Source organism: Sorex fumeus, unplaced genomic scaffold, assembly GCF_029834395.1.
Source record: "Sorex fumeus unplaced genomic scaffold, SorFum_2.1 ptg000043l, whole genome shotgun sequence".
Lineage (NCBI taxonomy): Eukaryota > Metazoa > Chordata > Mammalia > Eulipotyphla > Soricidae > Sorex > Sorex fumeus.
This window is the reverse complement of record NW_026606100.1, coordinates 4,523,132-4,652,560: the sequence shown is the minus strand read 5'-3', so window position 1 is coordinate 4,652,560 and position 129,429 is coordinate 4,523,132. Positions and strand designations below refer to the sequence as shown.

Genomic DNA, 129,429 nt, shown 5'->3' with positions numbered 1-129,429 from the left:
TTTAGGGCCTTTTCATCTTTCCACAAGAGAAAGAGAAAAGAAGCAACAGAGGGCGTGTGTAGGACTCAAGTGTTCAGTGCTGGAGAACTGTCTCCCCAGGCCAGTCAGGCAACGGACGGATGGATGAAAGATGAGGGAACGGGGAAACAGGGTCCTAGGCTTGTCGGCTTTATTTCTCTCTCCTCCCCACCGTAGTCTGATCTCTCCCTTCATGGTGCAGTTGTAGTTTTGGTTGCAGTCACACTCATCGTCTTGGGAGTGAGAAAGATTAAAAGAAAAGTATGAAAATTACAGGGGCCAGAAAGAGAGTACGGCGGGTAGGGCATTTGCCTTGTACAGATTCAATCCCCGGCATCCACTATGGTCCCCTGAACCCACTAAGAGTGATCCCTGACCACAGAGCCAGGAGTAAGCCCTGAGCACAGCCAGATATGACCCAAAAAAAAACAAAATTTTTGTATTCTATATACGCATGGGAATATTTTGGGGCTTTGAGGAATGACACCCATTGTCTAGAACAATGTTTCTCCCACCTCGTTTCCTTTCTGTGGTTCCCCCGTATCCTACCTGTTGACTTCCTCATCCTGTGTGTAGCCCCCCAGTTATATGATTTTTCAACTGTGGCCCCCTGGAATTTTCTGAAAATTCTAGAACATCTCTTTCTTCCTCTGGGCTACCAGATTCTAGCATTTCATTGCCTTCAAGGTCATTTGCAGCTCTAAATAGTGTGAATAATAAAAATGCAAAACAATGCTTATTTAAAAGACATGCAAATTCTGTTAGTAAAAGATGCAGGGTGAGGCCAATTTTGTGTTAGCAGAATATTTGTTTCAATGTTCCTGAATACTGAAAAATTAAGCATATAGTTTGGTACAGAATGTTAAGGCTAAGAGTTTATCAATGTGGACCAGACAAAAATAGTGCCTGCCTTACAAACACAAGGCTACGGGTTCAAATCCCTGGTGTCCCACACATGCAAAGTAAAATCCTGGCCGCTTAATAGTCTTTGCCCCAGCACCACAAGGGATTTGTAGCCACTCTGCAGTCTGTAAGGTGTAACAGCATAGAAAGGGGTACACCCCTCAGAAAGCACCACAATGAAAAGGGTGTGCAAGCACAGGGGTAAGGCGTACTGGTGGTATTGGAACACTAGATTCTTGAAGCAACTGTATAATGCCAACTTTGTAAATCTCGGTGTTTTGAAAAAAGATGCTTGCCTTGCATGTGACCAACCCCGGTTCAATTCCTGGTACTGCCAGAAGCAGCCTCTGATCATCTTCAGATGTGAAGTAAAAAGAAAAATGATAGAAATATACTTTTATTGGGCCAGGAAGATGGCTCAAAGGGCTTGAGTTTATGAAACCTGGGTTTGGGGCCAGAGAGATAGCCCACTCTTGCATGACTTGATCACATGCGTGTGGGAGGTCTGAGTTCTATTCCTGCTACAGATGAAGGCAGGCAGGCAGGCAGATAGATAAGGCCCCCTCCCAAGGCAATGACAGTAAATTTCCTGGGAATAGCTCTGAACTTGTAAAGGTCAACTTTGCAGAAAACAGGAACTAAGGCCTTATAAGACCCTCACCTTGTGCCAGCAATGGACCCTGAGAAGGCTGGACCCCTTCCAACAGAAGCTCCAGCAGGAACAAAAGGCCAGGAAAGGAATTTCAAAGAAGACCATCACTACTCCCAACCCTACTCCCCTAGGCAACCTCCTTGGCAACGGGACTTTTACCTAGGCAGAAGCCCCACTTGGGGCAGGTTGGAGAAACCCTATAAAGGATTTTGAACAAAGGAAGGGTGAGCATATGCTGCCACAGCCCATGTGCTGCTTGTGCCCATGTGGCCGAGCACATGGGGTACCTGAGCACATGTGTTGCTCGCATCTCCCCTCTTGAGATGTGTACTTTCGTGCTTTCATGTCTAATGCTGGGATGTGTGTAGGGGCTCTCTCCGCCCTTGGAAAAGCCCGTGTTCTCTCTTGAGCGCGTTACTCTCCACTCTCTCCCACTTTCTCTTCCTCCTTCCCTTCAAAACCTCCGAATAAAATGTTTTACTTCACTGCTTGTCTACTCCTGAAATTCTTTTCTGCGAGGAGAGACAAGAACCCAGTAACCCTGGGTCCCAGATGTCAGAGGCAGATGACGGGTCATTTGACCCGTCACTTTCTCCTCCCTGCTTCATATAAGTCACCAGTGGGGCTCCCCGACATCGGTATCACATACTTTCCCCAAGCACTGCCAGGAGCAACGCCTGAGTAGAGCCAGGAAGAGACCCCAGCACTTCTGGGTATGACCCAACAACAACAACAAAGAATCCATTTCTGGTTTCCAGAAATGGACATGAGGCCTGGGCTAGATCCCCAGCACCGAATGGTCCCCCAACAAGCATCACGGGGAGTGACACAATGCTGGGATTAACTCCTGGGCACCACTGGGTGTGACTCAACAATTCTTCTCTTTCATCACTTTATTTATTTATTTGGGGAGGGAGTTGGGCCATGGCTGGCAATGCTAGACAACCAAATGTGGTGCTATGGATTCGCAATGGAGTCAGTCCTGCAAAGCAAGCACCTTAACCCCTGTATTATCACTTTGGTCCCTCTATCAGCACTTTAAATACATCCCCTTATGACTGTAAGAATTACTGAGGGTGGGAGGGAGGAGTATCGGATCATACCTGGTTGTGCGCAGGGCTTACTCTGGGATCTGTGCTCAGATATCACTCCTGGTCGGGCTCAGGGGACCATAAGTGGTGCCAGGGATTGAACCTGGATTGGCTGTAGGGAAGCGAGTGTTATTTTTCTCTCTCTTGGCCTAGGCCTTTAAGATTTCTGCTGAGGGGCTGGAAAAATAGTACAGCCTAAAGAGTATTTGCCCAGCAGTCAGGGCCCAATCCCAGGAATGGGAATCAGATGGAAAAAAGGGAGGTGCCCTCAGGGTCTATGGGTATGGGTATCATCTGCAAGAGACTGCCAACATCACAGACACCTTCCAACATCTCTTTCTCAGGGTGGAGTCCCAGGAGGGAGCAACCCCACACGAAGCGGACCTCCTGGGATCTGTTCTCCAGGAACTTCTGAGAACAGAGCCTTCTCAGGAAGAACCAGTTCTGCTGCCAGGGCCTGGAGGCTGCCAGCTCCGACAGGAGGGAGCAGGCATTGTCTGGGCAGTCGACTTTGCAGTCACTCCAGAGCATGGCTGGGCGGTGTGTACGCAAGCACCATGTACATATATAACTCAAGACCAAATGTGGTCTTGTGTGGGTGGGATGCAAGAGAAGCAATACTAGAGAAACCCCCTCTCTGGAGGAGGCCTCAGGAGAGCTTTTTCAGCTCCTAGGGAGTTCCTCAAACCCAAACCAGGGCTTTCCAGCCCCAGCTGCCTGTGGCCCTAGGGAGGAAGAGACTTGCGTTGTTTTCTTTTGTTTGGGGGCTATACCCAGCAGTGCTCAGGGCTTGCTTATTCCTGGCTCTGTGCTCAGTAATCACTCTTGGGGGCCGTATGTGGCGCTGGGGATCGAACCCGGTGGGCCACATGCAAGGTAAGTGCTCTCCCTGCTGTACTACGGCTTCTCACCCTGAGGAGCGATAGTGTCAGGTCACACCGGAGGCAGAAAACAATGGTGAGCTGTGACTCACCAGAATTGCCCTGACCTCAGGGATTCCCCACAGCCCGAAGAGAGGGGACTTCACCCTTTGGCCCCAGTTCCTTGGTGGTTTCCTAGCAGTCTGGCATCTGCCAGTGTCTCTCGAATCCCACGTCTCCAGCTCTTAGTGACAGATTTCTGCTCCTTACTCATGACACGGGAGAAAAGCCTCCCTGATTTCCACACCTGGCTGTGTGGGCGCTGCTCACGTGGCAGTCCCCAGACTCAGCATCTGCAATTGTCTTCAGGATCCTTGGTTTCCAGAGAAAGGCTCTGATCGGAGCCATCCCTCCTGCCAGTGTGGGGGTGCAGGAACGTCTGAAATTTTCCATTTCTGCTTTTCCTACCCACTCCAATGGGGCCTCCTCTCTCTGTAGCTTCTGTTTCTCCAGCTGGCTTTTTAATTTTTTTTTTTTTTATTTTCAGGGACTGTGGTTTCATCAATGTGTGATTTGGTTCTGTGTGCTGGGAAAGGGTGAGTCAGCAATCTTTACCCTTTGACTGTCTGTCTCTTAAACAGTTGAACTGTTCTGAGTAACAATCCCTGCTGATTTTTTTCTTTTCTTTTCTTTTTTAAGTTTTGGGGCCACACCTGGCTATGCTCTGGGCTTACTCCTGGCTCTACACTCAGGAATTACTCCTGACGGTGCTTGGGGGACCATATGGGATGCTGGGGACCAGGGATCAAACCTGGGTCAGTGCGTGCAAGGCAAGTGCCCTCCCCCATGTACTATCTCTCTGCCCCAATCCCTGTATTCTTATTTTTTCCTTTTCCCTTCATTGCTACTGCTGTTGCTTCTGCCTTGGCCAGGGATTGCCTGATTGCAGTGCTCTCTGGGGATTGCACACTTGGTTGCTGTGCTCTAAGGGAGCCACACACGTGGTTGTGTGTAGGATAACACTTCCTGCATAGCCTCAGGTAGTTTAGGTTTATTGGGTTGCTCCCATCACAGTGCTCCCATTCCTCTGTGTTTATTTGTAACTTCTTTCTTTGTGCTCTGTTGACTTGTAAATATTGTTTTTCTCTTCTTCCTAAATCCTTTGCATAGTTTATTCAGAGCAATGTCCTTTTTGTATGGACACAAGAACACATGCTTTTGTAATGTGACTCTCAGTGATATTTCCCTCCTGGGCATCTGTTCTCTCACCTAAGCCTCAGCTGCCTTTACTTTCTAGTGCCCCTAAAAGCAGGGTCCTGAAGAGGGACTGGATGGAACCAGGGCAAGCAATGAGCTATGTGCTATCCTGGCATCGAGATGGGCCTGGCCAAAGCGCCATAATGCTTAACTATAAGTTAAGAGCTTGGCCATTGACAAATGCTGTCACGATCCAAATGTAATTACTAGATTTGGACCCTGCTAGGGTTAGGAATGATTAGTTTGGCCTGAGCACTGTAGTCTGAGATCGGGATGACCCCAGGAGAGCAATTCTATAAGCTTAATGCATCTCTTACTGTGCCCATACAAAAATAGCTAGTATTGATATGTTGGTAGTTATAGGACTGAGGAAAAGAGAAACGCACCTTAAGGAGGTATTTTGCCTGAGGCAGTCAGGAAAGGCTTTAGAATACCTATTAGGTGGGCCCCTCAGGAAGGGCTTTTTTTTTTTTTTTTTGGCTTTTTGGGTCACAGCTGGCCATGCACAGGGGTTACTCTTGGCTCTGCACTCAGGAGTTACTCCTGGCGGTGTTCAGGGGACCATATGGGATGCTGGGAATCGAACCTGGGTCGGCTGCCTGCAAGGCAAACGCCCTACTGGCTGTGCTATCTCTCCAGCCCCAGGAAGGGTTTTCTTATGTTGATTTTGCTACCTGACTGAGTGCAGTGTCAACCCAGACTGCACGGGAGTTGTTGGAGAGGGAAGAGAGCAGGAGAGGAGAGAGCGCGGGTGGGCCGCAAGATGGACCTCGGAGAGGCTAGCAAGGGGGAGAGAGAGAGAGAAGAATGCAGAAGAGAGAGAGAGAAGAATGCAGAAGAATCAGGAGCAGGCACGTGGAGAGAGAGAGAGAGAGAGAGGAGAGAGAGAGAGAGAAGAGGGGAGAGAGAGAGAGAGAGAGAAGAGGGGAGAGAGAAAGAGAGAGAGAGAACGAGAGAGAGAGAGCCCAAACTGCGAGATGGAGCACGGAAGAGCGGGACAGACAGAAGGAGATGGGAATGAGAGGCAGTGTGAGACCAGAATGGGAGTGTCAGTGAGACTGGGGCAGGCGCGTGGGGAGAATGGAATAAATGGCATCTGATCTATCAACCTGCTTGGCCCTCACTTCCTCAGCGGCCTGCCCCAGGGCTCGGGCCACCCTGGCTGGGGGAGAGCAGTTGGCCCCCACCCCCCACCCCCGGCTGCCCTCAAAGACTTTTTTACAGTTGTGGTGTTATGCACTTGGTTCTGATTCACAGGAGGTTGCAAACTTGTTTTGTGGCACCAGGGATCCTAAATAGCAGACCCGCTGGGATTGGGCATGTGAAACAGTGCTGAGCATTGAACTCTTGGTCTCAAAGGTCTTGTGCTTTCAAGGCAGGTGTTTTACCACTGAGCAATCAGAAGGCCCCTATGTAACTGGAAGAGAAATGGGAGGAATTGTTGTGGGCTATAACCTGGGGCTACTTTGACTCGGGCTTGGAGGTCACCTGGACCAGGAGAACAGTCAGCAAATTGCTCTAGAGGCTGACCTGAGAGACCAAAAATTTTGAGTTATATAGGTAAATGCACAAAATGAATACATAATTGTTCTTTTGGTGGTGTTATTTTGTGGTATCAGGATCAAAATCCCGGGCCTTAACCATATAAGGTATGTATTTCATCCCTGGACTACATTACCTGCAGAGAAAAAGACATTTTTTTTTAAATTTCTAACATTTCCCTTCACAAAAAGAGGTTAATTTTTGGTTTCTAAAGAACATAGTTTATTGATAAAGGAGAAACACTATTCATAATTTTAAAGCAATCCCTTGATCTAAGTTTCTGTACTGAGCATTATCTGTGCTTGGGAAGTTGGAAAGACTGGAGGTTATTTGAATCTCTTAGTCTACAAATGCCCTATAGAAATGAGGGTGCAGTCAGCCATTATCTCATGCTGTTGTTTCTAGCAATTTGTGAACAAGACTGGAACAAGCTGGGACTGTAGACTCCAGATGTTTCCTTCCCTTTGCTCCCCCGGGGTGCTTCACAGTTAAACAAAAGCCATTGTCTTGTTGGTTTTAGAGCCATCAGCTTCAGCCTGGCTGAGCAGAGATAGACCTGGTGCAACAGACTAAAATGTCAACCTCCCCCCACCTGTCTTCAAGATCAAACATCCTGAGGTGATCCTTTCTCCCCTAAGGTCAGGAGATCTGTGACCCTCTCTATTTCAAGTCCTCTGGTGTCCTGCTGCTGGCTCTGTCTACCTCCACCTAGAGAGTCTGTGCCAACGTCTATCCTCTAGCCATGATCTAGACTATCTTCTATACCAACAGGCCCTTGTGGTTGGGCCAAACAGAAAATCCTGTGCCTAAAATATTTTCTTTTTCTGTTTTTGGCCACACCTGGCAGTGCTCAGGGCTTACTCCTGGCTCTGCACTCAAGAGATCACTCCTGGCAGGCTCAGGGAACCATATGGAATGCCGGGGGAATTCACCTGGGTCGCCTATAAGCCAAGACAAATAACCTACCCACTGTACTATTGCTCCATCTCACCATGCCTAAAACTTAACCAACTTGGTTTAGGTTCTTCATGGCCAACCTCTGCAAATTATAGCCATTGGTACAAAGTCTAACACAGAGACATTGAAATGTCTATATGGTCACCTTTTTTTGTGTGTTTTACATGACTTTCCAATGTAATTGGAAGAACGTGGTATAAATATTTTTATTTTATTTTTAATCTTGAGTGCCACTTCTGGAATGCTTAGGGCTTATTCCTGGTCTACATTCGGGATCATTTTTTGATGGGCTCAGGGGACCATGTGAGATGCTGGGAATTAAACTCGGATCAGCCATGTACAAGGCAAACACCTTACCTGCTGACTTACCTCACTGGCCCCACATATCTTCTTTTTTCCTTTTTTTTTAATTGAAACACCATGAATCACCAAGTTATAAAGACACTTATGATTGAGTTTCAGGAGTATATTGCTCCAGAACCTATCCCTTCACCAGTGCCTGCTCCCCTCCACCAGTGTCCCCAGTTTCCCTCCCACCCCCCAGCCTGTCTGTGGCAGGCACTTTCCCTCCTTCCCCATTGTCTTGGTGTTCCCTTCCCCAACTTATCCCCCTCACTCCTGCCCCAGTGCCAAGCTTCCTACTGAAGATCAATTCTCAGCTCTTTGTTTCTATTGCCATTGGGCATTTGATATTCCCCTAGCAAGTTTCTTTATATCTCACATATGAGAGAGATAATTCTGGGTCTATTCCTTTCCCTCTGGCTGATTTCACACAACAGGATACTCTCTAGATCCACCCATATTGCAGCAGATTGCATGACCTCATTTTTTGAAGGTTGCATAGTATTCCACTGTGTATATGTACTTTACTTATCTTGTCATCTGTTCATGGGCATTTGGATTGTTTTCATATTTTGGTTATTGTAGATAGCGCTGCAATAAGTATAGGAACACAGATTTTTTAAAATAATTTGTGCTTTTGGGCCCTTGAGGTATATTCCCAAGAGTGGAATTGCTCCATCATATGGAAGGTTAATTTTGAAGTTTTTTGAGGAATGTCCATAATGTCTTCCAAAAAGGCTAGACTAGTTGACATTCCCACCAGCAATGAATCAGGGTCCCTTTTTCTCCACATCCTCACCAACACTGGTTGTTGTTGTTCTTTTTGATGCATTCATTGTGTGAATGCATCAAAAAGATGCATAGTCCCTATGGTGTGAAGTGATATCTCATTGTTTTGATTTGCATTTCCCTGATGATTAATGATATAGAGCATTCTTTATGTTTTTTTTTTTTTTGCCATTTGTATTTCTTCTTTGAAATACAAATTTCTCCTCTCCATTTTAGATAGGATTGGATTCTTTTTCTTGTAGGGTTCTACTACTGCTTTACATGTCTTGGATATTAACCCTTTGTCAGATGAGTGGTGAGCAAATAATTTCTCCAAGTCTGTGGGCTGTGTTTGTATTCCGATCATCATTTCCTTTGAGGTGCAGAACTTGTTAGTTTATTTATTTATTTATTTACTTAGGGTCATACCTGGTGAAGCTCAGGGGTTACTCCTTGCTCTGCACTCGGGAATTACTCCTGGTGGTGCTTGAGGGACCACGTGGAATGTGGGGGATTGAACCCAGGTCTGCCTCATGCAAGGCAAACACTCTATCTGCTGTACTATCTCTCTGACCCTAGAATAGTTAATCTTCTACATTTCACATATGCTAGTGGTAAGGTAGAAGTCTTACGGAGTTATCTTCACACATAAGTATGTTTTAAATAAATACCAAATCCAAAACCTCCTCCATCTTTATTATTTATTTTTGACTTTTAATGAAACAAGGTAGTTTTTAATGAATGGAACTTGCTTAGAAATATGTGAGAGGAGAGGAAAGGAAATGTGTTCAAGAGAGAACACAGGCTTCTCCAGAGTGAAAATAATCAAGCAAAGAAATATAGATACACAAGTGAGACACATGTTCAAAGGAGAACATGGGCTTAAAGAGCAAACCTTACATGCTTTTTTAATTTTATTTTTTTTATAAAGTTATCATCCCTTCTATAACCTACACCTTCTGCTCTGTTTAATGAAAGATCAGTAGTAATGTCTGTATCTAAGTAGAATTTTGACAATTTTTCTTCTTTTCCCTTACTCCCTCCTTTCTTTTTTCCCTTCTTTTAAAAAATTGAATCACCAGGAGACACATAGTTACAAAGTTGTTCATGACTAGGTTTCAGTCTTACAATAAATCACCATCTGTCCCTTCTCCAGTGTACATTTCCCGCCACTAATGTCCCCATCCAAGTTTCCCTCCCCTCCACCCCTGCCTCTATGGCAGGCAACCCCCCCCTTCTTTCTCTATCCCTCCCTCCCTCCCTCCCTCCCTTTTTGCTTACTCCTTTATTTTTTTTGACAAATACAGGTTCAGTTGATACTACATGTCAAGCATTATTCTAGGTACTCTATATAGAGGGAAAAGTTGGTTACTCCTGTCCCCCCCACCCCCCACCGTTGGGGAAGGTTCCCAAGCAGTACTCAGTTCAATGCTAGTAGTGCTCAAAAATGTAGTGTTGCTCAGAGTTTGTGGTACCTGGGACCAAGAGAGCCATCCCAGAGTGTTCAGGGATTTCCAGGATCAAAGAGGTAGGAGTGCCTATGGAACGGGGATTCCAACTCAGGACCTGGGGCTTTGCATGCAACTTTGATCACGGAGCTATCTCCCCGGCCCCTATGTGTCACTCTTTAGAAACCAGGCCATGAGGAAATCGAAGGAAAGCTGGACGCTGAAAAATACTTGATAAATTAGCAATCTCTACATCGTTTACTGAAGAGTCCTGGCAATTTAGGGAGGCATCTCCCCATCCCCAGGGTGCAGATTACCAAAATTTGCTTAAACCAAGTTTCAGGAAATATCAGCGATTAGGTACCGATCTGCTGAGGGCAGCACCGGGACCCCGGCACCGCCACGGACCTTCTCTACCCCAGGCGCAATCGAGTCATTCGGCTGCCTTACCGAGCAGGACCCGGGAGCCTCCGAAAAAGAGCCCCCCCCCTCGCCCGCGGCGGTCGAGGAACTCCATTTCCCACAAGCCCACGCGCGCGACTCCATTTCCCACAATTCCCGATCCCGCTTCCGGTGCGGCCGAGGGCCCCGCCGACCGCTTCCGGGTTTGGGCCTGGCGCTGCGGTTCAGGCGGCGGCGGCGGCGGCGGCAGCGGCTGCGGCAGCGAGAGCGGAGGCCGGGTGGGTGGCGGGTAGCGGGGCCTCGGACACCGGGATGGACGTTTCGGGGCAGGAGGCCGATTGGCGGAGCGCCGCTTTCCGGCAGAAGCTGGTCAGTCAAATGTGAGTAGGGGCGGGGGCGGCGGGCGGAGCCTCCGGACCTTCTCCCCCCCACCCCCGCACCCTCCCCGACCCTCCCCGGCGCGGACCGAGCGGCCGGGGTGGACTCGGGGCCCCGCCGGCCTCCGCGACCCCCGGGCGAGCAGCCTGTAGCCTGCCGGGGGCCGGCCTCCGCAAACCCGCGATCCCCGGCTTATGAGTCACGGCCCCGAGTTCTCCGGTTCGTCACTTATGTGCTTTGGGTTGTGTGCTCTCCCCCCTCCCGGCTTTGAACCGCACGGAATTTGCCAAAGGAAAAAAGGGGGGCGGGAGGGGGGCAGCCCGCAGTGGCCGCGGCAGGTCTGGGGGCTTTGGCGTCCAGGAACGCGCCGCGCGGTGGGTGGGCGGGCGGCGGGCTTGCGGCTGGGGCGGTGGGCGGCGAGGAGCCGCGGGCGGGAGCTCGGGGCCAGCTACCTGGGAAGTCGCCGTCCGGCTGCGAGGGGGGGTGGCAGCAGGCGGCGGAGGGCTGCAGTAGGAGCCGCCTGCAGAGTTTCGGCTGCTGAGCCCACGTACTGGGGCTTACTCGCCCCCCAGACTCCGCTTCACCCCAGCGCAAATCCAGCCCTCCCCGCAGTGCGCGGGATCATCTGCAGCCTTGTCATTTGGGTGGGTGGGTGGGTGGGGGGTCCTGGAGGTTTGAAGCTACAGCCGGTGGACTTCGAGAATGCTTCTGGCTCCCCCATGCCGGGTGTAGGGGTGGGGGTCCCTCCTGCCGCTGCTCACCGAGAACCCTGCGTTGGCAGGGATGGAACCCCGACCTCTTGCCTGCAGAACCTGCGCTTAGTCCAGTGAGCCAGCCCTGCAAGCCCTTTTTTGGGTTGACTGCAGTGGTCTAAAGTTGCTTAGGACACCCCCCTACCCCCGTTACTCACCCACTTGTCACCCTCCCCTGGACGCCCCCAAGGACAGGCACAGTTATGGGGGGGTGTCTCTCCCCTAGGAGGAACCAACGGTTTCCATGAATTGGCTCGGAGCAGCCTGGTGGAGTAAGCGATGAATCAGTTGAATCCTAAAAAAGGACAAGTGGGCGAAATTCAGGGCCATGGTGCTTTGTGGCGGGGTAGACTAAGCAGCTGTGGGCTGAGTTGTGGGGTTTCAGCTGGAAGGAGGCTCAGGTGATGATGATGGAATGAGAACGTGCAGGTGCTGAGGCACTCGGAGAGAGTGCTGTGCTGGAGCAATTGAGCTCGTTTGGCATGTGGCCTGCTTGGAGGTAGTGAAATGCCAGCGCTGGAGAGATCCCCTGAGTCTGCAGGCGGATCAGCCCCAGAGAAGGCCGGCCAGCTAGGCCCTTACTCTTCTGCTGTGGGGCGGGGGATGGGGATGCTGGAGTCTGTCCCTTTTCATCCCTGTTTTGCCACTGCCTAGATGAGCCCCTTGTCACGTTGCTCGGGAAAATGGTGGACAGATCTAGTCAGGCAGGAGGTTCTAAAGGCCCACACTGGCCAGTGGTGGAAACTGAAAGAGGAAGATGATTCCAGAGAAAGGGGAGAGAGGGCATCCACAGTCCTTGATGACTAACTGGATGGAGGGGGTGGGGTGCGGCTCGTGGAAGGAAGGAAGTGGGGCTGAATGCTGGGAAACCTCTTAGGGTGGAAGGAATGGGGACTGGAGCAAGTGGCTCGGGCCCTGCTGTGGGCTAGGTCAGTTCTGCAGACTGCAGAATCTGGGAGCATTGTTTTTTGATGTGCTGGAGTTGCCTGTCAAATAAATAGTCGTGAGAGCCCACCCACTTGAGGCATGGATTCCTCTTTGGGGCAGGCCAGAACTGGGGAGCTTTAGAGGAAATGGGGCGTGTGAAAGACCTTCATGGGTGTTCAGGAGGCTCTGGGACTTGAGGACTGACTGGGTACTTTATCGTTCACCCTCCTTTTGCTTACAGGGAAACTAGGTTCTTTGTGTGTGTGTGTCTTGTTGCTGTAGCAAGCTGCCACAAACATTGGGTCTCAAAACAACACATAGATTTATTAACAGACTGCTGTGTAGGTTGGAGACCCGAGTTTGAAGGTAGGACCTGTTTAGGATCTTACAAAACTGAAATCAAGATGTTGGCAGGGAACATCTTGAAGATTCTGCGGGAGAATTGCTCCCAAGTCCATTCATCTTGTATAAGGTGGTGGTTTTAGAGCCAAGATATCTTTATTCCTTGCTGGCTGTTACACAGGGGTTGGTCTTTGTTCTGCCAATATTATTCTGCATTTTTGGTGGAAGAGGGAAGGTTGGGGCCATACGCTGCAGTGCTCAGAGCTTATTCCTGGCTCTGTGCTCAGGAGTAACTCCAGGTAAGTGCTCAGGGGACTGTGTGGAGTGCTGGAAATCCAACCCAGATTGGCCACATGCAAGGTGAGAACCTTAGCTGCTGTACTCTCTCTCTGGCCCCTTCTCATGCTTTTTCTATGATCCTCTGCAGCAGGGTGGGTTCTTCCACATTTTTCTGAGTTGGAGGAAAGATTTCAGATAGAGAAAATTCTCTATGGGCTCAGATTAGATCAGAGTGATCGAAGTCCCCCCAGCAGTGCTCAAGGGAGGCGGACGGGCCCTCTCCCCGAGATGCTCTTTCTGATGAGGTTCCTGCTCAGGACCCACCAGGGCCATTCCCATCAGTGCTGGGGAGAGGGGTGATGTGGTGCCTGAGATTGAACAACTCAGACCTTCTGTGTATCTGCTTGTGTGCTACCACTTAGCACTGTCTCACTGATGTTTCTGCTTAAAGGCTGTAACTTTATATCTGGAAAGTTCCGTCTGCTGGTTAATGGGATATATATATTATTATTATTCTTATTTTTTAATAGGCTCCTGGGCTTAAAAGCCCTTCTGCCTACCACCTCCAGGGACAAGCATTTTCAAAGGCTGTCTTTGAGCATGATTGGGGGTTCTCAGTTCTCAGATTGTCTCTTTTCTCTCCAGGGTCTCTTGAATGTCATGATTCTTCTTGCCTTGGTTTATTGTATTCACAGTTAAGAGGATTTGCAGGAGGGTGCTTGAGAGGTATTGTTTGATTTGGATTAGGATCCTTGACTTTCTATTAATTATAACTTGCTCTGGTGTTGATGCTGTTGTTTAAAAAATTGGTCATCTTGAGAAAAGGTTTTTGGTCATTGATTTGCGGTGCGACCTGGTGGAACTGGGGGTGTGTGGAGCACAGGATCGCTTGAACTTGAGGTTCCAGTGGGCAAGTTTGGCTTTCTGCCCTTCTCAGCACTCTCCCTGGCTCTTGGGGAAAATTTTGAATGCAGATAATTTACAATAGATGGAGGGAGTAATTGGGAAGTTTCAGAGGAAGGGAAAATATTACTAATTGGGTTACTGTTCCTTCTTTACTCTGGAGTGTCTGTCAAGGGCCTGGAGGACAGTAATTCAGAGAACTAGCTCATTTTTTCCCCCCTAAATAAAAGTTTAGGTCTGGAGCAATATAACAGCAGGTAGAGCGTTTGCCTTGCACGCGGCCGACCCGGGTTCGATTCCTAGCATCCCATATGGTCCCCTGAGCACCACCTGAGTGCAGTGCCAGGAGTACAGGAGTAGCCCCTGTGTGTCGCCGGGTGTGACCCAAAAAGCCAAAAAAAAAAAAAACCCAAAATAAAAGTTTATTCTCCAGCTCCTTCTGAGAAAAAGCAATTTTGATTAGGTACATTTTAGGAGAGCCCTTGGAGTACTTTATTTATTTATTTATTTATTTGCTATCGCTCCAGCCCCCCTTGGGGTACCTTAGACCATCCTCTAGACCTCCCCTGCACCCCCGTTCTGAGTCTGTCCTCACTCCCCACTGCCTTGCCAGAAATCTGCTGCCTTCCCCTCAGAGCAGAACTATCGGTGCCCTCCCAGAGACCCTTACCACCCTGCTGCAGGTTCTCGGGGCTTTGTTTTCTTAAATTTGTAATGTTTTCTTTTTTAAAAATTGTATTTATTTAGGCTTTTTGGATCATACCAGGCAATGATCAGGGGAGCTTAGGGCTTACTTCTAGTTCTGTGTTTAGGAATCACTCCTGGCAGTGCTTGGGGGACCCTGTGGGATGCCGGGGATCGAACCCACGTCAGCCTCATGCAAGGCAAGCACCCTCCCCACTGTGCTGTCACTCTGGGCATCAAATTTGAAGTATTTTCTTTGTTCTCTCTTTAAATCATTATCAAGTGTTGAAGTTTTCAACAGTGGGTAGATTTCTCTTTATTATATTCATGACTAGCTACTTCTCTTTGTTTAGATGTCTGCTTAAGTATCAAATATGCAGGACTTTTCCATGCCTGAAATGGCCAGCCACTCCGAGATATTGTATTTCCTGTTAGCTTCCCATAGAACCCCAATCTGTGTCTTTGTTATGATAAGTATGGTTCTTATCACATAAAACACTTGTTCAAAGTGCCAGGGTATTTTCCAGAGTAAGTGGTCATGTGTGCAATCTCTCGTTGCTGTGAAGCTCTAGAACCCCAACTTTCTGCTGGGTACTTAATCTTTGTGGATTGTTTCCCTTATCTATATAGTGGTAGGAGTCTGGCCTATCTCCCAGGGAAGGCGGGAGGGATATGGAGAACTCTGCTCAGGCTTGGTGATGGGTCACGTGGCTTCCCCTCCTCTCCCGCCCTTGGACCGTGCAGGTGGGGTCCTTGGAGCGTGAAGGTGAAAGCCCTGAGCCTGGTTAGGGAACTATGATACTCCTGTGGGAGTATACTTGGCTGGGTTCCTTAAATGCTCATGCTCTGCAGGACCCCAGAAGACTGTCCAGAGCCCAGGGCTGACCTTTGGGCCTTCCTCAGGGATTGGAGGGTAAGTGGGTCACTGCTCTGTGGTCTGTAGGTGCCTGTCGAACAAATGAGTGCTTTGCTTCTGGCAGAATGGGTAGGCAGTGAGCAAATGAAAGTGCTTCACTACTCATTTCTTCCAAGATCTTTAACTTTCTCTGCTATCTTATTCTTTTTTTTTTTTTTTTTTTGCTTTTTGGGTCACACCCGTAGATGCACAGGAGTTCCTCCTGGTTCATGCACTCAGGAATTACTCCTGGCGGTGCTCGGGGGACCATATGGGATGCTGGGAATCGAACCTAGGTCGGCTGCGTGCAAGGCAAACGCCCCACCCGCTGTGCTATTGCTCCAGCCCCTTATTCTTGAGGCTTTATGCCTCCTCTCCTCAGTATAGTGGATTATAGTTACAGGCCTGAGCTGACTGTTGCAGAGGGAAAAGGCCTCTAGAGGGGGCAGTCCTGTGTGGGGGCTCGAATCAAGTGCCTGGGGAGCTGAGAAAACAGGAGTGGAGTCAGGTCACGGTGACTGGCTGCCACCTCCTCTGAAGCAGCCCCCAAGGCAATGTGACTGCCCGGCCAGCCGAGGACCTCTGAGGGGCAGAGAGCTCCCCTTACACTGATAGGGAAAAGTAGAGGCTGTTTAGCCAGAAACCAGACAAAAGGAACAAAGCAAAACCCATCACAGCAACTTCCAAGGGCCTGGAGGTGCCTGCAAAGCGGGCCTAAATCCTGTCTGTGGTTTGTGGTCTCTCTTCCAGGCATTAGCCACTTCTGTGGCTTATCTCAACCAACGCCTCTGCTGGGGGCGTCTGGGGCCTTGTTTTCCCATAGGTAAGCTACAGCCCCGGCTGCTTTCTCCACAGCTTGGTGTTTGATTGACTGGATCTGTCACAGCCACCACTCCGGTGTGTGTCTGTTCCCTGAGGCTAGTGGCTTGCCTGTCTGATCATGCCCAAGCTCCAGTGCTCTTGATCTCAATTAGGAAGCAATTGTCACCGCTGATTTCACCGTACTGGAGTTTCCGCACCAGGCGTGGCAGTGAGTGGGTCTTTCTCAGCGGCAGTAGCCCTGTGCTTGGTTTGTGCTGCCGAGCCCTAGTGCAGGAGTTGACAGGTAAGCCCGTTGACGCTTCCCGTGTGCCCTGTTAGTAGACACACTTGTTACTCGCATTTCCCCCTGCTACTCCCCTTCCTTGCGCAGGCCTGCTTGCAGTGCACACACACCTGGCTTTGTGTGTGGCAGATTGCACACTCTCTTGCTGCACTGGGAGTCCGGAGTGCGTGGTGTGTGTGGACTGTGCCAGCAGCTAAATTTATGGCCTCTGCTTGCATGGTTGGTTCTTAGTCATGGAGCCGTCCGTGTTCATTCGGTTTTTAAGATGAGGAAATGGAAGCATGCAGGAGAGGACCCTGCTGCGTATAGGTACGCTCTGTGTCTTACAGACAGTGCTTGTAGGATCCCTCAGGAAAAGAGGCAAACTGGCTCCTCTGGGGAGGGCCTCCCCAGGAGTGCTCAGGGCTCTGGGGCCACTCCTGGCCAGAATTGGCCATCCAGGCCAAGGGGTCCAAATTCTCGGGCCCAGGGATATGGAGCTTCTTTGCACTGTTGTGTTGGGGACACCAGGGACACCGTGGTGGTGCCCGGGGCCTCCAGGGCTGTACCTGGTGGTGTGTGTATATGTAGCAGGGGCTTACGGTGCCAGATTGGAACTTGGATCCCAGCCCAGACTTAGCGTGTGCCCCCTAGCTGCTGAGCTATCTCCTAGCTCCACCAACCACTTTATTTTTTGGCTTTTTGAGTCACACCTGATGATGGCTCTGGGGTTACTCCTGGCTCTGCACTCAGAAATCACTCCTGGTGGTGCTCAGGGGACTCTGTGGGGTGCTGGAGATTGAACCCAAGTTGACTGTGTTCAAGGCAAATGCCCCAGCCGCTGTACTATGGCTCCGGCCTCCCCACCAACCACTTTGGTGCCAACGACTACACCCAGCGGTTCTCATGGCTTACTCCTGGCTCTGTGCTCAGTGATCACTCTTGGCATTGCTCTGGGGATCATACGGGGTGTCAGGGATTGAATCAGGGTTGGCCATGTGCAAGAGCCCTCGCTGTACTACCTCTCCAGCCTTTAACTTGTTTTATTTTTGTTCCCAAGTTTGTCTGTTTGCTTTTTTTCTTTTGACCACACCTGGCGATGCTCAAGAGTTACTTCTGGTGGTACATGGGACCATATGGGGATCAAACCCGGGACAGCTGCTTGTAAGGCAAGCTCCCACCCACTGAACCCTTCAGTCCCTCTTATTCCCAAGTCTGAATCTCCTCTTCCAGAGTACTGTGGAAAAAGGATCCCCACCAGTATCCTGTTTAGGTGCCACTGTGACTGCTGCTCTGGGGGGCACAGAAATGAGACCTTCTAGGAGGAGGGTCATTTGACAATGCTGTGTATCGCACAACTCTGAGATGTTCGTTTCCTTAGTCTATCAGCAGACTAAGAGCCTGGAATGAGGATGTCCATCACGTGGGAGCCAGCAGCAGGTGGAGGGTGTGGAAGGGCTGGAGTGCATGGTTTGCATGCGGGAGCCCTGCTTCCATTTCCGCATTTCGTTGTCCCCTGAGCACCACCAGGAGTGTGGTATAACCGGAACCCACCTCCCTCCTCCAGCTTTTCCCCTCCTCCTTTCCCCTTGTGGTGGTGGTGATTGGGGGTAGTTGTACACACACTTTGTGCTGGCAATGCCACACTTTATTATTATGGCACTGACTTGTATACAGCATGTGACAGTACCAGGGCCCAATTCTTGGCATCATGCCTGCAAGGCAGGAGCTCTACCACTGAGTTATCCCTGGCTTCCCTACCTCTAAGTCTTTTTTGGTTCGATTGATTTATTTGAAAGCAAAGGAGTCCAGACTGTTACTCTATGGCTCTGTTTCTTCCCCCCCCCCCCTTCTTTTGGGCTACAACTAACATACTCAGGGGTTGCTCCTGGCTCTGAACTTAGAAATTGCTCCTGGTGGGAGCAATAAGGGATGCTGGGGATCAAACCCTGGTTGGCTGCATTCAAGGCAAGCACCCTACCTATTCTTTTGCTCCGGCCCCTCTGTGGCCGTGTTTAACAGGTCAGGTGAGTACCCAGTTCTAGAGAACAAAGAGGGGTGCACTAGGAGCCGAGGGGTCCTTTTCTAGAAACCTCCACCCCTATGAGAGTTGTTTCCTTCCACTTTGGATTTTTTTTGGCGGGGATGGGTTGGGGGATTATGCTTGGCAGTGTTTGGGGGCTACTCTTGGTACTTTGGGGTTGTTCCCTGCAGTGCTCAGGATCATGTGTGTCAGCGAAGCATGTGACTCATCCCTTTAAACCACATTCCCTGTCCTCCTTTCCAATTTAATAACAAATCCCTTCCTAAGGGGAGGGGCCAGAGGGTGTGACTGTTAATAGAAAGAAGTTTGTGACTAGATAGTTAACTGTCTCCTGTAACTCTAGTAACTCTTCCTTAGGGCTCCTTTTTATAGAAGACATTTGACCTCTCTGAGTCCACTTCTCTTTCCTTTGAACATCTTTGTCCCCATGCAGTGCGTGGGAGGCCCTGGGGGTCCCTCTGGGTGATCCTCAGTCCAGCAGGGGTTCGGTGCATGTGCTGAGAGTGCGCCAGGGTTCTGCAGTGCTGCCGCTCATGGGTCACCGGGCGCCACTCCACATCAAACCAGGGTTGGCTGCATGCACGATAAGCGTCTTCGCCCTTGTACTGTCTTCGAGCCCTGTTCTTTAAACTTTGTATTTTGCGACTGTTTTTAACGGAGAGTCTGGTGCAGCGTGCCCAGGCATACTCCTGCCTGGACTTCACGGATTCTCGCTTTTTTACATCTTTGTGCATGATGACTTAACAGCCGAGTGATGCCTTGCTCCCTCCTCTGGAGCCTGTTTTCTCCTTAGCTCTGACCTCTCAGGTTGGTCTTAGCGTGCTGCCTAGTAACCTGCTGGAGGGTGGAGTGGCTAGGGGATCTGTGACCTGGCTGCTTTTGAACAGAGATTTGCATCCAGGGTTAGGACAGGGGTGGGTGGCACAGTGGGTGGGGCATATAGAGGCCTGGAGCCCTGGACCTTCTCTCTCCACCCCCTTCCCCCCCCCCCCCACCCCGTTCCTAGTCTTTTCATTCTGTATATTCCTGTTCCTTCCTGTGTAGGCTTCAGGGGGGTGTGGGAGGTAATACTTATTGGCTAACAAGTGACTGATCCCTGCCCCCGCCAACCTTCTGTTCTCCTTCCTCAGCTTCCTTTCAGTCACCATCAGAGGAGATGTTTGAGGAAGTGAACTGGCAGCTGTGTGTGGACTGGAGCCCCCATTATAAAGCCGATGGGTCACGCTGGGCCCTTGGAACACTGCCAGTCTGCTTTGATGCATGCTGGAAGTGTTCACTCTGAGAGCTTCCGTGACTCCCTGCCAGGTTCTCCGAGGTGGTGAGGCCACTCATGTCCTGAGCCAGGGATGTGGCAGGGCAGAGACCGGGAGCCACGACTGAGGAACTTTGCTGTCTCGTGCACTGTCTTCGTCCTGAAATGTCCCACACTAGTGAACGACTCAAGGACACATCTTCAGTGTGACTCCACGTGTGCCCTGTTGCCACCACCAGGCCTGAGTCTTGAATAGATCCAAGCAGCCAGCAGGTGCAGACCCCACACCAGACTTTTGTTCTTGACCTTCTGTCATGACTGCCGTCCTGCATGCAATCTTGTCTCTGCCTCTTCCTGCTCATCATCGTGTCTGAAAGCCAGCCTCATGGGTAGCAGTTGTTCTTATTTATGCCACGTTGTATTCCCTTCAGTGACTCTATCCCTCACTCCATTTCTGTTCTCTGCTGGATAGATGTTTGGATTAATTCCAGGTGTCAGCTGTGTGAAGACAGCACCAGGTGTGTTTAGGTTCATGTTTTCTAGTGAGTCCATACACTTACTCTCTGGGCTGTGCCCTGAGGGCTAGCCTGGGGCTATTGCCCACCAGCACTGTCAGCACTGTCCCTCGGGGTACCAGTTACATATCCACCACCCATACAGGGAAGTTGTACTTGTTTTGGTTTGTGGCCGCACCTGGAAGTGCTCAGGGCTTACTTCTGGCTCAGGAATCATTCTTGTTTGTACCCAGGGGACCATATGCAGTGCCAGGGATCAAGCCTGGGTCAACTGCAGGCAAGACAAATGCTGACCCTTTGTACTATCACTCCAGTCCAGGAAGTTTCACTTGTTAGATATCCTTGTCCCCCGTTGGCACTTGAACCCAGGACACACTCGAGGCAGGTGCAGTCTCTCTCTGAGCTGCATCACCAGCTCTTAAAAAAAATATATGAAGACACTGATTTACCAAGTTGTTCATAATAGAGTTGTTTCAGACATACAATGTCCCAACACCAGTCCACCACCAGTATCCCCAGGTTCCCTCCCACCCCTCAGCCTGTCTCCTTGGCAGGCATATAACATTTACTTCATATTACTTGGTCCGATAAAACTTAAAGGTGGGCTGGAGCGATAGCACAGCGGGTAGGGCGTTTGCCTTGCATGCGGCCGACCCGGGTTCGATTCCCAGCATCCCATATAGTCCCCCAAGCACCGCCAGGAGTAATTCCTGAGTGCAAAGCCAGGAGTAACCTCTGCATCACCGGGTGTGACCCAAAAAAGGAAAAAAAAAAAAAACCAAAAACTTAAAGGTGTGGCAAATAGAATTATCACAAATCACTAAAAGTCAATTTTTGATGATTAATTTCTGTATGTTTTTAACCTTTCTTAGTCTAGTAGAGTATGCACCATTAGTGCCATACTCAATGGCATATCATGGGAAGTTTCTTCTGTCCTTTAAAGCTTTTGTTTTGGGGAGTGGAGGTCACGCCTGTTTGTTCTTAGGGCTTACTCCTAGATCTGCTCTCGGGATTTTTCCTGGCAGTGTTCAGGGGACTGGAATTGAACCTGGGTCGACCATGTGCAAGGCAAGCACCTGACCCGCTATACTATCGCTCTGGCCCCTAAAGGAGCTCTTTTATTTTTCTTTAAATTTTATTTATTTATTTTGCTTTTGGGTCACACCCGGTGATGCTCAGGGGTTGCTCCTGGCTCTGCACTCAGGAATTACTCCTGCAGTACTCAGGGGACCATATGGGATGCTGGGAATTGAACCCGGTTTGGCCGCGTGCAAGGCAAACACCCTACCCGCTGTGCTATTGCTCCAGCTTCATTTTATTTTATTTTTATAAAGTAGTTCACAATATTTAATTACATTTAATATTCAAGCACCACTTCCACTACCATTATACCTTCCCGCCACCATGTTTTGGGTGTTTCCATCCCAAACTCAAACCCCTGCCCCAAAGCAGAACTGAAATAATTTATTTTTTATTGTTACTATGAAGAACCACCAACAATGCTCCAAAAAAGTTTCCTTAGAGGAAAGTGTGTGGAGATTGTTGTATTTCACTCAGGGGCCATTAAACCCTTCTATAAGAGATCACTAACATGTTAAAGACTGAGCCTTGTGTGCATATATGTCTGTAAAAATATATTTCCCAAAAGAGCTCTTTTAATACTTCTTGTAAAGCTGGTTGGTTTCAATGCTGTGAAGTTTCTAAACTGTTGCCTGTTCATGAAACTCTGAATTATTTCTTCAAATCTGAATGATAATCCATCTTGATAGAGTGTTCTTGGTGAGGTGTTCATTTCATTGAGGTGGTGGTTTTTTTTTTTTTTTTTTGGTACTATATCCCTCCGTACTCTTCTGGATATTGGATAGATCTGCAGTACATCTTACACTTCCTTTGATATGTAACTTTTTTTTTTTTTAAATCTGGCTTTCAGTATTTTGCTTCTGTCTCTGTGTTTTGTCATTTTGAGTACAAAGTATCTTGGAGTTTCCCTGGCTGAGTCTATTTTTGCTTGGATCCTTTGGACCTCTTGGGTCTCAGTGTCTGTAATCCTCAACTCTGGGATGTTCTTATTGATGATTTCTGTATTGATTCTTCATCACATTTATTTTCCTGTTCTTCAGGGACTCCAATAATTCTTACATTGTTCCTCTTGAACTCAGTCTCATATTTCTCTGATATGCTATTCATTTCTTTTCAGACTATTCAGTTTCCTTATATTTCCTGCTCTTCTTTGAGCTCCTTGGTCTTTTGCTCAGCTTCTGTTATTTTGCTGTTCAGAGTACCTGTTGACTTTTTTTATATCACTTACCATATTTTTCATTTATTTTTCTTTTTTTGGGAGGGGCACACCCAGCGATACTCAGGGGTTATTCCTGGCTCTGCATTAAGGAATTATGCCTGGCAGTGCTTAGGGACTATATGGGATGGTAGGAATTGAACCTGGGTTGGCCACATGTAAGGCAAAGAAAGCTCCCTACTCCCCCTGTTCTCTTTTTTCCACTCCCCCAGGTTTTTTATTTCTTTCATTTCTGATGATAGTAGTTTTTTTTTTTTTTTCATTTCAGCAGAGCATCTACTTTCTTGTGCTTAGCTGACTACTTGTGCTATCATTCCTTTAAACTCATTGCCCATCCTCCTCTTGGTGTCACTGAAGACAATGTTTGAGGGTTTGCCGGTGTCTTGTCTTCAGTGTTATGTTTTCGTTCATTCAGCGGGGTGAGTCTTTGTAAGTTTCCTCCCTGGAAGAGGCTGAGAGCTTAGGCTGGAGGTTGCTCTCTGTCTTTGGGTATCCACACAGAATAATAGAAAGCATTAATAATAATAATAATAATAATAATAATAATAATAGAAAGCATAACTGAGCAGCATGTAATTTGTTGAGTAGATCCATTGTGCCCTGTGTAAGTAGCCTTGTGCTTCAGGAGCTGTGGTGTGGGCACAGCCTGATGGGAGGTAGGGTGGGTGTGGAGGCTACTGACCCACCCGGTAAGGAAGGGCACTGCCTCCTGTTCCTGGCATGGGCCCAGTGATGTCAGCCTGACTCAGGCCGCACCCAGGTTAGTGGAGCAGCAAGCAGAAGGTCAGCCGCCTTTAATTTCTCATTTGATTTTGTTTGGGGCCATACCTGGCAGTGCTCAGAACTTACGCCTGGCTCTGTGCTTAGGGATTACTCCTGGCAGACTTGGGGGACCACAAATGGTGCCAGGGTTGGAACCCAAGTTGACCACATGCGAGGCAAGCACCTTACCTGCTCTATTACCTCTCCAGACCCTCTTGCCTTTAGTTTTTGTTTTTTCTACCAGGGAATCTCATCTGTGAATTCAAGTCTGAAGACAGCCCCCAAATGATCTGCTCTTTGGGATGGCTGGTGAGAAAGAACTTAGAAGATGAGTCAGTGGCTAGAAGTGCTCAGGTGTGAGGCAGTGGGCCAAGTCTGGCTCTGCCAGTTTGCAATAAAGTGTGCCCTCCACCCACGTTCATGAGAGGTGTGTCCCGAACTCCCTCAGGGGGAGCTTCCTCTAGGCCCTTTTGCACAGTTATCTCACATATTTGGCAGAAAAATTTTATTTGCCAACTTGTTAAAGGTTCCATAAAGGACTTTTTGGGTGGGGGAGCTTCCAAGCTGTGCTCAGGAGACCTGCGGGCCCCACCCAGCAATTCTTGCCAACCATGCTGATGGTTCATTGTGAGGGTGCAAGGATGCAGTGGTGCACGGGCCACTCCACTGTTGCCCGGGCGCCTCGAGGACTCTACCCAGCAAAGTTTGGGGACTGTGTTGTGCCAGGGATTGCACTAGGGTCAACTGCATGCAAGCCATGTGCCTGTCTCTCTGCTCCTCCATAAAGGGCTTTTCTAAACAGTCTCAGAAGCAGAATAGAAAAATCTAGGTATTTTGTGAGTTAGTTATATATGAGGAACACTTCTATTCCTCTTAACACTCTCTTGCACTATATTAAATTACATCCTAAACTGCATGCAATTTCAGTTGCGAGTTTTGGAGTCTCTCTCTCTCTCTCTTTCTCTCTCTCTCTCCCTCTCCCTCCCCTCCCCTCTCCCTCTCTCCCTTACTTCCCCCTCCCCTTGCCTCCCTCCCTCTTCCTCTCTCAGTCTCACCATACCTGGCAGTACTCAGGAATTTCTTCTGACTTGGCACTCAGGAATCACTCCTGGCTTGTTCGGGGCCATATGGGATGCTGGGGATTGAACCTGGGTCAGCTGTGGCAAATCAAGTGCCCTAGCCACTGTACTATCTCTCCAGTATATGCCTCTTGAAGAGAGGCTTTTCCTCCTCAGATTTACAGAATCGTGTGCAATAAGTGCTTAAATCAAATCTTCATTGGCAGGGGGTGTCTTTATCACTTGGTGGCCAGCTGGTGAGTCGGGTATATTCAGGACTGGGATATTGGAAATGGAGTAGCGCCAGGCCTGAGGCCCAGAATCAGTACTCGATAGGAATTTCAAGACCTCTCCTGCTTTCTCAGTTCTCTTAAGGCTAAACCAGCAGACAGGAGTACTTGAAGAAGCTCAAGTAGCTTGCTGCACTAGCTCAAGTAACAGCATGCCCATTTAAGAGCAGTACTTTATATACATATAGTTTTTCCATTCATCTGGTTGGTTGGGAATAGAGAGGAAAATTGGAGAGCTTAGTCAAATAAGCCAAGAGGAATGTGGGGGCAGGAGAGAGTACAGGAGCTAAGACACGCCCTTGGTTTGACTCCCTGGCACTACATCCTGCCCCCTGAGGACCACCGGGTGTCACTCCTGAGCATAGAGCCAGTAATAACACTTGAGCACTGAGTGTGCCCCAACGGCCCTCCCCATTCCCCCAAAAAAGTAATATCAAAAGAAAGTGTCATAAGTCTCTGTGATCATATAATTAAAACTTTTTTTTTCTTTTTGGGTTACACCTGGCGATGCACAGGTGTTACTCCTGGCTCACGCACTCAGGAATTACTCTTGGAGGTGCTCGGGGGACCATATGGGATGCTGGGAATCGAACCTAGGTCGGCCGCGTGCAAGGCAAACGCCCTACCCGCTCTGCTATCACTCCAGCCCCCATTTTTTCTTTTTAAATTGAATCACAGTGAGCTACACAGTTACGAAGTTGTTCATGATTGGGTTTCAGTTTGTTCCTACACCAGTCCCTCCACAGTGTACATTTCCCACCACCAAAGGAAGCACTTTTCTTCTCTCTCTCTGAACATTTTTTTCTATAAGGTTAAAATACTCTTTCCTGGGCCAGAGAGTAGAGTGGGTAGGACCCTTGCCTTGCACGTAGTTCACTTGGATTCAATCCCCAGCACCACCAGTAGTAATTACTACTGGTGGTCCCTTGAGCACCACCAGTAGTAGTTCCTGAGTGCAGAGCCAGGAGTAATCTCTCAACATTGCTGGGCGTGGCCTCTAAAACCAAAATAAATAAATACCTTTTCCTGGAATGATACGATACAATGAGTCAGGTGCTTGCCTTGCACGTGGCTATTCCTTCTTGCATGTGGCTATCCCTCGATTGATCCCCTGATACGGTCCCCCAAGCCCTGCCAAGAATGATCCTGAGCTCAGAGCAAGCCCTAAGCCCCCTCAGTTGTGACACAAAAATTGGAGAAAAAAGAAAGACCCAGAATACAGAAGTATGTGAACAAAGAAAATAAAAGAAGTTGGAGTCTGTGATACAGTTTGGCAGACATACTTCCAGTTAGCTGTGAGGTCAAGGTTCTCCCCACGGGACCAGGTCTTGACTGGTTCCTGTGAGTGATTAGTGTCTCATTATTTCCTGTCTCTGCCCCCTCTGGGATGAAATTCCCTTAGGGGCTGGGCTGTACCCCTGCCCTGAGTATTGTAGACCGTGTGGTGGGCTTTGGGGGATACTTCTTGGAGTCAAAGTCATTGGTGAAATGGAAGCTTTACTTGGCGGGTGAGGGGTGACACACAGCTGGAGTGCTCAGGGGACTACGGTATTGGGGATCAGAGCAGGGACTCCTGTGCGTGCCCGTCTTAGGAGATTCTCCCCAGTCTGAATGAGATGTTTCTTGAGAGCGGCTGGGGACTATTTCTCAATATAGGTTTTGTGGCACACATTTATATGTAGTTTGTTATTCAGCTTTTCATTGCTTAGGAGTTCAGCAGGGTAATATATGCACATAGTTTTTCTGAGGACCTGTGTGGTGGTTCCCTCCTCACCAAGCATTTTCTTCTACGTTTGGTGCTTTCAAGGTTCTGACATGTACTTTGGTCTAAGAAGTGTGTGTGAACGCCTTTCATGCATGAGTTTTTTTTTTTTTCAATTGAATCACTGTGAACTCTCATGTATGAGTTTGTGAAGTACCTGTTGACTTTCTCTTTACAGCTCTTATATTCTTATATGTCTCTGCTTCTTCCTTCTACCCCCAGTAAGGAATGCTTTTGCCCACGGAAGTGACATCAACAGCTCAGCAATAGTTGCAGACTGTGATGGTTTTCTGTTTCCTCCCAGGAAAATAATGGCCTTTCCCCCCGACTCTCAGGTGTGTCTGATTCTTCCCTTGTCTTCCAGTGGCCTCTCGGTAGTTATCGGCACTCAGTTCTGCCAGGGGTCAGTTCTTGGCTTTTTCCCTGGCCCTCCCTCGGGAGGCTTCTGGTCAGTGGTTGGAGGGCACAGTGAGGATCGCTCTGGTCTCTTGTTTTTTTCGTCCTGGGTCCTGTTTTTTTTTTTTTGGGGGGGGGGGGTCACACCCAGTGATGCTCAGGGGTAATTCCTGGCTCTGCACTCAGGAATTACTTCTGGCGGTGCCCGGGGGACCATATGGGATGCCGGGGATCGAACCCAGGTCAGCCGCTTGCAAGGCAAACACCCTACCGGCTGTGCTATCGCTCTGGCCCCCTGTTTTTTTTTTTTTTTTTTTTTTGTGGTTCATTCCCTCCTTCCCCTAGCTTCTAGAGAGAGGATTCATGGGTTTCAGTTTCTGGCAGCTGTGCCAGGTTGGATATATATAGACATCTAGGTTGGAAATTCTTCCTGGAGGATTGAGAAACGTTTCTCTGTTTCAGTGCTGCGGGGCCATCTCACTGAGCCCCCTCCGCCACTTACCTCCCAGATCTGGAATGCTGGCCTTCAGGGACGATGCTGGGAGCCTCCCTCCCCCTCTGTCTGACTCTGCCCCAGGGTTTGAGAGCCAGTCCTCTTCTCCTTGTTTAAAACTTTAAAAAAATGTTTGTTTTTGGCCCACACCAGGTGATGCTTGGGATTACTCCTGGCTCCATATTCAGGGATCACTCCGCTGATGGGGATCGGGGGACCATATGGGAGGCTGGGGATTGTTCGCTGGGGGTCAGCTTCCTGGCTGTGGGGCTTGGACAGCTTTTAGTGGCCGTGCTCCCCAGGATCACATGCTCTGTCACAGGGCCAGAACCCCAGGGACTGAGATTGGTGTGTGTGGGCAGCGCTTGGAACTCCAGGCCTCAGGCTTACAAGGCAAGTAGGTGCCTTTACAACAGAGCCATTGTGGGCATCTAAAGAGAGTTTCGGACGTTTCTTTGCCAGATTTCTGCTTTTCCTTGGGGTCTTTATTTGCCATATTGGCCAGTCTGTGAAGGTGAAAGCAAGTAAGCAAGCGGTTAATGTAGATTCAGCCACACAGTCTGCTTTTGGGCGTCTTCCCTGTGCCTTCTCATTGGGAGGGTCACTCCTTAGTTACTCCCCAAGTAAGCTCTTCTAGGAGACCAATCGCTGATCGATCTGTCTCTTCTCTCATTACTTGTCTCTGGTGTGGATTTGGTTACCCAGCAGTGTGAGGGGCGATGGGACAGGGAGGGCTTGTTCACAGTGGGTCCTCGAGTACAGGTATAACCTCTCCTGAGCCTCGCGAAGATCTGGGGCCATCAGCGAGTTACCTGTCAGCCGTCAGCACTGCCTCTTATTTGGGGCTGTTTTATTTCTGTGTCTGCTGCCACTATGCCAGTTTCTAAAATGCTGCTGTAAGGGTCACCACTCAGGTTCTTCCTGTTTTTGTGAGTTTCTGTTAGAAACAAAAACTGCTTTTCAAGGTTTTAGGGATGAGACAAGGTCCCTTATTCCTACTGAAAGTTCATGTCATTCAATTTCATCTTCAAGTTGTTGCAAGGCATGTCTTTATTTGGATTGAGGTGTTTTGTTTTCGTCTTTGTTTTTCTGGTGGGGAAGGGCACAGCTGCTATGCTCAAGGTACTCCTGGCTCTCAGGAATCATTCCTGTTGGGGCTCAGGACCATATGGGATACTGGGGATCAAAACCAGGTCAGCTGTGTGCAAGGCAAGAGCCCTCCCTGCTGTACTATCTCTCAGCATCCTGGCTTGAGTCTTACTGTAGCTTAAATAAAGCCAAGCTCCTCACCCATCACATGGCTTATTGTTCTGCAATAGGGTTTTCTCTTCACAGAGGGCCAGAACAGGACATTTGGAACCTGTTTGCTTTTCATTCTGACTGATCCTTTATCCTCCTCCTTTCCAAATATATTCTTCCTTTTTTTTTTTTTTTTGGCGGGGGAGGGGGTGGTGGTGGTGGTGGTTTGGGTGTGTGTGGAACAAACTGGAATTATAAAGTGAAAAATAGATCCTCTGGACTGAAAAATAAGGGCAGCCCATACTTCTGATGAGAATCAAAGTTGTTTTTCTCTCCAGGGCCACAGTCGGGATTTGTTTTCTCTCTGTCCTATCTATACTTCCTGGGCCTTCCTGGAAACAAGCTCACAGGATGCCTTGGCACTGGCGTTGGGCAGAAGCTCCGCGGCAGGCCTCACCCATGTGTAGTGTGTGGGCACATCTGGCATCTAGGGAGTGTAAAACAGTTCCCTCTTGTGCAGGCCAAGCTGAGCTTTACCAAAGATTGACCAACCCTCGTGGTAGCTTGCCCCCGAAGATGTGGGGCCGTTGCAGAGGTGCAGGGTGAGGTTGTACCCAGATAGGGATTAGAACTGCCCGAGCCTTACCCCGTGCATGTTGGGCTGAGCTCCAGCTGCTCACAGCCCAGAGTATCACTCATCGATGGCTGGTAAAAATGTGGCTGGAGACTTTTTTAATCTTGTGAAATTGTTTTCCCTTTATGGAGCCTACCTCTGGAGATTAGGGGATGCTTTCTCCCCCCAGGATGGTATTACTATTCTTGTGTTGTCCTCTGGTGTTCTGATGATGCAGTTTTCACACACAGGGTGAGGGGTTGTACCGATCCTGGTGGGCCAGCGTCCTGCACACTGGCGGCAGCATCTTCACAGGAACCTTTTCCTCGGGATGTGGGGGGATGCTGGGGCTGGGAAAAATTCCTCCTGTTCCAGAGAGACCATCGCTTTGTGTGTCTCTCCCCCTAGCTCCCTGCCCCCACCCCCATCTTTGTGGTGGTGGTTCTTGCGATGACCAGGGATGTGTGTATGGGGTTGCATTGTTCATCAGGGTCACGTGCTATGTGTGTGTGGGGGTGGAGGGTGGTCACACGGTGCGGTGCTTGCAGGTACTTTAATTGCAGTACGTCACAGATCTCCTTGTGCTACTGGGAACCCCAAACAACAGAGCCTTTGGCATCACTTGGGCATGCAGGATGGTGTTAGGGGTTACTCATGGCCTTGCCAGCCTTGTACTTGCAAGACAGAATTTTTATATGCTTTCTTTTGGAGCCACACCCAGTGGTGCTCAGAGCTTCTTCTGGAATCTCGGCTCAGGGATCACTCCTGATGATACTTGGAGGACCATGTGCAGTGCCCGGGATCCCACCAGAGTCAGCTACGTTTCACATAGCTACTTTAGCTACTTTAACCCTATACTATTATTCAGACCCACTGAGCCATCTTCAGCCCCCCACAATTTGATTTTTTAAAAAACGATGAGCCATGCCTGGCAGTGTTTGGGCACGGGGGGCCACTCTGCTGATGCTCTTTGGGCCTGACAGTATTTGAGCCACAGGGCCGTCTTCAGTGATGCCAGAGTTCAATCTCGGACCTTGTGTGTGCCCGGTGTGACTAAACCCCCACACTGGGCTTTTGTGGTTCTCAAATCAGGAGAAATTTCTACTGAGCAGTAGGTACGTTGTGTCAGAGGTAGGTGAGAGGAAGGTGAGGGTATCCTTGTCTACCCGAGGGCTGGAATGTGGGGAGGTAAGTGCCTTCCTGTTCTAACAGGAGACTAGAGGAACTCGTTCTTCTGGGACTGCAAGCATTGGTTTGACAATGGGAGAAGAAGGCCGACCCAGAGAAGGGACGTGTTAAAGAGGGCACTTGGGAGAAGTGAGTGGGTATGCGGCTTAAACCTGGTTTGGAGTGTGGATGGAAGGGCAGGGGAGCCAGTTAATGTGCTCACTAGCATGGGACCTGCGTGGTGGTGCTTCCCGAGGTCATCGGTAGCCCACTGAGGCTGTGCAGCTGGCCCCACGGGGCACAGTCCCAGGGAGAACAGCTCTGCGTGAGGAGCAGCATGCGTTCTCTGCCCTCATCTGTTAGGAAGGGAGCCTTGTGGGTATTTTGGGATGCAGCCTCACTGTGCAGCTAAACAAACTGTTCTCTGATTTCTTTAGCGCATACTTTTTGTTGTTAGTACTTTTTGTGCCAAGTTTCTGTGATATTAGCTCATTAATCCTCAGATCAGCCCTGTAATGGGCCCTGGTCCTGTCTTCGTCTTCAGTGAGGATATCCAGTCACTGGGGGTGTTGCCCAAGATCGTGGCTGGAATCATGGCAGACTGGGCCATCAGCACATAGCCAGCTTATGAGCTTATGTCTGATGCACCTTTCCAGGGACACCTTTTTTTGTGTGAGGGTGTGGGGGAATGTGACACCACAAGGAGGAGCCCAACACCTCCCAAGGGGTGTTCAGGAAGCCCAGAGCCCCTGCCAGCAGTTCTTAGGCAACAGGGTACAAGACTGTGGTGCTCCTTGGGCCTGCAGTGATTTTTCTCAGTGACCACACCTGGAAGTGCTCCAGGGACCTTATGCCAGGGATCGAAACAGACTTGGCCACGTGCAGGGCACGCACCTCCATCCCTGTAGTGTCCCAGTGGCCCCTGCCCTTCTGTTTGTTTACTTTAGCCGTATCAATTCAGATTGCATGGTCTAGGAGTGACTGGTAACAAACCGAGTTTCCCAATTTGGGAACAGAGAGGTGAAGGAGGAGCAGGCAGGCCGTGCTTCTCACACCTTGCCTGTTTTATGGGTTGCTGGGAATTGAACCCGGGTTGGCCACGTGCAAGGCAAATGCCCTACCTGCTGTGCTATTGCTCTAGTCCCCAGTCCCCCAAGATTCGATTTGAAAATCTCTTTTAGGAAAGGATGCTCTTGCGGGGATGGGATTCCTCCGCCCAGGCCAGGAGCCGGCAAACGGCCACCTCAGAATTAGATCCCCGGTTTGTGAGATACCTGAGCCAAGGCCCTCCCGCTTTATCCTGTAGTCCCGGTGCTCAGCACTTCCCCCGGCACATGCCTCCCACCGCCACCTGCACATGCTTGTTCGGGGGTTGTTTCCCTGCTCCTGCCTCGCTGGGTCTTTGTTCTGCACATGTGTCTCCTCAGCATACAGAGCATCGCCTCTCTTTGTGTTCTGAACACAACACGATGGTGCTGTGTCTGCTGATCACTGCTTATTGCAGGCCGAGGTGGATGTCAGTATCTGCTCTCAAGTAGAGGACAGTGGCCTGGCAGGCAACCAGGAGGCATCCACAGAAGACGCCTCAGGTGTGGTTAAAGTGGCTTGCAGAGGGAGCAGCTGGTGTTCTAGGCAGGGACCCTGGGAGGGGTGCGCTCCTTAGCTGGACAGGTGCTTACCCTGTCAGGAGGAGCTAAAGCTTTGAGGCAAGAGAACGCAGCCTGGGTTGCTCACCCAGCTCACTGCAGTGGTCTGACTTGAGGACCTGATGGAGGTAGTGGGGAAAGAATGGGACCAGGAAGCCCGGGGAGGTGGGCAGGGGTAGAATGTGTGCGTTGCATGTGGGAACACCAGGCCAATCCCTGACTCCCTACTTCAGCTCTCTGGCTCCTGAGCATTGCTGCATGTGCCTCTGAAACACAACAAAACTAAACCCCAGTGCAGTGTCAGAGAGTGGGACCCGAAACGGAGACCTAGCTGGAGGGTTGGCCACCAGAGGATGTGGGCTTGGGAGTGGAGGGGGCAGGGAGGTGAAGAGGCCTCTCCAGTGCACACCGGGCCTGAGTGCAGTGCTGCTTGCAGGGCGTTGTCCTGCTGTGTCCCTGCAGGGCAGGATTGGACAGTTCTGCACCTCTGCTGAACCCGGCGGCAGTAGCTCACGATACCAGTGTCATCAGTGAGGTTCCCCTGGGGAGTCACATGATAACCAGATGACGACCGAACACTTACTGGGCGCAGAGGACAGCCGTGTGCTTTTGCCTGATGTCGGTCCTCTGTCCATCCTGTCATGCCCAGGTGGAGGCCACCGAACTCCTCCTATTATGGTGCTGATGCCTCCTTGGTGGCAGTGGATGCTCTGAAACTGTGGGCTGCCCTCGTGAGCTGACACCTCTTTTGCTCTCTGACCTCCCTGATGGGGCAAAGTATCTTCTACCTGGCCTCCAGGAGGTTCTCCAGGCTTGCTTGTGCAGGGGTAAAGCGCCCTAGGGCTCGTTCGTTCTGCTTTCAGCTTTCTCTCCAGTTATGTAACCTCTTGGCGTTTGGGATTGTTCTTGTTAATGTCTCCCTCACCACCACTTAAGCCACAGTTCCTGGAAGGAATGTTTTCCGGAGATGGAAGCTGAGGTGTGGCCTGCCAGGTACAGAGTGACCTGCACTGAGTGGTAAAGCCCGGATTGGGGAGGAAGGAGGGGGGCTTTGGGGAACAGCCTCGTGGTGGTGTGCCAGCCCCCAGGTGTGGAAGAATGGGCAGGCACCCACCCCTGAGCTCAGGCGTCAGCTGCCCTCCTAATGCAGATCACACCGGTGCCTTTGACAGAATGCTGAGGCAGCTGAAAAGGAAAAACAGGCCCTTTCCTCGGAGAAAGATGTAGAATATTAACAGAGCACAATTGCCAAGTTTCCTTCTTGCCTCATCTTCTGATTTATGGGGTGTGATCTGCAGTCTGGAGCTACGAGTGTGGCCCTGCGGTGAATGGGGCTCAGTGGGAGAGTGCACAGTTTGTATGTGTGAAGCCCAGGGTTCCACCCCCAGTACGTCTCCTGCCACCCAGAAGGGAAGAACTGGATCTGCAACACTTATAGGATGTGGATTGCAGAACTGAGCACAGTTCTGGGGCTTCTGTTTGTTCTTCGGCTAGCAAACATGTGGGGTCTGTGTGAACACCTGCAGATTAACGGGTGTTGCCTGGCAGAGCCCAGCAGGGCCTGGTGGAGGAACACCCTGCCTTTGGGGCTCCAGCAGCCCCTTTCCCGGCCCGGGGCCAGAGCTGGACACTTGTCTGGCTCCATTTCCTGTTGCTATGCTGTGTCTATTTCTGGCCTCCTGGTTGTCGATGATCCGCAGGTGCTGTGTCACTCACTGTGTCACCTGTAGTGTTGCCCTGACTAGGATGGACGAAAGTGCCCCTCCAGCAGGTCCCTGGGTGTCCAGTGCTTCCTTGCCTGTGGCTCACCATGCCTAGGTGCCTTCAGACCCTGTGAGGGCCCACCAGCTCAGAGCTATTCCCCTTAGACCGTGTCCTGTCTGTCTGCATGTGCCAAGTGTCTGCCACAGTTGGGATGCCCAGGTCCTTTCGGGGCCTCCTGCTCTGTCCTAGGTGCAGAGCCCATCTGTGTGACTGCACCCCACCCCCAAAACCCTCAGCAGCCCTACCATGTCTCCCTGGTCTCCCAGGCTGCCTGAACCATTGGCCTCTGTCTCCTGCTCTCCTCAGGGGACCCCTGTGACTCTCAGGTGGGGGTGCTGTTGGAAGGCAGGAGGGGAACAAGCACTGTCCAGGATGTGCAGGTGGGCACCTGGTGAAATGGGTCTGTGCAGTCCCCTCTCTGGGTGGGAAAACTCTGTGACTCAGAGCAGAGCTGCTGGAATTTTTTTCAACTTAAAACCCCCCTTTGCCCAAGAAATGCAACAGGCCAGCACTGCCAGAACTACCTTGGATTCATCTTTTTTTTTTTTTTTTTTTTTTTTTGCTTTTTTGGGTCACACCCGGCGATGCACAGGGGTTACTCCTGGCTCTGCACTCAGGAGTTACTCCTGGCGGTGCTCAGGGGACCATATGGGATGCTGGGAATCGAACCCCGGTTGGCCACGTGCAAGGCAAACGCCCTACCCGCTGTGCTATCTCTCCAGCCCCTTGGATTCATCTTTTGAATTAATTTTCATTTGTTGCACATTCAGAAACTTTTTACTGTTGCCAAATAGTTTGTACTTGTACCCCCCCAACCCCCCCGCCCTTGCAGTGGCTTGACCCCCAGATGAGGGCACACTGGGGGGTGCCTTTGTGTTTCCACTCGGGCAGGGTCTCCCCACGCCAGCCGCCTCAGATGTGCATGGAGGTCCCTCCCGGACTTCAGGGTCCCACTTTTCCACCAGTCAGATCTTGCCTTGTCCTCCCCATGTGCCTCTTGCCTCTCTTGTGGCCCAGGTCACATTTCCCCTCACGCTGTCCTGGCTGTCCGTCAGCAGGAGCCCCTTGTTGCCTTCGCGCGGGTGTGAGGAAGCTGACGGGGTAGTTTCCCAGCGTGTGTCAGGCAGTGCGTGTCCTTCCACTGCTCTTTACGGGAACACGGACGTGGACATCTCTGGTATTTTTGTAAGGATTGCAGACATGTTCTTGCCGTTGGCGTGCACATTCTTTCAGTACCCTGGGGATCCTTGGGCTCGTGGTGGTCAGAGAGCTTTCTTTTTCTGGCACCAACTGGACTGGCCTTGTTTAGTTGGGTCACATTGAGGCAGCAGAGCCCTGACGGACTTGTTCATTTATTTATCAGCAGGTCCTGTGCTGGGAAGACAGGCAGGGAGGCCCATCTTGGGGGGAGGAGGCACGCTGCAAGCAGACGTGCCAGGCTTCTCCTGGGGCCAGGTGTGCACCCCCACTTCAGACCCATGTTCTGGAGCCGAGCGAGACTTAGGTGTGCCTCAGTGGAATGAGGCCTGTGATAGATTTAGGGCTTCCTGTCTGTCTGTCAGCAGTCTTGGTTCTGTGATGCTTGACACAGTTGTGTGGTCTGTCTCCTGTCCCCCCCAGCTAGAGGTTTTGAAGCTGGGGCTGTGTCCTTCATCCTACCTGGAGAACCTGTTTCACGCAGGGATTGTGACTGGGAGGAAGGAGGAGGCAACTTGGCATGGCCCCTGGTTTTATCGAGGAGGCCAGAGGCCGGAGGCTGGCTCCCATTGCTCTCTGAGTTGTTTCTCTTTTTAAATTGTTGTTGGGACCACACTAGCAGTGCTGGGGGGTGCTTCTGATGGTGCTCAAGGGACCATGAGGTTTGAGAAATCAAACCCAGGGCTCCCACATGCAAGGCACATGCTCCAGTTCCTTGAGCCCTCTTCTGAGCCCCCACCCCCACCCCATTGCTCTTTTTTGATGGGGGCCTCTCAAGTGGTGCTCTGGTAGCCCAGAGGCCTCTGCCTGGGATTCTTGGCCAGTAGGCCTAGCAAGGCAGGGCGAGGGCCCGAGGACACAGAGTTGCAAGGACTCCGCGGTCCCAGGAATTGAACTGGATCCTCAAGTATGTCCTAACTCCTGTATTTTCTTCCCAGCCCACCCCCAGCCCCCACTGCCTTAATGAGAGTTGGGTGGAGAAGCAGACCCTCCAGAGGCAGGCCGGCTGGCCACCCAGCTGTGCATTTAAATTTGATCATTTAAATGATCCCAAGCTTGGCCCTCACCCCCTGGAGCTGGAGTTACTGTCTTGCTGTCTGGGGACTTTCCCACTTCTCCCTCCTGTCTGCTTGCTTAGCTGTCCTTTGTTGCTCTGTTGAGTCCCCTTCCTTCACGCTTTTCCTCGACCCTGCCAGACTGGTGTCCTCGTCACCCAGAGGCAGCCGGTATGTCGGGCCTGCTGCCAAGGCACTCTATAAGAAGGGATATGGTAGGGCTGGAGAGATAGTGTAGTGGGTGCAGCACTTGCTTTGCATGCAGCCGACCCAGATTTGATCCCTGGTACCCCACATTATCCCCTGAGTTCTGTCTAGGAATGATCCCTGCGTACAGAGCCGGGAGTAAGCCCTGAGCACTGCCAGGTATGACTCAAAAGCAAACAAAAAGTTATGCTGGTATATATTAACATCTCTCTCCCTTTGTGTTTCAGCGAGGATGCCATGAGAAAAGCTGGCGTGGCCCACAGTAAATCCAGCAAGGATATGGAGAGCCATGTGTTCCTGAAGGCCAAGACACGGGTAAGTGTGGGCAGGGCCGGCAGAGAGGCTGGGGAAGGGAAAGGGCGTGACACAGACTGTGGATCTGCTCTGCCTGGAAATTGGAGAGAAGGTGACTGATCACGGATAGATCATGTGCTCTGTTGACTTTGCCAGCAGCACCCTTCTTGTGTCTGGTATAGGGGTAGAGAGGGTGCCAGGTGGGCACCTAGCATGGAGCCCAGGCTCACAGCAAGCACCCTCTGTCATGATTCAGTTCCATGAATCCTGTAGGGTGCTCATTTAGAGTCCAGCTGCTTCTGTAGAAGGGGTCATTTCTGACTCTGTCCTTGGCCAGAGGCCCTCAGGGAGAACTCACATGAGCCCCACATGATCCTGGCATGTGGGCCTAGAACGGTTACTGTCCCTTTTATTAAGTGATGAAGGTGGTGCTCATAGAGACTGAGGGCCTGAGGGAGTCCCTGAGCGTAGGAACTTCATGTAGGGGGGATGGGGATCGTTTTCACTGTAAACAGACTCTTGTCCTGACTGGAGGTGGGGGGAGGGGGTGTCATGAGTTCATGTGACCTCCTTCTTTTCAGCTCTGCTCTCTCTGGGGCAGATCTGTTGCAGCAGAAATGAAGCAGGATAGAGGAGGGAGGGAATGATTTCTGGAGCTTAATTGTGCTCTGAACCTGCTCCTCACCACGCCTCGTAGCCAGTGCTGAGCCTCCACCCACTGTCACTCTGATCATCCTGTGCCCAGCTGTGCTGCTGTCATCCTGGGACACAGAATTAAAAGCAGATGCAGGGCTGGGGCCATAGTACAGAGGGTAGGGCTCTCGCCTTGCATGTGACAGACCTGGGTTCAATCCCTGGCATCTCATATGATCCTCTGAGCCTGCTGGGAGTGATCCCTGAATACAGAGCCAGAAGTAAACCCTGAGCATCACCGGGTGAGGCCCCAAAACAAACAAGAATGAAAAACAAGTGTTATTTATGCCCTTGGATGTTTTGATGAGGCGATTTCTTTTTCTTTTCTTTTCTTTTCTTTTTAATGGTAGAGTTTACTGCTAGAGAAAATAGCTTCTAAAGCAGGCACTGTCTGCATGGTCCTGTCAGGGTCAGAACGCCAGATTTGTGTTGTGAGCATGTCATTGCCAGGGACCCTGAGGGTAGGGGCACTGAGATGGACTGAGGAGGACTCTGCCACAAGTGTATTTGATAAACCTCTTTTAATTATACATACAGGGCTGTGCTCCAACACTAAGCCACATTCCTGGCCCTCTCTTCTCTCCTCTCCCTCCCCCTCCTTTTTTGTTTTTGTTTTGTTTTGAGGCCACAGAGTAGTGCTCAGTACTTACTCATGACTCTGCACTCAGGGTTCACTCCTGGTGGGGCTCGGGACCATGTGTGGTGCCAGGGATTGAAACCAGGTCTGCCGTGTGCAAGGCAAGAGTCCAACTCTCTGTTCTGTTGCTCTGGTTCCCCTCTTTTTTTCTTCTTTTTGGGTCACACCCAGCGAAGGTCAGAGGTTATTCCTGGCTCTGCACTCAGAAATTACTCCTGGCAGTGCTTGGGGGACTATATGGGATGCCAGGGATTGAACCTGGGTCAGCTGCGTGCAAGACAAACGCCCTACCTGCTGTGCTATTGCTCCGGCCCCTCTTTTCTTCTTTTTATCTTGTGCTTTGTTTGGGGGCCACATCTGGCTGTACTTTGCCTTACTTTTGGCTCTCTACTCAGGGATCACTGCTGGCAGGTTTGGGGGACCGTATGGGGTCCCAGGGATTGAACCCAGATCGGCTGCATGTATTGTCTCTTCACCCACCCCACCCCCACCTCATTTTCCTCTTTTTATATCAGCTTTATTGAGATGTAATTTCTTAGACACAAGTCATTCATTGACGATGTTTTTAGGATGGTCGTAAGGATATGCAACCATTGCCACACTTTCATTTTATTTATTTTTGGGACATCTGGTGATGTCTTGGGAAGGGCCATGTGATGCCAGAAATTGAACCTGAGACTCCCACGTGCAAATCATGCACTCTTGCCTTTGGAACTATCTAATTCTCACTTTAGGGGGTTGGGGGGAGGGGGCACACCTGACTGCTCAGGGCTTACTTCTGACTCTTGGAACATATTCTGTAAGAAACTCCATACGCTCGGGGGCCGAGAAATGCTTGCCTTGCAGGCAGAGGTGGGGGCTGGGTGCTTGCCTTGCTTGCAGCTGACCCTGGTTTGATCCCTGCCATATGGTGACCACTCCATATGGTCTCCCAAGCCCCAAGCCCTGAGCAAAACTGGGTGTGTCCCAAAAAGAAAAGCAACTCTGTACCCTTTAGTAGTCACTATCTGTTTTCTCTCAATACTCAGTAACCCTGCTAGCTGTTGATATAGTTTAGTCTCTGAGCTTTTCATAGAAATGTGATAATACAGCGTATATCTTTGTGACTGGCTCCTTGTACTTAGCATGTGTTTTTTGCTTTGGTCTGGTTTGGGGCCATACCAGGCGGTGCTCAGGGCTTCCTCCTGGCTCTGCACTTAGAGAACACTCCTGGCAGGGCCTCAGGGACCATATGGAGTGGTGGGAATCAAACCAGGGTGAACTTTGTGCAAGGCAAATGCTTTACCCACTATACTCTCTCTCCCTCCCTCCTCACTTAGCATTCATTCATGAACATGTTGTAGCATGTATTTTGCCCCTTTTTACTGACAGAATGTTTTTTATTTGGTTCTTGGGCCACACCCAGCTGTGCTCAGGGCTTACTCCTGGCTCTTTCCTCAGGAATAACTCCTGAGGGGCTCAGGGGACCACGTGTGGTACATTGTTAACTGCATGACAGGCAGAAAGCACCTTACCCAATATATACTCTCTCTGACCTGACGTTCCTACTGTTCTATGGCTCTGTCACATTGTTTATTCATTCATTAATTAATGGACATTCGGATCCTCTTAGAGTAATGCTGCTATAAACATCGGTGTACCAATTTTCTTATGGATATAATGTTTCCAATTTATCTTGTGTGTATCTATGAGTGGAATTACTGAATCGGATGATCACTCCATGACTAGCCTTTGAAGGACCAGCCAGGCTATTTTTCAGGTTGCTGTGTGCAGCCCACTGTACTATCGCTTCAGGCGCGGACACTCATTTTTATTCTGTAACACCCTCATTCCTACACCTTACCTTTACTCTGCTTAAAGGAGGCTGAGGAAATAAAAATAACTGCCTGGGGTGGTCGGAGATAAGGATAATAACAACTTCCAAGCATTCCATTTGGCATGCCCTGGATGAGACTCCTCTGCATCAGCTCACACAGCAGCAGGGTCCAGGGACTTAGGGCAGGGTCTTGCTGAACCTTCATTTATTTGGGTTTTTTGGTTTGTTTTTTGTTTGGCAGTGGGGGTGGGGATGGGCCACTCCAGGCTGTGCTCTTGGCTATGCATTCAGAGATCATGGTGGGGTCAGCCACATGGAAAGCAAGTAGCTTCCTCACTGTACTCTCTTTGACTCTGCCATTTAGTTGTTTTAAATTTAAATTTTTGTTTTGTTTTTGTTTGGGGGCTGCACCCTGCAGTACTCGGGGCCTATTCCTGACTCTGCGCTCAGGCATCACTCCTGGTAGGATGCTGGGGATTGAACCCAGATTGGACACTGGCAAGGCAGTCACCCTACCCACTGTATACTATTGCTCTGGCGCCTTAAATTTGTATTTTAAACACACCATCTCTACTGCACTAAAGCTTTTCTGGGGGGTTCATTGAGGGTGCTGCTCCCAGGAGCCTGACAGTGCTCAGCCAGCTAGGCAGGACCGTTCAGTGGACCCCATAAGCAGTGTTTCTTGGGTTTGACAGTGCCAGGGCCCACCAGGTCCACTCCTGACATTGCTCAGAAGCCTTCAGGTTACGGCCAGCAATGTGGGACCAGGGAACACCAGTAGAGCTGGGTTTGCACTTGGGCCCCTGTGTATGCAAGCATTCACCCCTGACTGCTGAGCTAGCTCCCTGATGCCTGCCTGCACTTTCTCTGTGTGCAGAAGTCTACATGCAGTGTCTGTTGTAGCATAGAAATGAGTAATGCAAAACTGAATTCCATTTGGGGCGGCTCAAGGTAAAGTGCAGGAACTAGGGAGGCTGAGACATCAGAAGAAAAGATCACATCCTGGGAACAAGGATCTCGCCCAAATTGCACCCAGCAAGAGAGGAAGAGGACACTTAATGTGTGTCTGATTCGAGGCAATCCATTCCTGCCTTCAGGCTTCTGAGGGGACCTTGACCAGATCTGAGTACATCTGTCCCTGTTTAGCTAAGAACAGTTATTCAGGAGACCAAGGACTGAGGCATGAGAAGCATTCTAATTCATGTCTGCAAAAAAGGCGTGGGCGCAGTGGGTTCATGACTAAGGCCTAATTGTAGGCAGTGCTTCTTAGCTCTGCTTTGTTTAAAGGTTTGAGAGGCAGGACGTTTCCTGCTCCACCCTTAGTAAACACTTTTGTTCAGAAACCTAGTGGTGAATTCTTTTCTCTTTCTCCTTTTTAATAACAAAGTGAATAAAATATTCATTGCTTTTTCCATACTCAACCTCTCTGTGATCATGACTCCCTTACTCATTTATTATCTGTATCTTGAACAGTTTCTTGCTTCATGTCCTGGGCCATGGTAGAAGGTAGGGTCTCGACTTCCACACAGCCTACTTGGATTCGGTTCCGCACCACATATAGTCCTCTGAGTACTCCCAGAAACGAAAAACAAAAGTAGCTCCTTGCCGCTTATGAAATTGACAAATACCTGTTTTTCCTCCTTCCCTTTGTTGTTGCAGTGACAGTAGGTCACACACTTGTTAGCAGTGCCCACGCTTTGGTTGACTGCTCTAGTTTGGGTGTACATACCCACTTTGGACTGTGGTGCGCGCTTGCTATCACGTGCTTGGTTGAGGTGCTTCTTGCTAAAGGTGCCTGCCAGGGTCTCATGCTTTAATGGCAGTGCTTGTTAGTGGTTGCACACGGGGCTGCTGCTAGCAGAGATGGTAGCGCTGCTGGGATTGCACTTTACTTGCTGGGTGGTGCTAGGGATGCCACTCCTGGTTTCATTCCTGCAAGCAGGGGTTCTGCCACTGAGCTATGCCCCCAAGTCCCGGTTGTGAATTTGGATTGTCTGGCTTTCAGCTATATTTCCAGTAGCACGTATTGAGGTTTTGAAAAAAAGCAGTCTCTGCACAAGCATGCGATCTTTGTGACTGTTGTTTCTCTTTCTCCAGTTTATCTGTGAGAAAAACTGCAGGGCAGATCATTGGTGGCATGGAGAGAAGTTGGTTTTTTTCTCTGTTTTATTTTATATTTTGTTAGTTTTGCTTTGGGGTCACACCTGGCCATGCTCAGGACTCACTCCTGACTCAGAATTACCCCTGATGATGCTTGGGGGACCATATGGGATGCCAAGTATCAAACCCTGGTCAGCAAGTCAGGTGCTCTACCCACTATACTCTCTCTAGCCCTTTTTATTATTATTTATATTTGTGGAGTTTTTTGGGGGGCCACACCCAGAGATTCTCACTGCTTACTCTTGGCTTTGTGCATAGGAATCACTCCTGGCGAGCTCGGGGGTCATATGTGGTTGGTGCTGGGTATCAAACCCCAGTCTCACATGGAAGGCAAGCTTCCTACCTGCTGTACTATCACTCAGGTTCCTTTCTTTTTATTAAATTTTATTTTTTCCATTGTGATTGCTTTTTTTTTTTATTTGGTGGGGGGAGGGTAGGGACTTGAGCCACCCTTGGCACTCTTCAGGGACCACCATACTTGGCAGGGGCCCATCTGGGGCAACAGGATTTAAACAGGGTTGCAGACACAACCTCATGCTAAGCAAGCACCTTAAGCTTTCTACTATCTCTTCATCTTCTCTTGCTTTTAAGAGAGATTTCAGCTCGGCCAGAGAGATAGTATGGGTAAAGGGCTTACACATCGCCAACCTGGGGTTGATCCTTGGTATCCTAATATCAGCCCAGAGCTCTGTCAGTAGTGATCCCCAAGCACAGAAGGATGAAGCCCAACCTCCCTCCCCACCAAATTTGACCTGGATACGGAGTCCACTTCGCTTTTATTTATTAATTTTTTTGTTTATATTTATTTTGGTTTGGGGGCCACACCCGATGGAATATTAGGGCTTACTTCTGGTTTCTTGATGAGGGATCGCTCCTGGTGGGCTAGGGAACCATATGGAATGCCAGGGATTGAACCCAGATCAGCCGGATGCAAGGCAAATGCCCTACCTGCTGTACTATCTCTCCAGCACTGCTGGGTATGCCCACAAAACCCACCTTCTCATTCCTCTCCATCACAATAAAGAGATTCTTAACATAATTAGTCATTGGGGAAGTACAGAGCAAAACCATAGTGAGATAGCACTTCTCATTTATAATAACTGTAATAATAAAAGATGACAGACAGGTGTGTTGGTGAAGATGTAAAGAATCAATCATATACATTGCTGGAAGGAACGTAAAACTGTCACTCCTGTGGAAAACAGTGTGATCATTCCTCAAATTTTTTTCCTTCTTTTTGGGTTATACCCAGTGATGCTTAGGGGTTCCTCCTGGTTCTGCACTCAGGAATTATTCCTGGCGCTGCTTGGGGGACCACATGGGATGCCGAGGGTTGAACCCAGGTCAGCCAAGTGCAAGGCAAACACTGCACTCTACCCACTGTACTGTCGTTCTGGCCCTTCCTCAAAAAATTTAAGTCACATATATTCATATGTTTCCCAAAACTTGTACAGTGATAACACAGATCTAGACAACCTAAATATCTATAAACCAAATATTCCTCCCCCTTCTTTGCCACACGAGGTGATGCTCAGGGGTTATTTCTGGCTTTGCACTCAGGAATGACTCCTGGCAGTGCTTGGGGAACGTAGGGGATGCCTGGAATCAAATCCAGGTCTGCCACTTGCAAGGCAAACGCCCTACCCACAGTACTATCACTCTGGCCCCTAAGAACTGATTTTTTTTTAAAAGTCTGCAAATAGGAGCCGGGGTGTGACTCAGTGGTCAGTACTGTATGGCATGTGTGAGACTCTGGACTTAGTTTCAGGTACCATATGGTCCCTTGAGCACCAAACTAGGAGTTGCCCTCAAACAAGTGTAACCAGTCTGTGAATGGATGAGGAGGAAAAGTGGTTTATTTATATAGTGGAATATTATTTGCTACATAAAAGAATAAAAAAAAACAGATACAATATGGATGAACTTTGAAATATGCTAAGTGAAATCAAAGTCATTGTATTTTAAGTCATTGTATGTTAACATACAAAAGGTTTGTATGTTTTTAAGATTGTGTTTTTATAAAATGTCCAGAAAGGGGATTGGGGATGTGGCTTAGTGGTCAAGAGCCTGCCTCGCATGTACAAGACCTGGATTCAATCCCTGGCACCGAAAAGAAAGGGGAAAAAAATCCAGAAAAGGCAAATATAGAGTGACAGTACATTTCCTGCCTCTCTGTCTCCTACCGCAAGCTTGGTGGCTCCGTGTCTGGGCCCAGGGCTTTGGCCTCTGAGCCACGGGCTCTGTTCTAAAGGTCGTCGTTTCTTTCCTTGGAGCACATGTTTGCAGCTGAATGCAATCAGCCGATTTCCTGTAGAACTTTGGGAGTCCCAGCGCCCTCCTTTGATTTCATCTGGTTTCTCTTTCTTTCAGTCCAAGCTGCTAACCCACAAAAATCTCGTGTCTCTTGTGGTATGTTACAGGGCTCTTACCACCAGAAAAGCCTTCCAGAGAGCTGCCTGAATATAGCGATCTGTATTCCTGGCTTCTGTGAGATCTGCAGAGGGGATTCATGAGTCACATGCCTGATTTATTTCACTAGCAAAATGTACGCAGCTGCATCTTGATCTTCTCTCCAGAGTACATTTTCCTGACAGCAGATCTCCTATTTTAGTACTTTTGTGCAGTCTAGTGTGGGAATTTCCCAGCTCATCAAATCTAGGTTTCTTTTTGCTTAGCTTTTCCCTTAATTTATCTTTTTCCTCTTAAATGTTGCTGTAAGCACCAAGAAGCAGAGAAGCTATTCAATGCATGCTTTGAATTCTGTTCAACCAAGTATTCACTTTTTGTTGCTTACACAGCTGTAGGATACAATCCAGCTAAAACTTTCTGCCACTGTGTAAGAAGGATCCTCCGCTTGGTTCTCTTTTCCTCTGAACGCTTAGAACCATCCTTAATGTTCCTATTTCTACCAGCTTTCTGCTTTTGACCATATTTGTATTCTCTACCCTGAGACAGGCTTTTGCTCCCAGGTTCCTTGCTTCCTTTTAAGTCCTAAGTAGCAATCTTTCACATCCCTATTTCTGCCAGCCGTGTTCACTGTTGTCTGACTCACTCCTCTTGGACCTTTATTTCTTGTGGACTAGTTGTTATATCCAAAGGGCAGAGAATACACCGGTCTTGGTAGCCGGAGTACATCTAGGATGGTGCTTTATATATTTCGGGCGCCTTCATTTCCCTACCAGGTCACAGTTTGTAGGGAATTGGGTCACTGCCTGACTTTCTAGCTTGCCTTTTTTTTTAAATTTTGTTTTTAGGGCACACCCAGCTGTGCTCAGGGCTTACTTCTGGTTCTGTGCTCAGGGATCACTTCTGGAGGGGCTGAGCCGGGTAGGCATATGTGGTGCTGGGGGTTGAGACTGGGTCAGCCAAGTGCAGGAGAGGTGCTTGCCCCACCCACCATACTATCTTTTCAGCCCACCCCCACCTCTTTTGGTTTTGGTTTTGGACTTGCCTGGTGGTGCCCTCGGGCTATACCTGGGTCACTGCTTGAGGGACGGTACAGTGTGGAGAGAGGGGCGCCCACATTCAAAGCTGGCACTCCGCCCCACTGGGCGCTCTCTCTGGTCCATGGCTCTGCTCTTGTATAGATTGTCATTGGATACTTCATCTTTTCTTTTGGTGGGGGGTGGGCGTGTGGTTATGTCTCATGATGCTCCGGGCTTACTCCTGGCTTCTGTTCAGAGGGTCATTCCCAGTAGTGTTCAGAGGGCCATAATTGGTGCTGGGGATCAAACTGGGTTTGGTCGCATTCAAGACAAGCAAGCACCTCAGTCCCTGTGTGTCTCTCTGGCCTGCATGGTTCCATCTTTTAAAAGGGAATTTCAAAGTATTACTTGTTCTGGCTTTCTGTATTTAATAGATATTGTAAAGAAGCGGTTTTTGTTGTTGGTCTTGAGGTTTGGTTTTTTGTTTGCTTTTGGGCCACATTCAGCAGTGCTCAGGAATTGCTCCTGGTCCTGCAGTCAGGCATCACTGCTGCTGGGCCTGAGGGACCATATGGGTGCTGGGGATCAAACCTGGGTTGGCTCGGTCTACTGTGTGCGAGGCAAGTGTTCCACCTGCTGTACTATCTCTTTGGCCATAGGAGGTGTGTTTGTTCTCCTTTTCTGTTACTCTTGGTGCCTCTTAATGCAACTCTCTAGTGGCTCCAAGTTGTTTCGCTTTCAGGGCAGAATTGGCCCTTACTGGTTCCCATTTATAAGACACAGGTACTGCACTCAGAAGGCACTCCTGGTTCCTTTTTAGAATGAAATGTTTAATCAGAACAGTGCTGTTTTAATTTTTTCACTTGATCCCTTTTCTCCCTAGCAATGAAATACGAGTGAGCTCCACCTGAAGCACTTCAGGTTTATTAAGCATTGAATTAAGCATTTACTTTTTGGCCATTGAGCTTTGAGATGCTTTTTGTTAATGTAGCTTTTCTGTTTTTTGTTGTTGTTGTTGTTTTTTGTTTTGTTTTTTTTTTGTTTGTTTTTGTGATCCTGTGTTTAGTTACAGTTTAAGAGAGTTAGTCCAGAGGTTGGGGTGTTCGCCTCACATGCAACCAACCTGGGTTTGACCCCAAGTACTGCTTATTCCCCTGAGCCCTGCTGGGAGTGACCCTGAGCACAGAGACAGGAGTAAGCCCTCAGCACTACCGCCTGTAACCTAAAAAACAAAAAAGAAGTAGAAGCTCATGTGCTCAGCGTGGGCTCTCGGCTGCTCTGACTTCTGTGCCTTTTTGTGAACAGAGGGAAGAAATCATAATTTTGAAATAACAGCAACCTCTATAATTTTACACTGACATTTCTAAATCACATTTATCCTTATAAGACTTTTGCTTGGATTAAAAAAAAAAAAAAGACTTTTGCTTGGGCCAGAGAGCTGGTACTGCAGGTATGGTGCTTGGCTTGCATGTGGCTGACTGAATTCAGACCCCTGCTTCCCATGTTGGTTCCCGGAGTGCAGATCCAGGAGTAAGCTCTGAGCACTGTCAGGTATGGCCCCAAACCCAGTTATAATAAGACTCATTGAGAATAAACAGGTCAATATTGGGGCCGAAGAGGTAGTACAGGGGATAAGGCATTTGCCTTGTACATGGCTGACCTGAGTTAAATCTCCAGCATCCCATATGGTCCCCCCGAGCACTGTCAGGAGTAATTTCTGAGCGCAGAGCCAGGAGTAACCCCCGAGCATGCCCCAAAACGAAAAACAGCAACAACCTCTCCCCCCCATATTACCACTAGTGTAAGTAAAATTAGAATGTGAAATAAAATGTAAGATCTTTGCATTATTCCCTTTAGTTTACAAACACTCCTTTTCTCTTCCTCCCCTCCTTGGGGTGACCCAAGGGTGTGTGCACTCATCTGCCATACTCAGAGTTGGTGCTGTCTTCTCTCTTAGTGGTCAGAGAACTCTCCTCTGGTGTGGAATGCACAGATGGGAAGCCTCTGGGGTAACTGCTGATCTACTAATTTGGCTTATCTGCCTGATGTTTTCTCCCCCACTCTCCTTTTTTTGGACCCATATTTGGCAGTGCTCCAGAGCTACTCCTGGTGGTGCTTGGATCCTATAGTGTCAGGATTTGAACCTAGGATTCAAGCATGCAGGCATGCACTCTGGCCCATTGAGCGATCTCCTTAGCTTCTTGGTGTTTCTTTTTGTAGCTAAAAGCGAATATATGTATTCTGATTCCTTTCCCCCTATTTTTTTTGGGGGGGGATGGTTGAGTCACTCCTGGCAGTGTTCAGGGGACCATATCTGGTACCAGGGATCAAACCAGGGTTGGCTGTGTGCAAGGCAAGAGCCCTACCTACGATACTGTCTCCCAGCCCCAATTCTCCATTTTCAAGCAGAAGATAAGGTGGAGGGCCAGAGAAGAACTCTGGGATGGAGCACATCACATGCTTATCTGCTATACTGTCTCTCCAATCCCCGTGGATATTTCATTTAAAAAAAAATATCAGGTGGTACAGATTGAGTGGCAATAGGGAGGTTCTATAATCCTAAACCATTTTTCTGGAGCAGTCGCAAGGAATTTGGAGTGCTTTTGAAGCGGAAGTCTACCAAAACCTGAGTAGATTGCGGCTGGGAATTAGTCCAATCAGGAAGCCAGATCAGCAAGGGCAATTAGGAACCCGGAGAGCAAAGCGTCATCTCAGGGGAGCGAGTCCTGTGGTCTTCAGTAAGTTCTTGCAGCAGACCCACGGGACTCAGCCTCAAGTGTTCCCCAGTGACCTGACCTTGGTGTGAGAATTTCAGAGCTGTGTTTAACCCACAGGACATTCTCCTGGGGGCAGTGTGACTGCTTTCTGCGCCCGCTTCCCTGTTCTATGACCACTTTCCTCCCCTCCTCCCCAGTCCACAGGCAGCCACAGCCAGGAGTTATGGCGCTGGTCCACCTGCTCTGCTGACATCTGCCCCTCCGGCGCTGCGCCCTCGGTTGTGTTCTGTGCAGGGGTACTCTGGAGGCATCCTCCAAGCCTCACTGACTGTCTGAGGAAAAGTATCCGGTCACTGGGCCAGAGGGATAGTGCAGGGAGTCAGTCATGTACCTTTCATGTACGCTGGAGGCCCACAGCATCACAGGGCCTGAGCATCATCACGTATATGGCCCTCATTACAGTCCACTGGCCTGATTGGTCAGGAATCACCAGGAGGGGTCCCAGGGCCTCCTGAGCACCACTTGGGAGCATCACCCTCACCCAAGTACATAATATCTGGTCACTTTTACATCTGTTCCTCTTACCTCTTAGGAAAATGTAGAAGACACAGATTCTTCCCTCCTGGGTTTTTTTTTTTGGGGGGGGGCGATGGTTCAGGTTGGTTGCAGCGTTGGCACACTTGATCGTGGTGCCTGCTGGGATGAGCCTGCACACACTGGAGATTGCACACTTTTGGCACCAGCACCAGGGATGTCAAATGACCTCTTGTTGGGATTGCACTTGGCATATGGATGGTACTGGAACTCGAATCTGGGGCCTCATGTCTGCAGGGCAAACACCTCACCACCTACTCTGGCCTGTGTGTGACCCGCCCCCCAATAAAAATAAATAGGACTTCTTAAGTGCCCCTTTGCTCCCCAGAGCCTCCTTCTCCCTCTTTCTGCTGCCTTTGCATGTCGTCACTCAACTTTGCCTTTCTATGCACTCACTCCTCTGCCCGTTCCCTGGCCAAAGGATAAAGTGATGGAGTGGAGTTTGGAGATAGGTATGGGCTGACAAAGGTTTAGGAGATTTCCTGAAGTCTCACCCAGCAATGCTTGCGGCCTCTCCTGGCTCTGGAAAGACTCTCACTGATACTTGGAGGACCATGTGGGATGCTGGGGATTGAACCTGGGTCCGCCATGTGCAAGGCAAGTGCCCCACCTGCTATACTCGAGTTCCAGCCCCCCACTAAGAAGTGCTATCAACACTCCCTCTTGTCTAGCTTCCCACTGCTCCGAGACTTCCATTTTACTTCTTTTCCCAGGCTATGTTCTCCTGATAGTTTCGGTATTTCCCCCAGAGCTTGTAGGCTTGTGCCCCCAGGGTAACCCCGACCAGCGGGGTGGTGTGGGTGTCATGCGTCAGCCTGCCTACTCCTGTCGCAGGAGGGCTCTGAGAGCAGGAAGAGAGCAAGGGAGCTGCCTGGCCATAACAAGGGTATTCAGATTCCCAGGAGTTAGATTGTAGCTCACATGGTCTCTCCTTGACCATGGGGAATACTCCCTGGAGTTAGGTGTCCTTGGTTGCAAAGAGGACAAGTCAGTGGGAGGTGGCCCTGTCAGGCAGTCCCAGAACATGGCAGCCTGGGCAGTAAGGGCCCTAGGCAGTGACCTTCGCCTGCCACCCGTGAGTGGTACTGTGCCCTCCTCCCTTGCCTGTGCACTGTGCTGCAAATTCAGATGGACAGAGATCTTCCCGAAAGAGCACCGCCAGGGCACTGGTCCAGCCCTGCTTGCAGAGACAGCGTCAGCAGTGAGAAAGCAACAGGCTGGAGCTTTAAAAGCGAAAGTACTTTGATACAAAGAGTGCAGAGACAAAAGCGGCCTGCGCCTCCTCTCCGCAAGCCTGGCTGCCCTGCCGGCCCCTCATCCGCTCGTCCCCTCTGTGAAAGGACCGGGTCTGAGCTGGCTGACTTCTGTCAGGGTGAGCGCTGGTACCAGTGTGGAAGTGGCAGCCATCGGGAACCTTTCATTCCTTCCTGCCTTTTGTTGGTCTGCACTGAAAACTTCTCTCTGAGAGATGGATTCCGGTGGGTAGGTGGAAGGGGCGGGGGGGGGACGACGACGACACTCAGCCGGCTGCCTTCAGTGGTGGGGTGGGCAGTGTGAGGGCGCAGGGAGGGGTGGCACACACCTCTCTTTCTGCATCTGGAACTCAATTGCTTCCTGTTTTCACTTGTAGGACGAGTACCTTTCTCTTGTGGCCAGGCTCATCATCCATTTCCGAGACATCCGTAAGTACAATTTTCCCCTTTTGAGCGCTTGTGACCGCGCTAGGCTGGCCCTGTCCGTGAGGGCAGGCTTTCTTGGCTGCTGTGCCTGGGTCAGAATGTTCGTGTGAATGTTTCTGCTGTCTGGGAATTCTTCATCGTTTCTCCTTTTTTTTCCCATGGTTCCCGACCTTTTGGGTATAAGGCCTCAAAAATACTGAATTTGGCATAATGGGAATGTTTGCTTCAAAGTCTTCAAAACTGGATTGCCTTTTTTTTTTTTTACTTGTTCATTTAATCACCTTTTTTCAAAGGACGGATGCTTTGATCCCCGGACACTTTTTAAATAAGTAGTTTACTGTGGAACACAAACTTCCTTCCCCCTATTTGATTTTATTGTCCCATGGAGGCCTGACCTGACTGTGTATTCCTGTCATACTCGGAGCCTCCAAGGCCACTTCCTGAGTCCACCTGGGCCCTGGCCCACTTCACTTCCCGTGATCCTGAGGGTCCTCGTGTGGCTCTGTCAGGCAGACCTGGCAGTAGCTGGAGCTCCACGGGAATGTGTCACCGGGTCAGGGTTTCTGCTGGTCTTGTGTGTATAAGCAAGTAGAGTGTTCTGGATGGCCGCCAGCCCTAAGGGAAACTGGGTGTGTTCTGCCCTGGCTTCAGCAGCTGCGCCTCCTGCCTGTTTGCAGTTAGTGCCCTCAGGAGATGGGCTCCTCCTGGTGCAGCCTGCCCTAGAAGGCGCTTGGCAAGCCGGCCGCGGCTCGCCTGGGACTGTAGCGGCAACACGGCCTCCATGTCAACAGTCTTCAATGACAGGACACCAGGAGAGCCCCAGAGCTCCCATGTGGTCAGCAGATGACCACGTTTTTTTCCCCCTTTTGGTCTTGTCTTTTTTTTTGGACCACACCTGGCAGTGCTCAGAGTCCCTGCTGGGGTGTTGGGGATCATATGGTGTGCCGGGGATTGAGCCCAGGTTGGCCATAGGCGAGGCAAGCTCCCTGCCTGTTCTGCGTCTCCCTCGCCCCTAGGTATCACTTCCTTGCTCACCTTTTATCAAAATGGCCAGCAGGGTGAACTCCACTTGATGTCACTCTAGGAGGAGCCAGAACCAGTAGCCTCCAGTGACCCTCCCTGGTTCATCCTGACAGAGAACTCTGCATGTTGGGGTTGGGCGGAGGGTGTCCGTGGCCATCTCTCTGACTCACTGAGAGAGCACAGAGCTGTCTCCCTGTGCCAGGGCCAGGCGGGCTTGTCTTGGAGTCAGACTTGGCCAGTGTCAGTTTCCTTTTCTAGAACATGGGGATCTGGAACTGGAGGCACTGGAGCTCTCAGCATCATTCTGCGCCCAGTATAGAGTTCTGTAGCTCTCGTTTCTTGCTCAGGACCTGCTTAGGGCCTGTATCCGGGACAGAAGAAGAGTTGGAGAGGTCTCAGTCAAGGTGGGGGTGGGGTGGCTCTCAGAAGCCCCACGTTGACCACAGGGTGGTTCTACACCCTCTCCTCCCTGGCCCCCCGTGTCAGCGCTGCCATGAGCGCACCCCCAGTCTGCTCTGAGGTGTCTTTGGTTACGGTCTCAGCAGGGTGAGCGTAGTTTTAACAAGCGACCTCTAGGCAAATGCCTATAAAACTGACTTACTGTGGAAACATGCAGTTATATATAAAACTTTGTTTACTTTGGTTGTATGTGTGTGTTTTTTTTCCCAATAGATAACAAGAAATCTCAAGCTTCCGTCAGTGGTAAGAGTTTTTCCATTTTGATTCAAGATTTTTTCCAGCCTTGAATTTGAGACAGCCAGAATGAGATTGTGGATATTGCATGTGCCCAGGTTGTCACTAGAGGAAAAAGTTCACAGGAAGAATTACTCTGGTCGTGAGAACGGAATAGCCATCCCTCCCTCCCTCCCTCCCTCTCCCACTTCTTCCTCCCTCCCCCTCTCTCCCACATCCTTCCTCATCCTTGCAGAGGCTGCAGTCAGATGATGCAGTCAGACAACCCCATCTCCTTGCATTTTAAATACTGTTTTCTGCCTTGCCCCCCCAAAAAAAGGTTTTAAAAACTCATAAATGAGTATGATATCACCTAAAAATCCAGGAAGAGAATTATTAGGGTATATTTTATATGACAATCTGTAGTATTTCTTAGAAGATAGCTGTGAATTCACTTTTAAGATTTTTGTTGTCTTTTATTTTTTTTTTTGTGAGGACCTCCCCACACCAGGGTTCCACCTGACAGTGCCTCAGAGGCCTTATGGTGTTGGTTCTCGAGTCACACCCAGGCCATGTGTCAGCCAGCTACACATTCCAGCCTTTGAGCTATTTCTCTGCCCGCCCCCCTCGTCTTTTTTTTTGTTTTTCCTTGTTTTACTTTTGTGTTGTCAGAGGCTACTCTCAGCTCAGGGGTTGGGAGTCACTCCTGGCACAACTCCAAGTTGTGCAACCAAGTAGTGCTAAAGATCAGTCCTGGGCCTCATGCTTGCAGACTAGTGAGCTCTCTCTCTGACCCTCTCTTATTTTTTAATTTCACAGCTTTTTTACCCAAGGGTATCTATCTAAAAGGCAGCCCTGGTCTCGCTGACCAAGCTGCCAGTGAAAGGGGTTTGGAAGATGGTCATTAGGAAGGGAACCCCATCTAGCCTGCCATGTGAATTCACTTTTTTTTTTTTTTTTTTTTGCTTTTTGGGTCACACCTGGCAATGCACAGGGGTTACTCCTGGCTCTGCACTCAGGAATCACCCCTGGCGGTGCTCAGGGGACCATATGGGATGCTGGGAATTGAACCCGGGTTGGCCGTGTGCAAGGCAAACGCCCTACCCGCTGTGCTATTGCTCCAGCTCCGTGAATTCACTTTTAAGATTTTCGTTGTCTCGCCTTGGCAGCAGAGCTGTGGGTGGTCCTGCTTGCCTCGGCCGAGCTGTCCGCATCTACCCGTGTGCTGCCGTGATTCTCAGCTGGCCAGCTGCAATAGAGTCCATGCCAGAGGCAGATCCAGACTCTCGGTATTGGAGCATAAGTTTCGTGGACACCCAGTTCTGTGGCAAGGTTCCCCTGGGAGGGCCGTACCTGTCTCAGCAGGTAGCTTGTACCATGAGCTCTCATGCTCTGATCTCGGTCTCAGGCTCCCTCTCTGGGCCTGGGCACTGCTCGCCAGCCTGAGCAGCTTCCTGCCTCTGTGGCCTGTGGCTCCCTCCTGCAAATCTTAGGTTGCTCCAGTGTGGTGGCTCTGGATGCCAGGGTCTGTCCTGAGCACTCCTCTGTGGCGGTCCTTCAGAGATCCTGCTGAAGTGGGTTCTGATTACACCCCCATGGAGCACTTCAGCTCTGCCCCTACACTTCCTGGAGGAAGGCCCGAGTTCATTGTCTTTGAGTTCCTGGTCGTGTCTCACCCACCAGGAGGAGTGTACAGCCTTGAGAGTCAGGTGCCACCACTGGCCCTCCAGGGCGTCTTTGTCTATCTGTATTAGGACCCTGACACAGGTCAGTCTTAAGTAGTGCTAGGCACCCGTTCTTCTGGCCTCTGGCAGGTGTTGGGAAGCTCCCAGGACCCTGGCCCTTCGCAGTTTGGTGCCTTAAGGGAGTCACACCTGCAGCAGAAGGAAGTGTGTGTGCTGAGAGCCTCATTTGGCTTGTGGCTCTGAGACAATGTGCCCTTGTGTTCCCACAGACCCTATGAATGCGCTCCAGAGCCTGACTGGTGGACCCCCTGCTGGAGCAGCTGGAATCGGCATGCCGTCTCGGGGCCCAGGACAGTCCCTGGGCAGCATGGGAGGCCTTGGTGCCATGGGGCAGCCAATGCCCCTGTCAGGGCAACCTCCCCCTGGCACCTCCGGGATGGCCCCACATGGCATGGCTGTTGTGTCCACTGCAACCCCACAGAGTGAGTACTGCGCTGGCAGAGTCTGCCCCTTGGTAGGCAATCTGTGATGATTCTTTTGCTTAGGAGGGTTTGGGAGAAAGCATAGAGATGCTCCAAGGAGCGCTCTGTTCATTTTTGTTGTGCGTGGTGAGAAAAGAGTCCAAGCCATTGGCTACCAGTAGGGTTCAGTGACACTGAAACCCTCCCCTCCACTTGGGGAGCAGAGGACCTGGAGGTTTTGAGGGTCTAGATCCCCATCTAAGGACCCCAGTTTCATTTTTTGTTTTGTTTTGCTTTGCTTTGTTGGGTCACACCTGATGGTGCTCAAGGGGTACTCCTGGCTCTGCACTGAGGAATTACTCCTGGCAGGTGCTTGGAGGACCATATGGGATGCTGGGGATCGAACCTGGGTCAGCCGTGTACAAGGCAAACGCCCTAACCACCCACTGCACTGTCTCTCTGGCCCCAGGAACCCAGCTGCTCGATATGTAATATGAGACTCTTGCATACACACACACACACACACACACGCACACACGCACAAGAAATAGAGATAGGTCTGTTATGAGGTGTTCTCAGGCACAAAGCAGCCTAGACCCCATGACCCTCTTGTCTCAGGAACTGCCCTGTCTAGTGTCACCTTCCTCCCCTTCTTCCCCTCACACCCCTCCTCACCCTCCTTTTCTTCCTCCTCTTCTTCCCTCCTCAAAAAGTGCTCAGGCCTTACTCCTGTCTCTTCTCAGGGCTCAGTCTTGGCCAGGCTTGGGGCCATATGGGGTGTCAGGGGTCAAAGGCAAGTGCTTTACTATCTCCAGTCCCTCGGATCTCATCATCTTCTGTTGACTTCTTGCCACTCGACTCAGACTACCTTCTCATTTGCATGTGCCAAAGTGCCTTAGCTCAGTTCTTCATCCCAAGTTTCTGTGTCTCTCTTGTCTTTTCAGCGCCCTGACACAGGGAGAGCTGTGGAAGTTCCCGGGGGAAGTGCTGACTCTGGATTCTTTCATGCAAACAGTGCTGAGGATACACTCCCAGCAATACTCAGCCAACTGGACTGGGTGGTTAAATCTAGGGTCTGAGGATGCGGAGCTGCTCGGACCCTTCAGTGCTGGTGACACCAGGGCCACTCATGCCATGCTGGGGTTCAGCCTTGGATCTAGTGTGTGCACAGCTCCCTGACCACTGAGCTGTCCATCTGGCTCCGTCGTTCATTTTGCTATACTTAGTATTTTTAAATCTAATACTTGATGATAAAAAATAATCTATAATTATATGTGTTTAGAATACTTGTCTGAGGGGCCAGAGTGACAGTACAGCTTTGTCTTGCATGTGGCCAACCAGGGTTTGGCCCCCAGCATTGCGTCTGGTCGTCTGAGCCCTGCCAGGAGTGACCCTTGAGCACAGAGCCAGGAATAAGACCTAGCACTGCTGGGTTTGCCCCACCCATCCAAAAAAAGGGCTCACCTGATACTCTTTACAACCTAAGATTTTGTCAGAAATTAGGTAGTACAGGGTGCTGGAGCAATAGGGTATTTACCTTAGACATGCTGGCCCAGGGTTCGATTCCCGGAATCCCATATGGTCCCCTGAGCACTGCCAGCAGTAATTCCTGAGTGCAGAGCCGGGAGTAACCCCTGAGCACTGCTGGGTGGGAACCAAAAAACAATTACAGTGCTACAACTCTGCTAGCCTGCCCACACCCTCCCCAATCTGACCTTGACCCACATCCTGAAAACTGCTTCTGAAGGACCTGCTTCTGGGTGGCACTAGTGGATGATTGAGATGGGTTCTCTCAGTCTCCTGCAGCTGACTGTCAGCGACCTTTCCTCGTTGCCTTTGAATTACTGCCTGCCTCATGTACCCAAGACTGGTGGTGTGGCAGAGGGACACTTGCTGTCCATTTTTGTCACTACCTCCTAATTAAGTCCACTTCACACATTATTCAGTGCATTAGGGGCAGCAGGTCTGGATCAGAGGTTTTGCTAGGGCTGTGGTCATTTCCAGTGACCCCTGTTAATAACAGAAACACCGAAACTGCCTCCTGAAGATGAGGCTGATTGCTTAGTACAGAGTTCTCACAGTGTGTCATTTTGTTTTCCTCAGTGAATTTTGTATCACATGCATGCAGAGGTGACTTTTTTGTTTGTTTGTTTTCCTCAGTGAGTTTTGTATCACATGCACGCAGAGGTGACTTTTTTAAAAGGATTTTTAGTCCGGTGTTCAGGGCACTGATGAATGGTCTCCCTTCTAGATAACTGGCTCCTGGGGAGGTTGCACTTAGTGTTGCTAGGTCTGTCGAGGGGAGGATTTCTCTGCCCTGCTGCAAAGTGGGGGAAAGCAGCCTGGGATCCCTTCTTCCATCACACTGTATGCGGGGACCCCTTGGCGCATCTCATTTCCTCAGAAGGAAATGCAAATTGGAGGAAAGTGTTCCCTGGTTAGGCCTGTGGCAATTGCAGATGAAGGGCTGTTAACGCACAGTCCAGAATCAGTGATGGAAAAAAGCAAAGATGCCATGACCTGAAACAAAAGCAAGCTACAAATGTGGAAGATCCCCAGGCACAGGACCCAGGAAAAGGATTAGCTGTGGGCCTCGTGTGTTTCACGGAACGGAATTGGCTAGTGGGGATAGCCAAGCAGATCTGAGTTCTTAGGAAGCAAGTGATCTTGTTGAAATGAGTTAAAATTGTTGAAAGGTGGCGCCAGAGAGATTATATAGGGGATAAAGCACTTGCCTTGTACACAGCCAACCCGGGTTTGATCCCTAGTGTTGCATTAGTCCCCCGGCACTGCCAAGAAAGATCCCCTGAGTCAGAAATGGGTATGTCTGAAACCCTTCTTCCCCTAAATATTGTTGAAATAAGGAAGTCTGAACAAATAAGTTGCAGATTGGAACCGGCTGAGGAATGATACACACACACACACACACACATATTCTCTCTCTCTCTCTCTCTCTCTCTCTCTCTCTCTCTCTCCAGTGCCTTTGGAGAAATTGCGCTAGAGTGTAACTCAGAGAAGAGGGACTGGAAAAATGGGAAAGCATGGATAAGAAATGTGGAAACAGGGCTGGAAAGGCAGCAAGTAGGGTGTTTGCCTTACACATGGCCGGCCTGGTTTTGATCTCTGGCATTCCATGTGGTTCCCCGATTACTGCCGGGAGTAATTCCTAAGTGTGGAGCCAGGAGGAACCCCTGAGCGTCACCGGGTATGACTTCCCCAGCCCCAATATACATAAAAAGGAAATGTAGAGAAAGTCCAAGAAACATCTGTTGCAGTCAGCAAATGGAGGTTCTGGGAGCAGGATGGTGTGCGAGGGAAGGCAGCTGAAAAGCTTAGCGGGGCCCGAGCGGAGCTTCAAGGAGCAGAAGAGTATCTTAGATACAGCCAGTTTCTGCAGAGGAGAAATTTGACTAGTAGTCAGGGTGCTAGTAGGCAGCAGTGAGGGTGTAGAGAATAGAGCTGTCAGCCTTACTGTGTACAGTGTCAGTAGAATTCCTCCAACAACCAGGGAGAAGCAGATGCTTCTACGAAAAAGCCCTATGAGATTTTCACCAAAAGGATTTTTAAGCGACATGTTTTCTCATTGTTTACTGTTACTTCTCAGGCTGTCCTTTTCAAGACAGGTGGAAAATGTTAGAAGAAATATTTTCACATGAGGAAGTAAGCATTGTGGGATCTGGTGGATAAAGCGATTCAGCCAAATGAGTTCACATGTTCAGGACAGTCCCAGCAATAGAATGGTCCCACCCCAGATGTCAGTAGGGATATGGTTGAAAGCCCTCGTTTTGTATTTTTTTTAATTACCTGTTTAGTGTAATATGGGTCCAAGTCAGCCTCAACATGCATCCCCAGGTGCTATTGTGAGAGCCTTACTGATAGTGAATTAATTTCAAGTCCAGTACATGGAATAAAAACTATTATTTTCTGCAGCTAAGGAAACTGAAGCACAGAGCAGTGAAGAATTGGAATTTAATTCCTGGATATCAAGAGCAGGGCCTGAACCCCTAAGTAGTATATTCTGCTTTGCTTCTTAATATAAGTCTTCTTTATTGGGGTAAGAGGATAAGCCCAGATCAAGTTAATGAAAGTCAGGAAGGGTGGGGAATGGATCAAGGATATCAGATATGTCATGTACATGTAAAATCTACTTTAAAAATCAGGAATTTGGGGCTGGAGTGATACCACAGCAGGTAGGGCGTTTGCCTCGCACACGGATGACCTGGGTTCGGTTCCTAGCATCCCATATGGTCTCCTGAGCACTGCCAGGAGTGACCCCTGAGCATCGCCAGGTGTGACCCGAAAAGCAAAAATAAATAAATAAATAATAGAAATCAGGAATTACTCCTGGTAGAGCTTGGGACCATGTGGGATGTTTGGGATCAAAGCTGGGTCAGCCGTGTGTGAGGCATGTACTGTTGCTCGAGCCGCTGTACTGTTGCTTAGTGCCCTGATGTGATTCTTTTCTTTTTTTCTTTTTGGGTCATACTGGCGATGCACAGGGGTTACTCCTGGCTCTGCACTCAGGAATTACTCCTGGTGGTACTCTGGGGACCATATGGGTTGATGGGGATCGAACCCATGTTGGCCACGTGCAAGGCGAACTACCTGATGTACAATCGCTCCAGCCCCTGATCATGATTTTTATGTCTTTTTTTTTTTTTCACTTTAGTTTTGAGGCTATACTAAGTGGTACTTGGGGCTTCTTCCTGGCTGTGTCCTCAAGGCATCACACCTGTGGGCTCTGGTGTCAGACTCTGCTGTGCACAAGTCAAGTTCCCTACCTGCTGTACTATTGTTCTAGCCCCTTTATGTTACCCTTTTAAATATTGTATATTGGGACAAAATGGGCATAGTGTCCTAAGGATCTCTCTGTGTAGAGTCCTTTTTTAAAAATAACTTGAAAGGCTGGAGCCATAGTTCAGTGGGTAGGGTACTTGCCTTGCATGCATCTGACTCAGGTTTGGTTCCCCAGCATCCCACGTGGTCCTCTGAACTCTGCCAGGAGTGATCCCTGAGCGCAGAGCCAGGCGTAAGTCCTGTGCAATAGTGAGTACGGCCCCCCAAAAAATCATGAATAGAAGCAATAACTTGGGGCTGGAAAGATAGTATAGCAAGTAAGGTGCTTGTTTCGCACACAGCTCACCGGGGTTCATTCTTTCATTCTTTGGCAGCACATGTGGTTCCCTGAACACTGCCAGGAGTGACTCCTGAGCACAGCCCAGTGTGCTCCCTCCCCCCCCCCCAAAAAAAAAAAACAGAAAAACAGCTTTACTAAATTACAATGCACAGGCCATACAGTGCATTGTTAGAGTCCCATGTTTAGTAGTTTTTAGTATGTTTACAGAATTGTGTGTGACTGTCTCTGCAATCAATTTTAGATGTTTAGATCATGTCTTTGTCAGAGGAAATTGCACCACAAAGAAATCTTGAAAGTGGTTGTTTATAGCAACATTATCCATAATTGCCAAAAAGTTGAAACAGCCCAAATGTCCTTCAGCTAATGAGAGAATGTGGGAAATCCACGTACTGTGCAACAGTGCAGGACCGGAATCCTGATGTACACTGCATGTTGTAAATGTTAGGCAAGCGAAAGCAGGGGCCCAGGGACTGCCTCCTGGGAGCTCCCGATCCTGTTAGATGTCCAGGAGAGGCAAGTCCAAATCCCTGGAGGTAGAAATGCTGCACCAGTCACAGCTGAAGCTGGTGAGTCCCCAGACTCGTGGGTGCTAGCACTAGGCCTGGGAGCCATCCAAAAGTAGAGACTCGGTTCACCCTCTTCTTTTCCCATTATTATTATTGTTGTTGTTGTTGTATTATTCCTGCTAGGAAGTTCCAGGTCAACACAGCTGCCTCTCCCCGCACGCCCGCCTCTCATTTAGTGGCGCGCTCATCCCAGCGTTCATGTGTGGGCTGGCAGCCATCTTGCCGTGCGCTGCACCCGGTGTGGCCCTGGGTGGAGCCGCGAGCGGGAGCTTCCCGTGCCAGGCGCCAGATGTTCTTCTCTCCCCTTCAGCCCAGCTGCAGCTCCAGCAGGTGGCTCTGCAGCAGCAGCAGCAGTTCCAGCAGCAGCAGGTGGCGCTGCAGCAGCAACAGCAGCAGCAACAGCAGCAGCAGTTCCAGGCTCAGCAGAATGCCATGCAGCAGCAGTTCCAGGCTGTGATGCAGCAGCAGCAGCAGCAGCTCCAGCAGCAGCAGCAGCAGCAGCAGCACCTGCTCAACAAGCATCTGATTCAGAACCAGCAGCAGGTACCAGGCGCTCTTGTTCCCCCGCCGGGCCTCTGCGGCCCAGACCCCACAGCACGGTGCTGGGGCCGTGCCTGCTGCGTCCCGGGTGTCTGTGGAGCCCGGCCCGGGGAGGACGGCGGCCCTGACATCTCAGAAAGGGGAGACGGTGACCGTACGAGACGGCTCCTCTCTGAGTTTGGTCTGGGGCCGTGCCGGGCAGTGCAGTGCGGGGACGGAGCCCGGCCTCCTGCCTGTGACCGGTCCCCAGCTCTCCTCCCAGCCCTCTTGCCTACCAGGTGCTGGGGCGCAGGATCCATGGGATTTTCTGGGTATTTTATGGAGGAATTAACTGAAGGGAGAGTTTCCTGACCCGCGGGGCTGCGTGTATTTTTCTTGCGGGCCCATGTGCCTCCCTTCTTTACTCCTGAATCTCGGCGTCTGGCTGCCACACTCATTGACCCCCGTCTACTGTCCCGCAGGCGGTGCCAGCGCCGCATTAGAATCCCTGCTCGTAAGAAAACGTTTTCTCCCTCCCCTGGTTCGCAGTTGCGGCCTAGCCAAGATCTTGGTCACAGGAGGGAAAACCTTTGGGCACCTCTCCACTTCCCCCTCTCCAGACCTTGACTTACTCCCTTCCTTCCCCACTGGATGTGAGAGGCTTCTCTCAGATTAAAAGGAATCTTTGGTTCTTCTTTTTTTCCTCCTCCCATCGATAGCCGTACAAGACCAAACAGCATCACTGCAGACGTGTGCCACTGTGTCTGTCTGTGCATGAGGGTGGGCCCCAGCTTCTGCAGGGCTGCACCCGGTCATTCCTTGCCTCCAGACACTTCCCTTGAACCTTCCTTCTTCCTGTCACATCTAGGCGTAAAGCAGCCTCTGGTGGTCAGGGTACATGCTCACTCTTGGTGTGTCCTCCGTGTCCTTTCCCTGCAATATAGCATACTGGGTGGACTTCCTGGAGGCCAGACGGACACAGGGCCCAGGGGCCAGCGGTTGTGTGACCAGCTGCCTCTTCTCTTGTCCTGACGCTAGATACAGCAGCAGCAGCAGCTGCAGCGGATGGCACAGCTGCAACTCCAGCAGCAGCAGCAGCAACAGCAGCAACAGCAGCAGCAGGCGGCCCTGCAGGCGCAGCCCCCGATGCAGCAGCCTCAGCCGCCCCCTTCCCAGACCCTGCCCCCGCAGCTGCAGCAGATGCACCACACGCAGCACCACCAGCCACCGCCGCAGCCCCAGCAGCCCTCGGTGGCTCAGAACCAGCCTTCCCAGCTCCCGCCGCAGTCCCAGACGCAGCCCTTGGTGACTCAGGCTCCGGCCCTCCCTGGACAGATGCTGTACCAGTCACAGCTGAAGCTGGTGAGTCCCCAGGCACGCCGCGAGCTGTCAGTCTTTTTATGGTGTGTTTCTGTGTATATTAGGGGGACTGCCCCTGGCTGTGCTCGGGGGCTGTCACTGTACTGCCCAGAAGATGCTTCTGGAAGTGCTTGTGGGGCCGGCAATGGGCCTTGGGCCTCCTGTGTGCAGAGGGTGCTCTCCAGCCCCCTGTCGGTTTCACTTTGGCTTTGTTTTGCAGTACTGAGGATCGAGCCTGGCTCTTGTGTGTGCCAGGCATGCACTTTACCAGAGGGCCCAGTGGCTATCAGGTTTCTGGGGCTTCTCAGTGGCATGTCTGTTCGAGCAGTGGGACCTGGTCTGCCAGCGCCATGTTCTGTGAAGGAGCGTGCATTCATGGTCTGCTCTGCCCTGCCTGGCCACCCCTGAATATGGGGCAGCAGTTTGCCTTCCACGTCCCGTGGCTGATTTAAGTGGGCCTCGGTCTGCCAGGCTCCTTGGAGTAATGTTCTGAGCCAAGAACCTTGTCCTGACTATGTTTTTGAGAGGTGAATCCATGCAAGACACTGTTGATTTCACTCTTCCAAAGCACATACCGTCATCCACGTGTACATAGGGGAGAAGACACTGTCACCAAGTCAAACTTTTCCTTGTTTGGTTCCTTGTGTTTTCCAACCTCTTCTGTTTTTTCATGCACAAGTCACATGGGACAGGGCCACATAGAAATTGAGTGGCACGATGACTGGGACACCTGACAGGGTAGACTGGAGGCGAAGAGTAAGAGCACCTGGGAGCCGGGCTGCAGTGAGGGCTGACCAGTCCGGTTTCCTTTTGGTCTCCTCACTGGGTTTGGCCTAAGCTCGGGCAGGCTGCCTGGCCTTCGGAGCTGTTGCTTTGCTGGCCGGCTGAGGCTGGCAGCGATGCTGTTGGTGAGGACACCGCACCTCTGTCCATAGTTGAAAGACAAAAGGCATTTCTTTTGTTTGTTTTTGGGTCACACCCAGCGGTGCTCAGGGGTTACTCCTGGCTCTGCACTCAAGAATCACTCCTGGCGGTGCTCAGGGTACCATCTGAAATGCCCAGGATTGAACCTGGTCGCCACTTGCAAGGCAAGCACCCTACCCACTCTCCTTTTGCTCCGGCTTGTGGGACACTTTTCATGAGTAGAGTGTCATGGTAGATTGTGAGGTTGGGGTCGTCCCCTTCCGCTTCTCACGAAAGGCTTTGAGGTCTGAAGCCCTCCACAGAAATCATGGGAGCTCAGCCCTCTACCCAACGTGACGACAGATCCTCCTTCTCCCAGGTCCGGGCACCAATGGTGATGCAGCAGCCGCAGGTGCAGCCCCAGGTGCAGCAGGTGCAGCCCCAGGTGCAGCCCCAGGTGCAGCCGCAGACAGCTGTCCCTGCAGCTCAGGCCTCCCAGATAGTGGCTTCTGGCGTCCAGGTGAGAACCCTTGAGGCCAGCAACTCCGTCCTGCTGGCAGGTGCATGGCCACCATGCGTGGTGCCGGGTCCCAGGCGCACTGGGACGAAGGTCCTGGTGGGACCAGGGGCCACGATGGTCTGGCGTGGGGCTCCCTTCCCTGGCGCCCGCCTGAACAGGTCCGTGAGCTGGTTGCGTGGTGTGCTCTCTCCTCTGCCGCTCTCCGCCTTCTCTCTGTCTTCTCGGAGAAGCCCATCCGGGAGGAGCATCCTGAGCTCAGCCCGGCCTTCGTGCTGAGCACTGGTCGGCTATGGGCGACCGGAGCTCGCTGGGCTGTCGCACGAGCATGGGAATGGTTGTGGCTTGCTGCAGGGATGTCGGAGATCTCTGCTGAGAGCCTGCATCCAGCGGTCTTTAGCTGCTCGTCCCTGTGCTAAGGATTGTGGCCAGGGCCACAGGCCGGAGGGGGACTTGATATGTCAGCTATAGATGGGACAAGTGGCCTTGCCAGGGCGAGGGGCCAGTTTTGGGTTAGTGACACGGGGACCCTTTACCCATTCCACACTTGTGCCAGTGTCTTGGTGAGGATCAGGGCTGAGGGGCCTTTGCTCTTTTTGTCTCCACCCGGAAGGGGGAGCTCAGGTAGTCTCTCTCAGGAGAGTTTGTGCCAGCTCCCACCTGCCCTGGGTGGCTGTGCTGAACAGTGTGAGCTGCCCTCTGCCCCTGGCCAGCACCCGGGAGTCTGTGTCCAGTGCCCAGCTCTGCGTCCCGAGTGCCTCTGGGCTGTCATGTGTTCTCGGCCGCTGTCTCCAGCCGAGTTGCTGGTGTGTCCTGGAGGCTCCAGCGGTGTGCAGTGGAGGACCATGAGGCTGCCCCTGAGCCCGGACAACAGCTCCCGTGTCACAGGGTCCGCGCCAGCCTGTCTAGGCAGTCTGGTGTCAGACAGATTACAGACTAACATCTGTAGCCAGAGAGGGAACTGGCCACCCTGCGTGACAAGGTTGGAGTCTGTCTCTGCTGTCACCACCCTGTGTTCGGCAGTGTCTCCCGAGATACCTTTCCTTGGTATCCTGTGCAGAGGAGAAGGAGGTATGTCATCAGAACTGGTCCTGGCGGCACACAGTGACCACCCAGTCCACCTGCTCTGTGAGGGCCCCTGCCCTGTTAGGCCTGCTGCATGGAAACTTATGCATCTTAATCCAGACCAGTAGGAATATGAAAAGGTTGGCAGGTTTGGGGGCTTTTTTTAAAATTTGATATATTTTTTTGTGATCACACAGATGAAACCCAGGGCCTCACATGTATGAAGCTTTTGTTCTACCGCTGAGTCATGTTCCCAGCCTGTTCTTTGGCATTTTATGGGTGTGTGTGTGTGTGTGTGTGTGTGTGTGTGTGGTGGTGGTGGTGGTGGTGGTGGTGGTGGTGGTGGTGTTTTTTGCTTTGGGGCCACACCTGTTGGTGCTCAGGGCTTACTCCTGGCTCTGTTTTCAGGGATCACTTCTGGTGGGTCTCAGGGGACCATATGGAGTGCCACTGATTGAACCCAGGCCAGACACACGCAAAGCCAGTGCCTTCTCCACTGTACTATCCCTCTGGTGCACAAAGAGGGAGCGGAGCGTTCTTAGGCCCAGGAGCAGATATGTCCAGTTTCTCAAGAGCCTCTGCCTAACTCTGCAGGTGTGTCTCTGTGTTAGTTCTGCCTGGCTGCATTGTTCGGCGACTGTGAGGTGTAATTAGCCCTCCTGCACTGTCTCTGCATTCACAGCCCTCCAGTGCGAGCCACGTTGGCAGAGTGGACGAGGTACAGGGATAGATAGTTTAATTACAAGACTTTTTGTTTGAGGGCCACATCCAGTGGTACTTGGGGACTTGTGCCATGTGAGGGGTCAAACCCACATACAGAGCATGTCCTCAGCCCCTTGACCCTTTTTGCCCCCCAACCCCAGAACTTTGATAAGTGGTAGCACTAGAAGGTAAATGTTGAGAGAATGTTAAAGGAAGCGTTCCAGTGTGGGAAAAGTACTGTGACAGCACCTTTTTCGGTTTTCATACACGGTCCGGGTCATACTGTACATTAGGTATCCGTGTGGCTGCCTTCTCATTAGCATTCAAGAGCAAATCACTCCTGTGATGAAGCCCTGGGTCCAGGCTTTCTTGTACGGAGAGTTCCTTTTATGACTACGTTCTCCTGCCCTTATCTGTCATCTTTCTCTTGAATCCTGGGATTGTTTCCACATGTTTCACTGGAACCAGTGGTGCGTGCCCTGATGTGTGGGCACGTTCTGGATGCCTCCTGGCACTTCCCACAGGTGAGGCACTGGCTCATTCTGCAGCCTCATGTCTTACCAGCCAGTGATTGGTCAGAGTTCAGGCGGGCTGTTGGACCTCAGGATGTGGTGGCTATGTGTCCTGGCTTCCACACAGAAGAGGGCTGTGAAGGAAGAGCTGAGGTAGGCCAGTGGACAGCCCGTCACATGTCTCTCATCACTGCCCACTGGACAGTGAAGAAACAAAGAAGGGTCCTGCCAGACGCTCGCCAGGACCGTGGGCCCCTGAGCGGCCAGGCTCCTGGGTGTGAGTTTGCATTAGTAGTGTCCCAAGTAAAACCCGCCTCATTTGTGACCTGCCTCACGGAGATGAGAAGCATCACTAGCCCTCGCCGTGGGGGTGACTGGGGCACAGCAGGAGACTTGGCAGATAAATCCACAGCAGAAATGGGTGTCCAGGTCCTTCTCTTTTGTCTTTTAACCTGATCTCTTAGTATTTGAAGACATCCCTGCAGTTTTCGGGTTACAGAGACTTGTCATCAGCGGCCCTCCTCCCTGTCTGCCTGCAGGTGGCCTGGCTCCTGGCTGACAGTCAGCGAGGGCCCCTTCTCAGCAGGTGGAGCCCGCCGTGCACGGAGGCAGAGGCACTCCAGAGGGCGGGCAGCCCGGGCGGCTGGGGGCTGGTGTTGTGCTGCTCCGGTTGCTCCTCCAATTGTGTAAACAAGTCCTGGCCCCCCCCCCCCCCCCCCCCAGGGCTTGCCGTGGGAGCTCTTAGTTCTCAGCAGGCCCATCAGCGACAGTCAGGTGCTCACCTTCATTCTTCACAGCTTCTCCTTCACCTAGTTCGCGCCTCTCCCCTCCCCCTCACTTCCAGGCTTTCTCTCTCTGGAAAACACTGTGAGCCATCCTGGGGGAGCCTCTGAGTGTACCACTGACTGTGGACCCCACTTTATCTCCCACGCCCCAGTTCTGCTGGGAGCTGGTTTGAGGGGCACTGCTTTGGGAGCCCCTCCTCAGTGTGGGCAGTGGGCCTCTGTAGAAGAGGCGCATTTTCCCTGGGCTTTGTGACCTGGGCCTTACGTCCAGGGTGAGCCCTCGCATTCCCTCCCGGCCCCTGGCTTTTGTTCTGAAGGATGGGAGTGGACGTTGGTCCCCCAGGAGCTGTGCGCTGGCTGCAGGTGCCCTTCTCCCACAGCTCCTGCATCGTTCCGGCTGGCGTCTGCTGCTGCTTGGATTGTCCCTGGCTTGGTGCCTGCTGCATGCACCCAAGGGTGTGAGTGTCCGACATGCGTGTGGGACAGAGATCTCCTGCAGGCCTGTCCCTGACACTCACCCCCACCCCCCACCCCACCGCCTCCCACTCAGACTAACATCCATGTCATGCCTCCTGGGCAGACCGTCCTTCTCTCGGCCATCCGTCCGGCTTCTTTTCTGACCTCGGCCGTCTGTGCTGGGTTAGTGTGATTCCCCCTGAGCAGCTGTGAACACAGACCCTGATCACCAGGGGTCAGACTGGACCCCCTCCCCCCCCATCACCACCATTTCCTGTTGGTGCAAGCCAGGCTCAGACCCCCACCTAGGCCGTGCTCAGCCTCCCTCGCTGTCTCTGTGCTTCCAGAAGTTTCAGGCTGGGGCCAGAGCAGTGCCAGTGACTTCCTGGAATCTGCCATCCTCTTGCACGTTTAGGAGCTGGCTTGCCCCTACCCTGCTGGAGCTGCAGCTGAGCAGTGTCCCAGGCACCCCTGTTTTGGTTGTAAAAAAGAAAAAAAAAACAAAAAACAAAGAACAGTCCCTCAGCAGATACTCAGTCTTGCTGAGACTGAAGGCGCCTCCGAGGTTCTTTCCCTGGCAGTACAGCCGAGTCGAGGTGCCACCTCGGTGCAGTGACTGGTCGCTTCTCACAGCGAGTCCTGATCCTCTCTTCAGCTGTCTGACCTGGGGCTCCCACCCAGCCCCGGAAGTCTGGCCCGTCCACAGATCGGAGGTTGGTTTAAGGAGTGCGGCAGGCAGACGGCGACCAGGTGGCAGCTGTGTTCTCAGCGGCTCCTGTGTTCCTGGTGCCGTGACAGGCCTCTGTGCTGTGGGCTTGAAGCTAGGCTGGCCTCCCTGCTCCTCTCAGGCTCCCCGAGCCCCCCGGAGACCCCGCACCCATCACGGCGGCTACGCACCCCTCGCCACCTGCCCATGCACTGCATTTCTTTGTTGCGATCACCTTGTCTGTTGTCCCTCTGTCCTCAAGATGATCACCGCAGCCTTCGCCCAAGGCGGGATGCCAAGAGCCCGGTTCCCGCCCTCCAGCGCCGTCTCAGCCGTCCCGTCAAGCTCCATCCCCATGGGCGGACAGCCCTCGGCACAGGTATTTACGGGGCAGCGCCCAGGGCCTCCGGGAAGCTCGGGCCCTCTGAACGGAACCCCTTTGGTGAGGGTCACTGTCACCTTTGGTGACTTCCCTCACAGAGGCCATCACAGGGCCCACAGCTTACCTGAGACCAGCCCAGCTGCTGTTTCTTGAGGGGAAATGAGTCGCTATCTGGGTATTTTCATTTGAATTTTGGATAGTTTTTAATGTTTCATGTCCTGGAGAAAGACGGATCTAAGTAGCTTTAAAAAATTTTTAGGGATAGTACAGTGGGTAGGGCAGCTGACCCTTGGGTTTGATCCCCGTCACCCTGGATGATCCCTCAAGCCTGCCAGGAGAGTGATCCCTGAGTGCAGAGCCAGGAGTAAGCCCTGAGCACTGCCAGGTGAGGCCCAAAACTTAAACAAATTTAGTGTTTCAGTAGCTATGCTGCTGTCATTTCTCTGGAAAAATAAAACCAGACGCAAAGCAGTAAGTTTTGCTTTCTAATATGGTCGCCACCAGCCGTATGTGGCTGTTTATGTTTGAGTTAAAGTTAAATGAAATTAAAAGTACAGTGATGCCAGTTGCATTTCAGGGGCTCAGGAGCCCAGAGGCTCCCGGTAGGCTGTCATTCAAATGGCATTTACTAGATGACAAACGCTCTCCTCAAGTTTACTGTGCGGCGTGTGACTTTGCCACACATGCCTGCCCACTCTGGGTAGATAGGACATCTGAGCGTGTCACCCTGTTTCAGGTTCATGAATTCCCGCTTCTCCATCATCATGACGTTTGAAATCTTCTGTGGCGTGTTTATTTGTTTAACAGTCATCATTGCATTCCATTCACCAGGCACCGTTCTCAGCTGGAGAGTAAGGTGGTGATGGCCCCCGGGCTCACAGCCGGCCCCTCTGGGTGGGCGCTGTGAGGGTGCGAGTATACGAAGGTTTGGAAATTCCATTTCTGTGACGAGAGGCATGTGGAATCCTAGCGGACAGCAGGCCCGGTCCTGCCCTGCACAGACAGCATGTTGGCCGGCACTGCCCGTGCTACCTGTTGGGTGGTGCCGTCACGGCTGGGGGCGCCCCGCTTGTCTGGCCCCCGGGCCGCTGAGACGTGTGACGGCAGCAGTGGCCTTCCTGCGGCGCAGGCTTTGCTGTGTGGGGGACTCAGCTTCCACCTTCTCGGTGCATCCTGACCCCAGGGTCACCTCAAACACTTCTGTCCTTTTTGTGGTCTGTCTCTGACTGGAGCTCGAGTTCTTGGCCTTGACCTCTCAGACGGTGGCGTTGGGTTATGGGAGGTGGAGTAGCGGGAGTTTGCGAAAGGGGAACTGCGTGCTCACGCCCTGTGGAGGCGCAGGGTTTGAGCCTCAGGGCTGCTCTCAGTCACTCCTTGCTCCTTCCTGTTCCTTCGGGTCTTCCTTTCTGTGGCCTCTGCTCTGCTCCTTCTCCTCTGGCCTGGAGTTCTTGGGTTGACCAGGGTGGGGCGGGGCGTGAGATAATCATCCTGGCATCAGCACACAGACTGGGTTTTTGGTTGTCTGTTTTGCTGGTGGTAATGGTGCTTGGGGGTTGCCCTCCATGGTGCTCAAGGCGCTGTGCGCTGCTGGGCAGCATGCCCAGGCCTTCCGCGTGCCACACATGTGTTCCAGTGCATCACGCTCATGTCTCCCTGGCCCAGGGCTGACTCTTAGACAGAGTGGAACTCCGGTATATGCCGGGCCTTGGGCCAGGCTCCCCGTGGGGGCTGCTGCCCATCTCCCGGCGGCACCCCGGGGCACGGCACCCCAATGGATGTTCTGTTCGTGCTGGTCCTCCGCAGCCTTGGAGACTGGATGCCGCTGCCCCTTTGAACGAAGATAAACTCTCAGCCTTGGCCTTTCAGAAGGGTCCCCCCACTCTTCCCCCACCCCATAGCACTGGGCACCTGGTGGCCGTTCAGCTGGCCAGAATTGGGATGTTTGTGGCAGTGCCTTTTGAATCCGGTCCTCCAAGAAAAGACTGCTACTCCCAGGAACCTGGTGCCAGCATGAGCTGGGGCTGCCCTGCTGTCACCGTGGGTATGCCAGCCACAGCCAGTCCACACAAGCTCAGCGTGTTTCCGTGTGCTTCTCTGTCCACTGTCCACTGCCTGACTGGTTTTGCTTTCCAGGCAGTAAGTTGGGTCCACGAAAACGAGCAGAAGAGAAAACTAATACGGCATTGCATCATCTCTTCTTGAGATTGGGCTCTTTCGCCTCAGTCTCCCTTCTGCTGTCCCTGTCATAATGTCCAGTGGCTGCTTTTTTTGTGTCATGGGCACTTCATGGATCCCCCAACAACTGGGAACAGGCATGAACTGTGGGAGTGCTGCAGACAGGCCTAGCTGGGGAGCCGCTGGTGCTCCCGGGTGGCACCACGGAGGGACCGAAGCTCCTGTTGCTTTGGAAAGTGACACCTGGGGACATCAGGGGCAGAGACCAGGAGAAGCACAGGGCTCGTCCCCGTGGGTGCGGGGGAAGCCAGGCTTCACAGGACCCGTGCTCACAAGCCTGCTGCCCACCTGGCAGCCTGGCTCTGTAACCGCTGCTGCCCTCTGTCTGCTTCCGCTCTGCCTGCTCTCCACCTCCTCCCTGCTTTCCCTTTCTGCTCCTGCACTTGGCCCAGGAGCCGCTCTTGACACTTGTCCTGGCTCCCTAGGAAGGCAGGATTGAGCAGGGGGTGCCTGGACTCCCCCACAGCTGTGTAAGCTTGAGTCCTGACATGCCGGTGAATGAGGGGTGGGTGGCAGGAGCAGGCAGACACCTGCGAGCTGCTCTCCTGGTGGGCACAGCCCTGCAGCTCTGCCAGTGCTGACACAGATGTGACGGGTAGCTCTTTTCCCGATTGGGTGGGGAAGGCAGAGCCTCAGTGCACACGTGAGTGTCAGAAAACCCCACCTCGAATTGAAACCGAGATTCCTGTCTTCCTAGTCTCCGAGCCAGACTGGTTCTTTCTCGGGACAGCTCTTTGGGTGGCTGTTCTCTATCCCAGGTGTGTCTGTGGCAGCTGGAATTCGGGCCTGGGACACCCCCCCCCCACCCCCCCCAGTGCACAGGTCCTAAATGTCCACGAAAGAAACCCCATTGGCCACCTCGGTAATCATGAATTGTCTTCAGAAATGAAGGGCCTGCCCTGGGTGTTGAAAATGGTTCTCAGAAATGAAGGACCTGGATTGGGTGAGTGGCGGCGACAGTGGCAGAGGGATGGAGCCGGGACCCAGCACGAGAGGTGGGCTCTGGGCGATGGTGCCCCTGGCCTGCACAGACCGCTCACCTCCATCTCCCACCCTCTCGCACCTTGGGAGCTGTGTGCATTCCAGGAAACCCAGAGCAGAGGGTGTGAGCAAAAAATGCTGTTTCCCCGCAGACTGAGTGTTGAGGGCGCCTTTCAAATACGCTCAAGGAACTCGAGCAGTAGTACGGCCAGTAGGGCATTTGTCTAGCATTTGGCTATTCAGTTCGATCCCTGGCACCTCATACCGTTCTCTGAGCCCTGCTAGGAGTGATTCCTGAGCACAGAGCCAGACGTAAGCCCCAAGCACTATCAGGTGTGCCCCCTCCCAAAGGAAAAAAAAATAAAATATACTTCCAGGGTCAGGACTATAGCTCAGCAGTAGAGCACTTGGCTTACATGTGGAAGCCCTGAGTCTGACCCCAGGCACCACAAAAAATTAAATAAAATATGAGGACTGGAGAGATAGTACTGTGGGTAATTACGGCATTTGCTTGGCATGAGGCTGACCCCGGATTGATCCCCAGCATCCCAGATGGTTCCCTAAGCACTGCCAGGACTGATTCCTGAATGCAGAGCCAGTAGTAACATCTCAGCATCGCCCTAGCACCCCCAAAACAAAATGAAAAGACCACTCGACATTCTGGGAGGAGTGAGCCATGGAGCGGAGGCGTGGTGCTGTGTGGGTGCCTCCCGCTCTCCCAGCTGCTCCACCTTAGGGTGCAGGGCGAGATCTGGGCACCCGGGAAGGAATTGCTTGCCTGAGCAGGGTTGCCGTGACTCCCCAGGGCAGGTGGGGGTCTTGGCTGGTCGGGAAGCACCTGGCTCTGGAGAGGGATGGAAGGTCAGGGGAAGGGGACAGGGTGCCAGGCTCCAGGGGCAGGAAACGGCGTTAGAAGGTGTTAGAAGGAATCCCTGCTCGAGGCTGGGCACACCCCAGGCGCCCAGGGCCTTTGCCAAGGGCACCAGAGAGGTTCTCTGCATGGACCTTTCAGGGGCGATTTGATCGCCATCTTCCTCTTGGAAGCTTGGTGGTGCCTAGGGGCATCTTTCCCGTCCTAAGTCAGGAACCTGCACGCTCATCTGGCAGGACCCCTTCAGACCTGGCTGCTGGGAGCGGGACTCGAGGGCCTGGCCCTGCTCGCAGCTGGGGGCCCAGTACCGGACAGATACTGTTCCCTCCATCTCTCCCATGGAGCCAGATGCCACTGGTCGTGAAAGTGCCATGTGTTCCCCTGGGTGCTCCCTTCTACGCCAGCGTCCTGGTCGGGGAAGGGGTGGGGAATCTGCGGACTGGCGGGAAGCGACATTGCACTCCAAGAGCTTGGTCAGCAGTGCTGGAAACACGGAGCCAGGCAAGACGGCGGGTGTCCGACTCCCCACGAACCTTTGGGCCTTTGCAGAGCAGAGACCAAAGAAGGCAGCCACCCCCTTAGAGTGCCCGCAGCCTGGCCTCGGGAGAGGTGGTCAGAGCACCCTGGAGACACGCTGGTGTGGGGCGGCGCGCTGGGTCCGGGCAGTCTTCCGAAGAGCCCTGGGAGACACCCCTAAGCTCAGAGCTCTGCGGCCAGTGGGCCCTGGCTGCCGTGACAGCTCCCAGGAGACTGGCCTTGCCGTGGCATTCCCGCGTGCCTGTGTTTGCCTCATATGGTCCCACAGAGTTCACAGAGAGCACTGAGGGGCCCTGAGTGATCACAGTGGTGTACACGATCCTTGTGCACCCCCCCATGAGGACTTCAGGGGGGCAAGGATGAGCCCCCACTGGTCCAGTGCAGGAGTTATTAGCAGCCAGACTGGAGGCAGGACGTGGGCCATCCTGTCCCGGCCCATATGCCAGGCTGAGGAGTCCCAGCCGAGGTGCCGCGCATTTGACACCCGCTCTTGGAAGCAGGCCCACATGGGACCGGCACCAGGAAGATGATCCCGTGGCCATGACATGGTCCTCTCTGGTCCTCAGAAGAGAGCCAGAGACCTCCCTGGACTTCCCTCTGCAACTGGTCACACCTGGGAGCCGGGGCACGGACTGGCCCATTGGGTTGCGTGCGTGTGTGTGTGTGTGTGTGTGTGTGTGGGTGGGTGGGTGGGCCTGCACACGCGTGCGTTCAAGAGGTGGGAGTGCGAGGCTGCCGGGGAGCCGGGAGCCTTGCATGCAGGGTGAGGCGGGGCACAGGCGAGCAGGCTGAGCCCCCTGCACTTCCAGGTCAGCCAGAGCAACCTCGCCATCCTGTCCTCGCCATCGCCCGGCCAGCAGGTGCAGACCCCGCAGTCGATGCCCCCGCCCCCACAGCCATCCCCGCAGCCGGGCCAGCCCAGCTCACAGCCCAACTCCAACGTCAGGTAAGCCTGGCTGGACATGCCGGCTCCCAGCTCCAGGGCGAGCCCTGCCCAGCACCAGGGCTCCCAGATGGTTTTCTTTTTGCTTTGCTGCAGCTCTGGCCCGGCCCCCTCCCCCAGTAGCTTCCTGCCCAGCCCCTCGCCACAACCCTCCCAGAGCCCAGTGACTGCGCGGACCCCACAGAACTTCAGTGTGCCCTCCCCGGGGCCTCTGAACACCCCTGGTAAGTCAGGCCCGGGGTGGATGTGGCCTGAAGCCAAACACTTGCTGGCCCTGCAGGTTGAGGTGCTGAGGGTCACATGAGCCCTGGGATCCCTCGGCTGCATGCCCTCTGGGAGGGTGGGCAGAGACCTGGGCCGTGTCGGTCGGCCTCACCCTCACCGGGCTGTGTCCCACAGTGAACCCCAGCTCGGTCATGAGTCCAGCAGGCTCCAGCCAGGCCGAGGAGCAGCAGTACCTGGACAAGCTGAAGCAGCTGTCCAAGTACATCGAGCCGCTGCGCCGCATGATCAACAAGATCGACAAGAACGAAGGTGGGGCCCGGGTCCGGCCGGGCGGTGGGGGGGGGGGGTGGGCACGGACCCCTCTGGTCCCATCTTAGTTTTCCCTGATCTTTCCAGATAGGAAAAAAGACCTGAGTAAGATGAAGAGCCTTCTGGACATCCTGACTGACCCCTCCAAACGGTGAGCCTGGGCCCCAGGGCAGGACAGGGTCCACCCGTGGAAGATGCCAGGTGGGGCTCACCCGCTTGGCAGTGCTCGCCGATGCTGAGTTCATGGAAGGAGCCCCAGTGTGTTGGGGGGGGCTTCCAAACCTTCTGTCGAGGTGCCTTGGGTGTGTTTCTCCTGTCCTTGTCCAACAAACATATAGCACTGTCCTCCCGTTCATTGATTTGCTCGAGCGGGCCCAGTAACATCTCCATCGTGAGACTTGTTACTGTGTTTGGCACATTGAATACGTCATCGGGAGCTTGCCAGGCTTTGCCGTGCGGGTGAAATATTCTCGGTAGCTTGCCGGGCTCTCCGAGAGGGGTGGAGGAATCGAACCCGGATCAGCCAGGCTGGCTGTGCACAAGGCAAATGCCCTACCACTGTGCTATTGCTCCAGCCCAACAAACATAAGCATTCATAATGTAATCATTTTGTATGGACACAGTAAGAGATGCATTAAGCTTATAGAATTGCTCTCCTGGGGTTATCCCAATCTTAGACTATAGTACTCAGGCCAGATTAGTCTTTCCTATTCCTAGCAGGGTCCTAGTCTTGTCGTTACTAGGGTCACGACAACATTTGTCCATGATAAAACTCTTAACTTATAGTTAAGAATTGTTCCACTTTGGCCAGGCCCATCTCGATGCCAGGATAGCACATAGCTTACAGCTTGCCCTGGTTCCATCCTGTCCCTCATCAGGACCCTGCTTTGGGGGGTGCTAGGAAGTAAGGGCAGCTGAGACTAGGTGGAGAGAACAGATACCCAGGAGGAAAATAACACTGAGAGTCACATTACAAAAGCATAGCATATACTGTCTTCTTGTGTCCGTACAAAAAGGACATTGCTCTGAATAATCTATGCAAAGGACTTAAGGAGAAGAAAGACAATATTTACAAGTCAACAGAGCACAAAGAAAGAAGTTACAAATAAATACAGAGGAATGGGAGCAACCCAATAAACCTTAACTACTTGAGGCTATTCGGGAAGGACTAAACAGTGCTATCCTACAGAGGTGGCCTTGGCCCAGCCCTGCTTCTCAGATTCCTTTCACCCGCCCAAAGGGTGAGTGGCTAGAGTGCGTTGGTAAATAGGAAACAGGACAATGCCTTGTAGGCAGCCGAGACACAGGCTCTCCACGCTGTCCTCGCCATAGCTGGGCCTGTACCCGCAGCTGCCCCACTCCTAGCTCGGAACTCAGGGATCACTCCTGGCAGAGCTTGGGGGACCATATGGGGTGCCGGAGGTTGAACCTGGGTCAGCCACGTGCAAGGCAAGCGCCTTACCTGTTGTGCTATCACTCCGGCCCCTGTTCCCTCCTTTTGGAAGATCTTCCCTATTCTGCCTGTCCGAGCAAGTAGAATGCTGACCACTGCAGATCCAGCTCGTCCAAGCTGGACGACCCCTCTGGGCCTCTGGGTCTGATCCCTGTGGGTGTGATACTGCTGGGCAGGGAGTTTGGGACCTAGACGTCCACCTGTGCCCTTGAACCTTCCTCTAAATATCTTATTCTGTCCATGCTCAAGGCCACTTTCCCTTGGACTCTGATCAGCTCACTAGGGTTTCTGCAGAAGTGCAGTGACAAGTTCCTGGGACTGGCTCTCTCCAACCCGGGGAGGCCAGGTGGGCAGTGATCAGGACCAGCACCTTCGAGCCAACAGTTCCCCACTCCTACACCGAGGATCATCCACACCCCCTCATCCCACAGGTGCCCCCTGAAGACATTGCAGAAGTGTGAGATTGCCCTGGAGAAACTCAAGAATGACATGGCGGTGGTGAGTGGCGTGCCGGCAGCTCCGGGCAGAGCCCTACTGCTTGGCCTGGGCACCCGGCCTGGTTGGGTCAGTTTCAGGGGCAGGCAAGAGAATGAGTATGGGCATGTGTGCAGAATCCCTGCAGGCTGAGTCCTGTACCTGCCACCTGTCCCTGGCTCGCCGGGGCTGGGGCCTGCAGGGAAGAGGGAATACTCTGCTGCGGGAGCTGCCGATGGTCCGGGAGCGGCCGCCCTGACCTGTGGGGTCAGGCTCGCCGCAGTGCTACAGGGAGCTGGGCTGTGAGCCGCACGTCTGCCTCGTGGTGGACGTTTCTGGGTGTGTGGGCTTTGGGGTTTGGGGTAGAGTGGGTGCTGCTGCTGATGCCACATAACCCTCTCTAGCCCACCCCCCCGCCCCCGCCGGTACCTCCAACCAAGCAGCAGTACTTGTGCCAGCCCCTCTTGGACGCTGTGCTGGCGAACATTCGCTCACCCGTCTTCAACCATTCCCTGTACCGCACGTTTGTGCCAGCTATGACGGCCATCCACGGCCCACCCATCACGTGCGTACACACCGGGGTTTGGCGTCATGGTGGCGGTGGGCCCTGGACAGCCATCTGGCCTGGTCTGCTCACTGTGGCCACCTTCTCCAGGGCCCCAGTGGTATGCACCCGAAAACGTAAGATTGAAGATGACGAGCGACAGAACATTCCCAATGTGCTCCAGGGGGAGGTGGCCAGGTTAGACCCCAAATTCCTGGTGAACTTGGACCCATCTCACTGCAGTAACAATGGCACCGTCCACCTGATATGCAAGCTGGGTGAGTGTCTGCAGGGACGGGGCGGGGCGGCTGGGCCCCTCCGCTTCCAGGCTGGGTTGTATGTGCACGACCTCTGGCAGGCTCTGGACTCGCCCTGTGCTCACGAGCCTCAGGAGCCGGCCCCTCTGCCCACATGCCCCTCCTCACATCTCTGGGGCAGAGAGGCCTGGGCCCACCCACACTCACGCCTTCCCTTTCCGGGCAGAGGTGGCTATGTGGGTAGCAGGGTCGGGCCAGGTCTCAGGTGTGACCGCGTGTGTTACAGATGACAAGGACCTCCCCAGTGTGCCCCCGCTGGAGGTCAGCGTGCCTGCCGACTATCCCGCCCAGAGCCCGCTGTGGATTGACCGGCAGTGGCAGTACGGTGGGTGTGCCCAGAGCATGACCCTGTCCTCCCACTCTGCTGCCCTCGACAGCATGGGGCAGGGAAGGTCTCTGCTTGGTGTCCAGGGAGGCGGGGATAGTTTGGTCTTAGGGACACCCCCCCTTGGGTCTGGTGGGAATGCCATTGACGGGAACCGGCCCCCTGAGGAATGAACTGGGGCGCCAAGACTCACTGAGGACACCCCAAGTTCCAGACATATTCTCTTCCTCATTCAGCCCCTCGTGGTCCTGGCGGGTGCTGGATCCCAGGGCGCTGTGGTTGCGTGTTCAGGGGGCCAGAGACAACCCAGAGGCCAGCTTATGCCTGCAAGGCAGCCCCCTCTCCGTTGCTTGTATGTTCTGGGGACTGGGGGGCTCATGCCGACCACTCTCTTGCAGACGCCAACCCCTTCCTGCAGTCCGTGCACCAGTGCATGACCTCGAGGCTGCTGCAGCTCCCCGACAAGCACTCGGTCACAGCCCTGCTCAACACCTGGGCCCAGAGCATCCACCAGGCCTGCCTCTCGGCCGCCTAGCCGCCTCCACTGCTGCTGCAGGCCGGCCCTCCGCCAGCCCGCTGGGGACCTCGGGGGCAGCTGGCAGCCTTGTGGAGAGCACCGAAGACGTCTGCCTCGTGGTGGACGTTTCTGGGTGTTGGCCCCCTGGAGAGCCTGGGCTTAGGTTAGCTTTCTTGCTTTTATCTTCCGCCATGGGGACCTACCGAATGTTCTTCCACACTTGTACAAGACTGGGACCTGCGGCCGTGGAGCTGGCTGCACCCTGGTGGGACAGAACCTGCTCAGGGAGTCACACACGCCCCTGGCCGGGGCTCTCCGCTGCCCTCCCCGAGCCTCTCCAGGGCTGCGGCCACACTCAGTACCTGGGGGATCTCAGGGTCTCCTTAGAGCAGTGTGCGCGTGCGTGCGTGCGAGTGTGTGTGTGTATGAACACTTATTTCTGTAGGGGAACAGGGAGCACATAGGAAACCCTCCAGACCCACAGATCTCTGATCAGTTTGAGGTTCAGACTGTGCCCCCATTGGCATAAGGGCCACGTGACAGCAAAGCTCCCGGATTCAGGGGCGCCACCGTGTCTCAGAGGGAAGGCTGACCAGGGGCCACTGCACGCTCCCTTCGCCAGCTGGGCCCCATACCTCATGGCATTCCCTTCCAAGCCCTGGGGGTGTCTGGGAAGACCCTGTGCCTGACACTGTACCCATAGTTGGATGTTTGGTCAGGGGTCACCTGGAAACCCAGTGTCCTCAGGGCCACTCCAGAGTCCGAGAATTCCCCAACAGGGCGCCACTGGCCTCTGATGACAAGAGGTCCCCCTTTTATATGTGCACTACCATGTCCTCTGTGGTTCTTATAATAAATTTATTATTCCTGTGTTTGTCATCAGTCTGTCACTGTGTCCAGTGAGGACAGAGCTAAGCCAGGTCCCCACCTTGCAGCTGATCATGGTCACCCAGACCTCAGTTTTTGTTTTTTTCATAAAGTCAAGAAAATTTATTTCCTAAGGTCATGACACAGGAAGTGGACTCAGCCACAGCTGTGGCACCCCCCGGCCCCCGCGTGAAGGCGGGCCTGGCTGACATGTTTGGTCGACCAGGGAGCCAAGAGTGCGTGTGCCCTGCGGCTGGCTGGGCCCGTTAGCGTTGGCGTGTACTGCCAGCCCGGAGCTCGCTGGCTGGAGCGGCCTGAGGTCCAGGCCAGAGCCCTCACTGTGAGACCTTGGGGAGGGGCATCGACAGTTGATGGGGTCAGCTGCTGGGTCAGGCGGGGTCGGCAGGCTGAGTCCCACTCTGATCATTATCATTTGGGACCCCAGGGGAGGGTCTTGGGAGCCACCCGAGCCCCCCCAAAACTGGGGAATTGCTCAGAGTTGCTCATGTCTGGTGCCTTCTCGCTGTTGCGGTGTCAAGGAGCATCTTGCACCACGAAGCCCTTGGAGGGTGCCTTGGGCTCCTCGTGGGCTGGAGGCTTCGGGTGCCTCACTGTCTGTCACGTTGGTCAGCTCCTGGTCTCAGCTCACGCCCAGATTTCTGGTGCGCAGGAGAGGGGAGCAGCCATGGAGCCCGAGGGCTATGCTGCCAGGTGAGACTGGTTGAGCTGCCCGCGCCCAGGAGACGTGGGACAGCGCCGTGAGGGCAGGGCACGGGGTGGTGCAAGGCCTAGAGGGACCCATCGACCTGGAGCATCTGTTGGACAGGAGCCAAGCCGCCCCGGCCAGGAAGCCTCCTTGGCCCCCGGGGCACTGGGCTCGACCTGAGCTGCTCTTCCAGGGCAGCTGGCAGGGGAGGGGCAGGCTCCCCATTGCGGGGTGCATCTAGGTGCACAGGCCCTGGTGCCTGCTAGTGAGGAGTCACAATTGGAAGAAACAAGCTTTATTTCTAGTCTTCAAAGGGTAGGAGGATACTTGGTCTATCGTGGTTTTGTGTCAGTGCAGATTAGGAAATAATGAGCGAGCAAAGAATTCCTCAGTGCTGAAACAGGTGCCAAGAGTTTCGTTTATCTAGACTCGGGCCCACTGATGGGTCTTCAGATCCTTTAGGAATGCCGAGGGTGAGCGTCCGCCTGCATGTGGGGGGCTTGGCTGCGGAGCAGCGGTGAGGTGGGACTGGGCGGCACCTAGAGCACCGAGCGGTGGAGCCGCCGGCTCTGCACCACCTGCAACCTTTTCTGCCGCTCCGCAAAGTTACTTTTGAGGGTCTGCCGCAGTGCAGGCAGGATGGCACGTTCCGCCATGGGCGTGGGGCTCAGGATCAAGCTGGTGGGGCAGAGGGAAGGTCAGCACAGGCTGCCCCGTGGCAGTCGCAGTGCACCTGGCAGAAGGCTTCCCAGGCCCCGTGCTGAGCCCCGTCCTGGAGCCACTGCCCAGGCCCAGGGGGCACACCCCTCCTAAGCCCAGGGACTCACCATTTCTTAGCAATGCCCTTGGTGTGGACCTTGGGGAACTGCATGGTCCCTGGATGAAGGGCCTCCTGGTCCCTGGGTGACAGGGTTGGCGGTGAGCCCCCGTCTCCAGTTCCCCGCGGTACTGGGGGCAGGAGCAGGGTGCTGCAAGGGTCACTTACTTGGGAGGACTCAGCCCAGCCTCCTCAGAGGCAGCTTTGAGCTTCTGGTTCCCTTCCAGGAGGGACTTGAGGTGCTGCAGCTGTAAGATGAGGAGAGGCATGGGTGGTGCCCACAAGAGCCCGGGGCCACTCCCCAGGCGCCCAGGCTCACCTCTTGGGCCTGCAGGAGGTTGGTGTTCCATAGCTGGCGGATGACCACCTCGCACTGGTGCAGCGTGGTGGGCTTGCGCATCTGCGAGGGCAGGCTCAGCTGTGGGGGCTTGCCCTTGTGCAGGTTGCCAAGCCCGGAGGTGGCCCCTGGTTTCAAGGCCTCTGCTTCCTCCTCTCTGAAACAGCCATTGCAACAGGCCAGTGGCCTCTGGAGCCTAAACACCATCTACCGAGGGCTGCCAGGGGACAGGGCAGAGCATGTCCACAGAGACTCCCCCGGGACCGAGGGGCAGGTGAGGTTCCAGCCACCAGGTGCCCCAGGGTCCTGACCCTCCAGCTAGTGGTGTTTCTTAGGAGGGCAGCTCCACCCTGTGCAGAGAAAGGGGTCTGTCCTGAAGGTAGCACCAGATGGGGCAGTTGGATCCCCTCTTAAGATGCAGAGGCCCAGGTCATTACTGTCCAGATGCCTGGTACTGCCTTGAACTGCGGCTCCATGCCTGACAATAACCAAGTGCATTCCCGGGGGGACCTGGGGCTCTGCCTTGTTCCCAGGGAGAAAAAGAGAGTACAGGGGCCGGAGCAATAGTACAGCAGGTAGGGCATTTGCCTTACATGCGGACAGCCCAGGTTCAACCCTGGCATCCCAAATGTTCCCCCAAGCCCTCCAGGAGTGATCCCTGAGTGCAGAGCCAAGAACAAGACCTGAACGCCTAGGTGTGGCCCCAAAGCAAAAAATGTGTAGTCTAAGGGTTAAGATGCTTGCCTTGTATGCAGTTAAACCCAGACCATGTGTGGTCCTTTGAGCCCTGGTAGGGATCACTTCAAGTACAAGACCAGGAGTATCTTTTGAGCACTGCCAGGTGAAACCCCAAAAGTAAAAATAATTTAGTGGCTTTGTTAGTTCTTTCCAGAAACAGGTCAGGCGCTGCCACTGGTCCCTCTCCTAGGGTTCAGATCAACATAGGCACAGTATAGGATCTTGAACCCAGGGAAAGGACAAAGCAGCGCCCACCCAACGTGCTCTCGGGAGCTAGCTTTCTGCTGGAGGCCCACCACGTGGAAAAGCAAAGCAATGTGCCCTTTCTAGGATGTGACACTATTGTGCAATCCTGGGGTCGTGGGGTGCAGGCAAGCCTTACTTGGCCTGCCCCTGGACCCCAGAGGCTTTGTCCAGCTTATGAAGTAGGGTAGCAATCAGGGACTCCTCATCTTGGTCCATCTTCTGGCAAGCGTCACTTTTCAAGTCTTGCTTCTTGGTGGAGCTGGGCTGGAGCCTGGCCTTGCCTTGAGCGTTGACTGCAGGTCAGACCCAGATAGACCAGTCACACGCCTTGCCCAGTACTCCAGGGTCAGCTGTGAGCGCTGAAGGAACCCCTGCCCCCTGCCTCAGTGCCTTCCTGGGTCAGGAGAGAAGGTCACACAGTGTCGCAAGGGGTGCTGGGAGAGAATGCAGGCCCGAAACTGGGCCTGTGGCTGTCAGCTGTGGGCAGTATGGAAGCTGGCCCATCCCCCAGGCCGCGGGAAAGGTGGGTGTGGACCTCCCCAAGCTGTTCCCAACTGAACCCCCCTGGAGGAGGATGGAACTGCATCGCGAGGCCGAAACCCAGCCTCCAAGGTCACCTTTGCGAGGACAAAGCCCACTGCCCTCCTGGGGTCTCTCCACGCAAGAACACCGGGCCTCTGGGGGCGCAGCGGGGAGGAGAGGACACCACAAGTCCAGGCCCACAGGGCGCCTCACCTGTGTCCTGTCTGCTGGGTTGGGGCACGGCGAGGGCTTCTCCAGGGCGGCGTTTCTTCTCTGCAAGACCACTCAAGGCTCAGGGACATTCTGCCAATGGGCCCCATCCAGCCCTGCTCCCCCACCCCCCACCCCCAGGGTAGGGAGTTTCCCTACGTGGGGCCCTGTCCTCTGCACCCTGGCTTTTGTCGTCCGCCCACGTCCCATCCCACCACCTCTCCATCCCGTCCTGTGGCTTCAGCTCAGTTGGCTGCAGGGGCCTCCCTTTTTCCTCCCAAGGTCTGCCCCAAACAGGACCCCCGTGGGCTTCATACCCTCACCCAGGCCCTCCTGAGGCCCCAGCAGGGTGCATCGCCTCAGGACCAGAGGGCACTGGCCCCTCACCTGATACTGTGGAGTTTGAAAAGGACTTGACGGAATGGATGCTGGAGCTGGAGAGGCTGCCTGTGGGAGATGGCACGGGGTCAGGGACAGTCTGCCAATGAGCCCCCCGCCCCCCAGCGGGGAGACTGCAGGTTCCCACCCAGGCCTGCACCCAACATTCTGACAAAGCCCTCCCCTACACTGGTACCAGAGACATCGGGAAAGGTGGTTTTCTGAAGGACCCTCCAGAAGCTGACTTGGGGTCAGAGGCAGGAGTTGGTCCTGTCCCATGAGGGACCCCAGGCCATGCTGGTGAGTGCGGCTGTGCCCTGGCAGAGGCTGCCGCCACTCCTGTGTCACTCCCCGGACAGGGCGCCCCAGGCTGCCACCACCCAGACCTGGCCCCTAAGGGAATGGGGAAAGCGGGGCCCAGCAGGCCGAGTGGGCTGGAGGACAGGGAAGGTGAAGGCCAGAGTTGGGACAGGGACAGGCCTCAGGCAGGGGCTGTGGGTCTCTGCATTTCCTGTCTGCACCCTCTCAGAGATGGCAGGAGGATGGCCAGGGCCCAAAGCCATCTGCCCCACATGGTGTGACCATGGCAGGCCCAGGGCAAGGGGAGCGCAGGCAGTTCGGGAGATACTGCTGCGCCTACCACATAGGCCCCAGGAGGCGTGGGAGTGCCCCAGGAATGGTGCCTCTGGCGCTCACTGCATTCATCACCCAGACCAGGCTGGGCCCCTCATGACCTCTCCCCACTGGGCATCTAGTGGCAAGGTGCTCTCTATTGTGGTAACTTCCCACTAGGTTCTCCAGGGCCTCTTACCTTTCTTCGATGGCTTCAGATTCATTATTAGCTTGTAATGGAGATCTGAAAGCAAACAGGCTCTCCTGGGTACCACTCGAGAGGAGGAGCTTGGCTTATCCTGACCACTTCCTGCGGAGCCCCTGGGAATCCTCCCTCCAGTAGGGCATAGGGACCCTGCACAGGAGCCGCAGCCTGGGGTGTGCTCAGCCAGGAATAGTGCATCTGGCTGTGCCTTGCACCAGAGTCCCAACTTGCGTCTCTGCCTATGCCGCCCACAACCGCTTGGTCAGGTAGGTCCAGGGGTTCACAGGGAGGGGGACAATCTGCTCAGTGCCACAATTAACACCTGGGATGAACCTGGGCTGCATTAGGGAGGGACTGGGGTGAGACTAGGGGAGATGCGACTCTGGAGGTACATCCTGATGTGATGGGCACCGCTGGTCCAGGGAAGGCAATAGAAGGGAAGTGGGGTGAAAAGCCCGGAGCCCCCAGCCCCCCAGATATATGGGCGGAAGCTGTAGGGCTGTCAGGACAGGCCTCTGATCTGCTTCAGGACTGGCCCATCGGGTTGAAGGGTCACTCATGGGGTCAGATTAGGGCTCTGCACTGCAGGGGATGTCATAGGATCTAAGGGTCTGCAGGTCTGCCTCTGATTTATTCGTGACAATTCATCCTTAGAGGCATGCATTTTACTTCTATAAGAATGTTGGGGCCAGAGCAATAGCATAGAGGGTAGAGCGTTTGCCTTGCACATGGCCGACCCGTGTTCGATCCTCGGCATCTCATATGGTCCCCCAAGCACCACCAGCAGTAATTCCTGAGTGCTGAGCCAGGAGTAACCCCTGTGCATCGTTGGGTGTGACCCAAAAGGAAAAAAAAAAAAAGAATGTTAAGGGGCCTGAACCATAGTACAGCGGGTAGGGTGCTTGCCTTGTACGTGGCAAACCTGGGTTCCATCCCCTGAATCTCATGGCCCCCCATGCACCTCCAGGAGTAATTCCTGGGTCCAGAGCCAGGAGTAACCCTTGAGCATTGGCAGGCGTGGCCCCAAAACAAAGCAAAAAATATTAAGGAGGGGTTGGAGCAATAGTACAGTAGTAGAGCAGGCAGGGTGTTTGCCTTACATGCGGCCGACCCGGGTTCAAATCCCAGCATCCCATATGGTTCTGAGCCAGGAGTAATTCCTGAGTGGAGAGCCAGGATTAAGCCCTGTGCATCACCGGGTGCAAAAAACAAAACAAACAAAAAATTAAGGCAGCCCGGGGGAGGGGGGCAGGGCCAGGTGTGTCATTCAATACTTCACATGTCTCAATCCCCTCTACCAGAAGCAATTCCCCCTCTAATAAAGTTAGTCAAGGGGGGATGAGAGACTAGAGAAACTCAGGTGCTAGAGAAACTCAGGGCCTGAGCTTCCCCCCTCCCCGGGGGTGGGCGGCGGAGGGTGCTGTTCATGACCATCCGTTTTTTTGTGACCCGACTGGGGCGACAGGGCTCGGGTGGCGCTGGTCGCCCAGGGTCTCCGGATCCCCGCGGAAGGCCACGCGCTGCTCCTAGGTTTCGGGGTACACGGGCCGGGAGGGCGAGTGGGGGAACCCATCTGCCTCTCTCTCTGAGCCCCGCCCGCCGCGGGGACTCACCCTTGTTCTCCCGCTTCAGGTGTTCGATCTCTTCGTGGAGCTTGACCAGCGTCTCCGAATGCTGCTGCTGCAGGAACTGCAGGCTCTTCTCCAGGTCCACGACCCGCTTCCGTGCCTCGCTGCTGGTGCCAGGCTGCCAGCCGTGCTGCCCCGTGACAACACCCGTGGGGGCCGCGGGGGGGCGCTGGCGAGGACGGGCCGAAGACCGGGAGCTCAGGACCGGGGCGTTGGAAGGCCGAGGCCCGCCCGCGACCCCCGCCACGCTCATTCTCAGTTCTCGCTGCCTCGGCAGCTGTGCTGCACGCCCACTCGGTGGCCGGGCTGCCCTGGCCTGGCGCCGCGTCGCCAGGGCAACGGGCGCGGCGAGGGGCGGGGCCTGGGCGAGGCTCGGGCGGCGAGGGGCGGGGCGTGGGCGGGGCATGGAGGGGGCGGGGCCCGGCGAGGGGCGGTGTCTGTGCGGGGCCTGGGCGGGGCGGGGCCTCCGTGAGGCGGGGCCTGCACCTGCGGGTTCCCTTCCCTGGGGCACCTGGGAATCCTCACCTGCACACAGGAGTCATTTCTGGCCATGATGGGTGTCAGGGATTGAACCAGGGTCCTCTGTATGCAAAGCAAGAGCCTTACCCCTGTACTGTCTCTCTGGCCCTTGTTAGTTAATCGCTTTTTTTTTTTTTTTTTTTGCTTTTTGGGTCACACCTGGCGATGCACAGGGGTTACTCCTGGCTCTGCACTCAGGAGTTACTCCTGGCGGTGCTCAGGGGACCATATGGGATGCTGGAATCGAACCCGGGTCGGCCGCGTGCAAGGCAAACGCGCTACCCGCTGTGCTATCTCACCAGTCCCCAATTACTTCTTTTTTCATAGGTTGTACAAGGATCAAAAATCAAACGGTCGAGTTTCTGCTCTCAATGATTGTATCACTGTTCTACCATAGAACTCGTGGACAGATTATTCAAAGAGCGGTCTGAAGACCAAAACCAGCGGAAACTGTGGAAGAAAGTTCTGGAAAGAAACAGCGTTTCATCTGAGGGCTTCCTTCAGTTCCCAAGACCTCCTGCAGAAAGTGGGTGAGCAGAAAGAGAGGTGGGGGAGGCGCGGAAGTTTGGGGGCTCAGCAGATGAGAAACCGGAGGAAACATTTCCTTCAAGTGTGTGTCTAGCTTGACTGCGATGGTGAGCTGAGAAGAGATTCATTTGCGGCCAGTTCCATGGGAGACATTTTGGAGTTTGACAGAGGAGTTTGGAAAAACTTCCGTTTTCCATGGAAACCCTGAAAAACCACAGTTTGGGAATAAAGGGTGTGCTCTTGAAAATAGTGATTTTTGTTTAGGGCTAAAGACAATACCTATATAGGTATAAATATATATCTACCTTACTATTACAGAAATCCCATCTTCCCCAAGTTCAAAACTCAGCTCAGAAAATGCTAACCAAATGCAGTCTGACACATCATCCATGTTGCCTAAAATATAATTTTGTTTGTTTTGGGTCCCACCTGGTGATGCTCAGGGGTTACTCCTGGCTCTGCACTCAGGAATTCTTCCTGGCAGTGCTCAGGGGACCATATGGGATGCTGGGACTCAAACGAGGGTCGGCTGCATGCAAGGCAAGTGTCCTACCCACTGTGTTATCGCTCCAGCCCTCTAAAATATAATTTTAAATTCCAAACTTATAGAGAAACAAACCAATGTGATTGAGTCACGGTCACAGTCCTCCCGTTGTTCATCGATTTCCTCTAGCAGCCCAGTATCGTCTCCATTGGAGACTTTGTTGTTACTGTGTTTGGCATATCACGTACATCACGGGTAGCTTGCCAGGCTCTGCCGTGCGGGCGAGATACTCTCGGTAGCTTGCTGGGCTCTCTGAGAGGGGCGGAGGAATCGAACTCGGGTCGGCCATGTTAGCCACTTGTAAGGCAAATGCCCTACCGCTGTGCTATCGCTCTAGCCCAATGTGATTGAGTCAAGAGAAAAATTTAAGTTTTGTCAAGATTGACAAATACTTTGGCAGATAAAATGTTCTGAGCAGAAAGGTATTTTCTTTTGGGGGTTTGACATCATACCTGGGGTGCTTAGGGCTTATTCATGGCTCTGTACTCAGGGATCACTCATGATGGTGGTCAAACCCAGACCTAGGCGGTGTGCAAGTCAGCACCTACAGGCTGTACTATTGATACAGCACCTACATTTTTTCTGTTTCTTTTTTATTTGGCGGGGGCGGGGGGATAGCTTGTGCCATTTCGGGTGGAGGTACTCAAGGCTTACTCCTGACTCAGTGCTCAGGGACCACTCCTGGGCAGGCTTGGGCGACCATCTGTAGTGTTAGGGATTGAACCCGGGTGGCCTTGAACCTCTGAATTTCTGAAAACTTGAGATTAGTGGGAGAGGAAGAGGGAGCTTGAGGGACTACTGCGGAGGCAGGGGAAGACAGAGCTGCTGCAGCCGAGAAAGGGCAGGGTCAGGACTTTGAAGGCGGCCAGTTCTCCATGCCCCAGTGGGCCCCTGAGGGACCACAGGTGAAAATCATTGAAATGAAGGAGAGGCTACAGCAAGGAACTAGGGGGACTCTGGGTCCAGAGGTACCGCACAGGGGTCAAAACATTTGCCTTAGAGGCAATCGACCTCTAGTTTGATCCTTGGTATACAAACTCCACCAGGAGTAATCCCTGAGCACAGCCAGATGTGCCCCCAAGCGGAAAATAAGAAAACATTTCTAAACCCAGATCCACAGCGCCCTCTCCTGGAAAATTACGGCAAATGCCAAAATAGGGTTAATTCTGGTTCAGAATGAAAGGAGAACTTTCTCAGAAATCAATCTTTTCTTTTTAATTTTTGGTAGGAAGGAAGCTACCCTATGATTGTATTCGAATGAATAGTACAATTAGCTTTTTTTGGGAGGGAGGTCACACCCAGTGATGCTCAGGAAGTACTCCTGGCTCTGCACTCAGGAATCACTCTTGGTGGTGCCCAGGTGACAATTTGGGATGCTGGGAATTGAACCCGGATCGGCTGCGTGCAAGACAAATGCCCTACCTGCTGTGCTATTGCTCCAGCCCCATCGAAGGAATAGTACAATTAGATGCTTTGGTCCAAGTTATAGATAAGGTAAGGTGATCCATCATGCATGCGGCGTTTGTGATAGGGTGGTCCACCCCCTCCTGGCTTGGTTCTCATGGTCACTGTGGGTTGGGCTATTCTTTTTTTTGCTTTTCGGGTCACACCGACGGTACTCAGGAATTACTCCTGGCGGTGCTCAAGGGACCATATGGGATGCTGATGCCGGGGATCAAATCCAGGTCAGTTGCTTGCAAGGCAAATGCCCTACCCACTGTACTATAGCTCCAGTCCATTTGGACCATTCTTATCAGAGATGCCCTGCAATGTCACACTCAGGGGCCCACATCTTTTCTAAGTTGGAGACATGATCACACATTTCTCTGATGGATTTCAGCTGCTTGTTCAGGTAAAGCATCTCATGCCATAGCACTTGTTTTGTTCAGTCCCAGCTTTTTTTCCAAGCTTAAGTGTATATCCAGCTAGTTTTCCCTCTGACCATAAAGAACTTAACTAGGGTCAGAGAAATAGTACAGTAGGTGCTTGCAGGTGGCCAACCCAACTCAGCAGGTTCAATCCCCAGCATCACATATACTCCTGGAATCCTGCCAGGATTGAGCCCTCAGCACCATCAGATGTGGCCTGACACCCCCACCCAAAAGAACAAGTCTTTTTTCTTCTTTTAAAGGACCACAGCCAGTAAGTAATACCCAGGGGTTACCCCTGACTTTAGACTCAGAAATTATTTCTGGAGCTGCTCAGGGAACCCTGAGATGCTGGAAGATAGAATCGGTGTCAGCTGTGTGCAAAGAAAGCACCCTACCCACTGTACTATTGCTGCATCCCCTTCAGCCTCTGAAGGCACTGCTCTGGGCACGGGCCATTGGCTGAGACAGCAAGTAGGAATGCTCCATGGGCACAGGGAAGGGCGCCTGTTGGGACAGGGAGTCAGTGTGCTAGAGGGGGTAAGGGAAGGCTTCCCATTCATGAGGCAGCTGTGAAGGGGGTGTTGTGGGAAGTGTCACTCATCTCTGACCCGAGACCGTGGTCTCAGGGTAACCCCCACTATTGAGAGCCTGCTAGCCAAAGCCTGTACTGGGACTACAGGCTACGTGAACTTCCTCTACCCGTCAACTGAACCACGCAGCTGCCATGTCCGGGACAGGTAGAGACCTCCATTCATGTTCGCACAGCTAGCTCCTTGAGCTCCCAGAAGCCACAGAAATGACCAGCTTTCATGATGGCAAACAGACGTGCTGAAAAGACAGTTTGTAGGGAACCCAGCATGGATTCCAAGTCAGAGGGCAGCTGTTTCCCATGAGCGCTACTAGAGCTGCCATCTGCCTGAGTCCACCGCAGTGAGGGGCCATAACTGCAGCCCCAAGTGCTCGGGGCAGCAACGGGTTTAGTCACATTCACAGCTGGTTACGAGTTTGACTTACGTTTTGGTCACAGGTTCCAAATATACACCAAAATACAAAATCCAACATTTAAAACTTAATCACTTAACTTCCCGTTCGTCGTCGATTTGCTCGAGCGGGCGCCAGGAACGTCTCCATTTGTCCCTGTAGCGTGCTGGTGTAGCCCAGTAGCATCTGTTCGCTCTGGGAACATGAAGAGCCTCAAACCGATCGCTCATGATCTTGACGAAGAAGTCTGACCATCTGGTAGGTGGGCGGCCACACGGTCTTTTGACATCCCCTGGAATCCAGTCAGTGACAGCTTTAGTCCAGCGGTCGTCTTTAAATCTCATTACGTGACCAGCCCATCTGAATTTTGACACCTTGGCAAATGAGACAGTGCCCCTGATTCTTGATCGTCGACGGATGTCGGAACTCCAGATTCTTTCTCTCACTTGAGTGAAACGTGATATTCCAAGCATAGCTCTTTCTATTCTTCTTGGGGAGACCCAAATAGCGTTCTCATCCTGTTTGCGTAGGGCCCAGGTCTCTGAGGCATATGTTAATGAATTTTCCTTAGTTGCTTCGAACCATGAGACAAGCAGTTTGGAACCCAAAGATTATCTCCAAGTTTATCTTCGAGTGAGACCATTCACACAATCAGAAAAAGAACAAGAGTCTCAGGGTTGTGTTTATAGTTTAGACTCCCGGACTATTATGCTGAAAGATCCTCAAAGCATCCCTGGTAGGTTAAGTGAGAAAAGTTCTACGCAGATGCCACAGAAATTCAGTTTCTCTAAGGTTTTTGGCCCAAAAACTGCACAGAAGGAATTCTTCCGAGATTGTACTATGCAGCAAAGAAAAGACCTCTTGAAAGGAGAAAGTCGGCTGATTTTTACTTACGGGCTAACAAATTCTGGAAAAACATATACTTTTCAGGGCACAGAAGAGAATGTTGGCATCCTGCCTCGGACTTTGAATGTACTATTTGACACTCTTAGGGGAAGACTATATACTAAGATGAATCTTAAACCACATAGATCCAGAGAATATTTACGATTGTCACCAGATCGAGAGAAAGAAGTTACTAGCAAAAGTGCATTGCTTCGGCAAATGAAAAAGGCTGCTATGCATAATGACAGTTATGATGCTCTTCATGGGAGTTTGACAAACTCTTTGAATCCTTCAGAGTTTGAAGAATTTATGAAAGATTGTGAACAGTCCTGCTTGAACATGGATGATAGCATAAAGTTTTCTATTTGGATTTCTTTCTCTGAGATTTACAACGAATGTATTTATGACTTGTTTGTATCTTCTAAGCTCCTAAAGAGAAAGATGCTACGCCTTTCTCAGGATGTAAAGGGCTACTCTTTTATAGAAGATCTACATTGAATCCAAGTGTGTGATTCCAAAGAAGCATACAAACTTTTAAAACTAGGAATAAAGAATCAGAGTGTTGCCTTTACTAAACAGAACAGTGCTTCAAGTAGAAGTCACAGCATATTAACTTTACGAACATTTAAAAGCTTCTTTTAAAATATTCCATGGAGAGTTTTCCTCCGCCTTGGGTGGTGGCCGCTGCTGGCCTTCGGCTTCCAGTCCGCGGAGGGCGAGGCGGCGTGCCCCGCGCCCCGGCCCCCCGCGCACCGCGCCCGCCGCCGCGCGCCGCCCCCCGCGCCCCGTCCCGCGCCCGCCCGCCCGCCGCGAACGCGGCCCCCCGGCGGCCCAGATGCAGGCCATCAAGTGTGTGGTGGTGGGAGACGGCGCCGTGGGTAAGACGTGTCTCCTGATCAGCTACACGACCAATGCCTTCCCCGGAGAGTACATCCCCACCGTCTTCGACAACTATTCTGCCAATGTTATGGTCGATGGGAAGCCCGTGAACTTGGGCCTGTGGGATACGGCTGGGCAGGAGGACTACGACAGACTGCGCCCCCTGTCCTACCCGCAGACGGATGTGTTCCTCATCTGCTTCTCTCTCGTGAGTCCTGCGTCCTTCGAGAATGTGCGTGCGAAGTGGTACCCCGAAGTACGACATCACTGTCCCAAAACCCCCATCATCCTGGTGGGCACCAAGCTCGACCTCCGGGATGACAAAGACACGATCGAGAAGCTTAAAGAGAAGAAGCTGACGCCCATCACCTACCCGCAGGGCCTGGCCATGGCCAAGGAGATCGGTGCCGTCAAGTACCTGGAGTGCTCGGCGCTCACGCAGCGGGGCCTGAAGACAGTGTTCGACGAGGCCATCCACGCCGTGCTCTGCCCGCCGCCCGTCAAGAAGCGGAAGAAGAAGTGCCTGCTGCTGTGAGGGCCGCGCCGCGCAATGCCAAGTTTTTGTTACAGATTAGTTTCCCCACGAGACCCTTGAACCAATCAGTCATTTTAAGGCTTTGTTTCAAGTGTAAGAGTTAAAACTTAGCACAGCGGGTAGGGCGTTCGCCTTACAAGCAGCCAACATGGCTGACCCGAGTTCGATTCCTCCGCCCCTCTCGGAGAGCCTGGCCAGCTACCGAGAGTATTCGATATGCCAGACACAGTAACAACAAAGTCTCCAATGGAGACGTTACTGGGCCCGCTCGAGCAAATCGACGATCAACGGGAGGGCCTTTACCTTTACCTTTTATTAAAATTTAGCCCTAAAAAAAAATATTCCATGGAAACCACACCAAAGGGTTTTTTTTTTGTTGTTTTTTTTAAATCACAAAGAGTTTTCCTTGTGGTCCATCACTTGCTAGAGGAAGGTTTCAAGACCCTGTGGGATTGGGGGCTGTGCTGTCCGAGTATCTGCAGACTATGAAGAGGTGACTGCTTCCTAGCACTTGCTTTTATTGAAGATAACAAGAAATGCTTTTGGCCATCTTTGGTTTAGAACAGGTGCTGGGTGACATGTGACCCGAGGGAGCCAGCAGAGTCCCTGCACTGGAGAGAAGCGCCCTGACCCACGTGCAAGGACAGACGTTCCTAATTAGCCTCTGTGCTCCGGGAGATCTGTTCTCAAAGGCAGGCATCCAACCCGGGGCTGCAATTACTGCAAAAGCACAACCCTTGCTTGCTTCGTCAAAGGTGTTCGCAAAACTTTGTTTACAGGTAGGAATCAGAGAACCCGATTAAAGACTCAGGATTCTCCCAGGGTCTCTGATCCTTCCCTGGAAGGGGGCCCAGCCAGGGAGAGGAGACACATCCACGGCAAAGCTGAGAAGGGGAACAGAGGGGGAAGGCGTGGCCCACCCATATTTGGGGCTCCCATGGAGAAATCCGAAAGCAGTGCTGGAGAGAAAGGCCTCGAAAGCCCCCTCAGCCCGGGCCCCCCAGCGCAGGGTCAGGGTCATGGCCTTGGTGGGATGCCTGCACTCTTCACCGCCGTTCCTTGGGACTGCACGTCGTCCTCGCTTTGCCACCTCCTGGGCAGTGCCTCGGCATCAAGGAGTACCCGCCTACAAGAGCCAGGTGGGCCAGCTCAGGCCAGGGCACCGCCCATGCCCAGGTGGGCCTCGTGCCATCCCGCATGTGGTTACAGATGGTGCAGCTTGCCTCGCTCGGTCAGCAGGGTCATGGCCATGGCAGAGAGGAGGTACCCCAGCAGCAGGATGACGGTGCAGGGCAGGGGCCCGACACAGAACAGAGAAGCGACGAAGAAGGTCAGCAGCAGGGACAGGAGCGTGCGGCAGCTCCCCAAGAAGCACAGACACAGCCTGGGGCCCCGGACGCGGCTGGTCACGCCGGCCCTCTCCACGAGGCTCAGAGGTGCTTCTCGGCCAGCCCAGGCTCCATCAGGTGGTAGCGGAAGAATCTGGCGAGAAAGTCTGCTCGCGAACACAGGGCTGCCATCTGGCCTGCAAACTGAAGCACAGAGTGTGGGCTGGTGTCCTCATCCAGGTGGAGGGCGGAGGGGGCGCCCGCCTGCCTGCCTGCCCGCACACTCACCCTGTGGTTGATGGCCGAGGACAGGCGGAAGAGCACGCGGACCAGCCCGGCAATCTCATAGCTGCGGATGGGCTGCAGCTCCGAGTCCCCCTGGTATTCGATGTCAAACCGGCGCTGCCCGTTGATGATCTGGGACGAGGCAAATAAATGCAGGCGAGCCCCACCCCAGAGACCGCCCAGGAAGCGCACCTGTGCTCGCTCTGGCTGAGGGGGAGGCCACCTGGGACAGGGCCTCTGACCTGGTAGCGGCCCAGCGGCGTAAGGATGAGGCCGTCTTCACCCACAATGCAGTCTGGGAGCTGCTTCTTCCCATTCTCACCCTGAGCTGTTCCCAGGGCCAGGGGGAGCTGTGCCAGCTGGGCCTCGCTGAGCTGTCAGGATAGACCATGTCAGACCCAGGGTGCAGAGAGGGGGCTGGGCTGACCCACCATCCAAACAAGGGCCACAAGGAAACCACTTGTGCTGCAGGGACGGCGTGTCTCCCGCAGAAGAGCTGGGAGGGCTGGCGGGGGACAGAACCCTGGGGAAGGGAGAGCCCCCCTGTGTACTCGGAACATCTGGCACAGGTACTCCAGGGCCTTCTCCAGGTACTCGTCCGTCTTGCGGATGCTGTCCTGCCCCATCTCGTCCAGGTCGTTGGCGGGGCAGGAGCCATTGGTATCGGTGGAGAACAAGCCCAGCCAGGCCAGGAAGGGGTGGCTGCTGTGGCACTCTCCGCACTGGTCAGACATGGACTTGGCTGTCTGCTTGGCCCGTGTGATGAGCTGAGCCAGGCGTAAGACCTGCAAGGCAGACAGGGGGGGTCACGAGCTGGGGGTGGGGGTCGCCTCCCAGTAACCAGCCACCAACACAGTAACGGGACGCTAGGGGAGAACCCAGGGCCGGAGAGGTCACATTGAGCCACACTGGAGTTGGCTCTGGTGGTGTTCAGGGGATCATGTGGTGCCGGCGACCAAACCTGGGCCTTCAGCGTGCAGTGTGAACTCCTCTCTCCAGCTCCAGACCCCTGCTATTGCATTGTTGGTTTGGCGGTCACACCTGGCAGTACTTGGTGCTTATTTTGGGTACCGTGTTCAGGGGTCACTCTTGGTGGGGACCATGGGCTTGGGTGTTCAAATGAGGTCAGCCACAAGCAAGACAAGCACCTTAACCCTGGACAATCGCACTAGCCTCGACAATGAATTTTAAGGAGCAACATTCTGTAATAACTCTTTGTTTTATCTTCTTTGGGGGCCACACCTGGTGGTGCTAGGGCTTATGCCTCGTTCTGCACTCAGGGATCACTCCTGGCAAGTCTTGGGGGGTCATATGGAATGCCGGGATCAAATCGAACTGGGTCAGTCCCTCGCAAGTCAAGTGTCTACCTGCTGTACTACAGCCCCAAATGTGAACAATTTCTATCAAATGCTGACCTTTAAAGTAGTTTAATAAAAAAGGCAAGGGTACTGCCCTTCTCCAAACGTCTCCCTAGCTCAATGTCCCATGGAGTCTGGATCACTCACCAGCGTCCGGACCTCCGGCCCAAACATTGGGGTGTACTTGCAGTCCTGGCCTTCCAGGCTGTAGACGTGGTTCTTCACCTGGAAGGAGGTGTCAGTGACAGTTGGGGGCCACGATGAAAGGAAGCTCCCGGTGAATGTGGGCGCTGTGAAGAGCCGGTGCTGGCGGTGTGGGATGACGAACTCGGGCTCCAGAAACAGCTGCTCACCTAGGGCAGATACGAGTCTGGCTTCGGCTGCCAAGGGTTACAAACATCATTTGTCTCTCAAGGTCCCCAAAGGCCCAGGCTGCACAGGGTAGGTGTCCAGCTCCAGAGGAGACCCTGCCAATCCCAGAAAGAAGAGGAACACATGAAGGGGGCATAGGAGAAACTAACACCCACTGAGCTTGTCAAGACAGAGGCACTTCAGGGTCTAGGGCGCTCGCATGGCTGTAAATCCCCAGGTGCAGCCCAGGGCTCGGCCGGCCCCTGCAGGCACAGTGCAGCCTTGCCTGCTATGCCAAGGGGATGCAGGGCACTGGCGCTCAGCCCTATGGTGTTGTGGTGACCACGAGTCTCCCAGCACACTCCCCAACCCGTGCAAGGAATGCGGGGCCCTGTGGGAGGCCCACCCAGACCACCGTCTCCTGCGGTTGAGGGCTCACCTTTCTGGATCATCTCAGCCAGGTTGGGCTGGGCAAATACTTTGGCCACGCGGAACACCATGAGCGCGTTCTTGGGGCTGAGCAGGTCAGTGCGGAGCGAGCAGCCCAGGAAGCCCACAAAGAGCTTAGTGTCCATGAGTAGGTTCTCCTGCACAAAGGGTGCCCTGGGGGTGGGGCGTGGTGTCAGGGACCCACAGATATACCCCTCCCCCGCATGGTGCCCTGGTATTGCCAGGCACCCACTCATGAGAGAGGAAAGAGTGGAATGGTGGTGAAGGAGGTCTGGGGTGGGCAGAGAGGCAGGACAGAGGTGGGGAGACCGAGCCCCTGAGGACAACTAAGTACTCCAAAGCCTCCAACGCGCAGGGGCTGCCCAGGCCCCAGTGGGGAGCCCAGATTGGTGTGAGGTGACGAAGGGGCAGTGGCCGGCACACACCTAGGAGGTAGAGCTGTGGGGTGGTTTGGGCGTCAAAGCCAAGGGTTGGAAACATGGTGACAGACCTGGACAAGGGCAGACGGCCACCTACTGTGAACAGGGTCCCCAGAGGACAGGGCACAGGCTCACCATCTCTCGGACACCCTCCGGGGCTGGCTGTCGCTGCTCTGAACCAGCTTCTCAGGGGCGTACCGCCATGGCTGCAGGTAACTCAGCCACATCTCCAGCACCTGGGGGGACAGCGGTGTTCCAGGCAGCCACATCTCCAGCACCTGGGGGACAGCGGTGTTCCAGGCAGGCCCAGTCAGCAAAGGGGTCTGACCCAAAGTCTGGCTCCCAGGTGTGGGTGCCCACCCGCAGGGCTTTCACTTGACCACAGAGGAATGGGGGAGGGGCGGTCCAGAACTCTTCCTGTACCCCTCACAACAGCAGAGGCCTGGGAGCCCCTTGTTCTCCTTAGAGTCTCCCGCCTGCCCACAGGACCATGCTCAAGGCACAGAGGTGCAAGGAACAAACAGTCAAGGCTCTGAAGAATGCATCCAGGGGCCAGTGGCCAAAGCAATGCTGCAGGAAGAGGTAGAGCTTCTGCTGGACAAACCTGGGGATGGCAGCCCTGTGTGTGGGTGGGGAGGGGGTGTCACACCAAAGGCCACTCTCATGGTTCCCTGCTGCACCCCTGGTGCTTTGGCCCAGCTCAAGCCCATTCTTCAAAACAGGATCCCAGGACCCCGTGTGGCTTGATGTGCACCTCAGCTGGGATGCCACCCCCCACCCCGTCACCTGCTACAAAGAAGACAGCAGACCTGTCTCCCCAATTTCTGGCTCCAAAGTGGCCGCTCCTCCACCCAGGGCTCTTGGGAGGGAAGCAGCAGTAGACACGGGCCCTCACACCTCCAAGATAGGGGCGCAGCGGCACACACACACCGTTTGAACTTCTCCAGCGGGCTGGTGGCGTGTGAGTGTGCAGAGGGCGAGAGCTGCTCGGGCTTCAGGCTGCTGGAGAAAGCGTGCAGGTGCTTCAGCAGCAGACGCACCACGAGCACATGCTCCTCTGTGGGGGAGAAGGGTTCCTGCGGGAGAGGGCCGGCTCCTACATCACTGGGTCTGGACCTGCACCGCCCTGTCTGCAAACCAGAAGCCCCTGCCAGGCGCACCCGGCGCCCTCCGGGGGGGGGGGTATGCAGACAGCCTGCTGGGCCACAGCTTCCCCTGTCAGGTGGACACACGTCTTCCTTCTACTGCACCCCCACTAGGGCAGCCCCGCCTCGCCTCCACTGCTAACAGACCTGGACGAGCACGCTCCTTCTGGGAGCCTCTCAAGACCACACATGGAGGTGCTCAGGGGACCATCTGTGGTGCTGGGGATTAGAATCGGTGTTGGCTGCATGAATACACGGCATGCGCCTTACCCCGGAACTATGTCCTTGGCCTGAGTCCAACTTTTGCTCCTAGTCCTCATGATTTTTTTGAGACACAGACTCTATGGGACCACATCTCAGAAGGTGAAGGGGCACAGGGGAAACTCCAGACCACAGTGGGTGGGAAGGGGAAACCAGGGGAGGAGCCCATTGCATGGTGCTCCTGTCTCTGGGTACCCGAATAACACACAGCTCTCCCCACCCCAAGCTACGGCTCTCAGGGGTTCCAACCATCTTGATGGAAAAGCCTGATCCAAACACTGGACAAAGAGGGGGTTGACACAGTCTGTGCCACCTGGCACCCCAGACCTAGTAAGCCTGGAAGATCTAAGCACCTTCCCTGGAGGTCTGCCCACCACGGAAACACCAGAACCACGGGACTCTAGATCATTCTCTGTTTAGGTTTTAGACAGTGTGAATTCGCAGCACTTTGGAGAAAAAAACACAACAGGCCTCAACTGTTCATAACACAAGCTCTGCAGGGCATTGATGCCCGGCTCCTGCCTGGCACCTTCCCCTCGCCTGACCACAGCCTTGACTGCTTCAGTTCAGGGGAGCACCTGCGTGGGAACCAGGAAGCCCCGTTGTTCTGTCACCCCTCCTGTTTCTGGCGCACCTGGCTCCCTGCCACGCACCCCAGCAACCATGGCTGAACACGGGAAGCCTCTGGTGCCATCAGGGCCCGCACCTGCTGCTGATGGGAGCCAGATGCTCCCTCAGGGACATGCTCTCACAGGACTGGGCCCTCCTCTCCATCCAGCACCCTGCTGTCCAGGTGGTACTTTCTGGAGCGTTCTTTCCCCTCCTCGCAGCAGGGACCCTGCTGTGTGCCACGCTCCTCACTCCATCTCAGCAGACAGTGAGCTCAGAGTCAGTCACTGCCCCACTCACTCCTCCTGGCTGCAAGCACCGCCCCGAATGGCTGAGTTTTTTTGGGGGGGCGCGCGAGGGGCACCACACCAGCCTCCAATGCCCCCAGTCCTTTTGGCCTGATAGACTGTGTCTTACCTCCAAAGGGGTGCAGACAGTAGCACCCACCCCACCCACACGTGCCCCCGGGGCGGCTCCTGCTAGGTTCGATACCAGTTGTGCACTGCTGGGCGAGTGGGCTTGATGTCGGTGGGCCCCACGGGTGACTTATGTGAAGTAGGGAGGAGAAAGACGGTCACTTTCTCCCCATCCACCTCTGCCACCGGGACCCTGGGTAGGCTAGGACCGGTAAAGTCTGCAGTGAGCACCTGGTCGGCACGGGCCCACGCCCCGCCAGCCCCACAAGGTGGCCGTCAAGCCACACCTGAAGTCCGCTTGATCTTCTCGGCACGGGAGTTAATCCCCGCCACCCGATTGCTCGGGGAGCCACGGACTCAAGTTGGGGCGAGAATTTGCTCTTTGCAGGAGAGGAGAGACCAGTCCCAAGCCTTACCCGAGGTTTCTGGGGTTCTTGTCTCGCTCGCAGAAAAGAATTTCAGGAGTAGACGAGCAGTGAAGTAACAGGTTTTATTTGGAGGCTTTTGGAGAGGAAGAGAAAGGGATAAGCAGATAAGCGGGGGAATGGAGAGTAAGAGGGAGAGAGAGTAATGCACCCAGAGGGAACGCGGGCTTCTCCGAGGGTGGAGAGAGCCCCAACTGGGCTCTTGAGCTGGCTCTTATAGATCCTTCTGACTCAGAATGTCCTGGAATCTCCTTGGGGCTTGGTCGCTGGAGTCAACCGGATTGAAGGGGGGTTCGAGAATCATCTGACTTGGAATGTCCCGGAATCTCCTTGGGGCTGGGTCGCTGGAGTTAACCGGATTGAAAGGGGGTTCTGGGAAAGGAGGAATTTCATGGGGAGGAGGCCCATATCTTCAGGGTCTGGGGATGGTCTTATCAAGTCTTTATTCTCTGTCTCCACAGGGTGGGTGGGTCCTAGAATTCTTCTTCTATGAGACTTTGTTTCATTACAGAGAGCCTTTCCCTATCTACCTGCCTACATCAGGCTCACTGAGCCCCCTCATGGAATCCTCCAACACCCACCAACGGCAAACAGCTGGGCCAGGCACCTGCCACCACGGCCAGCTGTGCCCTAGCACCCAGCTCCCCTCCTCCATCCCACAAAGGTGGGAGACCGATGCCCGAAATTTCTCTCGCTCACGGGCCTGCTCTGGCGGTAAGAGTCCTCGGAGCCCTCCCAGCCAGCCCCCAGCCAGCCCCGCGCGTTCCCAGTGCACTGACTGCCCTGTGGCTCTCACCACAGGGTGGAGCAGGGGGACACAGAACAGAGGGGAGAGGGGAGAGGCCAGTACTTGGCGGTGTGCAAGTCAGCACCTACAGGCTGTACTATTGATACAGCACCTACATTTTTTCTGTTTCTTTTTTATTTGGCGGGGGCGGTGGGGGATAGCTTGTGCCATTTTGGGTGGAGGTACTCAAGACTTACTCCTGACTCAGTGCTCAGGGACCACTCCTGGGCAGGCTTGGGCGACCATCTGTAGTGTTAGGGATTGAACCCCGGTGGCCTTGAACCTCTGAATTTCTGAAAACTTGAGATTAGTGGGAGAGGAAGAGGGAGCTTGAGGGACTACTGCGGAGGCAGGGGAAGACAGAGCTGCTGCAGCCGAGAAAGGGCAGGGTCAGGACTTTGAAGGCAGCCAGTTCTCCATGCCCCAGTGGGCCCCTGAGGGACCACAGGTGAAAATCATTGAAATGAAGGAGAGGCTACAGCAAGGAACTAGGGGGACTCTGGGTCCAGAGGTACCGCACAGGGGTCAAAACATTTGCCTTACAGGCTGTCGACCTCTAGTTTGATCCTTGGTATACAAACTCCACCAGGAGTAATCCCTGAGCACAGCCAGATGTGCCCCCAAGCGGAAAATAAGAAAACATTTCTAAACCCAGATCCACAGCGCCCTCTACTGGAAAATCACGGCAAATGCCAAAATAGGGTTAATTCTGGTTCAGAATGAAAGGAGAACTTTTTCAGAAATCAATCTTTCCTTTTTAATTTTTGGTAGAAAGAAAGCTACCTTATGATTGTATTCGAATGAATAGTACAATTAGCTTTTTTTGGGAGGGGCGTCACACCCAGTGATGCTCAGGAGGTACTCCTGGCTCTGCACTCAGGAATCACTCTTGGTGGTGCCCAGGTGACAATTTGGGATGCTGGGAATTGATCCCGGGTTGGCTGCGTGCAAGGCAAATGCCCTACCTGCTGTGCTATTGCTCCAGCCCCATCGAAGGAATAGTACAATTAGATGCTTTGGTACAAGTTATAGATAAGGTAAGGTGATCCATCATGCATGCAGCCTCTGTGATAGGGAGGTCCGCCCCCTCCTGGCTTGGTTCTCATGGTTACTGTGGGTTGGGCTATTCTTTTTTCTGCTTTTTGGGTGACAACGACGGTACTCAGGAATTACTCCTGGCGGTGCTCAAGGGACCATATGGGATGCTGATGCCGGGGATCAAATCCAGGTCAGTTGCGTACAAGGCAAATGCCCTACCCACTGTACTATAGCTCCAGTCCATTTGGACCATTCTTATCAGAGATGCCCTGCAATGTCACATTCAGGGGCCCACATCTTTTCTAAGTTGGAGACATGATCACACATTTCCCAGATGGATTTCAGCTGCTTGTTCAGGTAAAGCATCTCATGCCATAGCACTTGTTTTGTTCAGTCCCAGCTTTTTTTTTCCACGCTTAAGTGTATATCCAGCTAGTTTTCCCTCTGACCAGAAAGAACTTAACTAGGGTCAGAGAAATAGTACAGTAGGTGCTTGCAGGTGGCCAACCCAACTCAGCAGGCTCAATCCCCAGCATCACATATACTCCTGGAGTCCTGCCGGATTGAGCCCTCAGCACCATCAGATGTGGACTGACACCCACCCCCACCCAAAAGAACAAGTCTTTTTTCTTCTTTTAAAGGACCACAGCCAGTAAGTAATACACAGGGGTTACCCCTGACTTTAGACTCAGAAATTATTTCTGGAGCTGCTCAGGGAACCCTGAGATGCTGGAAGATAGAATCGGTGTCAGCTGTGTGCAAAGAAAGCACCCTACCCACTGTACTATTGCTGCATCCCCTTCAGCTTCTGAAGGTACTGCTCTGGTCATGGGCCATTGGCTGGGACAGCAAGTAGGAATTCTCCATGGGCACAGGGAAGGGCGCCTGTTGGGACAGGGAGTCAGTGTGCTAGAGGGGGGGAGGAAGGCTCCCCATTCATGAGGCAGCTGTGAAGGGGGTGTTGTGGGAAGTGGCACTCATCTCTGACCCCAGACCGTGGTCTCAGGGTAACCCCCACCCTTGAGAGCCTGCTAGCCAAAGCCTGTATTGGGACTACAGGCTACGTGAACTTCCTCTGCCCGTCAACTGAACCAAGCAGCTGCCATGCCCGGGACAGGTAGAGACCTCCATTCATGTTCGCACAGCTAGCTCCTTGAGCTCCCAGAAGCCACAGAAATGACCAGCTTTCATGATGGCAAACAGACGTGCTGAAAAGACAGTTTGTAGGGAACCCAGCATGGATTCCAAGTCAGAGGGCAGCTGTTTCCCATGAGAGCTACTAGAGCTGCCATCTGCCTGAGTCCACCGCAGTGAGGGGCCATATCTGCAGCCCCAAGTGCTCGGGACAGCAACGGGTTTATTCACATTCACAGCTGGTTACGAGTTTGACTTACTTTTTGGTCACAGGTTCCAAATATACACCAAAATACAAAATCCAACATTTAAACCTTCTTTTAAAATATTCCATGGAAACCACACTAAAGGTATTTTTTTGTTTTTTTTTTTTAAATCACAAAGAGTATTCTTTGTGGTCCATCACTTGTTAGATGAAGGTTTAAAGACCCTGTGGGATTGAGGGCTCTGCTGTCCGAGTATCTGCAGACTATGAAAAGGTGACTGCTTCCGAGCACTTGATTTTATTGAAGATAACAAGAAATGCTTTTGGCCATCTTTGGTTTAGAACAGGTGCTGGGTGACAAGTGACCCGAGGGAGCCAGCAGAGTCCCTGCACTGGAGAGAAGCGCCTTGAGCAAGCAGGATCTACCCACGTGCAAGGACAGACGTTCCTAATTAGCCTCTGTGCTCCGGGAGATCTGTTCTCAAAGGCAGGCATCCAACCCGGGGCTGCAATTACTGCAAAAGCACAACCCTTGCTTGCTTCGTCAAAGGTGTTAGCAAAACTTTGTTTACAGGTAGGAATCAGAGAACCCGATTAAAGACTCAGGATTCTCCCAGGGTCTCTGATCCTTCCCTGGAAGGGGGCCCAGCCAGGGAGAGGAGAGACATCCACGGCAAGGCTGAGAAGGGAGCAGAGGGGGAAGGCGTGGCCCGCCCACATCTGGGGCTCCCATGGAGAAATCCGAAAGCAGTGCTGGAAAGGCCTCGAAAGCCCCCTCAGCCCGGGTCCCCCAGCGTAGGGTCAGGGTCATGGCCCCAATTAGTGGGGTGCCTGCATTCTTCGCCGCCGTTCCTTGGGACCGCACGTCGTCCTCGCTTTGCCACCTCCTGGGCGGCGCCTGGGCATCAAGGAGTACCCGCCTACAAGAGCCAGGTGGGCCAGCTCAGGCCAGGGCGCCTCCCATGCCCAGGTGGGCCTCGTGGCATCCCGCCTGTGTTTACAGATGGTGCAGCTTGCCTCGCTCGGTCAGCAGGGTCATGGCCATGGCGTAGAGGAGGTAGCCCAGCAGCAGGATGACGGTGCAGGGCAGGGGTCCGACGCAGAACAGAGAGGCCACGAAGAAGGTCAGCAGCAGGGACAGGAGCGTGCGGTAGCTCCCCAGGAAGCGCAGACTCAGCCTGGGGCCCCGGACGCGGCTGGTCACCCCAGCCCTCCCCACGGGGCTGAGCAGGTGCTTGTCGGCCAGCCCAGGCTCCATCAGGTGGTAGCGGCAGAAGCTGCCGAGAAAGTCTGCTCGCGAGCACAGGGCTGCCATCTGGCCTGCAAACTGAAGCACAGAGTGTGGGCTGGTGCCCTCATCCAGGTGGAGGGCGGAGGGGGCGCCCGCCCACCCGCACACTCACCCTGTGGTTGATGGCCGAGGACAGGCGGAAGAGCACGCGGACCAGCCCGGCAATCTCATAGCTGCGGATGGGCTGCAGCTCCGAGTCCCCCTGGTATTCGATGTCAAACCGGCGCAGTCCGTTGATGATCTGGGACGAGGCAAATAAATGCAGGCGAGCCCCACCCCAGAGACCGCCCAGGAGCGCACCTGTGCTCGCTCTGGCTGAGGGGGAGGCCACCTGGGACAGGGCCTCTGACCTGGTAGCGGCCCAGCGGCGTAAGGATGAGGCCGTCTTCACCCACAATGCAGTCTGGGAGCTGCTTCTTCCCATTCTCATCCTGAGCTGTCCCCAGGGCCAGGGTGAGCTGTGCCAGCTGGGCCTCGCTGAGCTGTCAGGAGAGACCATGTCAGACCCAGGGTGCAGAGAGGGGGCTGGGCTGACCCACCATCCAAACAAGGGCCACAAGGAAACCACTGGGGCTGCAAGGACGGCGTGTCTCCCGCAGAAGAGCTGGGAGGGCTGGCGGGGGACAGAACCCTGGGGAAGGGAGAGCCCCCCTGTGTACTCGGAACATCTGGCACAGGTACTCCAGGGCCTTCTCCAGGTACTCGTCCGTCTTGCGGATGCTGTCCTGCCCCATCTCGTCCAGGTCGTTGGCGGGGCAGGAGCCATTGGTATCGGTGGAGAACAAGCCCAGCCAGGCCAGGAAGGGGTGGCTGCTGTGGCACTCTCCGCACTGGTCAGACATGGACTTGGCTGTCTGCTTGGCCCGTGTGATGAGCTGAGCCAGGCGTAAGACCTGCAAGGCAGACAGGGGGGGTCACGAGCTGGGGGTGGGGGTCGCCTCTCAATAACCAGCCACCAACACAGTAACGGGGCGCTAGGGGAGAACCCAGGGCCGGAGAGGTCACATTGAGCCACACTGGAGTTGGCTCTGGTGGTGTTCAGGGGATCATGTGGTGCCAGCGACCAAACCTGGGCCTTCAGCGTGCAGTGTGAACTCCTCTCTCCAGCTCCAGACCCCTGCTATTGCATTGTTGGTTTGGCGGTCACACCTGGCAGTACTTGGTGCTTATTTTGGGTACCGTGTTCAGGGGTCACTCTTGGTGGGGACCATGGGCTTGGGTGTTCAAATGAGGTCAGCCACAAGCAAGACAAGCACCTTAACCCTGGACAATCGCACTAGCCTCGACAATGAATTTTAAGGAGCAACATTCTGTAATAACTCTTTGTTTTATCTTCTTTGGGGGCCACACCTGGTGGTGCTAGGGCTTATGCCTCGTTCTGCACTCAGGGATCACTCCTGGCAAGTCTTGGGGGGTCATATGGAATGCCGGGATCAAATTGAACTGGGTCAGTCCCTCGCAAGTCAAGTGTCTACCTGCTGTGCTACAGCCCCAAATGTGAACAATTTCTAACAAATGCTGACCTGTAAAGAAATTTTAAAAAAAAGGCAAGGGTACTGCCCTTCTCCAAACGTCTCCCTAGCTCAATGCCCCGTGGAGTCTGTATCACTCACCAGAGTCCGGACCTCAGGCCCGAACATTGGGGTGTACTTGCAGTCCTGGCCTTCCAGGCTGTAGACGTGGTTCTTCACCTTGAAGGAGGTGTCAGTGACAGTTGGGGGCCACGATGAAAGGAAGCTCCCGGTGAATGTGGGCGCTGTGAAGAGCCGGTGCTGGCGGTGGGGGATGACAAGCTCGGGCTCCAGAAACAGCTGCTCACCTAGGGCAGGATACAAGTCTGGCTTCGGCTGCCAAGGATTACAAACATCATTTGTCTCTCAAGGTCCCCAAAGGCCCAGGCTGCACAGGGCAGGGGTCCAGCTCCAGAGGACGCCCTGCCAATCCCAGAAAGAAGGGGAACACATGCAGGGGGCATAGGAGAAACTAACACCCACCGAGCTTGTCAAGATAGAGGCACTTCAGGGTCTAGGGCGCTAGCATGGCTGTAAATCCCCAGGTGCAGCCCAGGGCTCGGCCGGCCCCTGCAGGCACAGTGCAGCCTCGCCTGCTATGCCAAGGGCACGCAGGGCACTGGCGCTCAGCCCTATGGTGTTGTGGTGACCACGAGTCTCCCAGCACACTCCCCAACCCGTGCAAGGAATGCGGGGCCCTGTGGGAGGCCCACCCAGACCACTGTCTCCTGCGGTTGAGGGCTCACCTTTCTGGATCATCTCAGCCAGGTTGGGCTGGGCAAAGACTTTGGCCACGCGGAACACCATGAGCGCGTTCTTGGGGCTGACCAGGTCAGTGCGGAGCGCGCGGCCCAGGAAGCCCACAAAGAGCTTAGTGTACATGAGTAGGTTCTCCTGCACAAAGGGTGCCCTGGTGGTGGGGCATGGTGTCAGGGATCCACAGATATACCCCTCCCCCCCATGATGCCCTGATATTGCCAGGCACCCACTCATGAGAGAGGAAAGAGTGGAATGGTGGTGAAGGAGGTCTGGGGTGGGCAGAGAGGCAGGACAGAGGTGGGGAGACCGAGCCCCTGAGGACAACTAAGTACTCCAAAGCCTCCAACGCGCAGGGGCTGCCCAGGCCCCAGTGGGGAGCCCAGATTGGTGTGAGGTGACGAAGGGGTAGTGGCTGGCACACACCTAGGAGGTAGAGCTGTGGGGTGGTTTGGGCGTCAAAGCCAAGGGTTGGAAACATGGTGACAGACCTGGACAAGGGCAGACGGCCACCTACTGTGAACAGGGTCCCCAGAGGACAGGACACAAGCTCACCATCTCTCGGACACGCTCCGGGGCTGGCTGTCGCTGCTCTGAACCAGCTTCTCAGGGGCGTACCGCCATGGCTGGAGATAACTCAGCCACATCTCCAGCACCTGGGGGGACAGCAGTGTTCCAGGCAGGCCCTGCTGTCAGCAAAGGGGTCTGACCCAAAGTCTGGCTCCCAGGTGTGGGTGCCCACCCGCAGGGTTTTCACTTGACTACAGAGGAATGGGGGAGGGGCGGTCCAGAACTCTTCCTGTACCCCTCACAACAGCAGAGGCCTGGGAGCCCCTTGTTCTCCTTAGAGTCTCCTGCCTGCCCACAGGACCATGCTCAAGGCACAGAGGTACAAGGAACAAACACTTACGGCTCTGAAGGATGCATCCAGGGGCCAGTGGCCAAAGCAATGCTGCAGGAAGAGGTAGAGCTTCTGCTGGACAAACCTGGGGATGGCAGCCCTGTGTGTGGGTGGGGAGGGGGTGTCACACCATAGGCCAGTCCCATGGTTCCCTGCTGCACCCCTGGTGCTTAGGCCCAGCTCAAGCCCATTCTTCAAAAGAGGATCCCAGGACCCCGTGTGGCCTGATGTGCACCTCAGCTGGGATGCCACCCCCAACCCCGTCACCTGCGACAAAGAAGACAGCAGACCTGTCTCCCCAATTTCTGGCTCCAAAGTGGCCGCTCCTCCACCCAGGGCTCTTGGGAGGGAAGCAGCAGCAGACACGGGCCCTCCCACCTCCAAGATAGGGGCGCAGCGGCACCCACACACCTTTTGAACTCCTCCAGCGGGCTGGTGGCGTGTGAGTGTGCAGAGGGCGAGAGCTGCTCGGGCTTCAGGCTGCTGGAGAAAGCGTGCAGGTGCTTCAGCAGCAGACGCACCACGAGCACATGCTCCTCTGTGGGGGAGAAGGGTTCCTGCAGGAGAGGGCGCGGCTCCTACATCACTGGGTCTGGACCTGCACCGCCCTGTCTGCAAACCAGACACCCCTGCCAGGTGCACCCGCCGCCCTCCGGGGGGGGGGGGGGGGTATGCAGACAGCCTGCTGGGCCACAGCTTCCCCTGTCAGGTGGACACACGTCTTCCTTCTACTGCACCCCCACTAGGGCAGCCCCGCCTCCACTGCTAACAGACCTGGACGAGCACGCTCCTTCTGGGAGCCTCTCAAGACCACACATGGAGGTGCTCAGGGGACCATCTGTGGTGCTGGGGATTAGAATCGGTGTTGGCTGCATGAATACACGGCATGCGCCTTACCCCGGAACTATGTCCTTGGCCTGAGTCCAACTTTTGCTCCTAGTCCTCATGATTTTTTTGAGACACAGACTCTATGGGACCACATCTCAGAAGGTGAAGGGGCATAGGGGAAACTCCAGACCATAGTGGGTGGGAAGGGGAAACCAGGGGAGGAGCCCATTGCATGGTGCTCCTGTCTCTGGGTACCCGAATAACACACAGCTCTCCCCACCCCAAGCTACGGCTCTCAGGGGTTCCAACCATCTTGATGGAAAAGCCTGATCCAAACACTGGACAAAGAGGGGGTTGACACAGTCTGTGCCACCTGGCACCCCAGACCTAGTAAGCCTGGAAGATCTAAGCACCTTCCCTGGAGGTCTGCCCACCACGGAAACACCAGAACCACGGGACTCTAGATCATTCTCTGTTTAGGTTTTAGACAGTGTGAATTCGCAGCACTTTGGAGAAAAAAACACAACAGGCCTCAACTGTTCATAACACAAGCTCTGCAGGGCATTGATGCCCGGCTCCTGCCTGGCACCTTCCCCTCGCCTGACCACAGCCTTGACTGCTTCAGTTCAGGGGAGCACCTGCGTGGGAACCAGGAAGCCCCGTTGTTCTGTCACCCCTCCTGTTTCTGGCGCACCCGGCTCCCTGCCACGCACCCCAGCAACCATGGCTGAACACGGGAAGCCTCTGGTGCCATCAGGGCCCGCACCTGCTGCTGATGGGAGCCAGATGCTCCCTCAGGGACATGCTCTCACAGGACTGGGCCCTCCTCTCCATCCAGCACCCTGCTGTCCAGGTGGAACTTTCTGGAGCGTTCTTTCCCCTCCTCGCAGCAGGGACCCTGCTGTGTGCCACGCTCCTCACTCCATCTCAGCAGACAGTGAGCTCAGAGTCAGTCACTGCCCCACTCACTCCTCCTGGCTGCAAGCACAGCCCTGGACGGCCGAGTTTTTTTTTTGGGGGGGAGGGGCACCACACCAGCCTCCAATGCCCCCAGTCCTTTTGGCCAGATAGACTGTGTCTTACCTCCAAAGGGGTGCAGACAGTAGCACCCCACCCACACGTGCCCCCGGGGGGGCTCCTGCTAGGTTCAATACCAGTTGTGCACTGCTGGGTGAGTGGGCTCACTGAGCCCCCTCATGGAATTCTCCAACACCCACCAACGGCAAACAGCTGGGCCAGGCACCTGCCACCACGGCCAGCTGTGCCCTAGCACCCAGCTCCCCTCCTCCATCCCACAAAGCTGGGAGGCCGATGCCGAAATTTCTCTCACTCACGGGCCTGCTCTGGCGGTAAGAGTCCTTGGAGCCCTCCCAGCCAGCCCCCAGCCAGCCCCGTGCGTTACCAGTGCACTGACTGCCCTGTGGCTCTCACCACAGGGTGGGGCAGGGGGACACAGAACAGAGGGGAGAGGCCAGTACTTGGTAGGCGTGGAGGGCCTGGAGGCTGTGGAGGGCGCTGGAGACACTGAGTCGGTAGTGCAGAATCTCCAGCTGAGACAACACAACAAAAGCCCAGAGAGAGGAGATGCAGAAGGGCAGAGGCAGGGGGAGCAGGAGAGGAGGGAGGGGCGGGGCACGGGATAGGAAGGGAAGAAAGAAAACGGTGAGAAGAAGGAAGAGCCCAGAAGGGGAGTAAACAAAAGGAAAACAAAACAAAAAAATAAAAACATCAGTGACCATTCAGACATCCCAGCCTAGCAGCCTCGGGTCAGCTGGCCGCTGCCTGCCGCCCACTGCCGCCAGACTGAACCCCTTCCTGGAGAGCACCTTCTCCACCTGCCCAGACCTGGGCGCCAGAAAGAGCCCGGGCCTCACCCAGCATCCTGCTCCTGCGGCTGGGGTCTGCCACACCTGGGCCACCCCTGGCTCTGTGCTCTAGGGCCTGGGTTGGCCACCTGCAAGGCAAGTGACCGAACGCCACCCCACTCTCCTCGTCCTCCACTAACCTTGGCCCAGGGGCCTTTCTGGGACACACTCTCAGGACAAAGGCCCTGAGATCCTTCCCGAGAAGACCTCCCCATGAGAAGAACCTGACCTACTCGATACGGGCACAATGCCACCAACTACTGAGTTTCTAAGAGCTAATCAGTGTCCCCTCCTGACAGCCCCCGCCCCGCGGCAGGTGTCCTCTGGAGTGAGGCTGAGAGCAGCCCCATCCACCTCACCCAGGAGCCCCTCCTCTCCAGACACCCTGCAACAGCCCTGACCGTGCCCTGCCCACCCAGGCCCTGGGCCGCCCACTAGACAGGCCTGCAGAAAGAAGCCCCACGCAGCAAGCAGGCCGCCCCAAGCGGTGACAAAGCGCACGCCAGGCTCTGCAGGACAGCGGGGCAGAAGGGCAGCCAGGAGGAGCAGGCGCTTCCCGGCCTCCTTAGGGCCAGACCAAGGGCAGCAGCTGCTCAGTGCGCGACCAGGGAGCACTTCCTCCAGGGGCGCCCACCCCAGCCAGCCAGGCCAGCTAACACCCTGCAAGTGCCCGCAGGCTGGGGCTGTCCCTACAGTCCACTGGGCCCCAGGAATACCAGGGGGCGTCAGGAGGAACACAGCCTATGTCCTTCAAGTCAGGGACACACAGACCCCAGGGCCTGCGTGCTTCACTGCATGATCGTCGCGGACTTCAGGCCAATTTCTGCCCCCAGAGTTGGATGCAGCCACTCTGCAGAGCTTGAAAAAGACAGTGTGAGGATGAGCTGGGGAGGCTGGTATCCAGGCCTGGCTGGGCCCGGGAGGTGGCAGGTATGCGGGGTGTCCCCGGCTGACTCCTTCCCTTCAGGCCCGAATGCCGCCTTCTCTGATCATCTGCTGCCTCCATAGGGGGCTGAGGGCAGGCCCTCTTGGGACCTGGGGGACATAGGTTTTCTGTTGTCTTCAGCAGCACGCCCACCTCGAGGTCTGGCCAAGAGGAAGCCAACATGCAAAGCTAGAGATGCACACTGGGAATTCAGGGTCTGCCCGTCCCAGGACAGACTTGGGCAACTCAGCGGCCGTGCAGAGGCCCTGCATGCTGGCAGAGGTGCAGCTAGAAACAGAAGTGTGTCCTTGCACCGGTGAGGGTGGCAGGACGAGCAGACAGAAATGCCCCGCGGGAAGCGGCTCCCACGGTCTGGGCTGCAACACAAGCGACCCAGCACGCCAGCCTCCAGGAACACGCAGCAGGTCAGGCCTGGAAGTGGGAGGAGCAGGCGGGAGCCTGGACCCACGCCCTAAATTGGGTTCCCGGTTTCCCTTCTCCTCTCGCCTCCCCACAGGGGCACTGCAGCACGAGCTGAGTCTCGGTCTCTCCGGAGCCAGGAGAGCCACAGGCTGCTCTTCTCAGCTTGAACCCCAGATCCTTCACTCTTCAGAAAGCTTCTGGCAGCAAGAAATGTGAGCAGCACATGAGGCACAGTAGCTGCGGGCTGAAGCTGTGTGCTGAGGCTGCAGGCGGCCAGGGGGAACCAAGGGGACCAGGGGATTGGGAGCAGCCACACTCCCACTCGGTAGCTAGACCCAAACAGGCCTGGCTAGCGAGCGGAGGCCCAGAGACAGGCATGGGCGCATGCAGGAGGGGAAGGGCAGGGCTAGCAGGGCGGGCCTGCTGGCAGAGGCATACAAAGCACCCCCGGGCAGAAGCGCCACCACCTAATCCGTTCCTGCTGGCAGGGAGGGGCTCCAGGCCAAGGGACTCCAGAGAAGACAGCCTCCAGCCTGGGCATGGGGGGTTTCTGCCTCCCACCAGGAGTCCTTGCAAACTAACTGAGACTGGGGACAAGTGGCAGCTTCCCGGATGAGATGGGGGTGGTATGGCGGCAACATACCTTGGCGTGCGGGGACTGCAGCTTTTGGTACATCTCCAAGGAATAATGGTGAAGCCACATTTCGACAAAGACCTGCAAAAGAACCTACTTAATATGGGCGTCACCATCTCTCGGTGGGGATGGTGGTCTTTTTAACCCATACCACAGGCCAACTGGAGAGCTAACAGAGACGAACAAAGCTGGACCCTATGCTCATGCACATATAAAATCTGCCTCCAGTGGCCCCGAAGACCTGATCCTCAAGAATTACAGTTTTTTTGGGGGGAAGGGATTGTTTCTACTTTTGGGGGCCACACCTGCCTATGCTCAGGGCTTACTCCTGGCTCTGCACTCAGGTATCATTCCTGGCCTTGTTCAGAGACCACAGGAGATATCGGGTATCGAACCAGGTGAGGCGTGTGCAAGTCAAGTGCGTAATCTGCTCTACTACCTCTCTGGCCCCTAAACTGTCTTTTGTTTCAGGTTTTGTTTTATTTTAGGGGAAGTGGCCGTATCTGGCAGAGCTCAGCGGACCATATAGGATCAAACCCAGGCCAACCACGTGCAAGACAAATGCCCTCTGTACTGCTCAGGCCCCCCAGAGTTACACTGCCAAACTCTTAGAAGCAAGCATGAGGGAAAGCACAACCCTGGGTTTGACAACTGTTTCTCAGTCAGGACCCACAAGTGCAGAAAACCAATAGTAAGAACAACAAAAACAGACAGGAGTTCACGAGGACTGAAAATGTAGGGCTGGAGAGGTAATTCAGGGGTTCAGCCCTGCATGCTGCTGGCCCCACTCCAATCTACACAACCTCAAATGGTCCCCTGACTATTGCTGGGTGTGGCCCCAACCCCCAACCTTACCCTTTCCACCAAAAAAGTATGCCACAAGAAGACATTATCGGGGGCTGGAGCGATAGCACAGAGGATAGGGCGTTTGCCTTGTACATGACCAACCCAGGTTCGTTTCCCAGCATCCCACGTGGTCCCCCGAGCACTGCCAGGAGTAACCCCTGTGCATCGCCAGGTGTGACCCAAAAACCAACAACAACAACAAAAAAAGACATTTTATCAACAGTAAAAAGGTAACCCACAGAATAGGAGGTATCTCTGCAAACCATGCGCGTGACAGGAAGGGTTCTCCCCATGGGTGGAAGGCAGCTGAGGAGCCCATTCTCCTCAGAGGCTCAGGAGGGCCCGGCTCTCACCTGGAGCAGCGTTTCTGACCTCCAGATCTCATGGGAGGCAGGGTCTGCATTCACAGACGTCTGGTGAGAGATGTGTCGCTTCAGGAGGCTGGTGTGGTGCAGGCCATAGGAAGCAAAGGGCATGGCTGGTGTCCTATGGGAGACACCAAAACAATCTCTGATGCCTGCTGGCACAGGCAGGGGCAATCAGGACCTCAAAAACAAGAGTAAAACCTGGGGGATCATGATGGAGCCAGTGCACACTGATGCACATGTATACTTAGCAGGGTAAGTCTTCCTTCATGGAGTACATGCAGAGGAGGTGTAATGAGAAAATGGTCATCAGGCGACCACCAGTAAGCAAAGGCTTCGGTTGAGGATCATCAAAGGACACTAACACTAGTGATAACTATGTGGTCTTGGCGTACCTGCCCCCAAAGTCCCCCATATTAACAGGTTCAGGGACCTTCCGTCTGTTTAACTTGATCAACAACCTCCTGGCCCAGCAGCCAAGCTAGCAAGTACCACCAATCTGAGCACATGAACCCTAAGAGCTGCTGCTCAGAGGGCCCTGAGCACAGGCTCGGCATGCAGGAAGCTAGGATTTCGAGACCCCCCCCCCCCCAAAGCACTGCCCAGAGCAACCTCTAAGCACAGTGTTGGGAGAAGCCTCCAACATTGGCCGCTGAGGCACCAGAGAAACCCAATCCCCAATAAATATATACACGTGTGAGTATACACATGAATGAACACATGCATGCACAAACACATACATACACACACACACTCACGCAAGAGCACACACATGTATATGTATGTATACCACTGTGGTGCTCCTGCCAACAATCCCTGATTGGGCTTGATCCTGAGGAAATGCCCAGGAGCACAAGTCAAAGGCATCCTGAACGCTTTAGGAATATCAAGCAGAGAGCTGGTGGGGGAAGGGCACTTCAGACAGAAGGGAACGAGAAAAATCAAAGCGCGAAACATCAAAGCCCTGTGGGCTCAGGCCTCAGAGCTCCCCCCCCCCCACTGTCCCTCCCCAGTGTGGCTCGGGTGGGAAGTGGCATTGGCTTCTAGGACTAGACTGGAATAGTTAGAGGCAATGGGGAACCAGGTGTATCACTTAACCCATGGGGCCCAGGAGAGAACAGGTACAGACAAACAGGAGAAAACAACTCAAAATCTCAGTGCAAAGAAGGCGGTAATGGCACTACACCACCCACCACTGGACCATATTCAGGTGAGGCTTCTCAGTGCCTCAGACAAGGTCACTGAAACCCTCCCTGCCCCTGCACGTACGTATCTGTGTGACAGTGGCTGGAACTGGGGTGGGTGGGAGGGCGGTCTCAGACCAAGAGAAATGTAGGGTCCTGAGAAAAATGATTGTGTATCTGAGAGCAACTTTCACTCATTAGATCACTCCTAGTGCAGGGCCAGGCCAGAATGGCCAGAGGTAGGCACAGGCAACATGCGTGCTGGCCAGCCTGACAGCAGCCAAAGAACCTTACCTGGGAGCTGGGGCCGGGGTCGGCCCTCCCGGGCTGGAAGAGAGTGGAGGGGGCACGCTGCCCTCTGTGGGCAGGAACCACGACAGGTACCTGTCCACCAGGATGAAATAGGCACAGTCTGAAGTCCGGACGTGGAGGGTCCCAGGGAGAGGCTGAAAAGGAGTGTTAACACATGGCTCTGAGCACCGCCTGATGCTGTCTCCCAGCTGTCTCAGGGCGCAATGCCACATGCACGGACGATGCACCCCGGCAGCGCCAGGAGAAAAGCTCCCACACTGAGGGCTGACTACACCCTTAATCCTGTCCAGAACGCAGCCCCCACGCCCTGAGCTCCAGGAGCCCAGGTGACCTGTTAGGCCTGACCGCCATCAGTCATGTTCACAAAGGGCAGCCTGAGAGTAAAAGTGGAGGAGGAAAGACAGGAGGGTGGGAAGAGGGGAAAAGAGGCTAGAGAAGGCCCAAGACTGGCTCCCAGCTGCTCCGTGTTCTGTAAGAGTGGGGAACCTGCCCCCCTCCCTGCCCACCTGAACCCCCATTGCAGGAGGCGCTGACCTGCAAACTACAGAGACAATTCCTCTCATACCTTTTGAGTGATGAGACTCAAAGCGAAGAAGAACATGTAATACTCAAACGGATCTGAGGATCACCGTCAGGGGCCAAACAGGCTGCTATGTGCTGGTTCCCCCAGCCTCTCCTCCATCCCCCATCCCCCACGCCCCAGGAGGTGGAAAAAGGATACTGAGGGATAGGTGCAGGCTCGGCCCCCCTGTGGTGGGGAATTGGACCTTGTTGTGGAACAGGGGGCTGTCGGGAAGCACGCGCTCCTGGATCGATGCCTTCACAGGACCCTGTAGAGAGGAAGGCGGTTTGAGGGTGGCTCTGCACATGGCCCATGGAAGGTGTGGCCCTTCAGGAAGTTGCCACTGGTCAGCCAGGAGCAGAGATTGCAGCTAGGCCTTCTCACACCCTCCCCGCAAACACGCACCATTGCCTTCGCTTCTCCCACCCGTGGAGGTCTCACCCCTGCACTTGCCCCTGAAGGATGGGAGACCCCAGCCCACTGCCCCTCCTGCCATTGGTCAGGAGCAACCAGGAAGAACACTCAGCACCAGCAGCATTTTTTCATTTGAAGAAACAACAACAACAACAATAACATAAAAAAAAAAAAGCTTGAGGGTCAGAAGGTTTCTCAAAGAATATGGTTTATGGGAGCAGAGATTGTCCAGTAAGGAGGGTGTCTGCCTTGCACATGGTTGACCCAGGTTCAATTCCAGGCAACACATTGGTCCCCTGAGCACTGTGAGGAATGATTCCTGAGTGCAGAGCTAAATCTGACACCCACCCCCTGCCCCCTAAAAAAAGAATATGATTCGCATGTGTGAGGCACGAGTTTAAGCATTGGCAGTACATAAGCCCCAGGAGCATTGGGGTAGGGGTGGGGAGGACCACAGGCACCAGCAGGAGTTTCTATGGTCCCAGCACTGCTGGGCTCAGCAGAACCACAGCATCAGACCTGAAAACTAAACTGTCTGGCATGGTTGGTTGAAGGATGCTGGCAGTGGCCCCAGGGTCCCTGAATGTTACATAAGTGGCCCATAACAAACCTACACCCTAAGTTGACCTACTGTTTTGTGATGCCTCTAAGGCCCTGAACAGACATGATGGCTCTGTCCAATGTCACCAAACCCCTATGAACCATCCCACAGCCACTGGGCAGAACCCTATGCCCCAGGCACTGTTCTCACCACTACTACTTACAGGCAAGTAGGAGACGGGGAAGTCAAATTTGTAGTCTTCAGCTTGAAGCTTATACACCAGCTTCATCATTGGGCCACTGCACATGAGACAAAACCAACAAAGATCAGTATAGAAACTGCAAGCCATCAGGCGCCGTTGCTTAGACTTGAGAAATGCAAAAATCATGACGAGGGAATGTGCAGTCCCTCTCAGTGACAGACCTACCTACCCCGGGTCTAGAAACTCCATTGCAATGCTGAACTCCACGGGGCTCACACGTCCCTGAAGGCAGCGAAGGTTCCAGCCTACGAGGATGCCATCCAAGCTTCCAAAAATGCTCTCCACCAGCCATGGGAAGATGGCATGCAGCTCCTGCAACAGTGTGTCCACGAGGCTCCAGGCAAGCCTCCCTCCTCTGCGGACCACTCTCTGTGGTCACTCCCACACTTGAGACCCGGGATCAGGCCCCCCTTCCCCCCGAATGCTGGCACAGCAATGTCTTCGCAAGTAGGGCTCTCCCTCCTTCCCCCAAGGAGTGTGCTATACCCAGCAGCACTGCCTCAGGACTGGGCCAGTTAAATAAATTAGTACATAATGGAGAGATTTAATTAGAAGAGTTCTGTTAAAGATGGCATGTGCTCCGGAATCTATTTCTTGTTTGTCTAGGCCAGTTTGATTCTTACACTATTTGATTCTGAGTCTGGTGTAAAATAATATTTTCAGGGGCCAGAGAGATGGTCCAGTGGATAGGGCGCTTGCCTTGTAGCAGACCCCAGGTTCAATCCCCAGTACCACATAAGATCCGAGTCAGAAAAGTCAGAAGCAAGCCCTGAGCATTACTAGGTGTGCCCCCCGCCCCAAAAAAACAAAACAGGAGCATATGAGATATGTTAACAGTGAGACCTTAGCAGGGCTGTACCTTTGCTGGAAAATCCTCGATGACTTTAACCAAGTCTTGGCACCGCTGTGCAAAAGGCTTATTTATAGAGTCTGCTTTCAGACTAGCCTAAAAGAAAAAGCAAAGCAAAATGACTACAAGCATTATTTGCTTGGCAGCTTCTACTGATATTCTGGCTTGAATCGAGACAGAAACCCCAGGGCCAGTAAGACAGTATGGGAAGATAGTATGGGGGTGTTGCCTTGCATACAGCCGATCCCAGCTTGATCCCCGGCAGCACATGTGGTCCCCAGAGCCCCCCAGGAGTGATCCTTCAGTATATAGCCAGAATCATCAGGCATGGTCCCAAACCAAACCAACAACAACAAAAAACAATAAGCATGGCTAAAAGACAAAACAACACTGGCTTGGATCCCCAACACTTTGTCAGACACACCTGTCAGTGGTTGAAAGAAGTGTTTCTTGGGCAGGAGCAGTGTGTAAGGTACTTGCCTTAAACACAGTCAACTAAGGCGCTGGAGCAATAGCACAGCGGGTAGGACATTTGCCTTGCACACGGCCGACCCGGGTTCGATTCCCAGCATCCCATAAGGTCCCCCAAGCACCGACAGGAGTAATTCCTCAGTGCAGAGCCAGGAGTAACCCCTGAGCATTGCTGAGTGTGGCCCAAAAAGCAAAAAAAAAAAAAAAAAAAAAAAAAAAAAATTGTCAACTAAGGTTTAGTCCCTGGTACCACACATGGTAACTGAGCCCTGCCAGGAGTGACCTTTGAGTACAGAGCCAGAAATAAGTCCTGAGAACCTCTCGGTGTAACCCAAATACCACTGAGAAAAAAAAAAAATAAATAAAAAGCATTACTTGACCTTTTCACAACTGTGGCCCTTTTTCTGCCTTATTTACTTTCTGAGGTCATCTCATCCTAACAGTTGGCCCCTTCATCTTGCATCTGTGGCCCCCTTTGGAATATCCTTGGCTCCACAGGACCTCTGGTTAAGAAGCATTGGTTTAAAGGATGCTATATGCGGGGCCAGAGCAATAATACAGAGGGTAGGGTATTTGCCTTGTATGCGGGAGACCTGAGTTTGATACCCAGCATCCCATGTGGTCCCCCAAGTACCGCCAGGAGTAACACCTTAAGCATTGCCGGGGTGACCCCAAAAAACAAAAATAAATGAAAATAAAGGATGCCACGGGGAAAGGCTAAGATATAATGATCTCTGGACTAGTCCTTAGGCAGCCTCATTTCCTGTACAACCCCGGGCAGGGAAAAGATCCCTATTACGTGGGTCCCTCCTCACAAACCAGAGTCCTCATTCACTACATGTGTACACATGAACTGTGAACTTCTCATGTGACTGACTACACATGATTAAACCACCACGATCATTCGTGTGAACATGCCCAACAGAGTTTTACTTGCAGTCATTAAGCCCTATTAACCAAAATGTCCTTTACCCAGTACAAAACAAACCCATTGAACTCATAATCTTGTGATGACAGAACAAGATGTGTTTAGTCAAGTTGTCAACACCAACCAAAAAACAAAGTCTGGAGAGTCTAAAAGACAATTCAAGAGAAGAACTAAGGAAATCTCCATGAGGCCATAGGATATGGGTCTGATTAGGAGAAAAGGAGCCCCAAGCAACTGCACTGAGATCAGGAGGAAATGCCAGAATTTTCACCAAGGTTTTTGCCCATGGAAATCAAAGGCCCTATTTACTTGAACACAGGGTGGAGCTTTCGAAATCAGAAGGGACAAGGTTATTTAAGGCAGGCCAGGGGTGAGGTTAGCTCTAGAATGGTATATTCTTTCCCTCACTGTTAAAATATTGAAAAAGCACTTCCTGGGGGTGAAGAGACAGTATATGGGTTAAGTGAACTGACTTAGTTCAGTCCCTAGCACGACGATCTATGGTCTCTTAAGCACCACAAGGGTCACCTCTGAACACAGAGAACACAGAGCCAGGAACAGTCGAGAGCACTGCTGGGTGTGCCCCAAACCAACCCCCAAAATAGCATCTTTTGAGAACTGGAGTTAGAAGCCTTCGTCCCAGACACCTATGTTCTCAGCACGATGTTTCATACTTGGGGTGCGGTCAGCTTGCCATTAGCAAAGCAGCACCCCTCCATCTTTCACAGCTACAATAAGGGCACATCACATATAAGGAGTTACAAGACAGGAAAATACTTTTATCCTTTTACCTGCTCCTCTCCACATCTTGGGGAGGAGGAGTGCAAAAAGTCCTTGAATCAAGCCACCCCAAGTTCTGCATACACAGAAGCAGAGCGGAGCCTAAGGATTCAACCCCAAGTCCAAGTCCAGTGTTCCTTCTAGCACATGCTCTGGCCACAGAAGTTTTTCAAGTCAGAGGAAAGACTCTGTTGGCGTCTCAGTTACAGTCTCAGACTGGGGTGCTTGCGGGCAGTTAGTCCTTACCAGCAGGAAGCTGGGCTGCTGCAAATGAGGGAACGCCATGGTGTCGGCCCTTGGAGAGTCAAAAATGGCTGTCTTAAGAAACCACTGTGAAAAAAAAAAAGACAAAATCAAGTCAGCACACAGATCAGTCAAGTCCCATGTTTTGTTTTGGGGCTATAGCCAGAAGTGCACAAGGATCACTCCTAGTGGGGTTTGGAGACCATATGGTGTCATAGATGGAACTGGGGTAGTGCCTCTGCCTCTGTACTAAGTCTCAAGTTAAACCCAATGAGATTAGTTAGCTGTCACTGTCACCCCATTGTTCATCAATTTGCTCGAGCGGGTCCAGTAACATTGTGAGACTTGTTACTGTGATTGGCATATCGAATACGTCACAGGTAGCTTGCCAGGCTTTGCCGTGCAGGTGAGATACTCTCAGTAGCTTGCCAGGCTCTCTGAGAGGGGCGAAGGAATCGAACTCGGCTTGGCCATGTCGGCCGCGTGCAAGGCAAACGCCCTACCCACTGTGCTATCGCTCCAGCCTGTATTAGTTTGCTAAAAAGAAAAAAAAAGGGCAGGCCGAGAGGGAGTGGTCAAGCACCCAGCAGGTAAATAGCAGAAACAAGACTTGAATACACCATCAGAAAGACTGGAACATTTCCTCTTTATTACCTGTACTTTGTGAAAACAAATGAGCTGAGAAACCAGCTCCCCAGAGAAGGGGGTCTCAGGAGGGGCCCTCAAAAGAGCGGACGCAACTTCCCGGTTAGGAAAGGAAAGTGTCCAGAGCTGGACTGAGCTGCTGCTGGGCTGTCCTGGCACGGCGCTCCTCGAGGGCCCAGGAAACACACCGAGACTGCAACTCCAATGGTGTTTGTGCAGTTGAACACAAACAAGGAGACCACGTAGGCAGTCAGGGGCTGGAGAGGAGCCCCAAGCCCACAGCAGCCACCCACTCTTAGGAACACTTCCCAGGTCCTCCCCAATTCATCTTTAGACCAGTTAGCAACTACTGATCCAGCGATGCCTCAGAGATACCGAAGGCTATGCTGTGCTCCACTCGAAAAGGCCCGGAACAGAAGCAAGCTCTGTTTGAAACAGGCAGAATCTTTACTCCGCCATCCTGCTTGAGTCAATCAGTGGTGTGCAGAACTTACTCCTAGCTCTGTGCTCCGGGATCACTCCTGGTGGGGCTTGGGGGACTCTCCTGGGATGCCGGGAAAAGAAGCTGAGTGCAAGGCAAGCGCCCTGCCCTCTGTACTATCACTCTGCCCCCAAAGACTTGCTATCTTGAAATGAAAGTTCAGTGGGATTCGAGCAGCTAGACAGGGAAGGGGGAGAAGGAGGGGTTTGGGGGAAAGGCCATGTGTCCTACCAGCCTAGTGCCTGCCTTTATTGAATCTGTCTGCTAGCCCTGAGAAACAGGCTTTGTTTAGACGCTAGCAATCTGAGAAGGCAGAATCCCAGGCATTTCTGATTAGACATCAGGTCTTCCTTGCAGATGCAGTAAAGCAGGATATTTTTTGTTTGTTTTGTTTTTGGTCCACACCCAGCGGTGCTCAGGAGTCACTCCTAGAGGGCTGGAGTGATGCAAGGCAGACACTCTGCCTTTCTTTACCTTTCGGCACTTACTCAATAGCTCTCGCCTGGGGGAATCTGCTGCTAAGTCCTGTCCCTTATTCCTTCCGCGCGGGTTTCCAGGCTCACTCTCCCTCCCCACACGTCCTGTTCCTCCCGCCGCCCCCAACTCAACGCCACAAACTCTTTCCGGACCTTGTGGTGCAGGTTAACTGCTGAGAAGCCGGCGTTACTGCGAAGGGCCGCCCTCTGAGCAGTCGCCCATGACCCCCCACCCCGCCCCCGAGCCCGGAGCGCATCGGGGCCCCTTTAGGAAACGAAGGCGGGGGGGAGGGGGTACACGGCTCCAGGGCCAGTACCGGCTCCCGCCCCGGCTTTTCCTCCCGCACCCCCAGGTCCAGCCCAAGGCGCCACCTCTCCCTCCCCCCACTCGCTCCACGAAGGTTAAGCCGAGCACCCACCGGGCCAGGGTATGCGAGGCGCCGGGAAGGTGGCATGGGGGCACAGCCCCGACCCTCGGCTCCTCGGCCCGCCCGCCCGCCCGGGCCGGCCCGAGCAGAGACACCGAGGCCCGGCGCGAAGCCGAGGGCTCGCGGGCGAACGCAGAATTCTTCGTCCGAGATTCTGACAGGCAGCCCGAATGCCGGGCCGCCTCGCGCGCGCCGCGCCCACCCACCTGCCGGATCCAGAGCGCCGTCGCCCGCCTCAGAGATGGGAGCCGCCATTCGGCCGCCCGGCGCCGAAGTGTCGTCATCAAGCGGCGCGTCCCCACGACGCCGGGCGGGAAACGTGCCGCCGCCTCCTTCGGGCTCCAGCGCCAAGGACGCATGCGCACAACGACCGCCCCGGCCCCGCCCCCAACCCCGGCCGTCTCGGCTTCGTTACGCAGCTCAGGATGCGCGTGCGCCGGTGCTCGCGCCCGCAGGATCGATAGCGCGCGTCGGGAGAGGCCGTTTTGAACAGGGCTCTCGAGGAGCGCCCCTAGCGGGAGGGAGGCGGAACAGCACCGGCTCGCACCGCGGGCTGGCCCCACTCGGCGCCGGGCGTCGACTGCCGCCTAAGCGCCCGCGACCGATACGGGCTGCCGGAGAAGCCGGGAGCGGGTGCCCGCCGTCGGCCACCGCCGGGCGCGGAAGCCCCTGCTGACCGGCTAACGGGCGGGGGCGCCCCAGCGCGGGTCGTCGCCGCCTCCGTAGCGCCCGTGCGCGTCGGCAGGGGGCGCGCGCGAGCCCCTCGGAGCGGCGCGCGCACCGGCCCGGCGCGGCGGATGGCGGCGCCCGGCGCGGGGCCGGGGCGCGGGCCGCCCGCGGGCGTGGAGGCGGCCCTGCACAAGCTCGTGCTGCGGCAGAAGAAGGTGCTGAGCGCCGAGGAGATGGAGCTGTACGAGCTGGCTCAGGCGGCGGGCGGCGCGATCGACCCCGACGTGTTCAAGTGAGCGGGTGGGCGCCGCCCAGACCCCCCCCCGACGCCGGGTGCCCTCCCCGCCCCCGCCCAGCCCGCGGGCCTCCCCGGTCCCAGCCCCCGACCCCAGCCCCCCGCCCGCGCGTCGCCGATGGCCCTCCCGGACCTGGGCCCGGCGTGCGGCCTCCCCTGCCCCGCCAAGGCCGGAGCGGGTCGGAGGGCTCACTGCGCACCGCCTTTGTGCCCCCCAGGATCCTGGTGGATCTGCTGAAGCTGAACGTGGCGCCGCTCGCCGTCTTCCAGATGCTCAAGTCCATGTGTGCCGGGCAGAGGCTGGCCAGCGAGACCCCGGACCCCGCGGCCGCGCCGGCGCCCGCAGCCGCCGGCCCGGAGAGCAGAGGTCAGAGCTGGGCACGGCGCCCGCCGTGTCCTGTGGTCCTGGCAGGGGGCGTGGGGATGGGGTGTGAGACGGGGAAGGCTCCCCGGGCCGGGACGTAACTCTGCATGGCCCTTCGTGGCCAGGTCTTTCTGCTGAGACTTTTCCAGGACCCGCCGGGCCCTCCCAAGACTGGCCCGGTGGAACGCAGCGATGCCCTGCAGCCCCCAGCTGGGTGTCAGCCGCTCTCCTGGACATATAGGTCCCAATCAGGGCAACTCCGAGCGAGAGACACCCGTGGCCCGGGTGCTCCTTAGCTGTCGTTGGGCCATCATTCCAGGAACTGCAAAACGGCTCCCTCTGGGACTTGTCCAGCCTCCAGAGATGTGTTGGGGGAGTCCACAGTTGGTGGGGGCTACTCTAGGGGTGGGCCAGCAGGGCCACCCTGGAGCCTGTGGCTGTGGTCAGGGTGACAGTCCCCTGCCAGGTTCAGAACGGGGCTCAGCTTTGCAGGCTTTCCCCTCTATTTTCTGTCTGCCACGGGTCTGAACACATGCAGGTTTCTGGGGGTGCTTCTCCCACTGGCAGGCAGAAGCCGAGGCAGAAGTGACCCTCCAGGCTGGCTTCTGCCCAGATGCTGTAGGGACTCCCGTCTCCTCCAAGAGTGCCCTAGGCATTTGCACCCCGGTGCCGAGAGGCTCCAGGCTGTGGGCCGCCTCACTGACCCGCACTGTCTGCTCTCTTTGTCTCTCTCGACCTCCAGCAGCTTTTGTCTCTGCCAAGAACCGTAGCCCCCCTGCAAGGCCCTCCTTTTCCTCGGCCCCCAGGCCTACGGCCTCTCCGGCACTGCTCCACGGCCCGGCTGCCACCTACTCGCCTCTCTCTCCAGGGCCCCCCGGGTCCCTCCGCCTCTCTTGCTGCCTGTTCTCTCCTTTCGCAGGTCGCGTTTATTGGTTTCTCTGCCGGGGGGAGGGGTACGGGTTGGTATTAGTTACTAGTTGCCATGAAGACCACGATTCCCCCCCACCACCACCACCAAACCAGAGCAGCTTTGGGTTGCAGGAGCAACAGGGTTTCAGGCCACCCCTGGCACAGCTTAGGCACAGCACACAGTCCCTGTACTATAGGGACAAGTTGTGGTCTTTTGGGAAGGGCACCTATGCTCCTGCCCTCACAACTCTGCTGTAGCGGTGCCCACGCCCTAGAGGCGGGCCACAGGCCCAGGGGCAGGATGCAGTGCCAGCATGAGCACTGCTGGGGCCTCTTAGCTGCTGGCAGCACTTCAAGTGGCGACCTGATAGGGGTGACCTTGATTCCTCTTTCCCATCTGGTTCTGGACCTCGGGCTGTGGGGGACCTTCGTGGGTGCAGGGCCCAGGTTGGGGAGGGCCTGAGATCCTGTAGGTGCTTCTGCACGTCACCCGCCTTGTCTGTTGAGGTGCCACCCAGATCTCAAGCCAGGGAGGGTAGGTGGGCACAGCCGCCTTTGGTGCCAGTGCCCTGTACTGAGGGAAGGTAGAACCTCTACCTTGGAGAGAGGTGGGTAGAGTCAGGGAATCTTGAGGTAGCACTGGGAGCCCTGCGGGGGTGCAGGAAAATAGTTCGTTTTCTCCAGTGCTCAGGTTTGGGATCCCGCTGGCTTGGGGGATCAGTAGCTGGCACTGAGGTTTAGGAAGATGTGCACCGAGAACAGAGGGTAACCTGGGATGCTTGGTGGCAGGAGGCGAGGGCCCTGGCGGAGGCGTCCCCACCAGCATGCAAGGCTGCATGCAGGTTGCCCTCTCTGTCCACTGCTTCTACCCATCATGATGGCCTGGTCTGGGGTGCAGAAAATGAAGAGGGATGGGGCTAGAGCAACAGCATAGTGTCTTGCACGTGGCTGACCAGTTCAGTCCTCAGTATCCCATATGGTCCCCTGAGCAACGCCAGGGATAATTCAAGTGCAGAGCCAGGAGTAACCCTTGAGTATCACCAAGTCTTGGCAAACACCCCTCTCCTCCCCTCCCCCCCCCAAAAAAAAGTAAGAAGTGGGGAAAACTTGAGGGGTTTTAGTGATCAGCTGGAGTGGAGACAGGAGCTCAGGGTTGTTGGGGTTAGTGAGCTTTAGGCTTCCACAGAACTGGGGTGGAGGTGCTCCGGACCCCGGGCTGGATTGAATTATATAGTAGGCACCGTGGGTCATCCACCTGGTGTTTGGGGACTGTTACCAACAAGCTTGCTCATTTCTACCTTAGAAGTAGAGTGGGGGGCTCTTTGTCAGAGTGAGGGACTGAGGAGTAACTCACTTCTGCCAAGTGTTTCTCTTGAAGTTCCAGAAATTCATATTTTACTTTTTGTTACTTTGTTCTTGTTTTTTTGAGGGGTTTAGGGCCCACCGGGCAGTGCTTGGGGCTTACTCCTGGCTCTTCAGGAATCACTTCTGGAGGTGCTCAGGTGACCATGTGGTCCCGGGGATTGAACCACGGTCAGCTGAATGCAAAGCAAGCACCTTACAAGTACCTTAACCCCTTCGCTAGCTCCACGGCCCCCAGATTGACAGACATTTGTGGGGGTTGTTTGCTTGGCAGGTCAGGGGGGCATTGGGGTCACATCAGGAGGTGCTCAGGGATCACTCCTGGCGGTGCTCAGAAGACCAAGTGCAGTGCCAGAGATCAAGCCAGGGATAGAACCAGGTTGACTGTGTGCAAGGCGAGCAGTTATCTCACGGCACCTGGAAACTTGCATAATAAAAAGATGTCCTGTGCTAGAGCACAGCGGGTACGGCCCTTACCTTGCATGTCACCAACCTTGGATTGATCCTTGGCACCCCATATCCCCCGAGTCCTGCCAGGCATGATCTCTCAGCGCAGAAGCAGGAGTAAGCCCTGAGCACAGGAGGGTGTGCCTCGTCCCTGGAAGAACAGTGTCCTGGGGGCTGGATAGTATAGTGGGCAGGGCACTTGCCTTAAACATGATCTACCCAGGTTCGAATTCCTGGCACCCCATCTGGTCCCCAAGCACCACCAGGAGCGGGGGACCCGGCGTAAGCTCCAAGTGTGGCCCAGAAGCCAAAGGGGGAAGGGCTTCTCTAGGACAGAGATTCCTAAACTCTTTTGGCCACTGCCACCTTTCCAGAAGGGGAAAAAAAAACTTTCATGCCCAGCTGTCCCTGAGGCTACTGGCAGCCCCCTCAGTTGTGCCAGTGTCCCCCAAGTGAGGATTCTGTAGGCCACTTTGGGAAGCACCTCCTTGAGGACTTACGAGATGAACTTCCATCTAGAGTTTGAACTCCAGGCAGAGCTGTGCTGTCTGCAGAACTCTCTGGGGGGGTTGGCACCCATCACATAGGAAGTAGGTCCCAGGTGCCACAGAAGCGCACAAAAAGAATGTAAAATCTCATGAATAAATTTTTGGCAGACTACAGGTTGAAATGTTTCCATATTGGATACTTGGGATTGTTGAAAATGTAGTATTTAATTTACTTCATTTCTTTTTTTCTTCTTATGTGGCCCCTAAGAATTTTCCAGTTGCACACAAATCTTTGTTTTGCTTTGGGGCCTCACCTGGTGATGCTTAGAAGCATCACCGCTTCTAAGCTGTCTGTGCGCTCAGGAATCACTCCTGGCAATACTCGAGGGACTACATGGGGCACCAGGGATAGCACCTGGATCAGTCGTGTACAAGACAAGTGTCCTTCCCACTGTACTAGCACAGGACTGAGTTCCTGTAGTCCCAGTATGCGTGCACAACCCCAAGTGTTAGATTGGTGCTGGGGAAACATTGATTAATCCCCCATTGTGTGCCTTGCCCCAGAGGGCATAGCAGTATCTAATGTAGCAGTGACAGTGAGACACCCGCACCTTTGTCCCCAGTCCTCTGACAGATCCTGCGAGCCTTCCAGTGGGGCTGTGATGTCTTCTCCCCAGCATCGCCAGCCCTCCCACCCCATCACTGCTCTTCACCTCAGGGGTCTCGAGTCATCACTGAAACAAGGGGTTTGGGCACTAGAAAAAAGGGACGGTCTGGACGCTGCAGTTATTGGGGGGTCACACTGGTGGTGCTTAGGGCTGGCACTCCTGGCTCTGCACTCGGGCTTTCTCCTGTAAGGACTCGGGGGACCCTGTGCGATGCCGGGGATCAAATCTGCATCAGCCGCGTGTAAGGCAAGCACCCTCCCTGCTGCACTGTCTCCAGCTCCCTGCATTCTGCTTTTTCTGAATCGCAGCTTCCCACAGTTCCCCAGAGCCTGCAGGGTGGCAGCTTAGGTCACTCGGGCCACCACAGAGCTAAGAGGCAGAGTGGCCCAGCCAGGTCTGGTGGCGCCACGGGTCACCCGCTGACTGACAAGCTTGTGCATTTCAGGGTTGTGTGTAGGAGGGAGAGGATCACAAAAATGCTGAATGGCTAGAGGCCTGATTAGGGAGCAAGAGGAGCACTGGCTTGTGAGCTGCCTAACTGGGTAGTTTTTGGTGTTCCGTCACCACTGCCTAAAGTCTCTGGACTGTCAAGAACCGGGCTGGGGAGCACATCACCACCACCACCCTGTGCAGCCCACAGTCACCCTGGGCGGCCCAGTGACCGTCTCCCTGGGAGGGCGTGGCTGAGCTGGGATTCCAAAAGCTGGTCTCAGGCTGAGCACATGCTTCCTGAGGACTTCTCAGGACTCCTGAGTCCTGGGTTCGTTCCTAGTCAATGCACCAAGCACTGCAAGGTGTGATCCCCAGACAAAACCCCAAAAAGCAGGTCTTCGCACTGCTGGGCCCCGTAGACCATGTTTCACTTCCCCCACCGCCTGGTGTAAAATGGGGAGGTCTCCCCCTTGATGACCTGACCCCTGAAGGTTTCCCAGAACTGCAGAGCTGGGTCAATAGGATGCTTTTTCCAGTGGTTTTCATCACTCCCAATTTCTGTTAGTTTTGTATCTTCAGGATACATTGACCTCATCAGATTTTAAAATGACTCTGCTATTTTCTTACTCGGATATTTTGGAAAGGCCCTGGTGGTTATACAGAGATGGGGAAGAAGGAAGATGAATAGCAGGTACAGGAAAGCTTCCACGTTAGGCCTCAGACCACCCACCTGCCCTGCCAAGTGCTGGCACCGAGCCAGGCCCGAGCTGTGCCTGAGGACTATTTCTTTCTCGCTGAGAGTTTGTGTGTCAGACCAGATGCTGCAGATCTAGTTCTTCCTGGTTCTGCCTGGGGAGGGCTGTGGGCTCCCAGGGCATAGCATGTCCCCAGCAAGCTGAGAGGACCCTTGTACACTGACCAGTCATTGGGGACTAAAATACTGGCCTTCTCCCCCTTCCTCCCTCTGCCCCCCCAAAGGAAATGTGTGGTGACGATTCAGTGTTTCTCGTAACTCACTGGTAGGTGAGTTGCCTTGCTTCTACCCATCACCCTGGAGAACTGTAACATCTTTGCCGAATCGAAGGTTTAAGAGACGTGAGCAGACACAGTCAGGGCTGTCACTTCAGTACCACCGCTCCAGGCCTCAGCCACCCGCAGCAGAGAACCCTTTTATTCTTTTTGGGTCACACCTGGCAGTGCTTCAGGCTTACTCATGGCTTTGTGTGCATGGATCACTTCTGGTAGTACTTGGGGGACCATATGGAGTACTGGAGATCGAACCTGGGTCTGCTGTATGCACGCACGAGCCTTACCTTGCTTACTACTATCTACTACTGCTACCTTCTCAGGCTCCAAGGCCCCATATTTTCAGAGGAAGAACTTTCCAGAAGCTCTTTAGAAAGGTCATCCCCTCCCTGCATGAGTCTGGGGAAGGGGACCTAAGAGATCATACAGCAGGAAGGGCCACCAGGTGGTCCTGAGCCTGCCAGGAGTGTTCCACTTGGGTACAGAACCAGGACTGAGCTCTGAGTACCACCAGGTGCGGCTCAAAAACCCAAAACAAAGAATCCTGGGGGATTTTAGTTGCATTCAGTAGAAAGTCTAATCTGACACCCTGGATGGGGTCAGCAGCTTTGCATCAAGCCCTCCACTGGCTTGGTGGCAGGTGGTGGAATAGAAACAATAGGCACCTGAGACAGACCCCATTGCACCTCCTCTCCCACAACTGACTCCCTGCTGCAGGGCATCGACCTAAGGACTGGGATGGGGCCGGAGGGTCAGATCAGAACTCTCCCAGAACTTTCAGGGACAGACCGAGCCAGCCAGTGGGGAGGACTGTAACCTAGGGGCCAGCCATGCCCCATAGGGTTTCTCATTCCGTCAACACCCTGCGTTCAGGGACTAAGACTGACCTCTGGGTCTGAAGAGACCGTGCAAGGGTTAAGGAGCTTGTCCTGCACGTGGCCAGCCCAGTTCAGTCCCTGGCACTGCCTATCCCAGAAGACCAGGAGTGATCCCTGAGCAGAGCTAGAAGCAGTCTCCTGAGCTACTAAAATTGAGCTCTTGTCACAGCTTTTCATAAGAAAGTAAAATTATGAAAATTACGAACCGAGGGCAGAGATGTGCTCTGCAACATAGGAGGCCCAGGTTCAATGCTTGTCCTCTCCTGGTCCTTCAGGTGTGGCCCCTGGAGCCCCTGGGAGTGCTTCCTCCTCCTGGAAAGCCCCAGATCAAGGAATAGCAATTATGATGAGCAGTTCCCCACCTAAGTAACTGCCAAGTTCCTGGCAGGAGGCTCGTTGAGGTGTATGGGATACCCCAAGAGCCCAAGGCTCCACCACCGTGTCTGTCGAATGCTGGGAGGAAAAGCAGCATTTGAGGAAAACCCCACAGGTCCCACGCCTGACCGACGTGGCCCCTGCGTGCTGGTGTTTGTAGGTCAAGTGTGGGTGCTGAACGTGGGTGAAGTGACACATGCAGCCTGCTGGCAGTTGGGGGGTGGGGGTGGGAGTGGGGACCAGCCAGCAAAGGTTTCCCCCGCCCCAGGCCCTTTGTACTCTGACTAGGCCTTCTCTCAGAGGTGCTGCCCCCCAGGCGGCTGTCAGCCTGGGGACGGACCACACGGACAGCAGGTGTGTAGCCACGGCAGCAGCTGCCCTGCTCCTAACGCTTGTGTTCTATGTCTGCTCAGGGAGAAACAAAGGCAGCACTGCCCTCAGTGGAGGCTCAGCACTGGCAGAACGCAGCGGCCGAGAAGGTTCCAGCCAGAGGATGCCCCGACAGCCCAGTGCAACCCGGCTGCCCAAGGGGGCTGGGCCCGGGAAAAGTCCTCCTCGGAGCAGTACCTGAGGGGCACAGACTGTTCACACGGCCTCCCCACAGGGGCTTCCTGCGTGGCGGTTGGTAATAAATCATTTTGGAAAAAGCAGGATCCCACTCAAGACCCCTGTGTCTGTCACGTCTTAAGTATATTAAAGTACAAAGATGGAGAATTTGTTGTGTGCTTGACTCAGTCTCACTGCAGCTGATGGAATCGGGTGACTTCTAACAATTACTGCACCTTGCTGGACCTCATTTTCAGGTGTGAGCAAAAGCTTGTGTGTTACTTCTTCTAAGTGTTTCTATTTATAAAGCAAACATCCCTACATTTTGGTGGGGTTCAGTGGGGTGGAGGAGCAGGGGGACTCCGGAGGAATCTTTGCAGTTAGAGGGAAAGT

General features: G+C 53.7%; 5 protein-coding genes across 12 annotated transcripts; 3 read left to right on the top strand and 2 right to left on the bottom strand.

Moving 5' to 3' along the window:
- The first annotated feature begins 10,479 nt into the window (after positions 1–10,479).
- MED15 (mediator complex subunit 15) lies at positions 10,480–78,308 on the top strand. 5 transcript variants are annotated; one of them, XM_056120693.1, is made up of 18 exons: positions 10,480–10,620; positions 36,468–36,555; positions 50,207–50,258; positions 51,951–51,980; positions 53,905–54,117; positions 60,110–60,342; positions 61,357–61,680; positions 62,960–63,100; positions 67,586–67,702; positions 73,139–73,275; positions 73,369–73,496; positions 73,672–73,806; positions 73,894–73,957; positions 75,691–75,757; positions 76,138–76,298; positions 76,389–76,555; positions 76,821–76,919; positions 77,318–78,308. In XM_056120693.1, exons 1-18 carry the CDS (start codon positions 10,553–10,555, stop codon positions 77,452–77,454), a joined length of 2,361 nt encoding a protein of 786 aa, XP_055976668.1. In that variant the 5' UTR covers positions 10,480–10,552; the 3' UTR covers positions 77,455–78,308. The 5 variants fall into 5 exon arrangements, with proteins under 5 accessions (XP_055976668.1, XP_055976669.1, XP_055976671.1 ...); XM_056120696.1 differs by having other exon boundaries at positions 10,482–10,609; XM_056120695.1 differs by lacking the exon at positions 10,480–10,620 and adding an exon at positions 10,725–10,837.
- A 1,121-nt stretch (positions 78,309–79,429) lies between these two features.
- CCDC74B (coiled-coil domain containing 74B) lies at positions 79,430–84,955 on the bottom strand. Its single transcript, XM_056120710.1, has 8 exons — positions 84,688–84,955; positions 83,069–83,113; positions 82,267–82,326; positions 81,284–81,440; positions 80,146–80,320; positions 79,995–80,074; positions 79,837–79,908; positions 79,430–79,687 (listed from the first exon to the last, which is right to left on the bottom strand). Exons 1-8 carry the CDS (start codon positions 84,953–84,955, stop codon positions 79,549–79,551), a joined length of 996 nt encoding a protein of 331 aa, XP_055976685.1. The 3' UTR covers positions 79,430–79,548.
- Positions 84,956–90,787: 5,832 nt separating this feature from the next.
- LOC130029695 (ras-related C3 botulinum toxin substrate 1-like) lies at positions 90,788–91,535 on the top strand. Its single transcript, XM_056120718.1, has one exon. It carries the CDS (start codon positions 90,866–90,868, stop codon positions 91,442–91,444), a length of 579 nt encoding a protein of 192 aa, XP_055976693.1. The 5' UTR covers positions 90,788–90,865; the 3' UTR covers positions 91,445–91,535.
- A 10,115-nt stretch (positions 91,536–101,650) lies between these two features.
- SMPD4 (sphingomyelin phosphodiesterase 4) lies at positions 101,651–120,895 on the bottom strand. 3 transcript variants are annotated; one of them, XM_056120690.1, is made up of 20 exons: positions 120,784–120,895; positions 118,551–118,634; positions 116,135–116,221; positions 115,445–115,587; positions 115,237–115,312; positions 114,218–114,326; positions 114,062–114,114; positions 113,479–113,630; positions 111,989–112,121; positions 110,799–110,870; positions 108,421–108,492; positions 106,526–106,671; positions 106,124–106,214; positions 105,769–105,869; positions 105,204–105,367; positions 104,560–104,765; positions 103,606–103,839; positions 103,297–103,428; positions 103,059–103,187; positions 101,672–102,982 (listed from the first exon to the last, which is right to left on the bottom strand). In XM_056120690.1, the coding sequence occupies exons 1-20, from the start codon at positions 120,859–120,861 to the stop codon at positions 102,653–102,655; spliced, it is 2,592 nt and encodes an 863-aa protein (XP_055976665.1). In that variant the 5' UTR covers positions 120,862–120,895; the 3' UTR covers positions 101,672–102,652. The 3 variants fall into 3 exon arrangements, with proteins under 3 accessions (XP_055976667.1, XP_055976665.1, XP_055976666.1); XM_056120691.1 differs by lacking the exon at positions 120,784–120,895 and adding an exon at positions 120,569–120,774; XM_056120692.1 differs by lacking the exon at positions 108,421–108,492 and having other exon boundaries at positions 101,651–102,982.
- Positions 120,896–121,021: 126 nt separating this feature from the next.
- MZT2B (mitotic spindle organizing protein 2B) lies at positions 121,022–129,161 on the top strand. Of its 2 annotated transcripts, XM_056120716.1 has the most exons (4): positions 121,022–121,538; positions 121,760–121,908; positions 122,648–122,824; positions 128,904–129,161. In XM_056120716.1, exons 1-4 carry the CDS (start codon positions 121,375–121,377, stop codon positions 129,059–129,061), a joined length of 648 nt encoding a protein of 215 aa, XP_055976691.1. In that variant the 5' UTR covers positions 121,022–121,374; the 3' UTR covers positions 129,062–129,161. The 2 variants fall into 2 exon arrangements, with proteins under 2 accessions (XP_055976691.1, XP_055976692.1); XM_056120717.1 differs by lacking the exon at positions 122,648–122,824 and having other exon boundaries at positions 121,026–121,538; positions 128,904–129,149.
- The last annotated feature ends 268 nt before the right edge of the window (positions 129,162–129,429 follow it).

Coding starts and splice junctions, on each gene's coding strand:
- MED15 (XM_056120693.1), top strand. CDS start 10,553: ATGGACGTTTCGGGGCAGGAGGCCGATTGGCGGAGCGCCGCTTTCCGG. Junction 61,681..62,959: donor ACCAGTCACAGCTGAAGCTG/GTGAGTCCCCAG, acceptor TCCTTCTCCCAG/GTCCGGGCACCAATGGTGAT. Junction 76,299..76,388: donor ATCCACGGCCCACCCATCAC/GTGCGTACACAC, acceptor CACCTTCTCCAG/GGCCCCAGTGGTATGCACCC.
- CCDC74B (XM_056120710.1), bottom strand. CDS start 84,955: ATGAGCGTGGCGGGGGTCGCGGGCGGGCCTCGGCCTTCCAACGCCCCG. Junction 80,321..81,283: donor GGGGTCCAGGGGCAGGCCAA/GTAAGGCTTGCC, acceptor TGGCTGTTTCAG/AGAGGAGGAAGCAGAGGCCT. Junction 79,688..79,836: donor AAGGGCATTGCTAAGAAATG/GTGAGTCCCTGG, acceptor CTGCCCCACCAG/CTTGATCCTGAGCCCCACGC.
- LOC130029695 (XM_056120718.1), top strand. CDS start 90,866: ATGCAGGCCATCAAGTGTGTGGTGGTGGGAGACGGCGCCGTGGGTAAG.
- SMPD4 (XM_056120690.1), bottom strand. CDS start 120,861: ATGACGACACTTCGGCGCCGGGCGGCCGAATGGCGGCTCCCATCTCTG. Junction 118,635..120,783: donor CGGCGCTCTGGATCCGGCAG/GTGGGTGGGCGC, acceptor TTTTTTTCACAG/TGGTTTCTTAAGACAGCCAT. Junction 103,840..104,559: donor GGCCTGAGGTCCGGACTCTG/GTGAGTGATACA, acceptor TCTGCCTTGCAG/GTCTTACGCCTGGCTCAGCT.
- MZT2B (XM_056120716.1), top strand. CDS start 121,375: ATGGCGGCGCCCGGCGCGGGGCCGGGGCGCGGGCCGCCCGCGGGCGTG. Junction 121,539..121,759: donor ATCGACCCCGACGTGTTCAA/GTGAGCGGGTGG, acceptor TGTGCCCCCCAG/GATCCTGGTGGATCTGCTGA. Junction 121,909..122,647: donor CGCCGGCCCGGAGAGCAGAG/GTCAGAGCTGGG, acceptor CTCGACCTCCAG/CAGCTTTTGTCTCTGCCAAG.